Consider the following 105,083-nt stretch of genomic DNA (forward strand, 5'->3'; position numbering starts at 1 on the left):
CTAGCACAGACCAAGAGCTGTATGAGTTTATTGTTTATTTATTTATTTATTTTGAGACAGGGTTTCATTCTCTGCCAGGCAGGAGTGCAGTGATGTGATCACAGCTCAATGCAGCCTCGACCTCCCAGGCTCAAGGGATCCTCCTGCCTCAGCCTCCTAAGTTGCTAGGACTACAGGCACATGCCACCAGGCTAGGTGTTTCATTTTGTTTGTTTGTTTGTTTGTTTTTGAGACGGAGTTTCCCTCTTGTCGCCCAGGCTAGAGTGCAATGGTGTGATCTTGGCTCACTGCAACCTAGGCCTCCTGGGTTCAAGCGATTCTCCTGCCTCAGCCTCCTGAGTAGCTGGGATTACAGGCTTGTGTCACCACACCTCGCTAATTTTGTGTTTTCAGTAGAGATGGGGTTTCACCATGTCAGTCAGGCTAGTGTCAAACTCCTGACCTCAGGTGATCCGCCCGCATTGGCCTCCCAAAGTGCTGGGATTACAGGCGTGAGTCACCACGCGTGGCCTATATATATATATTATTTAAACACCCAGAGTCCACACCTCCTCCACGAGACTGAAACCAGAAGGCGAGATATAGATCAGGGAGGATTTTGCTAGGCTCCCAGAGGCAGTGGGAGTTAAGTGCAGGGAGAGAGGGGTGAGGAGGCCCAAAGGGGCTGTGGGAACCACCCAGGCCTGCAGAGGCCTGGCGCTGCCACCTCCCACTCAGGGGCTGGGGAGATGGGAGATGAAAGTGTAGTGCAGAGCGGGCCCCATATGTTCCTCATGACCTAAACTTTGTTCCCAGCGCCCGAGACAAATAGGCGTGAAATCCACATCTGGGACCCACCTCCGGCCTGGCTGTTCCCTCCCTCTCTGGGCATGGAGCCCAGTCTGTCTTTGCGCTTTAATGGAGGCACACAGGTGGCTTCCAGAGCTCCAATGAGGCCCCTGCCCACCTCGTGGTATCGCCGGATGGCTTCCTGAAGGAGGGAACTCCTGAAATGTATAGAAGTTTGAGTAGGAATTTGCCCAGCAGAGAAGGAAGAAAGGGAGCCCAGTTAGAGGAAACAGTTTGGGCAGAGGACCTGGGCCTTTTTTTTCCCCAGGGGCACTGGGAAGCCATGGGAGGTCTGTGAGCAGGAGAGGGGCAGAATCAGCTTTGTGTGAGGGGCAATCATCATCATCATTGAGGTGGCTCAGCTCACTGGGGGAGCCCAGAGAGTACCCCAAACCCAGCCTGCTGGTCAGAAAACTTCTCTCAGGGGTGGATCTTCAAGGACATTGGAAGAACCTGGTCATGACGAGAAAGGCTGAGGAGGAGGACTTTGTCCAGAGGTGTGGGGGAGCCGTGGGAGAGGCAGGGTCCACTCTGGGTGTAAAACAACTGCTCAGCTGCCGGGCATGGTGGCTCTCATCTGCAATCCCAGCACTTTGGGAGGCCAAGAGGGAAGGATTGCTTGGGGCCAGGAGTTCCAGACCAACCCAGCCAGCATAGTGAGACTTCTGTCACTACAAAAAAACTAAAAATTACTAGTGTGAGCGAAATGGTGAAACCTTGTCTCTACAGCAAATACAAAAACTGGCCTGGCGCGGTGGCTCACACCTGTAATCCCAGCACTTTGGGAGGCCGAGGCGGCCGATCACGAGGTCAGGAGTTTGAGACCAGCCTGGCCAACACAGTGAAATCCTGTCTCTACTAAAAATGCAAAAAGTTAGCCGGGCATGGTAGCGGGCACCTGTAATCCCAGCTACTCAGGAGACTGAGACAGGAGAATTACTTGAATCTGGGAGGTAGAGGTTGCAATGAGCCGAGATCACACCATTGCACTCCAGCCCAGGCCACAGTGCGAGACTGCATCTCAAAAAAATAAAATAAAATAAAAAATAAAAGATACAAAAATTAGCTGGGAGTGTGATGTGCACCTGTGGTCCCAGCTACTTGGAAGGCTGAAGCAGGAGGATCACTTGAGCCTGGGAGGTCAAGGCTACAGTGAGCTATGATCACATCACTGCACTCCAGCCTGGGGGACAAAGCAAGACACTGTTTTAAATAAATAAATAAAAATTTTAAAAGAAAACTAAAAAAAATATAGCTGGGTGTGGTGGCACATACCTGTAGTCCCAGCTACTTGGGAGGCTGAGGTGGGAGGATCACTTGAACCCAGGAAGTTGAGGTTGCAGTGAGCTACGATCACGCCATTGCACTCCAGCCTGGGTGACAAAGGAAAATCCTGTCTCAAACAAACAAACAAACAAAACCAAAAACCAAGAAACAAAACTCTTCTGGATCTGTGGGGTGTGGATTGCAAGGGGAGGGAAACTGGAGGGGGAGAAGCTGAGAAGGAAGCTGTGGGGAGGACGGAGGGGGAATGATGCATCCTGAGCCCTGATTAGGATTATGGGGATAGACAGAAAATTACAAAGTTAAATGTTGGCCAGGCACAGTGACTCATGCCTGTAATCCCAGCACTTTGGGAGGCTGAGGCGCGTGGATCACCTGAGGTCAGGAGTTTGAGCCCAGCCTGGCTAACATAGTGAAACCCCATCTCTACTAAAAATATAAAAAGTTAGCTGGGTGTGGTAGTGGGCATCTGTAATCCCAGCTACTCAGGAGGCTAAGGCTGGAGAATCGCTTGAACCCGGGAGGTGGAGGTTGCGGTGAGCCGAGGTCACGCCATTGCACTCCAGCCCGGGCAACAGGAGCAAGACTCCGTCTCGAAAAACAAAACAAAACAAAAAGCAAAGATTAGTTGGGCTTGGTGGTGGGCACCTGTAATCCCAGCTACTTGGGAGACTGAGGCAGAATTGCTTGAATCCCAAGGTGGAAGTTACAGTGAACAGAGATCATGAGACTGTGCCACCACTGGACTCCAGCCTGGGTGACAGAATGACTGTGTCTCAAAAAGAAAGGTTTTTTTTTGTTTTGTTTTGTTTTGTTTTGTAGAAATGGGGCTTCTCCATGTTGGCCAGGCTGGTCTCAAACTCCTGACCTCAGGTGATCCACCCTGGCCAAAAGTTAAATGTCATATCTACATCAGGAAGCCTTCCTCTAAAGCCCCACACAAAAACACTATTTTCTCAGCTGTCTCTCAGTGCCACGGTCCCTAAGTTTTTATGTCACTCACTCATTTACTCATTCAACATATTCTCCTGTGGTCTCCCTGGAAAATTCTGACATCCTGACCTGAGTCAGACCAGGGACTTTCCTAGTCTGGGAGGGTGAGGTAGGAGAGAGACCTGGGTACAATGAGATTTGGTGTGATATTCAACAATGGAAGCAGCTCAGGGCACTGTGGGAGCCTAGAGGAGGCACCTGGCCATGCCTTGGAGTTCAGGGAAGACTTCCTGGAGGAGGCAAGGCCCTCCGTGGGCACTGAAGAAAATCCAGTGTCACCCAGGCACATGGGAACTGGTAGACTCTCCAAGGAAAGACATCATGGGCATGGTTTCATTCAGTAATGCCTGATTTCTCTCCTGAGGACCCCCTGTATGCCATCCTATGTGTGCAGCAGTGAGGCTGGGACCCAAAGATGGGTCAGGCTTGGGCCTTCTGGTGGAACAGATAGGGACACAGTCCCTTCGTAATGAGATGTATGCTCCCTTGGAGGTAGCACAGAGCACTGTGAATGTTCACAGCAGGTACTGACACAGCCTGGGGTGGTCAGGGAGGGCTCCCTGGAGGAGGAAAGCTCTATATTTTAGGTAGAGTCTGCTTTTCCTGCAGTATCAGTCAGCCTTTCAATCTCTGTATATCTCTAGTTCCTTCATTTCCTGTGCCTCTTTTGGGTTCCGTATCTTTCTTTCTTCTTCTTTTTTTTTTTTCTGAGACAGAGTCTTACTCTGTCACTCAGGCTGGAATGCAGTGGCACGCTCTCAGCTTACTGCAACCTCCACCAGCCAGGTTCAAGTAATTCTCGTGCCTCATCCTCCTCAGTAATTGGGACTACAGGCACGCGCCACCACACCTGGCTAATGTTTGTAATTTTGGTAAAGTCGGGGTTTTACCATGTTGACCAGGCTGGTCTCGAACTCCTGACCTCAAGTGAGTGATCTGCCTGCCTCGGCCTCCCAAAGTGCTGAAATGACAGATGTGAGCCACCATTCCTTATTTTTTCTTTTTCATAAAAAATAGAGACGAGGTCTCACTATGTTGCCCAGGCTGGTCTTGAACTCCTGATCTCAAGTGATCCTCCCTCCTCAGCCTCACAAAGTGCTGGGATTACAGGCATGAACCACCAAGCCCGGCCAGCAACAGACAATTAGTATGTACCTTTCCTTCTTGTGTTCTTTCTCTGTGTCTCTCTCTACCCCTGACTCTCTGGGTGTCTCTTTGCATCTCTAAGTCTTTGAACGTCAGTCCCAAATCACTACCTCTGTCTTTCTGATTCCTCCTAGTCTCCCCCATTATGTCAGTTAGTCTGTTTCTGCATCTCTCTCCCTCTGTCTGGGTCTATCTCTGTCCATCCGTTCCTGTCTGTAGACGTCTCTTTCTCTGCACAGTGTCTCTATTTATAGATGTATAGATGTGTGTGTGTCTGTCCCCAGGTCTCTGTCTCTCTGTTTCTTTCTTTTTTTGGAGACAGTCTTGCTGTGTTGCCCAGGCTGGAGTGCAGTGGTGCAATCTCGGCTCACTGCAATCTCTGCCTCCTGGGTTCAAGCAATTCTCCTGCCTCAGCCTCCTGAGTAGCTGAGATTACAGTCACACAGCCCCATGCCTGGCTATTTTTTTTTCTTTTTTTTTGAGACAGAGTCTTGCTCTGTCACCCAGGCTGGAGTGCAGTGTCGGGATCTCAGCTCACTGCAACCTCCACCTCCTGGGTTCAAGCAATTCTCCTGCCTCAGCCTCCCGAGTAACTGGGATTACAGGCACGAGCCACCACACCCAGCTAATTTTTGTATTTTTAGTAGAGACAGGGTTTCACCATCTTGACCAGGCTGGTCTCAAATTCCTGACCTTATGATCCACGTGCCTCGGCCTCCCAAAGTGCTGGGATTGCAGGCGTGAGCCACCGTGCCCAGTCTGTGTGTTTCTGTCTCTCCCTCTCTCTGTATCTCTCTCCACCTGCATTGATGTATGTGTGTCTCTTTCTATGTCTCTCTGTCTCGTAATGCTTGGTGTCAGACAGACTAGACGCGGTGGCTGACATCTGTATTCCCAGCACTTTGGGAAGTGAAGGCAGGAGGATCCCTTGAGCCCAGAGTTCCAGACCAGCCTGGGCAATATAGCAAGACTATATCTCTGCAAAAAATAATTTAAAAAAATTAGCCCGGCAGGGTGGCACATGCCTGTAGTCCCAGTTATCTGGGAGGCTGAGGTGGAAAGAATGTTTAAGCCCAGGAGGTGGAGGCTGGATCGAGCCATGATCGCACCACTGTTCTCCAGCCTGTGTGACATTGCAAGACCTGCCTCCAAAAAGAAAAGAAAAGAAAAAGGCAATTAGCAGTTTCACTACCATTAGACGGGGTGAAAACTAACAACAACAGTGTGTGGTGTCTCTGAGTCTGGGTGTGGCTGCTCATGCCTGCAATCCTAGTGCTCTGGGAGGCTGAGGTCGGAGGATCCTTGAGGACAGGAGTTTGAGACCAGCCTGGGCAACATAGCCTGACCCCATCTCTAACCCCCAATACAAAAATCTGTTGTTTCTCTGTCTTTGGATCTCTCTTTCTCTCCCTTTTTGTCTCTCTCCACCCCAGAAGCTGCCTGATCTCTGAGTTTCTGAGTCTCTCTAAGTGTGTGTCTCTATGTCTCCACGTCTGTCTCGCTGCGTCTCTGTATCTCTTTTTCTGCCTCTTTCAGTATCTCATTCATTCTCCCTCCTCCTTCTCTTCCTCCTCCCTCCTCTTCCCTCTTCTTCCCCGCCTCTTCCTCCTCCCTCCTGCCTGGAGCTTTGTTCTCGCCTCTCTAACCCGCCGTCCCTCCGCCCTTCGTCTCCGTATCCATCTCAGGCTCCCCTCTCCGCCCCTAGCCTCCGCAGAAGTCGGTCCTCACCTCCAGCTCTCCGCCTCTGCCCTCCTGGCGCCTCCTCCCCGCCTCTCTCTCCCACGCCAGGTCTCTGCCTCCCCCTCCCGGCAAGCAGCCCTCACTGCACTCCAGGCTCCCAGGGGATCCCCCGGCCCCGTTAAGGAAGCCCCTGGCGGAGGACCCAGCGGAGCCCTGAGGCGAGGAAGAGGGGCTGCAGGCGCTGGGGTTGCTCCAACCTGGGTTCCTGCGAGCCGGGGGACCCCGCATCCTCCGAGGCTGACGGCTCCCAGCATGGAGACTTCCGAAGCCTCTCCCAGATCCACCTTAAGCGCTCCCCCCTTCCCCTTCCACCCGAGGCTGGGGAACAGCCTGCTCGGGGCCCCAGGTGTCCCGGCCACCCCCGCCCGCATGGCCCCAGCGCTGCTGGGAGCCGGGGACCAGCCCCCTACCTCCACCCGTATCCTCTCCCTTCGCACCCCCCACCCCTAGCCAACCCGCGGAGTGTTTGCTGCTATGAGATCACCTGCTCCCCCACCCAACAACAAAATTAAATAACACCACGGGAGAGGAGAAAGGGAGGGGGAGGAGGGAGGAAGGGACGAGAGAGAAGAGAGACTGAAACTGGGAGAAGAGGCTGGAGAGGAGGAGGTGGGGAGAGCACGAAGCTGGAGGCCGACACCGAGGGAGGGCGGGAGGAGGTGAAGAAGGAGAGAGGGGAGAAGAGGCAGGAGCAGGAAAGGATAGAGGGTGGAGGAGGAGGAGATGCTGGATGGAGACCTGGAGTTAGGTGGCTTGGGAGAGCTTAATGAAAAGAGAACGGAGAGGGGGGTGTGGGTTAGGAACCCAGAGGTAGCCCTGGGGGGAGCAGAAGGCTGAGAGGAGTAGGAAGATCGGGAGCTCGAGGGAGACTGGAGGATTCCGGGAAAAGAGGATAGGAAGGAGGAAAGGCACAGAGAGAAGGGGGAGAACAGTGGGCTTGAAGCAGGGTCTCAGTCCCTGGCTGCTTTGGCATTTGGGGAACTGGGACTCCCTGTGGGGAGGAGAGGAAAGCTGGAAGTCCTGGAGGGTCAGGGTTCTAGAAGGTGGGGACAGAGGAGCTGAGAGAGGGGGGCAGGGCGTCGGGCAGGGGTCCCTCGGAGGTCTCCTGGGGATGGGGGCTGCAGCTCGTCTGAGCGCCCCTCGAGCGCTGGTACTCTGGGCTGCACTGGGGGCAGCAGGTAAGACCTGGGGTTCCCGGCAGAAGCCCCCGAGGGAGGGTGGAGGTGGGGGTGCCAAGGAGAGGGATTCAGGCTGCTCTCTTCTCAGCTCACATCGGACCAGCGCCTGACCCCGAGGACTGGTGGAGCTACAAGGATAATCTCCACGGAAACTTCGTGCCAGGTGCAGCCAAGGCGGGGACCCAGGAGTCCGGCCCTCCCGGGGCCTCCTTCTTCAGACTCAGGAATCTGGGTTCCCAGCTCCCTCCTTCCCGCAGGACTAGGAGTCCCAGCCCCCTCCTCTGTCCCTCAGGAGTCAGGCCAGCTTCTGAACCCCAGGGGCTCACCATGGGACATTATACATGCGCATTTCAAGTAGTGAGTGGGAGTGAGTGGAAGGAAAGTGTGGGGGTGGAGATTCTGTGTGTGTTTGCAGGGAGAAGCAGTTCCCGGCTCCCGCTAGGAGCCAGAGGCTGGGTGGCCCCGTCCCCCACCTTCTCCAGCCCTCTCTTGCAGCTCCTCTCTCCAACACATTAATAATTATCCAGTTGTGGGACAAGAGATAGAGGAACTACAACTCCCATGGGGCTCTGGGGCAGGTAGACAGCAGAGGGGTAAGCTGATAGCCCTGGGGCCTGCTGGGAGTTGTAGTTCCTTCTACAATGGCTAACGATGGGTTGGATTGGCAGGGCGTGGTGGCTCTCGCCTGTAATCTCAGCACTTTAGGAGGCCGAGGTGCTTGGATCACCTGAGGTCAGGAGTTTGAGACCAGCCTGGCCAACATGGCGAAACCTCATCTCTACTAAAACAAAAATTAGCTGGGCGTGGTGGCACGCGCCTGTAATCCCAGCTACTCAGGAGACTGAGGCACAAGAATCGCTTGAACCTGGGAGGCGGAGGCTGCAGTGAGTCGAGATCATGCCACTGCACTCCAGTCTGGGTGACAGAGCAAGGCTCTGTCTCAAAAAAATAGTAATAACAAAAATTAAAAAGATGGGTTGGATTAAGAAGAGGCTGAGAGTATTAGGGAGTCTTAGAAAACTATTCCAAGATTCCTCTAGGACCCAGGATTCTGGATCCGAGCCCAGTCCTTCCTCAGACCCAGGAGTCCAGGTCCCCAGCCCCTCCTTCCCTGGGATCTGGGAGTCCAGACCACAGCCAACTCAGCAGATGCCAGCCCTGGGATCCAGCCTCTATTTCTGACGCCTTGTCCTCCTACTCCGACCCCACCCCCAGGGCCTCCTTTCTGGGGGCTGGTGAATGCAGCGTGGAGTCTGTGTGCTGTGGGGAAGCGGCAGAGTCCCGTGGATGTGGAGCTGAAGAGGGTCCTTTATGACCCCTTTCTGCCCCCATTAAGGCTCAGCACTGGAGGAGAGAAGGTAAGGGGCTTGGAGGGAGGAGCTGTTGAACCCACTGGGGATGGGCAGGAGTAGAGGCTGGGGAATGGGGTGCTGACGTAGGAGGGCAGCCTTGGGGAAGGAGAGGGCACCCAGTGGGTGGAGAGAAGGCTGCTCACACTCTAAAATGGATCACCCATTCTTTCCTTCCCAAGCATGGATCCCTAGTCTCCCCATCTCTCCAAAAACAATGAAAAGCAGAACATTTCCTATGCCAGGCAGGTTTAAAAGCCTCTAATCTCATAACCACCTCAGAAATTGGGTACAATTATTAACCTTATTTTATAGATGCAGAAACTGATGCACAGAGGGGTTAAGTTACTTGCCTAGGGTCACACAGCTGGAGAGCCAGCACTGGCATTCAAAGCGGGCAGTGTAGCATGAATGCTGGGACCCACTTTGCAATACCATCATGGGAACCATACTTTTTTTTTTTTTTTGGAGACAGAGTCTTGCTCTGTTGCCCAGGCTGGAGTGCAATGGCTGCAACCTCCACCTCCCGGGTTCAAGGGATTCTCCTGCCTCAGCCTCCCAAGTAGCTGGGATTATAGGCACCCACCACCACACCCAGCTTATTTTTGTATTTTTAGTAGAGATGAGGTTTCACCATGTTAGCCAGGCTGGTCTCGCACTCCTGACTCAGGTGATCTGCCTGCCTCAGCCTCCAAAAGTGCTGGAATTACAGGTGTGAGCCACCGTGCCTGGCCTATATATGCTGTTTACTTAAATAAAAATACAAAACTCTCTACCATTTTCCACAAGGCCCTACACCATTTGGCCCCCATAACCTCTCCCTCCTTTGTTCACTGGATTTCGGTGAAGTCTCTTTGCTGTCACTCAAACAGACCACCTCAGGGCCTTTGCACATGCTGTTCCCCCTTCTTGGAATGCTCTTCTCTCTTTTGCGAGTCACCCCTGCATATCCTCTAGGTCCCCATTAAAATGTCACCTTTGGCCAGGTGCAGTGGTTCATGCCTGTAATCCCAGTATTTTGGGAGGCCAAGCTTGAGCCCAGGAATTTCTTTTCTTTTTTTTTTTTTTTAGACAGTTTCACTCTTGTTCCCCAGGCTAGAGGGCAATGGTGCGATCTTGGCTCACCACAACCTCTGCCTCCAGGGTTCAAGTGATCTCCTGCCTCAGCCTCTCGAGTAGCTGGGATTACAGGCATGCGCCACCGTGTCTGGCTAATTTTTTGTATTTTTAGTAGAGATGGGGTTTCTTCACATTGGTCAGGCTGGTTTTGAACTGCCGACCTGAGGTGATCTGCCCACCTCGGCCTCTGAAAGTGCTGGGATTAGAGGTGTGAGCCACCGCACCCAGGCAAGCCTAGGAATTTAAGACCAGCCTGGGCAACATAGAAAGAACCTCTCTACCAAAAAAGAATTGAAAATTGAAAATTAGTTGGGTATGGTAGTAGGTGACTATGGTTCCGGCTACTTAGGAGGCTGAGGCAAGAGGATCGTTTAGAGTCCAGGAGTTCAAGGCTACAGTGAGCTGTGATTGTGCCACTGCAATCCAGCCTAGGTGACAAAGTGAGACTTTGTCTCAAAATAATAAATGAAAATAAAATGTCACCTTCATAGGGAAGCTTTTCCTGACACCCCCATCTAAGCTGGGTTCCCCATGACATCTCAGAGCTCCCAGTTCCCCTAAGCATGAGCTCTGGATGTAATTAATTAAGCAGTTACTTCTGTGATTCACAATTGTCTGTCTCACCTTCGTTAGAACATAAGCTCTATGAGGCCCAAGACTTTTGTCTTCTTGTATATTGCTCTATTCTTGCCATCCATGGCGCATAGCACCAGCTCTGTCCATATTAATCAAACAAATTCACCAATATTGGGTACCAACTTACAGACTAGGACAGAGCCTGGAAAGTGATCGGTGTATGTTGAATGATTAAATGACTGTCAGAGGCTGGGCACGTAGTTCATGCCTATAACCCCAGCACTTTGAGAGGCCAAAGCAGGCAGATCACCAGAGGTCAGGATTTCTAGAGCAGCCTGGCCAACATGATGAAACCCCGTCTCTACCAAAAATCCCAAAATTAGCCAGGTGTGGTGGCACACACCTGTAGTCCCAGCTACTTGGGAGGCTGAGGGAGGAGAATCGCTTGAACCCAGGAGGCAGAGGTTGCAGTGAGCTGAGATCTCGCCACTACACTCCAGCCTCGGCAACAGAGCGAGACTCCATCTTTAAAAAAAAAAAGACTGTTGGAATCAGAAAATGTAGGAAAAGATCTCTCCCTGCCCCCTGACAGCTCCCGCCTCTCCCACAGCTCCGGGGAACCTTGTACAACACCGGCCGACATGTCTCCTTCCTGCCTGCACCTCGACCTGTGGTCAATGTGTCTGGGGGTCCCCTCCTCTATAGCCACCGACTCAGTGAACTGCGACTGCTGTTTGGAGCTCGCGACGGAGCCGGCTCCGAACATCAGATCAACCATCAGGGCTTCTCTGCTGAGGTGGTAGCCACTGACTGTTTACCTGCGACCCTCCGCCCTGAGTCACCCCAATTCCTCCCACCTCACCCCCCTTAGTGCCTCACCCCATCCTCCTCCACAGAACTGGCCTCCCACCCTAAGCACTAAGACTCGGCCTGATTCGGGCCCCAAAGCTGGGGTCATGCTCTCCTCCCCTTCTGCTGGGGGACCCCGTGCTCTGTGCTATCCGGCAGGTGCAGCTGATTCACTTCAACCAGGAACTCTACGGGAATTTCAGCGCCGCCTCCCGCGGCCCTAATGGCCTGGCCATTCTCAGCCTCTTTGTCAACGTGAGCGGAGGCGAGATTCGAAGGGAGGGAGGAGCTGGGTGCCTGGAACCCGGGGTCTCAGAGAAGCGGGGTCCTGGGAGGTCCAGACTCCTGGGTCCTGGGGGAGGAGAAGGCTGAGGGCTTGGGCTTCTGGGCTCCTGGGTCCTCACCTCGTACCCCACACAGGTGGCCGGTAGCTCTAACCCATTCCTCAGTCGCCTTCTTAACCGCGACACCATCACACGCATCTCCTACAAGAGTAAGTCCCTGGCGTGCCGGGGGCAGAGGCCACACGCGAGAGGGGTTCAAGAGTGGCACCCTCTTGACTCTGGCCTGATATTCCTGCAGATGATGCCTACTTTCTTCAAGACCTGAGCCTGGAGCTCCTGTTCCCCGAATCCTTCGGCTTCATCACCTATCAGGGCTCTCTCAGCACCCCGCCCTGCTCCGAGACTGTCACCTGGATCCTCATTGACCGGGCCCTCAATATCACCTCCCTCCAGGTGACTCTGTCCGTACCGCCCTTCCTAGGCCTGGGTACTCCACTCACTGACCTGGGTATCCCCTTGCTCACCTGCCCTCCCTCTCCTCATAGACTGTGAACTCAAGGAGGTAAGAGGGTCAGACCACCTTTGGGGGGTGGGGTGGGGCTGAGAACAGGCCCCGCCTACAGGCTCCCAGGGGCGGGATTTCTTGCGTGACGTCACGAAGACCATTCATTAGTCACTCCCAGTTTCCCACCCTCCTTCCACGGCAGATGCACTCCCTGAGACTCCTGAGCCAGAATCCTCCATCCCAGATCTTCCAGAGCCTCAGCGGTAACGGCCGGCCCCTGCAGCCCTTGGCCCACAGGGCACTGAGGGGCAACAGGGACCCCCGGCACCCCGAGAGGCGCTGCCGAGGCCCCAACTACCGCCTGCATGGTATGGTCCAGTCTGCACCCCGTCTGCGTCTTGGGCTAGCCCGCTTATTTGTGTCTCCCTTAGGTGTCTCAATGTGGTTCAGTCCCATCCTCCTTCCTGCTTCTGTATGGTCTAGCCTCCTGAGCTCTCCCTTTTTCTCTCTCTCTCTACGTGTCCACGTGGTACAGTCCACCTCCCGGCCCTAGGCCATTGCTGGCCCACGATTTGTCCTCTTCACTGCTTTGCAACTTGGGCTATAACCCATGATCCCTGTCTTCCTATGGTCCAATTACCTACTGTGCTTCCTATTACTGTGAATTTCCAAAATGGTACCGCTTGGATCCTCTCCCCGCTTCCAAGACGTACTACCCTATGCCGTTCCACAGTCTGACTACTCCCTTCCCCCTTACTGAGAAACTACAAGGTACAGCACCTTCCCTCCACCTACTGCCTCCCTGTGGTTCAGCCCAGGGATCTCACATCCCCCTTGGCTTCGCAAGATGGTACGGTCTACATCCCCCATGAAGTCCTTCAAGTAGTTCAGCCTAAGGCCGAATCTGGAAGTCCAGATTTCCCCCTCCTGTTGCCTTCCTGTGGTTCAGCCCAGTGCTTCTCGACCGGGTACATTCCGGTTCCTCGCTGGCAGACTCCCGACGGTGGAGCCCTGCGCGGCGCAGCGCACGCCCCGCTGCCCCGTCCATCCTAAAGTGACGCCCCCTGCCGTTGTCGTTTGTCTTACAGTGGATGGTGCCCTCCATGGTCGCTGAGACTCCCCTTCGAGGATTGCACCCGCCCGTCCTAAGCCTCCCCACGAGGCGAGGGGAGTTATCCTAAAACAATGCTATTAAAGGGACAGAATACTTCCTGTTTCTCAGTTGTTTGATTCTAGGCGCGGTGGGGAAACATTTAGGTATTAACAGCCTTCTTCCGGAAACCAAACATCCTCTTTCTAAGCCCCCGCTACCCGGTTTTTTGGCTTCCTGCTTCTCAAAACCATCGTTAGGACCGCGGCCCCTTTAAGCAGCGCCCCTCTTCCCCCATTACCCCCCCACCCCTCCACCATCAGGCAGCACGAGCAGAGCCATGTGCTTCCCCCTCCCGCCTGCCTCATTGGCCCAAACTGGGTCACGGTCCCGCCCCCAGCACCGCCTCCTATTGGGCAAATGTAGGTCAGTGTCCCGCCTCCCTCCGAAAGGCAAGGCAACTTCACGCGCTGAGCCCCTCACGCGCCCTCCCGGGCCTTGGCGGATCCGGAAGCCCCATTGGCTGGGCGTCTCAAGGGGTCGGAAACGATTGGCCTGTGCTTGCAGCCGGAGGGAGGCACGAGGCTGGGGTGCATGCCCACAGAGGCGGGCGGGGCTGGACGCGCCGGGCGGAGACCGGGAGGAGGGGCGCGCGCTGTGGCGTCGGGTGTTTTGGTTTGGATTTTTTTTTTTCCGCGAAAGAAGTTTGCTTTGGCCACGCCTCAAGGAGGCCGCCTCCTCCTGCCCCCTCCTCCGCCCCTCCGTGCACACCTCTCGGTGCAGATTGCAAAGCGCCTTCCGTTGCGAGAGCTGCAGATTTTGCAAGAGCCAGGCTCGCCCACCTTGTAGAAGGAGCGCCTTGGGTCCCCTCGCACTCTCGTTGCAAAGAGCCGGCCGCTTGATTTGGACGCCCCCTCTGCCAGACTGCATGATCTCCCGGCACCCTCTTGAGTTGCACGTTTCTGCACCAAGGACCTCAAATCCCCGTCGCTCCTAGGATTTGCAGCGTTCTGGATACTGGAGGCTTGCAGGATACATTCGCCCGCCCCTGGGCAGACACTCGTCCAAACCACTGGAGTGTGCCGGTGACTGGCAGGCCAGCCCTTCGCCTCTCCATGAGCCCGTGAGCCTGGGGGCAGGTGCCAGGCGATGGCGCGGCCTGTGAGCGACAGGACCCCGGCCCCTCTGCTGCTGGGCGGCCCGGCCGGGACCCCTCCCGGCGGGGGAGCTCTGCTTGGGCTGCGGAGCCTTCTGCAGGGGACCAGCAAGCCCAAAGAGCCGGCCAGCTGTGAGTTCTAACCCCCATCTCACCCAGTTTGGACACCCCACTCCCTTAGGGACTCAAGTGCCGTGAGGTGGGGGGTGGGGGAGTCCATCTTCCCAGCCTTAATCTACTAAATTACTCAGGTGTTTAAGCCCCTAGATCCCTCAGCGCCCAGGACCCAAAAGCGCTGGCTCTGAAGCCCGTCCACCCTGAGGACCCAGGCACCAAGGTCCCCAACGTCCTCCTCCCTCAGTTCCCAGCTTCCTCTTCCTTTTGGTCCGGGAGCCTGGACCCCTGGGGTCCCAGGGAGGGGGTGTGTCGGGTGCTCACACGGTGGTGACACGGGCTTGGGCGGGGCGTCATGGGGTCACATGGAGTCTAGGGATGAGGAATGTGCCCTAGGAATAGAGCCCCTTACTGCCCCTTACAGATGGTGGGGGAGGGGGAAGGGGGTACAGCGTGCAGGGGATGGGGGGTTGGGTAATTACAGTGGAATTACAGAGCTGTCATTTTTCTCTCACCTGACCAACCCTCCACCTACCCTGTCCCTGCCTCCCTATTCCTGAACTTCCGTCCCGCTTTCTCTGGGTCGCTGTTTTTCTGTATCTCTATCACTTCCCGGGCTTCTGTCCCCATCTCTGTGAATCTCTGTCCACCTGTCTCTACCGCCCCCGTCTCCGTTCTTTCTGGGTCTCTCTCCCACTCTGCGTCTCCATCCCTTCCTCTCCTGTCTCTCCCCTTCGACCCCCCCGTCCCCTCTTTCTCTGGATCTCCTCCCTGTGCCTCTCGGACTCTGGGTCTCTTCGCCACCTCAATCTCCCCACCTCACTCTCATCCCATCCCGTCTTTCCCGGCCCGCAGGTCTCCTGAAGGAAAAGGAGCGCAAGTCGGCCCTGCCCGCAGCCACAACCCCTGGACCGGGTCTGGAGACGGCGGGCCCGGCGGATGCCCCGTCTGGGGCGGTGGTGGGCGGCGGGTCCCCGCGGGGTCGCCCGGGGGCGGTGCCCGGCCCGGGTCTGTTGGCGCCACTGCTGTGGGAGCGCACGCTGCCGTTCGGCGATGTGGAGTACGTGGACCTGGACGCCTTCCTGCTGGAGCACGGGCTCCCGCCCAGCCCGCCAGCCCCCGGTGGCCCGTCGCCGGAGCCGTCGCCCGTGCGGACGCCTGCACCCTCCCCAGGGCCTGGCTCCTGCGGCTCAGCTTCCCCCAACTCCTCTCCTGGGCACGCCCCCGCCCGGGCTGCCCTCGGGGCCGCCAGCGGTCACCGCGCAGGTGCGGCGAGGGGGGCGGGGCGGGTCAGGACGGGGCGGGGCTTAGACCCAGGGGGCGGGGCTGTGCGACGCTGAGGGCTGGGACCGTGGGACCCGGCTGCGGCCTCGAATTCTGTGTTCACTTGTCGAGAGGTGTCGTGGGAGGGGCCCGGATTCTATGTCTTTTAATGGGTCAGGGACTTGGTCTTCTGAATCTATAGGGGAGGAGAGACTTGAGACCCTAAATTCCTGGAAGCCTGCCCAATGAGATTTTGTGGGTTTTTCTGTGGGACGTGGGGATACAGGATATGGATACTCGTGAAGCCACAACTGGAAGTCCGGAACACCAGAGTTATTTACTGGAGAGTGAACTGACCCCAGAATCTGGGTCCATATCGATGGAACTGAGATAGGACTGGAGCCCCTGGGTCCTTTACAGGGGCAAAGGCAAGGGAGGGGCACAGACTTCTGTTTTCCCCGGACACAAGTCTTGGCACTTGGCAGCCCAGGTTCCTGGGTTCCCCAGTGGGGCGTGCTGCAGCCCCGGGTCCTAGAGTTCTTCAGAAGGGAAAACATTGGGGATCTTACTTCTGGATCCTCCAGTTGGGGCTAGGACCGAGCTTTCTATATTCCTGGGCGAGGAGAGGCCTGGGACCCCAGAATCGTGGGTACCCTAGTGGCTGGGGGCCTGGGAAGATCCAGGGGGCCAATGTTCCCCGGAGAGCAGGGGGTTGGGATCTTTGGGGATTGGAGCTATGAGGAAAGATGTTTCCCTTTGAGCACGCTGAGGTCTCCAGGGACCAACTGCAGGTTGGGGAGTCCTGGGAACACCTGCCCCAGGTCCGACCTCCGGGCGGAAACAGGGCCCTACCCTCCCCAGCCGCACATTCCTGCGCCACGTGAGTCCTCCCCTCCCTCCTCTGCGCTTTGCGCAGGCGCCTTCACGCGCGAGGGGGCGGGGCCGGGGGAACATGAGGGCTCCGGTGGTGGGGGGGGCCTTGGAGGAAGGGAGGAGGAGGGAAGCAGGCATCAGCACGTGACTCGGCCCTGAACCTGTGTCCTCAGCTGGCCCCGGCTGGCTGGCGCTTAAAGGTACAGGCGCCTTCTTTCGAACCAACCTTCTGGAACCTTAGAGCAGCTTCTCCTCTTCTTCCCTAACTCTTCTCAGCGAGTAGCTCTTAGACTCTTAACTTGAGAACTTTAAAGTGCAGTAGATTCTTTTTCTCTGGACAGCCTGGGGTCTAAGCTTAGGTCGTGGATTTGGTAAGTAGGATTCAGGCTAGACTGAACTAACAAACACAGTGCATCTTAAGTCCTGAGGTTTTAGAAGCCATAACTCTGATTCATGGGTTACCTAGGGCGTCATTTATGACTGGGACTCAGTTTCCTTGTTAGTAAAGGTAGATATGGCTCCATGATCTCTAAGCATCTTTATGGCTTAGCGAAACCTTCATTTTTCTCTTTTTTTTTGGAGACAGTCTCGCTCTGTTGCCCAGGCTGGAGCGCAGTGGTGCGATCTCAGCTCACTGCAACCTCCACCTCCCACGTTCAAGCAATTCTCCTGCCTCAGCCTCCCTAGTAGCTGGGATTACAGGCGCCTGCCACTATACTCGGCTAATTTTTGTATTTTTAGTAGAGATGAGGATTTCCCCATGTTGATACTGGTCTCAAACTCCTGACCTCAGGTGGTCTGCCCGCCTCAGCCTCCCAAAGTGCTGGGATTACAGGCATGGGCCACCGCACTCGACCAAGAGAACCTTCATATTTTATATTAGGGAGTTTAATCCCTGGCTGAATTTATGCTAGATCCCAGAAAGGCTTTGCATGTGGCTACAATACCTGAGCAAGAGGAAGCTTCTGGAAACCCCCTCCCTAAAATAAATACTCAGCTGACATGTGCTGTTTCCCCAAGGCCTGACCTCTCGGGACACACCCAGCCCTGTGGACCCAGACACCGTGGAGGTGCTGATGACCTTTGAACCCGACCCAGCTGATCTTGCCCTATCAAGCATTCCTGGCCATGAGACCTTTGACCCTCGGAGACATCGCTTCTCAGAGGAGGAACTTAAGCCCCAGCCAATCATGAAGAAGGCAAGGAAAATCCAGGTGCCAGAGGAGCAGAAGGTGAGCAGTGCTGGATGTGGGACAGGCTTGGCTAGAAACATGCCCCACAGCCAGGGAGGGGCCCTTTCTCACAGTCAGGCCTGGGCTTCTCCCTGGGATTACTGCTCAGCCTCTCCTGGCCTGCCGCCACGGATTAGACCTCCCTGGCCACGGAGCACAGGGGCAGGGGCCTAAGATTTATGAAGATGGTGTCAGCTGGGTGAGGGGCCTCACTCATGTAATCTCAGCACTTTTCAGGGCTGAGGCAGCAGGATCGCTTGAGCTCAGGAGTTCAAGACTAGCGTGGGCAACATGGCAAAACCCCATTTCTATCAGCTACTCCGGAGGCTAAGGTGGGAGGATTGCTTGTACCTGGGAGGTTGAGGCTGCAGTGAGCCACCGCTGCACTCCAGCCTGGGTGACAGAGCAAGACCCTGTCTTAAAACAAAAGACAGTGTCACTGTGGGGTGCTGACTCAGCCAGCTCTGCTAGGTCTCTTTATATAGACTTGAAGCCTCTCCTATTACTTGGGTCCAGAACCCTCAGTGGGACAGGTCTCAGGCTCCACCAGGCACAACTGCGAAGGACAGTCTTCCCTGGCAATGGGATATCAGCCTGTGGCCTGTCTCTCCTTACTCAGCAGGCCTTTGATCTCTGGTGTGGGGGGTTCCTTTGGTGTGATGGCATTTGGCTAGGAGGCAGACTCTGCCAGCCCCTTTAGGCCTTGTTTCCTGGGCCTGGACTTCTCACTGGTGGGAGACTTCAGGCTCTTGTTAGTGGTCAGGGCCACTTTCTGATGTGGGGTGATTTGAGCAGTGATAGCATCTTTACATCATTTTGTTTTTTGCCATTATGGGAGTCTTCCCTGGGAAGAATTGCTTGGGCTTCTGTTATAAGACTGTCATTCCCGGCCAGGCGTGATGGCTTATGCCTGTAATCCTAGCACTTTGGGAGGCTGAGGTGGGTGGATCATGAGGTCAGGAGATCGAGACCATCCTGGCCAACATGGTGAAACTCCATCTCTACTAAAAATACAAAAATTAGTTGGGCATGATGGTGCGTGCCTGTAGTCCCAGCTACTTGGGAGGATGAGGCAGGAGAATCACTTGAACCCGGGAGGCGGAGGGTGCAGTGAGCCAAGATTCACCACTGCACAATCTCCAGCCTGGCGACAGAGTGAGACTTTGTCTCAAAAAAATAAACAACAGTCCAGGCAGGGTGGCTCATGCCTGAAATCCCAGCACTTTGGGAGGCTGAGGTGGGCGGATCATGAGGTCAGATCAAGGCCATCCTGGCTAACACAGTGAAACGCTGTCTCTACTAAAAATACAAAAAATTAGCCGGGCGTGGTAGTGGGCACCTGTCGTCCCAGCTACTCAGAAGGCTGAGGCAGGAGAATTGCTTGAACCTGGGAGGCGGAGGTTGCAGTGCGCTGAGATCACAACACTGCACTCTAGCCTGGGTGACAGAGCAAGACTCCATCTCAAAAAAAAAAATTCACAGGGCATGGTAGCAGGCACCTGTATTCCCAGCTACTCAGGAGGCTGAGGCAGGAGAATCACTTGAACCCAGGAGGTGGAGGTTGCAGTGAGCTGAGATCACACCATTGCACTCCAGCCTGGGTGACAGAGCCTGATTCCATCTCAAAAACAAGACTTTGCCATGTCCTTGTGTAAGACATAGCTACCTGAGCAGCTAGGATGAGCCTATAAGTCAAATCTACACCAATGGTTTCTCCTGCTAGAGGGTTCTGTTACTAGGGACTGGATTTAACCTCACAAACAGGAACTCGGCTTTCATTAAATGGTGGAGCGGGGAGCATCTTTCTGAGCCAAGTGGTCCTTGGTTACTAAGGAGTAGTCCTCCTTAGGAAGCAACTTCCACGATGGGAGGACTTCAGGTATAATCCTCTCGGGAGGTCCCAGGGTAGTCCCCTTTCCTAAGGGACACCTCTTCTCTCAGTCAGGTCCTGTTGGGGAGGAGGCTGTTTTTGGTCTCAGTTCAAGGTCAGAGACAGGCCACAGTCATTTAAACCACTTAGACCTCACTTTTGTTTGCTGAGGATGGATGAGGTTGCCTTGGCAACCAGGTCAGAAGGGGCCCAGCTCTGGGAGGATTATTATGGGACACCAAACCCTATCACCAGGGCACCAGGCTTTCCTTAGCAACCGGGATCTGGAAAGGTGATGTGCACGGCAGTGCTTTTCACTGGGAGAAGCCCTCAGACCATGAAGGCCTTGTTGCTAGGGAACAAGCATCCTTATCAACCAGGAGCTAACTGCAGGCCCTTTATCATGTGGGGAGGGCTGGGGTCCGCTTTGCACAGTGAAGACTTGAAGCCCAGTTGCTTGAGGGTGGGGGCCTATCTCATGCCTTTACTGTTGCTAGGGGCCCAATCTGTTTAGCAACCAGGGCCCTAGAAAGGCAGACCCTTGGATTCCTATGCCAGCGGAGACGCGGCATGGTTTAGGCCCCACTGCTGGGGCTCCCTTCCTCTCTCGCTGGGACCTGGGTCCCTCTAGACCTCAGTGCTCTCCCCGCTTCTCCCCCAGGACGAGAAATACTGGAGCCGGCGATACAAGAACAACGAGGCAGCCAAGCGGTCCCGGGATGCCCGACGGCTCAAGGAGAACCAGATTTCGGTGCGGGCGGCCTTCCTGGAGAAGGAGAACGCCCTGCTGCGGCAGGAAGTGGTGGCAGTGCGCCAGGAGCTGTCCCACTACCGCGCCGTGCTGTCCCGATACCAGGCCCAGCACGGGGCCCTGTGAGGCTGCCCCACACCCCCACCTGGCGGAGCTCTCCTCCGCCTGGCTGAGACTTACGCCTAGTTCCCTCCTTGCCCTGTGGCCCACGGGCGGGCCAGCTGGGTGCCCCAGGGACATGATGATGCAGATAAATACATTTATATTTTTAAGAAAAAGCGAGCCTCCCCCCTCCCTTGCGGGGGCGGGGAAGGTCCTCTGTGTGTGTCCCCGGCACGTCAGGGACCCCATCCTCCCACCGCCTCCGTTAACATGATCCTGAATAAATCTTGAGAACCCCAGAGCCAGCTGTTGTGGAAGAGGAGGGCAGCTTCCTGGCATACTGGCTACAGCCCGTGGGCAGCTCTGGGCTGCCGTCCATAGAGGGCAGGCGCTGCTGGAAGTGCTGGAGTCTGAGCTCCCCCCAGCGGGCTGTCGGATGGAGGAAGGGCAGGTATGAGAAGAATGAAGCGACTGCCTTTATTGCATAGACCTTTTCAATTGCTTTTTAGACTGGGGACGGGGGACGCGCTTGAGACGAACAGGGGATATGAATTTCCCCGCCCCCACCCGCGGGGGGAGGAACTTTAGTGCAAATCCTAGCGCCGGCCTGAGGGAACCTGCCCCCTCCTGGGCTGATTGGCCAGCTAAATGGAGGCACCGGAGTGGATGGGGCGAGACTGCGGGCCCTGACGGGCCGACTCAGTAAGGCCTACCCCAACCAGTACATTCCAGGTCCCGTCATTGGGCGACGCGTAAAACAGGCTCCGCCCTCAGCCAGCCTGGCTGGGTGGGAGCAGGTGGCAAGCGTCTAGACTGAGCCCTGCTCTGTAAAGGCGGCCCGAGCTCAGATGCCAGGCCCCGCCCTCATTGGTCAGGCACTACCCTCGGGACGAGCCTGTTTCTCTCTAACCGTGACGACGCCCACCCTTCTGCATCACGTCTGGTCCCGTGAAAGCGGGCGCAATCCTGAGACCGGGCCAGGGCCCTTCCAGCTGGGACTGTCACCACCACTCTAGCAGCCAGGCCACACCCCCTAGCTCAGGCCGCGCCCCCTTGGAATGTAGGCCCCGCCCCCGGCGGGTTCCAAGCTTGGTTAGTTTCAGGGCTCCCGCCCCGGGCAACCAGGAGGCCCAGTGAGCAGTGTACCGAGGCCAGGGTGCATCTGCGCCTGTAGCGGGCCATACTCCACCTGCTCCCCGTCCACCGTGAGCACGCCGCGTGGCGTAAGCGGCTCTAAGCGGAAGGCACGGGCCGCGGCGTAGCCCAGTTGCGGACAGCCCAGGCTGAAGTGGCTACCACGCTCCATGGCCAGGAAAAGGCGCAGCAGCGCAGTCCGCGAGATGCCGCTACGCACCCAGCATAGGTGCACCAGGCCGTCATCGAAGCGCGCGTGCGGAGCTGCCACCATGTCAGCGCCCAGGTGGCTGGGCGAGATGGCCAACATAAGCACAAAGTCTTCCTCTAGCGTCACCCAGTCTGGAGGCAGTGGGGAGCCCAGCGGAGGCAGCAGGTGGTCGGGCGGGCCGCAGGTGGAGGCCGATACCTGGGCATCAGGGGTGGGAGGTGGGAGCCCAGAGGATGGGGGAATAACAGGGGGTCCCTTGGCGACGGGCGAGAGTAGAGCTGCCTTGGGAGAGCCAGGAGGTGAAGACAGCAGTGGGTCCGGGGAGAGCGGAGCATCCCCAGCCCCACCCCACTCCCCGGCCAGCTCTGGGCCCCCACCATTGAGGGACAGGATGGGCAGGGGTTCCGGCGAGCCAGGGGAGACCAGGGCAGGCTGGGGCAGGGGAAGGGGCAGGTCAGACACAGAGCGATGCAGGGGTGAGTGGGCCATGGGCGGGACTGGGTCTGGGGTCAGGGTCAGCTCCGACTTGGCACGGGGCAGGCCGTGGGCAGGGGTGGGCGAAGACGGTTCCACAGTGGCAGGGAGGTAGGAGAGGCGTCCGCGGTAGGTATGAAGTGTGGCAAGGCCCAGCATCGTGCCCAGTGTGAAGCGGACACTGCCCAGAGCCCTGAAGCGCTCGCTCTGGATATCCACATCGGACACGAAGCCCCAGGCCACAGACAGGAAGGAGAAACAGCGGGAGCCTGAGGCCAGCGTCACGGAGAGCAGGTCCAGCGGGTGGCCACCGCCCCGGCAGAGCAACAGTGAGCAGTTGAGCAGCAGGTCAAGGCCCAGGGCCGGCTCAAACCTTCACAGCCCAAGATAGACGGACACACAGAGGGAAGGAGCAAACATGGGTCGGGGAGAGAGACAGGCAGGGAAGCAGGTGGCAGTGAGACCAGAGACCATGGCCTGGGCCCACCGCAGCCATGGGGCCACCTCCAGGCAACTGCTTATGGGACCAGGTTCCCGGTCATCTCTTTCATTTGCTCCCTACACATTCACCGAGTGCCTCCCATGCCCGGCAGAGTTCTAGGCACTAGGGATACAGCTGGGAACCAGACAGGCAAATATGTCCAGGAGGTGGGGCGAGGCATCCCACAGGCAGGCTGATTTACTTGACTGACTGTGGGTTTGGCTGAGTAGGAGATGTAGGGGCCCCAATCACCCCAGGAGGAGCTCATCCCTCCCTTCGTGGTACCCTCAACCTACCCCCCGTGCTGGTTCACTGCTCCAGCCAGCGCATTGCCCGAGCCGCAGGGGAGGATGCCCACAGGCATCTTCACAGCTTCCTCCCAGTCAGAGCGATCTAGGAGCCCGTTCAGCACCTGGAGGGTGGGAGACCAGAAGCCTGGGTCCCGGTGGCAGCCTCTACAATCCCCCAGGGCCCAGGGCTAGGGGCAGGGTGCTCCTGCTCTACCTCATAGAGCAGCCCGTCTCCCGAGACCGTGACGATGCCATCCCACTCACTCAGGCGCAGCCCCTGCACCAGCTCCCGGGCGTGGTTCTGTCGTTCTGAAGTGGGATACCGAGCCGTTAGGCAGGCTGTCCCACCCCAGCCTCGCAGACCTAGGAGTCCCACCCATCACTTCACTCCAGTAGGACTCAGTTGTCCCAGCCCCCAACTCCCATTCTCACTGGACCTTACCTGTCTGGATGAGGTTGAAGGACAGCCCAGCTTCAGAGATCATGGGCAGCACGTAGTTCTTACACCACTGCCAGGCCAGGCCCCGCCCCCCAAAGGGATTGACCAATAGGAGCAACCGGGGCGGCCGAGGTAGCAAGTCAGGGGTGATCTCTGTGGAGAGAGGTTAGAGTCTGCAAAGGCCAGCGACCCAGGCCCCCCACCATGTAAACAGTCCTTCAATCAGCCCCCAACGAAATTGGAGGGCTGGCACCTGGAACCTACCAGGACTTTTTTTTCTCCCAGCCCTTATCTGGCCAGGTCTAGGTGTACAGCCCTGTCCCACAGCCCAGGTGCTGAGACAAAGGCAGAGCTTGGGTGTGAAACCAAATGCCCTTTGTCCCCATGTGTGGGAGGAGGGCATGGGAGCTGTGGTTCCTACTTTCCTCACCCTGCACACCTGTTACCCGGGATCAGGTTACTTCCAGCCCTTAGGGGCCCTAGGCCGGATTAGATGCTGCCTCTGAATTCCAGAGATGCACTAGGAGATCTCTGTTGGCACCCATCACTCTGAGTGGTGCCTGGTCCTGTCTCAGGCTGCTGCTGTCACCAGCCTGGGGCCCTGACTCACCTGTGGTCAAGACTCACCAAGGGGGAAGAGGGTAGGAACAGAAACATAAATCTAGCAAGAGAGCAGCAGATGCAAATCATTTTTCTCTGCCTGTGTTGTTTTTTTGTGGCAGTTTCACTCTTGTTGTCCAGGCTGGAGTGCAGTGGTGCAATCTTGGCTCACTGCAACCTCCACTTCCCAGGTTCAAGCGATTCTCCTGCCTCAGTCTCCTGAGTAGCTGGGATTACAGGCATCTGTCACCACACTCAGCTAATTTTTGTATTTTTAGTAGACACGGGGTTTCACGATGTTGGCCAGGCTGGTCTTGAACTCTCGACCTCAGGTGATTACCCGGCTCAGCTTCCCAAAGTGCTGGGATTACAGGTGAGAGCCACCGCACCTGGCCTCTGCCTGTGTTTTTGTTTTTTGTTTTTCGAGACAGAGTTTTGCTCTTGTCACCCAGGCTGGAGTGCAATGGCATGATCTCGGCTCACTGCAACCTCCGCCTCCTGGGTTCAAGCAATTCTCCTGCCTTAGCCTCCCGAGTAGCTGGGATTACAGGCATACGACACCACGCCCAAGTAATTTTTTGTCTTTTTAGTAGAAATGGGGTTTCACCATGTTAGCCAGGCTGGTCTTGAACTCCTGACCTCAGGTGATCCACCTGCCTAGGCCTCCCAAAGTGCTGGGATTCCAGGCGTGAGCCACCACCCAGCCTCTGCCTGTGTTTTTCTTCCTTCTGTAGCCTGTCCCTGTGTATCACTCTGAATGGATCCACAGAGATACATCACTCAGACAAACACAGAAAAACAAAGACACAGCTGCCTATAGAGGAAATTCTGCAGAGACACCGAGGTGGCCCCAGGACAGAGCAGCTGCCCAGCGCCTCACCCCCATCCCCAGGCAGCGGCAGTCCTCGGAGCAGACATGTGAGGGCGACGGCCCAGCGCTGGGCCTCGGCACGGTTCTCTTCGTAGGTGGCAGCCCCATCTGCCCGGAAGGTGCGGGTGGCTCTGCGCCGGCCTCCGAGCCGGCCCCGAGGATAGGTGTAGATGCAGAAGTAGGCCGCTGAGTCCGAGGGGCTGCGGCTTCGCAGGGTACAGCAGCCTGAGACCTCGGCCAACGGGACCAGGCCACCCCGGGGCCTGGCCTCAGGTTTGGGGCGCAGCCGCTGTATGTGCAGGGCCTGTGACGTGAGGGTGAGGGCATAGCGTGGGCCTCGGGCTGGGTAGGAGCCGAACTCGCCATGGAGGAGCGGGGTGCTGGCAGCCAGTGGCGGTGGTGGCGGGGCCATGGCCTTAGCCCTGACCAGGGTGCTCCTAGGCCTGTGGCCCCAGCTCCCGGTCAGCTCCTGGTCCGGCCTCTGTGGGAAGGGAGGAAGGAAGGGGTGAGAACTAAGGACCCCATAGCAGGGGGAGGGAGAGGCAGGGCCTGTGGACAGGAGGAGACAATGAGGGGCGGTGGCAGGTGAGACAGGAACACCAGAGACAGACAGGCTCAGACAGGTGCAGGCAGACCTCGAGGATGAGGGACAGAGGCCAGCTGGGCAGGAAGGCCAGCATCCCGGGGGCGGGGGGGGGGCAGAGATCTGGGCATGCAAACAGTCAACCATTTATTCCCTAGGAAGTATTCAGTACCCTCTATGTGCCAATCACAGTGCTAGGCCTAGCAAACACAGCAGGGGATAAAACAGCCCCAAATCCTCGCCTTCACAGGAACAGATAAACCAGAGAAAGGTTTGAAATACACAGGGGGTTGGGTGATGGTAAAGGGCTTTGGAGAAAAAGGAGGCACCAGAAGAGGAATGGATAGTGGGATTGGATACGCAGAAACAGACATGCAAAGACTGAAAGACACCCCTACCCGGTCCCCGGTCACCAACAGAGTTATCTCCAGGTGCAGAGGGTAACTACAATGAAACAATCACAAATGCGACAAGAGATACGGTCTGAAAGCCAGAGAAACACCGAGAGGAGACAGACAGGGTCAATGAGGTGAAACCCAGGCTGATGCAAGGTACTGAGAAGAGTAAGTGTTTCTCACCCCAATGAGAAAGGCAAGACAGAGCTGGAAGGGAGAGCAAATAGGAGGGATAGGAGGCAGGCATGGGGACGGCTGGAGAGAAGGGATGTGACAGAGGGACTACGGGGTCCGAGAGGAGCCACATGCGAGCACCTGCAAGGGGCAGGGGGCAAGAGCTGGTCCCTGAGCACTAACCTGGGTGTCTGGCCGCCTGCTCTCCAGGGAGCAGGTGGGAACCGGGACTGAGGTCCCTTCCCCACAGGCCCTCTCCCTGCCCTCTGCCCGGCTTCTGCTTCCTCCTCTTTTCTGCTCACCTTTGTTCCCCACTGCCCCGCCCCGCCCTGCCCCTCACATTCCCCAGGCCCAGCGGGACACATCCCCGCCTGTGGACTCACCCTTAGGAACTACATCTGCCCCCCTGCCCCGCGCGGTTCCCTCGGGCCCAGGGTGTCTGCTTCACCGCCAAACATGTCCTGGCCTTATTATGGGAACTTCAAATCAGGCTCAAGCACAGAGCCCTATATGTTCTCCAGTACTGGACCTGGGTCTTCTGTCCCTGGGTCCCCGAGACCTGGACCTGAATCTCCATCCATTGGTCCCCAATCCATAGGCCTGCATGTCTCGCTCTGGGCCCTCGAACCGCCATCTCCACTCTATTTCCAGAACCCAGTCCCAGGCCTGGGTTCAGTCCTGGCCCAGGTTTTCCATTTCCATCTCCCACCCCGGTGCCCCAGCCCCAGGCCTGCGTTTCTGTTCCTCTTGGTCCCTCAGTTCCCTAGACTCCGGTCCCTGCCCCAACCCCCGCACCCTCCTCACACGCCGGGTCCTCCTCCAGGCGGCCCCGCAAGTCAGCACCAAGCGCCCCCATCAGACCCAGGGGTGGTGGGGGGAGGGTGTGCCCCCGATCAGCCAATGGCCGTGCAGCCGGCCTGAGCCGCACCAATACAAGGGTGCGGGGGGTGGGGCCAGCCAGCTCCCGAGCTTGGCTCAGGGACCAGCCGCGCGAGAGCCCGAGAACTGGGCGGGGCCTCGCGCTTCGAGGGGCTGACCGCCATCGTAGGTGAGGGCAGACGCGCAGCAGAGACGACGTCACGGCCCCATAGACGGCGCCGTTGTCGCCATCTTTGTTAAGGGAAAGTGGGCCTGTCCCATCCATTGAATTCACAAAAGAAAAGGGGCGTGGGGGAGGAGGTCTTTAGACTCAAAGACAGAGACCCCAACACGAGTAACAAAGGCCCAGAGATCCAGACACAGAGCAGAACAGAGACTCGAAGAAGCTGGATGAGGAAATAAGTAAGAGAGCTGGGCGGGGGGCGGGGGGGGAAGGTTATTTTTCGGACAAAGTCAGAGAGACACAGAGAACAGCAGAGATACAAACAAGAGAGCAAAACAGTGGGCTTGAGAATGTTCAAGGTAAAAATACAAGAAAACCCTGAAAATGACAGACACGGAGACAGATGGAGACAGACACTTCTGGAATGGAAGCTGGGAAGGAGAGGCTTATTAATTCACAGACTTATTTACCTCAGGCTCAAACCAGAGTGGAGGCTGCAGCATGAGATAAACATCTGCCCAGTGAATGAACCAGTCACATGGCAAGACAGAGACAAAGAGAGATGGGGACAGTAGTTCTAGGTCAAAGGCGAGGGAGGGAGAGAATACTGGAAGCTAAGGGGCTGAGACGAACTGAGAAAGTGAAGATATTGACAGACACACAGAGGCAAATACATGGTGAAATTGAAAGAAAGGCAAGTATATATCAGGAGACTCAGAAATAGAATTGCATAGAGAGAAAGATATATGCATTAGGAAACGGACAGAGCTCGCTAGAGAAAGACAAATGTAGGAAGAAGTTTGCTTATTGCCAAATTATGTACCTTGCATTTAACCCACAGTAGCCATGGCACCAGATAATATGTGCCAAGGAATGACGCAGAGAGAAAGGGGGACAGAAACCCAGTGAGATTGAGAGACAGGGGACACAGCAACTTAGCTTGAGGCCCTGGGAGAAGGAAAGGCAGAGACATTGAGCAAAGAGGCTGAGATTCAAACACAGCCTAAGTCACACAGACGAGGGGACAGGGAGGAGGAAAAGGAGGAAGGACTCTGAAGCTGTGTAACTGCTGGAAAGCCCCTGAATTCTTGTGGCCTCAGCTGCCCTGTCTGGGAAGTGGGGAGAAAACTGTTCACACCTGCCTGGAGAGAAGGTCTGAGATCACTTATAGAAGGGCTTCCAGGCTGGGTGCAGTGGCTCATGCCTATAATCCTGACACTTTGGGAGACTGAGGCAGGAGGATCCCTTAAGCCCAGGAGTTCAAGACCAGCCTGGGCAACAAAGGGAGAGCCTGTCTCTACAAAAATTCAAAACATTGGCCAGACGCAGTGGCTCACATCTGTAATCTCAGCACTTTGGGAGGCCGAGGCAGGTGGATCACCTGAGGTTGGGAGTTTAAGAGCAGCCTGACCAAAATGGAGAAACCCCAGCTCTACTAAAAATACACAATTAGCCAGGCGTGGTGGCGCATGCCTGTAATCCCAGCTACTCAGGAGGCTGAGGCAGGGGAATCACTTGAACCTGGGAGGTGGAGGTTGCGGTGAGCTAAGATCTCGCCATTGCACTCCAGCCTAGGTAACAAGAGTGAAACTGCGCCTCAAAAAAAAATTTTTTTTTTTTTTTCCAAAAAATTAGCGAGGCATGGTGGAGGCTACTTGGGAAGCCGAGGTAAGAGGATCGCTTTAGCCCAGGAGGTTGCGGCTGCAGTGGGCTGTGATCGTGCCACTGTGCTCAGCCTGGACAAGAGTGAGACCCTGTCTTTTTTTTTTTTTTTTTTTTTTTGAGACGGAGTCTCACTCTGTCACCCAGGCTGGAGTGCAGCACTATCTTGGCTCACTGCAACCTCCGCCTCCCAGCTTCAAGCGATTCTCCTGTATCAGCCTCCCAAGTAGCTGGGATTACAGGCACACACCATCACGACCGGCTAATTTTTGTATTTTTAGTACAGACAGGGTTTCACCATGTTGGCCAGGTTGATCTCGAACTCCTGGCCTCAGGCGATCCTCCTGCCTCAGCCTCCCAGAGTGCTGGGGATTACAGGTGTGAGCCACCATGCCAGGCCTCCAATCTTTAAAAAAAAAGAAGGGCTTCGGATTTTGTCATTCCACAGTATGAGGATCTTGGCTTTCAGATGATTCCTTACCTGGTCCTGCTGCTCCTCTGCTTCAAGGAGTCCATTCATCTGTTGCTCCTTTGCTCTGTTACATCAACAGGACCCTGGCCCTGGGTCTTAAACCATAGGAGGCTGGTGGGAGCAAGGACTCAGGTCTCACTGTCCTGGCCCGACCTTCAGCTCTGTGGAGGAGAGATGAGTGAGAGCTGACTGCAGGAGGCCCTTCTAGGCTCAATGTGCCTGAGAACCAAGAGGCAGGGGCCTCCCTGGGAGAAAAAAAAAAAAAAAAAAAGGAGACAACTCAGTGTCATTACTGCCCCAGCCAGTCCATCTGGGGGCACATAACACAATATGTGCTATAATAGGATAGGAGCGGAAGCTAATTTTTATTAAGCACCTATTATGTGCAAAACATTGACCTCAGCAGTTTTCTTAACTTTCATAATCCTGGAAAACACCTTGTGTGCCAGGCCTGCTGTCATCCCGTTTTTGTGGATAAGGAGAGTAAGGTCCAGAGAAGTTAAGTGATTTTCCCAAGATCACGGAGAGGTTAAATGCCTTGCCCAAGGTCACCCCATTAGTAACTAGCAGAGCCAGGATGTGAATTTGGTTACAGCCTTTAAGGCCCCATCTCACCATCTTTCTTTGCCTCTACTGCTCCCTGGGTCTCCATCTCACCCCTCCTTCTAGGTCTCCTGCCTGCCCTTTGGGCCTCCACTCCTCCCACCCACTGGGTCTCCACTCTTCCTCCCCGCTGAAACTCTGTCGCCCTCTTTCAAGGTCAGGGAAGGGCCATTTAGGGGCAGGGAGAAAAGGAGAAGCGGAACTTAAAGGACAGGAATACAGGATGCTACAGATTGAGGTGCAGCAAGATCGTCTCGGGTTAGACCTTAAGTAGGACTTCCCAAGCAGCGGCTGCGCCTACGAAATGCAGCGCGAGATAAGGCAGAGGTGAACCTGATAAGGAAACGCCCGAAGCGTGGGGTCAGAGGTTTCCAGAGGCCCCGACTAGCCCTGCCAGCCCCGCCTCCTCACCTCCAACACTCGGCCTGCCGGGTCCTCCAAGAGCCACTGAGAGGCCGTCGGTATCGGGCCAGAGCGTCACCGCCCGACGCGTCCTCCTAGCTCCACGCATCTTTCTCGCTTCCAGATCCCTTTCTTCCGGACAACTATCGAGAACTTGGCCCGGGTAGGGCCAGAGAGGCCCCCGACGTGCTGGCCCTTCTCTCTTGGACGTTGCCTTTGTTTCTCTTTGGTTGGTTCTCCGCTCTTAGCGGTTTTCGCCCGACTAGTCAGTCGTCCAGCTCACCACAGAGACGTCCGGATCGTGGTAGAGCGCCGCGTCGCACCTATGTGACGTCACGACGGCGCCACTCGCTGGAGGCTTTCCCCGCCCACTCCGGAGCCGTACTCTCTTTCCGGACCGGACCGAGCAGAAGGCGCCATCATGGTGAGTGCGCTTTGCGGCGTTCGGGGCTGTACAATCTGCTGCCATCCGCTGCGGTCTCGGGCTAGGGGTGTGCTGGAGGGCTGCAGGGGCTCTGCAGCTGCCCGGAGGGGGCAACTCCCGAGACTGGGGGCCTGCTCTGGGGGCCAGGAGAGCAGGGATGGGTCAGAGTCATAGCCTACCGCCCTCATTGAGTAGATGACCAACTCGAGGTACTAGGAGGCTGATATGACTGGGGTCACAAAGCCAGGAAGTGGTGGAGCCAGGATTCCGACCCAGGTGGCTGGCCCCGCAGCCACTCTTAGTTACTTGGCTTTGCCGCCTCTATCCGGACCTGTCACTTCCTAGTATGAAAAGTTGGGTTCTGTGGGGCCCGCGGCGGGTGGGAGGATCCGTGGTCAAATAACTGGATTTTGGGAATAGGCGGACCTCTGAGTCTCGGGTCCTTTCCCACCTTGTGATGATGCTTTGTGAGCCTTTTCCCCAGTGTCTGACTGTTCATTGCGTACACAGTTATTCTATCTGATAAGTTTGTGAATTTGGGAAGAAATAATCCATAGGAAATTCTCATTACGGGGTCTTAAACACAGGAAATGCTGAAAAAGTGGAGCTATTAATACTTAAATAGTTCTTAATAGTTGCTAACACAGTCTGAAAAACTTAAATTACTCAGAAAGGCAGCAATGAGGTAGGAACCTGGTGCGTGGCTCACGCCTGTAATCCTGGCACTTTAGGAGACCGAGGCGGGAGGATTCCCTGCCCAGCATGGCCGGTATAGTGAGACCCTGTCTCCACTTTAAAAACAATTTTTAAAAGAACACTACTTGGTAAGGGTTGTTGGATTGATACTGTAGGAGAGGTCGTTCTAGTAGTATTATGAAGTTCTGAAGAATGATTCTTTTCCATCATTACTGCCATCGGTTTTATATTTTTGGTCATCCTCCAGGTATGGGACCCAGTTTTGAGAACTTAACATTGTTGCAAAATACAAGTTGTAAAGAATTAAGGTTTTTGTATTAAGTTAATATGACTGCTATGTTAAGATATTTCAAAGTTCTGTGTGCCATGGGCTGAAGGCTTTGTAATAACCCCCTTTTTACAGAGGGGTTGGTGACAGCCCAGAAGTCTCCTGGTGGTGGGCCTGGGATTTGAGCTGGTGGGTCCAGAACTGGGCTTGGGACCCAGCTCTCAATTTCAGAAATAAGTAATAATTGGCCAGAAATAATAATAATGGGTCCATGGTTGCTGCTTCACTCCCGTAGGGAGTTGACATCCGTCACAACAAGGACCGAAAGGTTCGGCGCAAGGAGCCCAAGAGCCAGGATATCTACCTGAGGCTGTTGGTCAAGGTGAGCTTGGGCCCTGAGGTCTTTTGGGGAGGGTCACCCCAGGTCTGTGACTTTCAGATCCTCTCTTCTATTGCTGGCACTAGGCTCCTCGCAGGGGCCTGCCGGGTGGGCTTGCATTTTGTCCCAGGGCCTCCAGCGCTTGTATTTTCGGCCTCTAGGCTGTGTAGAGCTTCAGAATGGAGCAGGGATTTTCTAGGTCCTCGGCCAGCTCTCTCCCACTAGGTCAGTGGGTTGGGGGAAGGGATAAAGATTTTTTTAGTCCGGATCATCGTATGTTTGCCCCTTCGCTGGAAGGCTGTCCCCGCTTCTCACTCTCTTCCCTTCCTCCAGCTGTACAGGTTTCTGGCCAGGCGAACCAACTCCACATTTAACCAGGTTGTGCTGAAGAGGTTGTTTATGAGTCGCACCAACCGGCCACCTCTGTCCCTTTCCCGGATGGTGAGTGGCTGGTCCGGAGAGCACGGCGGACCTGGGAGCCACGGGGTCTTGTCTGTCTGGAAGGGAGGCAGGGATGGGAGCTCTGCAGGAGCAACCTGGGCATCACGGCTTTGTCTCAGCCAGCCACTGATGTCCATGGGCAGCTGGCGAGGCTCCTGGGCCTCCTCTCCTTCTCATTGTGAGGCAGAGGTGTCTTGGTGGCTTTAGGACATTTTCCCGAGGCTCCAAGTCATAACTGAGTTTTATGTCAAAAGCCCTGCCAAGGGAGGCCCTCTTGAACAGTCTGCATTTTACCTGGAGATTTCCCAGCTGGACCCCGAGAGGAGGCCTGTGGGGTTTGAGAGGTGTGGGGTGAGTGGAGTGGGAGGTCCCGTTAGAGGGCACAGCTGCCGTGGTCCAGGATGCCTGCAGCGGGGCCGGATGTCAACACCAGATGGACTCAGGATGTGCATCCTCCTCACCCCCAGATCCGGAAGATGAAGCTTCCTGGCCGGGAAAACAAAACGGCCGTGGTTGTGGGGACCATAACGGATGACGTGCGGGTTCAGGAGGTGCCTAAACTGAAGGTGAGCTGGTGGGGGGTCGGGGGCAGGGGCAGACCCATCAAATCCTCGCTGTGCTGTGCTGGTCCATCCTCAGTCTTGCCACCTCTGGTCACAAGCATCCTGCCCATCTGAGTGGCTTTGGGGATGGCTGTGGGTTGTCTCTGGCGTTGTTGGTGGTGAGGTCCCCTGGGCAAGCTTCTTCTGGGGCAAGTTGTAAACTCGTAGTGGTGGCCCCTAGAGCCCAACAGCCTGGGACAAGTCTGGACTCCATTGTCACCTCTGAACAGGTATTCTTTTTGCCCCAGTTTCCTTGCTGTTATGCCTAGCGTAACACCAGGGGTGTGGTGTGAAAAGTTTCTAGAGATGGTATTGAGAACAGCTGTTGTCAGCCTGGGTGCTCTGGGTAATCACTGATGGTGTGGGTTATCAGGGCTCCGCTACGCCGAGGCAGTGGACGGAGGGTGAGTCCCGGCAGCCCCTGGGTGACCACGCAGGGGCCATCCTTGTCCTCTCCACCAGGTGTGTGCGCTGCGTGTGACCAGCCGGGCCCGCAGCCGTATCCTCAAGGCGGGGGGCAAGATCCTCACTTTCGACCAGCTGGCCCTGGACTCCCCCAAGGGCTGCGGGACTGTCCTGCTCTCTGGTGAGTGATGCGTAGGCGGTGAGGTCGAGTGAGCTGTGTGACTGCTGGCAGCCTTCACCCTCCTGGGTCTGGAATAGCAGAAGCTGGGCGCCAGATCCAAGTCTCAGCCAGTTCTCCTTTCCCCTCCCTAGGTCCTCGCAAGGGCCGAGAGGTGTACCGGCATTTTGGCAAGGCCCCAGGAACTCCGCACAGCCACACCAAGTAAGTATTGGGCCCCCAGACTCAGCCAGCCCCAGGCCTTCTGGAACTCTGTCGGTTTTTCCCTTCAAACACGGGCTCAGAGCTGTGTTTTCCAGGCCCGAGCAGGCATCTCCTGGGGGAGCCTGTGGTTTGCTGACCTCTGCTGCCCAGGCTGAGGACCACCCAGGTGGCGGGGCAGGCGCTGCCACTGACCCTCCTGGGGCTGAATGTGACGTGCTTGTGGGGTTCGTTTGCCACTCCACAATGGCCTCCCCTCTCACTCCCTCCTCTCCCCACAGACCCTACGTCCGCTCCAAGGGCCGGAAGTTCGAGCGCGCCAGAGGCCGACGGGCCAGCCGAGGCTACAAAAACTAACCCTGGATCCTACCCTCTTAATAAAAAGATTTTGGATGGGAATAGTCCTGTGTGTGTGTTATTGGGGGATGGGTTGGGGATTGGCGCCGGCGGGTGAGAATGCATTTGGTTTGGGGACCGGGAAGCCGTGCCAATGAAGACCAGCTTCGGGGAGGGGCCCAGCCCTCCTGCCCCCACCACCCCAGAAGCTCCCTGCCTCCTTCCCAACAGCCAGGTGGCAGGTGTCGGCTTCCTCGGATCGGCCACACCTGCCCCTCCTTGGTGTTGGGATGGTGGGTGGGGTGTGGACCAGGAAGTTTGGGGTGCAGGCAGGGCTTCGGGGAGGGAGGGGCTTCCTGGGAACAGGTGAGGCACTCCCAACTCCTCCCCCCAACACCTGGAAGCTGGAGTCTGAAGGGCCAATCACGCCACCCCCTCCCCGTGAGCAGTGAGCCAGCACTCCGTAAGTAAAAGAAGTCTGAGCCACACCCCCGGACCTCCCGTGGGGGCCCTCCTGTGTTTGCTCAAGGGGCCGGGCTCCCTGGATTTCGGGCTGAGTCCAGAGGCCAGGAAGCACCGTAGAAGGAGAAGCCGGTGAGCTACAGCCCATGTCCTCGGGAAAGGCAAGCGTTGGGAGGGAGGCCCTGGAGCCGGGCTCTCGCCGGTGTGGACGGCCCCCGGCTAGGGGGATGGATGGGGGTGGGGCAGGGAGGCTGGTCGGGCTTGACTCCTTCCTTCTCTTTGCAGCTCCCTGCTGCGGTCTGGAGGAAGCAGCCACCTGGGTTGCTGGGGTTGGAATGACAGGCTGCTGGTTTGCAGGGATCAAGGGTTCAGGGTCCTCGAGGTTGGGTCAGGAGACTCAAGGAGGCCACTGGGGCTTGGGAGAGAGACAGGGCAAGATAAGATATAAGAGAGTGGTCCCCGTCCAGGAAGAAGCGGCCGGGCAGCTGGCGGGGGGAGACAGGATTTAGGTGGAAACCAGGCTGGGGACAGCTTGGTCAGGGCTCTCCACAGATCAGAGGACGGTGGCTGCTTAGGCGGCCCTCAAACCTAGATGGGCAGCCGAGATCACAGACGCGTCCCACAGTCATGGAGACCCCTGTAGCACACGTCACCCTCCACTGCAGCAGCCGGAGGGAGACTTGAGGGTCCCGGGAGCAGGGTCCCCCGTTGACAGGGTAGGGAAGGGTTTGCCGAGACTCTGGCATTTCTCCAAAGTTGAGCAAGCAGGTCCAATGGGGAGGCGTCTTGGCTGGTCTGCGGGTGAGAGCTGGTGAGCAGGAGAAATTCACGGGGCCCACTGATTCAGCCGGAGACAGATGCTCCACCAGGCGGTCTGATACGGGGACTGTCAGTCGGAAGCCATTGGTGTTTGCCAGACAGTGGAAGGACAGTCAGTCGTGCTCTTGGCGGGGGGCAGGCAGGCAGCCTGCCATGCCTTTATGTAAGGACCTTTGGGTGGTTGGAGACAGGCAGACAGCCTGTTGCCTGAAGATGATCAGCTGGTCAGCCTGACCAAATTCAGGACAGCTGAAGGGTCTGGTGGGGCTCTGTGTGACCGGTGGGTTGGAGGCTGTCGTGTGGCTCCAGAGATGGCCAGCTGATGGGTCACACAGTTGGGGATGGTGTCAGGAGGTCAGCCTGACCCGCAGAGACGGCTGGCGGGAAGGTTACGGAGGGCCAGCCAGGGATGGTGCTGGCTGGATGCAGGCAGGTGGCGGGTCTGAGTGGCCTGACACGTTGGGTAGTCGCTTATTTGGACAGTGTGATTGTCAGGACAGTGAGGGAGGGCCTGCTGCTGGGAGCCATTTGGACATCTGCGGGGCCCCTCTGGAGGCCTTGGATGACCACATAGGGTCTGCCTATCAGAACCCCCAGATGGTCACAGTCCCTAAAGACAGCCAGACCCCTGGGGACCCAGTCTCTCACAGTCAGTCCTCCCACCCGAGTGACCCCGATGGCGGCCTCCCAGCTGGCGGCCCTGGAAGAAGTGGACTCCGGTCCCGGGGTGCTGCCCCTGACTGAGGCCAGCTCCAGCTTCCTATATTCTGAGGGCCAGCGGCTGGCCCTGGAGGCTCTACTGAGCAAGGGCGCGGAGGCGTTCCAGGCCTGCATGCGTCGCGAGGAGCTGCAGCCCTTCCTCAGTGCGGATGAGGTCCAGGGCTTGGCAGCAGCAGCTGAAGACTGGACAGTGGCCAGGCAGGAGCCCGGCGGGACGGTAGAGGGAGCCACCACCGCCGATGGGGACGCAAGCAGCCTGAGCTACTGGCCTGGGCAGTCGGAGCAGCCGGCGCCCGTCCTCCGGCTGGGCTGGCCAGTGGACTCTGCGTGGAAGGGCATCACCCGGGCGCAGCTGTACACACAGCCCCCTGGAGAGGGCAAGCCACCCCTCAAGGAGCTGGTGCGGCAGGAGATCCAGGCTGCTCACAAGGTGGGTGTTGTGGGGACTCGGTGTCCATTCCCCAGGCCAGGATGTCCTCATATTCCAGCCCCAGAATGGGGACCCAGGCGTCGCTCCCTTGTCCTCCCAGGACTTCCAACTTTACACCCCTACCCCAAAGGACCCAGGAATCCACACCTTCCAGCCCGAGGACTCAGGTGCCTACTTCCCCAGACCTCATCCTTACTCTCAGAAATAGGGCCCCTCATGGTGGTTCATGCCTGTAATCCAAGCACTTTGGAAGGGAGAGGTGGGTGGATCACCTGAGGTCAGGAGTTCGAGACCATCCCGGCCAACATAAAGAAACCCCATCTCCACTAAAAATATAAAAATTAGATTACAGGTATGGTGTGTGCCTGTAGTCCCAGCTACTCGGGAGGCTGAGGCAGGAGAATGGCTTGAACCCGGGAGGCAGAGGTTGCGGTGAGCCGAGATCGTGCCACTGTACTCCAGTCCTAGCAACAGAGCGAGACTCCGTCTCAAAGAAACAAAAAGCAACCAACAAACAAAAACCAAGCAAACGTGATGTGCGATGACAGTTTTCCAGCATTTAGGGGCCGGGAATCTCAAGGAGGGGCTGGGGTTCTTGTGGAGGGGCAGCGTTTTGCTCATTCGCATGTAGGTGCTATTTGAACAGCAGTGTATGTCTGGGGTCTCCCCTTAGCCCCTGTGAATGTGGAACTCCCAGCCCTCAGAGCACTTTACTCCCAGGTCCCGGACATCAGGCTTCCCATGCCTCTGACTGTCCCCCAGCCGGCCTCCGTTCACACATCCACTTCCCCTCCCCCAGCCAGGGTCCATTCACACATCCACCTCTCTCCCACCCCCAAGCCAGGCTCCGTTCACACATCCACCTGCCTTCCCCCAGCCAGGCTCCGTTCACACATCCACCTGCCCTCCCCCAGCCAGGCTCCGTTCACACATCCACCTCCCCTCCCCCAGCCAGGCTCCGTTCACATTTCCACCTCCCCTCCTCCACCCTCAGCTGGTGGCGGTGGTCATGGACGTCTTCACTGACCCAGACCTGCTTTTGGACTTGGTGGACGCCGCCACGCGCCGATGGGTACCTGTCTACCTGCTCCTGGACCACCAGCAGCTGCCTGCCTTCCTGGCACTGGCCCAGCAGCTCGGGGTGAACCCCTGGGCCACAGAGGTAGGGGTTGGGACAGGGGGACCAGTAAGTCCCCATTCCCCTGGCTTGGGGGTGGTGAGGGGAGACCCTTCCATGGAGCCCCAGGCCATTGAGATGGATGCTAGCAGGGGCCGTGGATCTGACCCACGGCAGTGGGAAAGTAGGAGTGGGCATTCCCAAGGGGTCTTGAGTCACTGAGTTTGGGGTATCCCCAAGAAACGCCTGAGGGTCGATATCAGTGGCTCTGAAGAAGCTGAGACAGATACTACTTCTTTTTTGGTGGGGGGAGAGAGAGATAGAGTCTTGCCCTGTCGCCCAGGATCTCAGCTCGCTGCAACCTCTGCCTTCTGGGTTCAAATGATTCTCCTGCCTCAGATTCCACAGCAGCTGGGATTACAGGCACGCGCCACCACGCCCAGCTAATTTTTGTAATTTTAGTAGAGATGGGATTTCGCCATGTTGGCCAGGCTGGTCTCGAACTCCTGACCTCAGGTGATCCACCCACCGCTGCCTCCCAAAGTGCTGGCATTACAAGCATGAGCCACCGCGCCCAGCCTTGGACAGATACTTCTGTCTGGTAGAACCAGCCTGGAGGGACCCTGAATCCATGGGGTAGGCCTCAGCAAGGGTGCGCCCTCCACTCCCCACACCAACAGAACGTGGACATCCGCGTCGTGCGGGGCTGCAGCTTCCAGAGCCGCTGGCGACGGCAGGTGAGCGGCGCCATGCGGGAGAAGTTTGTGCTGCTGGACGGCGAGAGGGTCATCTCAGGATCCTACAGGTATAGCCCCCACCCCGCCCCCCACCTCCCAGCGTCCTGTAACCACACTCTCCCTCCGTGTTTCAGAGGACAGCTGGCAGCCCTTGCCCAGGCCTCTCTTTTCTTACCTGTATAATGGGGGCGAAAGACCCTTCCCTGGGGAGGAGGTGGGTGCCGGGGCCGGCCCTGGTGCTGACCCGTCTAGTGGCCTTGGGTAAGTCTGTTTCTCTTTGACCCTGTGTTTTCTTATTTGGAAAACTGGGCAAGGTTTGGGGGTGGGGTTTGTTCAAAATCAGGAGCACCTGGATTGGGATCTAAGCTCTGCCTTTGGTAAACAACTCCACCTAGGCCAGGTGCGGTGGCTCACGCCTGTAATCCCAGCACTTTGGGAGGCCAAGGTGGGTGGGTCACGAGGTCAGGAGTTTGAGACCAGCCTGGTCAATATGGTGAAACCCCATCTCTACTAAAAATACAAAAATTAGCCAGGTGTGGTGGTGGGTGCCTGTAATCCCAGCTACTCAGGAGGCTGAGGCAGAATTGCTTTAATACGGGAGATGAAGGTTGCAGTGAGCTGAGATTGCGCCACTGCACTCTAGCCTGCGTGACAAGAGCGAAACTCCATCTCAAAAAAAAAAAAAAAAAATGGCCCTGCATGGTGGCTCATGCCTGTAATCCCAGCACTTTAAGAGGCCAAGGCAGGCGGATCAGCTGAGGACAGGAGTTCAAGACCAGCCTAGCCAACATGGTGACACCCCCATCTCCCCAGCTACTTGGGAGGTTGAGGCAGGAGAATCACTTGAACCCAGGAGACAGAGGCTGCAGTGAGCCAAGATCATGCCAGTGCACTCCAGCCTGGGAGACAGAGTGAGATTCAGTCGCAAAAAAACACACAAAAACAAACTCCAAGTAATACCAGCACCTACCTCATAGGGTCACAGCACAGTGTGGGAGGAGAGGCGTGTGACCTCCGGGATCAGACTTTTCAAATTCTAACTCTGTCAGTTCCTCGCTGTGTGGCCTCAGGCAACTTGCTTCACCCATCTGTGCCTTGGTTTCCCCCCTACATCAAGGGCTGATAGGGTTAGAGCCTCTGGAACCAGGTCCCTTAACAGGGCTAGCACCCACGCTTGGGCTGGCTGAGTCTTTATTGCGGGGCTGCTGGGTGCATTGTGGGAGATTGCTCGGCATCTTCAGCCTCAGCCCAGCAGAGGGCAGTAGCATCACACGCCCCACACCTGCCGTGCTCCCTGCCAATTAGAGCAACTGAAAACCTCTTCAGAAGGCACAGATGCCTGCTGGGGAGCGCAAGTGCCCAGCTGAGAGCTATGCTCAGGATCAGTGGCTTTCAACCTTGTGCGTGCACCACGATCCCTGGGAGCGCTTGTTAAACACAGCTTTTGTAGCAGATAATTCAGGAAATGGAAAAGGAGAAAGAAAAAGGAAGAAGGTCAGGCACGGTAGCTCATGCCTGCACTTTGGAAGGCTGAGGTGGGAGGATCGCTTGAGCCCAGGACCTCAAGACCAGCCTGGGTGACACGGCAGGACCCCCGTCTCTATAAGAATTAAATACAAATTAGTCAGGCGTGGTGGTGCGCACTTGTATTCCCAGCTACTCGGGAGGCTGAGGTGGGAGGATCGCTTGAGCCCGGGAGGTAGAGGCTGCAGTGAGCCAAGATTGCACCACTGCACTCCAGCCTGGGCAGCAGAGTAAACTGTTTCAAGAGAAAGGAAGGGAGGGAGGGAGGGAGGAAGGGAGGGACGAGGGAGGAAGGAAGGAGAGAAAATAACACACTCCCATGCCCACTCCCGTTCATCGTGCCTAGAACAGGGCCTGAGAATCTGCATTTTCAGTGAGTTCCCACTTGCTGCTGCTGCTGTTTCTGGTCCAGGGACCACATTTCGAGAACCAGTGGAATTGAGACTGGGATGCTTGGAAGAGTGCTGACCTTCCCAGCTTTGCGTGAGGATTCAGTGGCATGTGACATAAGACAGGCTTGGCCATGTGCCGTGGCTCACACCTGTAATCCCAACACTTTGGGAGGCTGAGGTGGGAGGATCAACTGAGCCCAGGAATCCGAGACCAGCCTGGGCAACATAGATGGACCTTATCGTACCAAAAAAAAAAAAAAAAGAAAAAAAAAAGAAAAAGAAGAGAATGCTCCATAAACATCAGCTGTCATTTATTATGAGATATATGTATATATCTTTTACCGTATTTCATGGACTCTAAGGTGCTATCAATGGAAAGAAGCATACTGATTGAAATGTGAGAAGCTCTGCCTCTTGGAACCAGTGAAATAGAGTAGTACCATCAGACCCACAGGCCGAGCTCCCCTGCCACTCAATCAGGCCTGGGGGTGATTCTCAGAGCACCGGGCTCCTGGTGGACAGCCTTGGAAGGGATGGCCTCTCTGGCCATTTCGTGGGTGAAGGAGATGGGGACATGGGGGGCGGCGGATCTAGGGGACCAGCCCCAGGCCCTGTCCTCCCTGTTGGTCACAGCAAACGTGGAGGAAGCAGCATGCCCAGCCCCAGTGCCAGGCTGGTGGTGGCCCCTGCAGTCTGGCTGCTGGCAGGGCCTGGGGCTCTGTTGCACAGGCGGCCAGCGCAGCAGGTGGTGGTGAGGCTGTAGGTGACGCCCTTGTAGCTGACGGGTTCCTCACGGCCGCAGCTGGTGGCTTGCACGCAGCCTTTGTTGATGACTGGACTGGTGCCTGGGGCGACCCCGTGGCCCATGAAGCAGTCCTCATCATCACCACAGCTCATGGGGGTGCCGGGACACTGCGTGGAGTCGGTTAGCTCACAGAAGATGCAGTCCTTGACACCCGTTGTGCCTGGGGTCAGAGCCATCACCAGAAGCAGCAGCCAGCCCAGGACCATGGTGGCCTGGTGACGTTGACACTGCCCCAGCCAGGCCGCAGGCTTCCCGGACCTCCCAGAACGCCTCCTGCCCACAGGACTTGGGTCTTGGTCCTGGCCTCCGAGAGTCAGTGCCTGGACTGTCCTCCGTTCCCGATGCTCTGCGTCCCTCTAGGTCCTGGGGATAGAGGGGAGTGGTGGCTGCTGCCACCACTCACAAGTCTGTGAATGGAATGAGTGACCTCACAGACCCCTCAGGGTTCCTACTGGCTGCTTTGGGGATGAGGTCACAGGTGAGAGGAGTGAGTGTCACAATCCAAGGGGTAGCCTGCCCAAGTCTTACAACAATCCCTGTGAGAGTCTGGAAGTGAATTCCATCTCTTTCCAAGGAAGAAAACTGAAGCACTGAGGTGTTCCTAAGTGGGGACCAGGTAGAGCCCAGGTTTAAACTCCAGTCGGATTCCAGATAAGGTATTTTTTTTGTTTTTTTTTTTTTTGAGATGGAGTCTCACTCTGTTACCCAGGCTGGAGTGCAGTGGGATCTTGGCTCACTGCAACCTCCACCTCCTGAATTCAAGTGATTCTCCTGCCTCAGCCTCCTGAGTAGCTGGGATTATAAGCATGCACCACCATGCCCGGGTAATTTCTCTATTTTTAGTAGAGATAGGGTTTTCACCATGTTGGTCAGGCTGGTCTCAAACTCCTGATTTTGTGATCTACCTCAGTCTCTCAAAGTGCAGGGATTACAGGATTACAGGCATGAGCCATTGTGCCTGGCTTTTTTTTTTTTTTTTTTTTTTTGGGACAGGGTCTTGCTCTGTTGCCCAGGCTGAAATGCAGTGGTATGATCATGGCTTACTGCAGCCTCAGTCTCCCAGGCTCAGCCAGGCACGGTGGCTCATGCCTGTAATCCCAGCACTTTGGGAGGCTGAGGTAGGTGGATCACCTGAGGTCAGGAGTTTGAGACCAACCTAGCCAACGTGGTGACATCTCGTCTCTACTAAAAATACAAAAAAATAGTTGGCCGTGGTGGCGGGCGCCTGCAATCCCAGCTACTCAGGAGGCTGATGCAGGAGATTCACTTGAACTCAGGAGGTGGAAGTTGCAGTGAGCCAAGATTGTGCCATTGTACTCCAGCCTGGGCAGCAGAAACTCTCAAAAAAAATTTTTTTTCCCAGGCTCAAGGGATCCTCCCACCTCAGTCTCCCAAGTGGCTGGGAGTGCAGGCGTTTGCTACCACACCTGGCTGTTGTTTTTGATTTTTTGTAGAGACAGGGTCTCGCCATGTTGCCCAGGCTGGTGTCAAACTCCTGGGCTCGAGCAACCCTCCTGCCTCAGCCTCCCAAAGTGTGAGCCACCGTGCCTAGCCATGATTATAATACAAGTGTCTTAACTTGGGCTGTCTTCACACCAGCCCTCGGGGGTAGGGACTTCAGTTCTCCCCATTCTACAAACCAGGAAGCTGAGGCTGGAGAGGTCAGGACTCGCCTGAGGTCCTACGGCCTCCCCTGGGACCCGGCTGGGGGTGGGGGCAGGGCTGGGCCTTCGGGGGTGTCACGGAGACCCTGACCCCTCACTCCCCGGCCCACAGCTTCACGTGGAGTGACGCCCGCCTGCACCGAGGCCTGGTGACCCTGCTGACCGGTGAAATCGTCGACTCCTTCAGCCTTGAGTTCCGGACACTGTATGCGACCTCCTGGCCGCTCCCACCTGCACCCCCCCAGGGACCCTCAGTCATGGGGGGCCTGCAGCGGGGCCACAGCCCGCACCGCGTGTCCCGCCGCCGCTCTGTGGCCCCCGCATCGCCTCCGCCGCCTGACAACCTGCTGGCCCACCGCCTGGCCGCCTGCCGAGTGTCCCCTGCCGCCCCGGGGCCGGCACTCAGTGACATCCTAAGGAGCATGCAGCGCGCCCGGACCTCCAGCGGTCCCCCGGCCCGGCCCAGCCGCTCCCTGTGGGACCTAAGCCGCCTGTCCCAGCTGTCTGGCTCCAGTGATGGGGACAATGAGGTAAGACTTTGTGGCTGGTGCCAGAAGAGATGGAGCCCAGAAAGGGGAGGGCGTTTGTCCAGGGTTGTGTAGCCTGGCTCCGGGGACCCTGCTCCAAGCCACAGAGCAGGAGGCGTTTTCTGAGGGCCTGTGCTCTAGATTCCTAATGCCATCGTTTGTTCATTTCCTGCATCCCTACTGTGTGCCGGGCAGGTGGTGCTGGGTGGTGTGCGGCAGAGACAGGAGAGCCCTGGGTGCAAATCCTGGCATGACACACTAGGTAGGGGGTGGGGGGAAGCCAAGGACTTGACTTCTCTGAACCTCAGTATCTTCATCTAGGAATGGGTAGAGCATTCTGGGTTTGGCTGGGGGAGGAAATCATATGGCTAAATGAAATAGAGCCGTAATGATACAATAATACATTCCTGGAACAGGGAGTTCGAGACCAGCCTGGCCAAGGTGGTGAAACCCTGTCTCTACTAAAAATACAGAAAGATTAGCTGGGTGTGGTGGGCACACCTGCAGTCCCAGCTACTCGGGAGGCTAAGGCAGGAGAATCAGTAGCAGTGAGCCGAGATCGTTCCACTGCACTCTAGCCTGGCAACAGAGTGAGACTGTCTCAAAATAGTAATAATAATAAACAATAAATAGGCCAGTTATGGTGGCTCACGCCTGTAATCCCATGGGAGGCTGAGGCGGGCGGATCATGAGGTCAGGAGTTGGAGACCAGCCTGGCTAACATAGTGAAACCCTGTCTCTACTAAAAATACAGAAATTAGCTGGGCGTGGTGGCATGCGCCTGTCATGCCAGCTACTTAGGAGGCTGAGGCAGGAGAATCACTTGAACCCAGGAGGCGGAGGTTGCAGTGAGCTGAGATAATGCCATTGCACTCCAGTCTGGGCGACAGAATAAGACTCCATCTAATAAATAAATAAATTCCTGAAGTGGAATTTATTTATTTTGTGACATCCTCATCCCAGGCCAGGAAGGACACATTCTTTTTCTTCTCTCTCTTTTTTTTTTTTTGAGGTAAGATCTTGCTCTGAAATATCCTGGGAATCAAGAATTGTCCCCCTCCATCCCAGGCAAGGAAGGCTCCTAGCTGGAGAGGAGACGGGGGATGGGCAGGGGCAAGGTCCTCACCTCCACCTGGTTCTGAGTGCCCTCACCCAGCATCCCCTCCCTGGGCAAATATTTGCTCCCCCTGGCAGATGCCAGTGCTTCCGGTTCCTCCCCAGCTGCAGAGGTGGGGACCCAGCTCCCTGTCCCCTCTGTAGGTTGTGCGGGGTCCCAGGCCTGCCCTCTCACTTCCCCACTTCCCTCTCTGGCTTCCTTCACCGTCCTCCTTGCCTGCCTCCTCCTCTGCAGCCCGATCCTTTCTATCCCTCCTCCCGCTGCCTTCCTGCCTCTGCCCCCTCCCCTCCTCCTTCCCCTTTCACCCCCTCTGTCTCCTCTCACTCCTTCCTGGCTCCCTTCCTCCCGCCTCTCCTTTTTTTCTCCTCTCTCACCTTCTCCCTTACCCCTTCCTCCTCCTCTCACCTTTTCTTTTTGGAGACAGGGTTTCACTCTGTCTTCCAGGCTAGATTGCAGTGGCGTGATCTCGGCTCACTGTAGCCTCAACCTCCTGGAATCAAGTGATCCTCCCACCTCAGCCTCCCAAGTAGCTAGGATTACAGGTGCATCTATCACACCCAGCTAATTTTTGTATTTTTTATAGAGATGAGGTCTCACGGTGTTGCCCAGGTTGGTCTCGAACTCCTGAGCTTAAGCAATCCAAAGTGCTGGGATTAGAGGCATGAGCCATCACACCCAGCCTCCATCTCTCACCCCCTCTCCTCTCTTCCCTCCCTTCCCTCCCTCATCCTCTCCTTCCACCTACCTCACATTCTCTTTCACTTTCTTTTTTGTTTTGTTTTTTGAGACTGAGTCTCGCTCTGTCACCCAGGCTGGAGTGCAGTGGTGAGATCTCAACTCACTGCCACTGATTCTACTGCAACCTCTGCCTTCCGGGTTCAAGCGATTCTCCTGTCTTAACCACCCAAGTAGCTGGGATTACAGGTGCCCGCCACCGCGCCCAGCTAATTTTTCTATTTTTAGTAGAGATGGGGTTTCACCATATTGGCCAGGCTGGTCTCAAACTCCTGACCTCAAGTGATCCACCCGCCTCTGCCTCCCAAAGTGCTGGGATTACAGGTGGGAGCCACTGCGCCCGGCTGTCTGTCACTTTCCCTGTTTCTCTCTTGCCTCACCTCCTGCCTTCCCTGGCTCTGGGATGCCCCCAGGTCCCTACCCCAGCCTCCTCTCACCTCCTTCTCTTTCCCTCCACAGCTCAAGAAGTCCTGGGGCTCCAAGGACACCCCAGCCAAGGCTCTGATGAGGCAGCGGGGCACGGGAGGAGGCCCCCGGGGGGAGGCAGACTCCCGACTTCCGCTGCCATGGCCCCAGCCCTGGGGCAGTGCCCTGCCCCTGCCCCCTACCCGCCATCTCCGCTATATGTCCCCAGCCCAAAGGCGGCTCGGTGGCGATGCTACATTGAAACTTCCTGAGCCCAGAGGCATCAGGCCTTCAGACTGGGTCCCCCAGCCAGGAGTTGGGGGGCCACCCTGACCAGGAGTCCAAGCCAAATCTGCTGGCCCACCCAAGGAGCAGAGCCAGACGACTGTCAGCTCAGAGCCCCCTGCCGTGCTGCCCTGCCTTGGATGAGGCTTCTGGCCTCGGTGTAAACAGAGGGTTGGTCTTGCCTTGTTCTGCAACTTAGGACCGGCTGGGCGTGGCGGCGCATGCCTGTGATCCCGGCATTTCAGAAGGCTGAGGTGGGAGGGTTGCTTGAGGCCAGGAGTTGCGGACCAGCCTGGGCAAGACAGTGAGACCCCATCTCTACAATAAATAAAACAAATCAGCTGGGTGTGGTGGCACATGCCTGTAGTCCCAGCTACTCGGGAGGCTGAGGTGGGAGGGTCGGTTGAGCTCAGGAGGTAGAGGGAGCAGTGAGCCAAAATCATGCCATTGTGCTCCAGCCTGGGCGACAGAACAAGACTCCATCACAGCTTGGACTGTCTCCTAAAAAAAAAAAAGCCTGGTTAGGTGGCTCACTCCTGTTATCCCAGCACTTTAGGAGGCTGAAGGCAGGTGTATCACCAGAGGTCAGGAGTTCAAGACCAACCTGACCAACATGGTGAAACCCCATCTCTAACCTAAATACAAAAACTAGCCGGGCGTGGTGGTGGTGGACACCTGTAATACCAGATACTTGGGAGGCCAAGACGGGAGAATTGCTTGAACCTGGGAGGCAGAGGTTGCAGCGAGCCAAGATCACACTATTGCACTCCAGCCTTGGCAACAGAACAAGACTCCATCTCAAAAAAAAAAAAAAAAGGACTTGGGCAAGCCCATTGCCTGCACCGGACCTCAGTGTCACAGCCCAGAAAATGGGCTGGAAGTGTCCGCCAGCTGCAGATCCTACAAAGCACAGGCGCCGCTCCCGAGGGTCAGGCCTTCCTGAGGAGAGGCCGGCTCGGGCCCCGAGCTGGAGCTGTGGCGGGAAGATGAGGAGTTGCTGCCAAGCATGCTGTGCCCAGGAGCTGTGGGGAAACTGAGGCAAGGAGCTGAATAATGAGGGACTGGTAGTGCAGCCACAGCCGCTGGGGAAAGGGGTGGGTGGCGGGACTTTCTGTGGGTGCTGAGGGGGCAGGTCTGCCGGAGCTCCGCTTTATCTCTGCTTGGAATAAAACTGCTTTATGTCAAAAACATGTTACCACAGCCTGGCTCTGAATCCAGGAGTCCACAATCCAGCCCCCTCCTCCTTCAGACCCAGAAGTCCAGACCTCAAACCCTCCTCCCTCAGACCCAGGAGTCCAGGCCCCAGACCCTCCTCCTTCAGACACAGGGATCCAGGCCCCAGCCCCTCTTCCCTCAGACACAGGGATCCAGGCCCCAGCCCCTCTTCCCTCAGACACAGGGATCCAGGCCCCAGCCCCTCCTCCCTCAGACCCAGGAGTCCAGGGCCCAGACCCTCCTCCTTCAGACACAGGGATCCAGGGCCCCAGCCCCTCCTCCCTCAGACCCAGGAGTCCAGGTTCCCAGCCCTCCTCCCTCAGACCCAGGAGTCCAGGTCCCCAGCCCCTCCTCCCTCAGACCTAGGGGTCCCTACCTTCAGCCCCTCCTCCCTCAGACCCAGGAGCCCAGACCCCACACCATTTTTTCTCAGACCCAGGAGTCCAGGCCCCCAGCCCCTCCTTCACACCCAGGAATCTAGACCCCCAGCCCGTCTTTCCTCAGACTCTGGAGTCCAGGCCCCAGCCCCTCCTCCCTCAGACCGGGGAGTCAGGCCCCGTCCCGGGAGGTGGGATACCCAGCGCTGGGTTCCTGCAGCACCTTTGCGTCCGGGTGGAGCTTCTGAGCTGGGGACCCTCCGGAGGCCTTGGTGTGGATTCTCCACGCCCCGCTGCACGCCCTGCCACCTCCACAGCACATCAAGGAACCTGGGCAGAAGCGACGTGTTTATTCTCAGGGTCGCGGGTGCGAGGGCTCAGAGGGCTGGCTGGGGCCGGGACTGCGGCCGGGGCTGGGGCTGGGCTCAGGGGCCGGGCTGGCGTCCTCCTCCGGGTCTTCGTCCCAGGGGAAGGTCGGCATCCCCTGCATCTGCTTGCGGTAGACGCGATCGAATGCTTCGCTTTGGGCCACCGTGAAGTGGTTCTTCCAGTCGCCGCAGACTCCTGGAGGGGAGGGGGGATTGGGGTGAGGAGCCTCTGGGGAGCACCACGCCCCTACGTCCCACATTCCAGCACCCTCTTTCCTCCTCCCGGCCCTTGCCGAGCTGTTCCCTGTGCCAGAAACTCCGTCACCCTCCACCTTGCCCCTTTTGTGTACTTTGGTGACAGAGTCTTGGCCTGTCCACCAGTCACCTGGCGCCGTTCTCACCTCGGGCCTCACTGGCCCCGCTCCTGCAGGCTTCCTGCCGTCCTCCCCTTATCCAGGACCCCTTAAGTCTCTGCCCGGAACCTCTGTCTCCACCCCGCAATTCCTGCCCACCTTATAGCCCGTGTCACCTCCTCTGCGATCAGTTCCAACCCTCCCCTGCTAGAACGAGGCCAACTGTTTCAAAAGCCTCAGTTTTCTTTTTTGCTTTCTTTCTTTCTTTTTTTTTTTTTGAGACAGAGTCTCATTGTGTTGCCAGGCTGGAGTGCAGTGGTGTGATCTTGGCTCACTGCAACCTCCGCCTCCCGGGTTCAAGGGATTCTCCTGCCTCAGCCTCCCGAGTAGCTGGGACTACAGGCATCTGCCACCATGCCCGGCTAATTTTTGTATTTTTACTAGAGATGGGGGTTTCACCATGTTGGTCAGGCTGGTCTCGAACTCCTTACCTCGTGATCCACCAGCCTCGGCCTCCCAAAGTGCTGGGATTACAGGTGTGAGCCACTGCACCTGGCCTCCCATATCCACACTCTAATCCTTGGAACCTGTGAATATGTGACCTTATGTGGCAAAAGGGATTTTGCAGATAATTAAATTAAGCTAAAGATCTGGAGATGGGGAGGGAACCCTGAAATATCTGGGCGGGCTCAGTGTCACCCTCACGTGGGTCCCTGTAAAAGGGAGGAAGGGCCGGATGCGGTGGCTCACGCCTGTAATCCCAGCACTTTGGGAGGCCGAGGCGGGTGGATCACGAGGTCAGGAGTTCAAAACCAGCTGGGCCAAGATGGTGAAACACTCTCTCTACTAAAAATACAAAAATTATCCAGGTGCAGTGGCGGGCACCTGTAATCCCGGCTACTCGGGAGACTGAGGCAGGAGAATCACTTGAACCTGGGAGGTGGAGGCTGTGGTGAGCTGAGATCACACCACTGCACTCCTGGGCAACAAGGGCAAAACTCTGTCTCTACTAAAATACAAAAATTAGCTGCGTGTGCCAGCAGTCCCAGCTGCTTGGGAGGCTGAGGCAGGAGAATCGCTTGAACCTGGAAGGCAGAGGTTGCAGTGAGCCGAGACTGAGACCCTGCACTCCAGCCTGGGCGACAGAGCGAGACTGTCTCAAAAGGAAGGAGAGAGAGCAAGTAAACGTGTGTTGTTGTGAGCCCTGCAGTTTGTGGTGTTTTGTTACAGCAGGAGAAAGAAAAGACTATGCCGCAGCCTGAGCCCGTGACCCGGCGCTTGAGTATTTCTGCAGTGAACACGACTGTGAAGGGGGATTCACAGAGACTCTTAATCTCCCCTCAGGTAGATCTGCAGCGTTCCTGGAGGTGCTCTCGTTGGGGGTTCTCTGGGTGGGAAGGCCTCGGGTGGCCGGCACGTGTGCCGAGCCAGTGCTAAGCCCTGTGTGTTGTCAGCCCTGGGGCCACAGTGCCCCCCGTTCACCCAGTGCTACAGCTGGGTGAGAAACAAGCCCAGAGAGGTCAAGTAACTCGCAGGTCACACAGCCGGGCGGTGCCTAGTGGGCTCCGAACCCCAGAGCCCCCCGCACCTTTCCGGAGGAAGGCCCCACGGCGGTGGTCCAGCAGGCTGGGGGGCAGCAGCGTGTAATTGGACATGGTGTTGGCCTTCATGGCGCTGAAGGTCGAGTGCGCCACGACGGAGCCCAGCGCCTCCTCGCCCAGTGGATGGCCCAGGAACTCACAGATGCGCTGCACAGAGCCCTGTAAGTCCTGCGGGCAGAGAAGAGGGGTCAGCGGAGGGATGGCGCCCCAGCCAAGGAAGGGGCGTGGCACCTGGGGTCTGGATGTCCAAGTCCTAACCTTTTTGCCTCAGGTTCCCCAACTCCAAGCTGAGTTTCTGTCTTTGGAGGGTTCTCCAAAGGCAGGGAGGGAGGGAATAGGGGGGCTTGGAGCAGAGGTCAGAGCAGGAGGCAGAGGTCAGTGTGCCCCCTTACCCGGAATCACCCTTCTTTGAGTTAGAGACAGGCACTGGCTGGTCTACATCTCCACCTCTTTCTTTTTTTTTTTTTTTGAGATGGAGTCTCATTCTGTTACCCAGGATGGAGTGCAGTGGCGTGATCTTGGCTCACTGCAACCTCCGCCTCCTGGGTTCAAGCGATTCTCCTGCCTCAGCCTCCCAAGCAACTGGGACTATAGGCGTGTGCCACCACGCCCAGCTAGTTTTTGTATTTTTAGTAGAGATGGGGTTTCACCAAGTTGGCCAGGATGGTCTGGATCTCTTGACCTCGTGATCCGCCTGCCTCGGCCTCCCAAAGTGCTGGGATTACAAGTGTGAGCCACCGTGCCCGGCCTAATTTTTGTATTTTTAGTAGAGACGGGGTTTCACCAAGTTGGCCAGGATGGTCTGGATCTCTTGACCTCGTGATCCACCCGCCTCGGCCTCCCAAAGTGCTGGGATTACAGGCGTGAGTCACCGCGCTCTGGCTGGTCTACATCTCAAACCTGCCTCTCCCCTAGGCCCCTTTGCAGGATGGCCCCACCAACCACCCAGGAGCCTGGCCTCCCTCTCTGGGTACCCATCACCCCCAAACCCTGTTCGTCATCAGCCCTGTCCCTCCCTGCCTGCCTCCCCTTACCACGTCCCTTCCTCTGTGTCCCAATAGCCTCGCACTGCTTGGTGCTCCTCCTCCCCTTTCTGGTCCCACGCCCCAGCCTGCTCCTCCACAGCCTCCCTGCCTCCAGTCTCCATCCCCCTCCAGCTCTTCCCCCACAGCCAAGCTGACCCTGCTCCTCACTGGCTCCCAACTCTCCCATGGCTCCTGAGTACCCTGGGACAGAGTCCCAGACCCACACCCAGCTTTTAAGAACAGCTGTGGGCTGGGCACAGTGGCTCATGGCTGTAATCCCAGCACTTTGGGAGGCTGAGACGGGCGGATCACTTGATGTCGGGAGTTCAAGACCAGCCTGGCCAACAAGGTGAAACGCTGTCTCTACTAACAATATAAAAATCATCTGGGTGTGGTGGTGGGTACCTGTAATTCCAGCTACCCAGGAGACTGAGGCAAGAGAATTGTTTGAACTGGGAGGTGGAGGTTGCAGTGACCTAAGGTCCCACCACTGTACTCCAGCCTGGGTGACAGAGTGAGACTCTGTCTCAAAAACAAAACAAAACAATAATAGACATGGTCTGGTCTCAGCTCTTCCAGTCCCTCTCCCACCCTCTCCCTCTCCTTTTGGGATTCACCATTTCCTATACATTCCTCCCCCAGGCCCTGGCACGGGACCTCCAGAAGGGCCCACTGCCACGGCTGCAGCTCAAATACTACCTTCCTTACTGAGCACCTACTGTGTACCAAGCTCTGGTCCGAGCCCCCCATGTATTTGTGCCGATCCTGCCATCAGCTTTGCAAGGGAAGTGTTATTATCTCAATTGGTAAACAGAGGCCCAGAGAGGGAGAGACACTTGTCCAAGGTTACACAGCCAGAGAGGAGCTCAGGCTCCTGAAGCCCTTAGTCTTTAACTCTGCCTCTTTGCCCTTTTTTTTTTTTGAGACAGAGTTTCGCCCTTGTTGCCCAGGCTGGAGTGCAATGGCATGATCTCGGCTCACCAATCTCTGCCTCCCAGGTTCAAGTGATTCTCTTGCCTTAGCCTCCCAAGTAGCTGTGGCTACAGGCATGCGCCGCCATGCCCGGCTAATTTTGTATTTTTAGTAGAGATGGAGTTTCTCCTTGTTGGTCAGGCTGGTCTCGAACTTCTGACCTCAGGTGATCCACCTGCCTTGACCTCCCAAAGTGCTGGGATTACAATGAGACTGAGTATCGCTCTGTCGCCCAGGCTGGAGTGCAGTGGTGCTATCTTGGCTCACTGCCACCTCCTCCTTCTGGGTTCAAGCGATCCTCCTGCCTCAGTCTCCCAAGTAGCTGGGATTATAGGCATGCACCACCATGCCTGGCTATTTTTTGCATTTTTAGTAGAGACAGGGTTTTACCACGTTGGGCAGGCTGGTCTTGAACTCCTGACCTCAAGTGATCTGCCTACTTTAGCCTCCCAAAGTGCTGGGATTACAGGCATGAGCCACCGCGCCCGGCCCTTGCTACCTTCTGATACGCAGTGCCCAGCATGGTCAGCCCTCTGGTCAGCTCCGCCAACTTCATGGCTTCAGTTTTCCAGGTCACTCCTGGTTTCATAACCTTCCATCTCTTTACCTTCTTGAACCATTGACGTGTCCCAGAAATTCTAACATGTGGGCGGCGCCTCACACCCAGGGGCAGCCCAGAAGCTCCGTTAGGCTCTGTGGCCCAGTTCTGGCCTTGGAGAAGAAAGCTTGCTGAGAATGAGGGGGAGGAGTAGTGACAACACCTTTTCTGGAGCTTTCCATTAAAAGAAAGTTACCAGGGTGGAAAAAAATAAGCACAGAGTCTGCAGGCAAAAGCCACGTGCCTTGGGCAGATTACCAACCCTCTCTTAAGTTACAAACCTCCAGTCTCCTCCTCGATAAAAGAGGGATAATAACATTTAGGAAAACCATATAAAATTACTTTTTTTTTTGGATACAGAGTCTTGCTCTGTCACTGAGGCTGGAGTGCAATGGCATGATCTTGGCTGACCACAACCTCCCCCTCCTGGGTTCAAGTGATTCTCCTGCCTCAGTTTCCTGAGTAGCTGGAATTACAAGCACCCACCACCATGCCAGGCTAATTTTTTGCATTTTTAGTAGAGACGGGGTTTCACCGTGTTGGCCAGGCTGCTCTCGAACTCCTGACCTCAAGTGATCCACCTGCCTTGGTCATGTCTGGCCCTGTTTTTTTTTTCTTTTTTTTTGAGATGAAGTTTCGCTTTTGTTACCCAGGCTGGAGTGCAATGGCGTGATCTCTGCTCACTGCAGCCTCTGTCTTCCGGGTTCAAGCAACTCTCCTGCCTCAGCCTCCCGAGTACCTGGGATTACACGCGTGCACCACCACGTCCAGCTAATTTTGTATTTTTAGTAGAGACGGGGTTTCTATGTTGGTCAGGCTGGTCTCGAACTCCCAACCTCAGGTGATCCGCCCACCTCGGCCTCCCAAAGTGCTGGGATTACAGGCGTGAGCCACCGCACCCAGCCTTTGTTTTTAATTTTAAAATTATTTTTATTTTTGTAGAGATGGAGTCTCACTTATGTTGCACAGGCTGGAGTGCAGGGACTCTTTACAGGCGAGAACCCACTGCTGATCAGCACGGGAGAGTTCTGACCTGCTCCGTTTCTGACCTGGGAGGGTTCCCCCTCTCCTTTTGCAAACTGGCATAGTGCACTATAGCCCAGGACTCCTGGGCTCAAGCGATCCTCCTGCCTCAGCCTCTCACGTAGCTGGGACTACAGGCGCGCACCACCAGGCCCGGCCCAGCCTCCTCCTTGCAGCTATAGCCGTAGTCGTTCTTCAAAGCCCCTTCTTCCAGGGAGCCTTTCTTGATGGTCCCAGTCAGTAAGGATCTCTCTCCTCTACATTCCCGCCCCAGGGATATTCGATGGGCCCAGCTAGGATCCCAGTGGAAGCTTGTCGCTCTTTCTTTTCTTTCCTTTAATTTTTTCTTTCTTTTTCTTTCCCTCCTTCCCTCCCTCCCTCCCTCCCTTCCTTCCTTCCTGATGGAGTTTCTCTCTTGTTGTCCAGGCTGGAGTACAATGGCACAATCTCAGCTCACTGCAACCTCTGCCTCCCGAGTTCAAGTGATTCTCCTGCCTCAGCCTTGCGAGTAGCTGGGATTACAGGCATGCACCATCGGGTGTGGCTAATTTTGTATTTTTAGTAGAGATGGGATTTCTCCATGATGGTCAGGCTGGTCTTGAACTCCCCACCTCAGGTGATCTCCCCACCTTGGCCTCCCAAAGCCAAGGATTACAGGTGTGAGCCACTGCACCCTCCCTGCCTGCCTGCCTTCCTCCCTCCCTTCCTTCCTCCATCCTCCACTATCTCCTTCCTCTCTTCCTCCCTTCCATTCCCTTCCTCCCCTTCCTCCCCTCCCTTCCCTTCCAAGATCCTAGTCTAAGCTCCAAAGGCTCTTTCCTTCCACTGTTTCCCTTCTCTCTTCCCTTCTCCCTTCTCTTCCTTCCCTTCCTTCTTGATAGAGTCCCCCTCTGTCACCCAGACTGCAGTGCAGTGGTGCGATCTTGGCTCACTGCAACCTCCGCCTCCCAGGTTGAACCAATTCTCGTGCCTTAGCCTCCCGACTAGCTGGGATTACAGGTGCACGCCACCACTCCTGGTTAATTTTCATATTTTTAGTAGAGACAGGGTTTCATCATACTGGTCAGGCTGGTCTCGAACTCCTGACCTCTGGTGATCTGCCCACCTTGGCCTCCCAAAGAGCTGGGATTACAGGTGTGAGCCACCGCATCCAGCCCTTCCTCTGCGTTTCAAGTCCTGACCATCGCTGCAGCTTACCCACCATCTGTCATCTGATCGCCTACCCTGTTCAGAGCCCACCTACGGCTCCCACCTACTCAGAGCAAAGCCATAGTCCTTATGACAGCCCTGTTCCTTCTCTGACCTCCTCTCACGCCCGTGCCCGCCCCTTCCCTCACTTGGCTCTGGCCACACTGATCTCTTTGCTGTCCTTAAAATACATCAAGGACCAGCCTGGGCAACATAGTAAGACCCCTACTTCTAAAAATTATTTTTTAATTAACGGGATATGGTGGCCCAGGCCTATAGATCTAACTACTCGGGAGGTCTAGGCAGGAGGATTGCTTGATCCCAGGAGGTCGAGGCTGCAGTGAGTCATTACTGTACCACTGCACTCCAGCCTGGGCCACAGAGCAAGACCTCATCTCTTTCTCTCTCTCTTTTTCTTTTTTTTTGAGATGGAGTTTCTATTGTGTTGCCCAGAGAATGCAGTGGCACAATCTCAGCTCACTGCAACCTACACCTCCCAGATTCAAGCAATTCTCCTGTCTCAGGTTCCTGAGTAGCTGGGATTACGGGCAGGCATCTGCCACCATACCCGGCTAATTTTTTTTTTTCTTTTTTTTTTTTTGTATTTTTAGTAGAGACAGAGTTTCACCACATTGGCCAGGCTGGTCTTGAACTCCTGACCTCAGGTGATCCACCTGCCTTGGCCTCCCAAACTGCTAGGATTACAGGTGTGAGCCACTGTGCCAGGCTCTTTTTTTTTTTTTTTTTTTCCTGAGATGGAGTCTTACTCTGTCACCCAGGCTGGAGTGCAGTGGTGTGATCTCAGCTCACTACAACCTCCACCTCCCAGATTGAAGCCATTCCCCTGCCTCAGCCTCCTGAGTAGCTAAGACTACAGGCACATGCCACTGTGCCTGGCTAATTTTTGTATTTTTAGTAGAGATGGGGGTTTCACTATGTTGGCCAGGCTGGTCTCGAACTCCCAACCTCAAGTGATCTGCCTGCCTTGGGCTCCCAAAGTGCTGGGATTACAGGTGTGAGCCACTGCTCTCTCTCTCTTCTGAGACAGGATTTTGCTGTGTGGCCCAGGCTGGAGTACAGTGGCACCATCACAGCTCATTGTGGCCTCGACCTCTTGGGCTCAAGGGATCCTCCCACCTCAGCCTCCCAAAGCTTTGGGATTACAGGCGTGAGCCACCGAGTCCGGCCAACCCCCCGGGTTAGATCTCGCCCCTGCCCGCCCATTCCTCATCTTCCTTCCAGCTGGCCTTCGCTCCTCAGCTCCTCTGCCCCGCTGGCCTGCTGTGTGGTTTGGGGATTTTGTCTGTGGTCCCTGCTCACCACTCTGTGTGTTCTGTTCCGGCTGTATCCCCAGGGCTGGCGCATTGCGTGGGGAAGCGGAGGGGTCCTGAGACCCGCGGGAAGGGGAGAGATGGGGTGTGAGCAGAGGGCGTGGGGGACGCTGCACCTGGCGGGGGTCAGACTCACCTGCTGCAGCTCCTCGTAGGTGATAAATAGGAAGTTGTCTTTGCCCTGCATCCGAAGCCAGCCCTTAATGTGGTCGAACCAGGAGCCAAATTGCACTGTGGGCAGAAGGACAAGAGGGGTGAGGGCGGAGTGGCAGGGTCCCCGCAGACCCCCTGGGGGCTCATCCCTTCCCTTCCGTCTTGATAGGGTCTCGCTCTGTTGCCCTGAAGCAGAAAGGACTCAGGGCAGACATTTTTTTTTTTTCTTGATACGGAGTTTCACTCTGTCGCCCAGGCTGGGGTGCGGTGGCGCGATCTCAGCTCACTGAAACCTCTGTCTCCCAGGTTCAAGAGATTCTCCTGCCTCAGCCTCCCGCGTAGCCAGAATTACACACAGGCGCTTGCCACCACGCCTGCTTAAGACAGCTGGACGCCCTCCCTCTAGGCCCTCACATCTCCACCAAGTTCAGGGCTCTTCCAACCTGCTTCTCTCCTGGTCGCCCATCTTGGGGGGCCCTGGTTTATCTGTCCATCCAGTCCCCCTCCTCCGCACACCCGGATTTCCCGCCAAAGGTAGCAGAGAAAGGAACACGGGGCCGAGGACCGCTGCCTTTCTTAGTACCTGGGGATCATGTCCTTCTGTTTGCTTGTCTCTCTCTGTCTCTCTCTGACTCTGTCTCTCTTTCTGAATTTATGTCCTTATCTCTTTTTATTTTTAATTCTTATTTATTTATTTATTTTTTTTTTTGAGCAGGAATCTCGCTCTTATCACGCAGGCTGGAGTGCCATTGTTCGATCTTGGCTCACTGCAACCTCTGCCTCCCGGGTTCAAGCAATTCTTCTGCCTCAGCCTCCTGCGTAGCTGGGATTACAGGCTCCCACCACCATACTCGGTTCATTTTTGTATTTTTAGTAGAGACGGGGTTTCACTGTATTGGCCAGGCTGGTCTTTCTTGGCCAGGCAGGTCTTGAACTCCTGGCCTCCTGCTCCGCCCGCCTTGGCCTCCCAAAGTGTTGGGATTACAGGCATGAGCCACTGCCCCAGGCCTGTTTATTTAATATTTTTGAGATAGGGTCTCACTCTGTTGCCCAGGCTGGAGTGCGGTAGTGTGATCTCTGCTCACTGCAACCTCCCCCATGGAATCGAGCGAGCCTCCCACTTCAGCCTCCTGAGTAGCTGGGATTACAGGCATGTGCCATGACGCCCAGCTAATTTTTGTATTTTTAGTAGAAATGGGGTTTCACCACGTTGGCCAGGCTGGTCTTGAACTACTGACCTCAAGTGAGCCGCCTGCCTTGGTCTCCCAAATTGCTGGGATTACAGGCGTGAGCCACTGCACTGGGCCCCTGTCTTTTTTTTTTTTTTTTTTTTTGAGATGAAGTTTCGCTCTTGTTGCCCAGGCTGCAGTGTAATAGTGAGATCTCTGCTCATTGCAACCTCCGCTTCCCAGGCTCAAGCGATTCTCCTGCCTCAGCCTCCTGAGTAGCTGGGATTACAGGTATGCACCACCACACCTGGCTAATTTTATATTTTTAGTATTTTTTTTTTTCTTTTGAGACGGAATTTCGCTCTTGTTACCCAGGCTGGAGTGCAATGGCGGGATCTCGGCTCACCGCAACCTCCGCTTCCTGGGTTCAGGCAATTCTCCTGCCTCAGCCTCCTGAGTAGCTGGGATTACAGGCACGAGCCACTATGCCCAGCTAATTTTTTGTATTTTTAGTAGAGACAGGGTTTCACCATGTTGACCAGGATGGTCTCGATCTCTTGACCTCGTGATCCACCCACCTCGGCCTCCCAAAGTGCTGGGATTACAGGCTTGAGCCACCGCGCCCGGCCCTAATTTTATATTTTTAATAGAGACGGGGTTTCTCCACGTTAGTCAAGCTGGTCTGGAACTCACAACCTCAGGTGATCCGCCCACCTCGGCCTCCCAAGGTGCTGGGATTACAGGTGTGAGCCACCGCGGTGCCCGGCTCCCTGTCTCTTTTTGTTGTCCTCTCTCAGTCTTTCTGTATTTGTGTCTCTCCCTGTCTCTGTCTCCTCTTCTCTGTCCCCTGCTTGTCCCACGTCTCTCAGTCTCTCCCTCTGTCTCTGCATCTCCTGGTCGCCTGCTCTCTGTCTCTGCAGCCCCTTTTGATGCCCTGTGTCTCTGCCTCTCTCCCTTTCTTACGCCTCCTCTGTCCCTCTGCCCATCCGGGTCCTCTGGGGGCTCCTTCCCAGCCCTCCTGCCCTGCTCTGCCCCGTCCTCACCTTCGCCTTTGAGGAAGTCCCGCAGGAACTGGTTGGGCGTTCCCGGGTCCTTTAACTGTCCAGCGATCTTGGAGTAATGATAGAGGGAGACCACGACGTCCCGGGGGTTCCGGCCCATGTAGATCACCTGCGTGCAGACGATGGGGAGAGGGGAGAAGGCGTCAGACACAGGCAGGACCCTGGCCCCTGAGGCTTCCTGCCCTCGCGCCCCCTCTCTTCTGACCCTGAAGCAGGAAGGACTCAGGGCAGACTGTTTTTTTGAGATGGAGTCTCACTCTGTCGCTCAGGCTGGAGTGCAATGATGGGGTCTTGACTCATTGCAACCTTCGCCTCCTGGGTTCAAGCGATTCTGCTGCCTCAGCCTCCTGACCTCAAGATATCTGCCCGCCTCGGACTCCCAAAGTGCTGGGATTACAGGCATGAGCCACCATGCCCAGCCTATTCTTATTTTTTAGAAACAAGGTCTTGTAGGCTGGGCACGGTGGCTCACGCCTGTAATCCCAGCACTTTAGGAGGCCGAGGTGGGTGGATTACCTGGGGTCAAGAGTTTGAGACCAGCCTGGCCAACATTGTGAAACCCTGTCTCTACTAAAAATACAAAAAATTAGCCAGGCATGGTGGTGGGTGCCTGTATTCCCAGCTATTTGGGAGGCTGAGGCAGGAGAATTGCTTGAACCCGGGAGGCAGAGGTTGCAGTGAGCCGAGTTTGCACCATTGCACTCTAGCCTGGGCAACAAGAGCAAAACTCCGTCTCAAAAAAAAAAAAGAAAAAAGAGTGGCTGGGTGCGGTGGCTCATGCCTGTAATCCCAGCACTTTGGGAGGCTGAGGTGGGAGGATCACAAGGTCAGGAGATCAAGACCATCCTGGCTAACAGGGTGAAACCCCGTTTCTACTAGAAATACAAAAATTAACCGGGCGTGGTGGCACGTGCCTGTAATCCCAACTACTGGGGAGGCTGAGGCAGGCAAATCGCTTGAACCCAGGAGGCGGAGGTTGCAATGAGTTGAGACTGTGCCATTGCACTCCAGCCTGGGCGACAGAGCAAGACTCTGTCTAAAAAAAAAGAAAGAAAGAAAGAAAAAAGAAAAGATACAGGGTCTTGTTCTGTCCTTGAGGCTGGAGTGCAGTGGCACAATCATGGCTCCCTGCAGCCTCAACCTCCCAGGCTCAAGTGATCCTCCCACTTCAGCCTCCCAAGTAGCTGGGACTACAGGTGCATGTCACTACACCTGACTAATTTTTAATTTTTTTTGTAGAGATGGGTGTTACTGAGTTGCCCGGGCTGGTCTCGAACTCCTGCACTCAAGCGATCTGCCCACCTCGGCCTCTGAAAGTGAGGAATTCCAGGTGTGAGCGTCCGCGCCCAGCCCACTTGCCGGATTTTCATGTTTTCTTTAATTGTAATTGACTATAACCCGGGAGTTGAGCAGCTTTGCTGAATGCCCGTGATTTCTGCTAAGTCGTTGAGCCTGAGGGTGGTCTTGGGGACTTCCCGATTGCAGTGCCCCTCTTTGCTCTGTCCACACTCACTTCCTTGGCGATCTCACCCAGGCCTCGGGCTTCGATTAATTACGCAATGTATGTGCCAAGGAATTGCAAATTGGACGTGTCAGCCCAGGTCTCGGTTCCCGATCCGTGCATTTCTGTGCCCACCAGCAGCGTCCGCTGGACGTGGGATGGGCGGCAGCAGAGCTCACGTGTTCCTCCCCTACCAGCTCCCATCCCTCCTCCCCTTCCTGGTTGCCTAATCCTGACAAGTTGCTTCCGCCGAAACCTTGGAGTCACCCTTGACTCATCCCTTTCTCTCACACCCACATCCAATCTGTCAGCAAATCCTCCTGGTCCCACCTTCGAAATACACCCTAAACCCTGTCCCTTCCCATCACCTCCGTGGACACCACCCTGGTCCAGCCACCGTCCCCTCTCCAGGACCCTGGCGCGCGCCGCCTCTCGGCTTCTGCTCGCCTGACACTCGGTCCCCAGATGGCCGCCAGAGGGCGCCGGGGAAGCCTAAGGCGCTCCCGCTCGGCCTCGATCCTGCAGCGCTGCTGGGTCACTTGGTCAGAGCTCGAGTCCCCGAGGGGCCCACGTGGCCTGCACATTTTGGCCCGTGTTGTCCCTAACCCGGACCTCATCTCCACACCCACCTCAGGCCCTTTGCATCTGCTTTTCCCGCTTGCCTGAAATGCTCTTCCTCTGGAAACCTCTGTGGCTCCCACCATCACCTCCCGGGTTTTTACTCACTGGGGCCCCCCTCGACCTCCTTATTTATAATCGTAGCCCCACCCCACCCCAATTATATCTCCAGCCCTCTCCCCATTCCCAATGTAAATTTATCCCATCAGACATTACATATATTATATTGTATATATACATGTTATATTATTAAATATTAAATGTATTATAAATATTAAATGTAATATTAAAGTGTATTGTAATAATATAATATATAATATTATGTGTGTGTGTATATATATATAAAATGTTTTTGAGATGAAGTCTTGCTCTGTCTCCCAGGCTGGAGTGCAGTGGTGCCATCTCAGCTCACTGCAACCTCTGCCTCCCGGGTTTCAACGATTCTCCTGCCTCAGCCTCCTGAGTAGCTGGGATTACAGTTGCTCACCACCACATCCGACTAACTTTTGTGTTTTTAGTAGAGACAGGGTTTCATATGTTGGCCAGGCTGGTCTTGAACTCCTGGCCTCAAGTGGTCTGCCTACATCGGCCTCCCAAAGTGCTGGGATGACAGGCATGAGCCACCACGTCCGGCCATCAGACATTATGTATTTTAAGATGGGGCCTCACTCTTGCCCAGGCTGGAGTGCAGTGGTATGGTGCAATCATAGCTCACTGCAGCCTCCACCTCCTGGCCTCAAGCAATCCTCTTGCCTCGGCTTCCCAAAGTGCTAGGATTAACAGGCATGAACCACTGTGCCTGGCCCATACTAAATATTTGTGTTATCTATTTCACCTATTATCTACCTGCTCCTATTAGAATGTGGCCTTTCTTTCTTTCTTTTCTTTTCTTTTTTTTTTTTTTGAGACGGAGTTTTCCTCTTGTTACCCAGGCTAGAGTGCAATGGCGCGATCTCAGCTCACCGCAACCTCTGCCTCCCGGGTTCAGGCAATTCTCCTGCCTCAGCCTCCTGAGTAGCTGGGATTACAGGCACGCTCCACCATGCCCAGCTAATTTTTTGTATTTTTAGTAGAGATGGGGTTTCACCGTGTTGACCAGGATGATCTTGATCTCTTGACCTCGTGATCCACCCACCTCGGCCTCCCAAAGTGCTGGGATTACAGGCGTGATCCACCGCGCCTGGCCCTTCTTTCTTTTCTTTGACTCAATCTTGCTCTGTTGCCTAGGCTGGAGTGCAGTAATGTGATCTCAGCTCAATGCAGCCTTGACCTCATGGGCTCAAATGATCCTCCCACCTCAGCATACCAAGTAGCTGGAGTACAAGCGTGTGCCACCACGCCTGACTAATTTTTAAAATTTCTTGTAGTGATTGGTCTCACTATGTTGCCCAAGCTGGTCTCAAACTCCCAGCCCAAAGTGATCCTCCCTCCTCAGCCTCCCAAAGTGCTGGGGCTACAGGTGTGAGCCACCACTCCCTGCCAAAGGACAGGCATTTCTGTGTGTATATTGACCAATGTGCTAGATCAGAGCTAGGCACATAGTAGGTGCTGGTCGGGCGCAGTGGCTCACGCCTGTAATTCCAGCACTTTGGGAGGCTGAGGAGGGTGGATCACCTGAGGTTAGGAGTTCGAGATCAGCTTTGCCAACCTGGTGAAACGCTGTCTCTACTAAAAATATAGAAATTAGCTGGGTGTGGTGGTGGGTGCTTTTAATCCCAGCTACTTGGGAGGCTGAGGCAGGAGAATCGCCTGAACCTGGGAGGCGAAGGTTGCAGTAAACCGAGATAGCGCCACTGCACTCCAGCCTGGGTGACAGAGTGAGACTCTGTCTCAAAACAAACAACAGAAAAAAGCCCCAAACAGGTGCCGAATGAATCAATGAGTTATGCTCCCTCTCCCTGTCACCCCACACACCCATCCAGCCCCTCCCAACTGACACACACCCCGCCTCCCAACCTTGGCCTTGGAGCTGAAGAAGGCCTTGGTGAAGATCTGGATGGGAAGATGGGAGCTCATGAGGCGGGGGCTGTGCTGGTCCGGGAGGCTGAAGGCACCCAGGATCGTCTCACACCAGGGTGCCCGCTCCCAGATGGGCACCGAGCGGATCCAGGAGGGATCTCCATCCTTCAGAATTAAGCAGATGATCTCGATCATCCAGGTGGTGCCTGTTGGGAGAAGTCGAGCAGATTAATTGGGTGTGGGGGGGCTGAAGAGGGAGGATGTCGTCAGATTAATCACGACAGCATTCATTGAGTAATTTGCCACTTTACAGAGTCTCCCTCTGTCACCCAGGCTGGAGTGCAGTGGCACGATCTCGGCTCACTGCAACCTCCGTCTCCCAGGTTCAAGTGATTCTCCTGCCTCAGCCTCCAGAGTAGCTGGCATTCCAAGCGCCCACCACCGCACCTGGCTTTTTTTTTTTTTTTTTTTTTTTTTAGATAGAGTCTCACTCTGTAGCCCAGGCTGGAGTGCAGTGGCTCCTTCTCGGCTCACTGCAACCTCCACCTCCCGGGTTCAAGCAATTCTCCTGCCTCAGCCTCCCAAGTACCTGGGACTACAGGTTTGCACCACCATCATACCTGGCTAATTTTTTTATTTTAGTAGAGAAAGGGTTTCACCATGTTGGCCAGGCTGGTCTTGAACTCCTGACCTCAGGTGATCTGCCTGCTTCAGCCTCCCAAAGTGCTGGGATTACAGGCGTGAGCCACCCCGCCTGGCTAATTTTGTATTTTTAATAGAGATGGGGATCTCCCTACGTTGGCCAGGCTGGTCTCAAACTCCTGACCTCAGGTGATCAGCCCGCCTCAGCCTTCCAAAGTGCTGGGATTACAGGTGTGAGCCACCTCGCCCGACCCGACAATGTTTGTTGAGCAATCTACCACCAATTCTATCACACTGATTCCTTAGAGCTGGCGGAGAAGGCAACCTTCCTAACCTCATTTTCAGAGCCAGAAACTGAGCCTCCGAGAAACATGTCGCTCGTCCGAGGGGACAAGGTAGGAAAGTGGCGCAGGGCAGAGACCGGAGAGCTGTGCACCCAGCCCCGTTTCGCTTTCCTGCTGGGAATACGGCGCGATGGTCTTTTCTCTTCTCCCCTGCTGCTACGTGTGGGGCCGTGAGACTGGGTCTAGCTGAGGAAGTGTAGGTGGCGGGATGCGACGTGAGGCTATTTCCAGGCCTGGCCCATAAACGCACACCACGTGACTCTCCACTCCCTCTCTGCTCCTGGATACAGAGACTCCAGGGGAGAATCTGGGACTCCTGGGGATGGCCAAGCCATAAGATGGGAGGAACCAAATGTCCGGGACGGATGGACTTCCCTCCACTTCCTTCCACCCTGCCTGCACCAATTGGAGTTCATAGCAACTAGAAACAAACTTGGATTCAGCCACTGAAATTATTCTGAGGCTGATCTATTAGAAGTCAGAATTGCTTTATTTATGTATTTGTTTATTTTTATTTATTTTTTTTTTTTAATTTTTTTTTTTTGAGACGGAGTTTCGCTCTTGTTACCCAGGCTGGAGTGCAATGGCGCAATCTCGGCTCACCGCAACCTCCGCCTCCTGGGTTCAGGCAATTCTCCTGCCTCAGCCTCCTGAGTAGCTGGGATTACAGGCACGCACCACCGTGCCCAGCTAATTTTTTGTATTAGTAGAGACGGGGTTTCACCATGTTGACCAGGATGGTCTCGATCTCTTGACCTCGTGATCCACCCGCCTCGGCCTCCCAAAGTGCTGGGATTACAGGCTTGAGCCACCGCGCCCGGCCGTATTTGTTTATTTTTGAGATGGAGTTTCACTCATGTCACCCAGGCTGGAGTGCAGTGGCACCATCTCGGCTCATTGCAACTTCTGCCTCCTGGGTTCAAGCGATTCTGCCTCAGCCTCCCGAGTAGTAGAGATTACAGGTGCCTGCCACCACGTCCAGCTAATTTTTTTCATTTTTGGTAGAGATGGGTTTCACTGTGTATACCAGGCTGGTCTCGAACTCTTGACCTCAAGTGATCCACCCACCTCGGCCTCCCAAAGTGCTGGAGTTACAGACATGAGCCACCGTGCCCGGCCCACTCAAAATATTTATTTATTTTGACTCTGTCTGCCCAGGCTGGAGTGCAAAGGTGTGATCACAGCTCACTGCAGCCTCAAAATCCCAGGCTTAAAAGATCCTCCCGCCTCAGCCGGGTGCGGTGGCTCATGCCTGTAATCCCAGCACTTTAGGAGACCAAGGCGGGTGGATCACTTGAGGTCAGGAATTTGAGACCAGCCTGACCAACATGTAGAAACCTCATCTCTACTAAAAATACATAATTAGCCGACATGGTGGCGGGCGCCTGTAATCCCAGCTACTCAGGAGGTTGAGGTAGGAGAATCTCTTGAACCCAGGAGGCAGAGGTTTTGGTGAGCCAAGATTGTGCCATTTCCCTCCAGCCTGGGCAACAAGGGTGAAACTCCATCTCAAAAAAAAAATCTCCGCTCTTTACACGGCCCCCTTTTGAGGGTCACCTCTTTATTTCTGTAGGGAGCCACAGAATGTTAGCTAGTGGAGGAAGACCTCAACAAGGACCCACTTCACAGTTTTGAATTTCAGGAGACCACAGGCAGGTCAGAAGAGAAACAGTAACGCTGACAATAACCATCCATTAGAATTCATTGCATTTCATTCTTTCTGAGACAGGATCCCGCTTTGTGACCCGGGCTGGAGTGCACTGTTGCAATCACAGCTACTTCAGCTTCAGACTCCAACTCCTGGGCTCAAGTGATCCTCCCACCTCAGCCTCCCGAGTCGTTAGGACCACATGCGCCCAGCTATTTTTTTTTTTTTTTTTAGATGGAGTCTCACTCTGTTGCCCAGGCTGGAATGCAGTGGTGCCATCTCGGCTCACCGCAACCTCCACCTCCCAGGTTCAAGCAATTCCCCTGTCTCAGCCTCCCAAGTAGCTGGGACTACAAGCATGCCACCACACCCGGCTGAGTTTTAGTAGAGATGGGATTTTGCCATGTTGGCCAGGTTGGTCTTGAACTCCTGACCTTAGGTGATCCACCGCCTCGGCCTCCCAAAGTGCTGAGATTACAGGTGTGACCCACCATGCCCAGCCTGCGCCCACCTAATTTTTAAAATTTTTGTAGAGATAGGATCTCACTGCGTTGTCCAGGCTGGTCAGGAACTCCTGGCCTCTAGCGATCCTCCTGCCTTGGCCTCCCAAAGTGCTGGGATTACAGGCATAAGACACCACATCCAACCCATTTACTGGATTTCATTCTAACAACCACCCTGTACCAGTTATCAGTTTACAGCCTGGTGGCTCCAACTTCACTCCTCTCTCCTGTTGGTGATATTGGAGCTGGACCCTGTAAACGCTTCTCCTCTGCCAGCTAGTTCAGCGTTCAGCCTTGTCAGCGGAGAGCACTGGAGGAGCACTGAATGAGGATGGGGCATCTCTTCCAGATTCTCATGGCCCCTCTCCGCGGGATCTCGTGATGGACAGGGGCCAGCCCTGCACTGGATGCCCAGTGGCATTTACCTGTCCCCCCAGCAAATTTCAGCGGCCTGATGCACCTTGGTGAATTTCTTGGTCACCCAATGGGCCATGGCCGTACCTCTCCAGTGAAATTCTCATCTCAGGTTGGGAGCTGGTTGGGCAGGGAAGTCCTTCTTCCAAATTTATTTCTTCCCTGGGAGTTTGGCTTCAGCCCTAGAGGAAGGGGCTGCTCCCTATTTTAGCTATTCCTACGTCTGCTTTTTGTTTGTTTGAGACAGTCTCGCTCTGTTGCCCAGGCTGGAGTGGGGTGGCATGATCGTGGCTCACTGCAACCTCCACCTCCTGGGTTCCAGAGATTCTCATGCCTCAGCCTCCCGAGTAGCTGGGACTACAGGCGTGCACTACCAGGCCCGGCTAATTTTTTTTTTTTTTTTTGAGATGGAGTCACTCTGTCATCTAGGCTGGAGTGCAGTGGCACGATCTGGGCTCACTGCAACCTCTGCCTCCCAGGTTCAAGTGATTCTCCTGCCTCAGCTTCCTGTGTAGCTGGGATTACAGGCATGAGCCCCCACACCAGTCTAATTTTTGTATTTTTAGTAGAGATGGGGTTTCACCATGTTGGTCAGGCGAGTCTCGATCTCCTGACCTCATGATCTGCCTGTCTCGGCCTCCCAAAATGCTGGGATTACAGGCATGAGCCACCGCGCCCCAGCCCAAAGCATTTCCATCTTCCCAAACTGAACGCCTGCACCCACTAAACAATTACTCCCATTTCCCCCTGTAACCATCATTCTGCTTTCTCTCCCCATACATTTGGCTATTGTTAAGTATCTCATTTAAGCGGCATCATACAATATTTTTCCTTTTGTGTCTGGCTTATTTCACTCAGCATGGTGTCTCCAAGATTCATCCATGTTGTAGCAAGTACCAGAATTTCCTTCCTTTTTAAGGCTCAATAATATTCCATTGGATAGGGCATGATTTGTTTATCCATTCATTCATCAATGGACATCTGGATAGTTCTCAGCTTTTGGTCATTGCAAGTAATGTGGCCATGAACACTGGTGTACAAATATCTGTTAGAGTCCCCCTCACGTTCAGCTCTTCTGGGCATATTCCCAGAAGTAGAGTTGCTGAGCTAATATGGTCATTCTATGTTTAATTGTTTGAGGAACTGCCAAACTGCTTTCCATAGCAGCTGTACCATTCTACACTCTCACCAGCAGTGCACAAGAGTTCCAATTTCTCTTGGCCGGGTGCGGTGGCTCACGCCTGTAATCCCAGCACTTTGGGAGGCCGAGGCGGGTGGATCACGAGGTCAAGAGATCGAGACCGTCCTGGTCAACATGGTGAAACCCCGTCTCTACTAAAAATACAAAAAATTAGCTGGGCATGGTGGCGCGTGCCTGTAATCCCAGCTACTCAGGAGGCTGAGGCAGGAGAATTGCCTGAACCCAGGAGGCGGAGGTTGCGGTGAGCCGAGATCGCGCCATTGCACTCCAGCCTGGGTAACAAGATCGAAACTCCGTCTCAAAAAAAAAAAAAAAAAAAAGAGTTCCGTTTTCTCAACATCCTTGCCACACTTGGTATTTTCTTCTATTCTGTATTCTTCTTCTTTCTTTTTTTGTTTTTTGAGATGGAGTCCTTGTCACCAGGCTGGAGTGCAGTGGCGTGATCTCAGTTCACTGCAACCTCTGCCTCCTAAATTCAAGCAATTCTCTGCCTCGGTCTCCCAAGTAGCTGGGATTACAGGCACCCACCACCATGCCTGGCTATTATTTTTGTATTTTTAGTAGAGACAGTGTTTCACCATCTTGGCCAGGCTAGTCTTGAACTCCTGACCTCGTGATCCACCCGCCTCGGCCTCCCAAAGTGCTGGGATTACAGGCGTAAGCCACTGCGCCCGGCCAGTATTCTGGATTTTTTCTTAAAAAAATTTAAAAAAAAATAGAGACAGGGTCTCAATATGTTGCCCAGGCTGATCTTGAACTCCTGGGTTCAAGCAGTCCTCCCACCTCGGCCTCCCGAAGTGCTGGGATTATAGGTGTGAGCCACTGCCCCTGGTCACGTACTTGTATTTTCTAAATCATAGCCACCTAATGTGTGCAAATAATTCTCTCTTTCTTTTTTTCCTTAGAGACAAGAGTTTCGCTCCGTCACCCAGGCTGGAGTTCAATCTCGGCTCAGTGGCACAATCTCGGCTCACTGCAACCTCCACCTCCCGGGTTCAAGTGATTATCGTGCCTCAGCCTCCTCAGTAGCTGGGATTCCAGGTGTGTGCCACTGTGCCTGGCTGAACTGTTTTTTTTTTTTTTTTCTGAGTCAGGGTCTCGCTCATAATCATGGCTCACTGCAGCCTCAACCTTCTCAGCTCAGGTGATTCTCCCACTTCAGCCTCCCAAGTAGCTGGGACTACAGGCACGCACCACCACAACTGGCTAATTTTATTTTTGTAAAGACAGGGTTTTGCCACGTTGCCCAGGCTGGTCTTGAACTCCTGGGCTTAAGCTATCCACTTGCCTTAGCCTCCCAAAGTGCTGGGATTACAGGCATGAGCCACCATGCCCCACTGCAAATAACTCTTTGTTGATTTTATGTTGAGACAGGGCCTCGCTCTGTTGCCAGGCTGGAGTGCATTGATATAACTTTGGCTCACTGCAACCTCTGCCTCCCCAGTTCAAGCAACTCTCATGCCTCAGCCTCCCGAGTATTTGGGACCGCAGGCATGCACCACCATGCCCAGCTAATTTCTGTATTTTTAGTAGAGATGGGGTCATGTTGGCCAGGCTGGTCTCCAACTCCTGACCTCCCAAAGTACTGGGAACACAGGTGTGAACCACCCCCCCGGCTCAGAGAACAAGTTCCTACAATTTATAGAGGGAAATTTAGTCATTGTCTATCAAAATTACAAATGTACAGACTCTGACCAAGCAGTTCTATGTCTAGGAATTTGTCCTAGAGATAAATGTGTCCAATGGCACGTACTCCATGTACAAGGCATTGTGTATAAACCTTACATTGTGTATACAGGCAAAACACTGGACACTGATAAATCGTGATCAGGAGGAAGCTGGCTAAGCAGGGATTGTTATACATCCCGTGTTGTGGGATGCTACGGAACTGTAAAAAAAAAAAAAACCCAGAAAGTTATTTGTTTACAGTTCTAAGATGGGACAATGTCAAGGTATGAGGAAAAAGAACAACATAAGCGAAATCCAGGCCGGGCGCGGTGGCTCACACCGGTAATCCCAGCCCTTTGGGAGGCCGAGGTGGGTGGATCACCTGAGGTCAGGAGATCGAGACCATCCTGGCCAACATGGTGAAACCCTGTCTCTACTAAAAATACAAAAATTAGCCAGGCGTGGTGGCACATGCCTGTAATCCCAGCTACTTGGGACGTTGAGGTGGGAGAATCACTTGAACCTGGGAGGTGGAGTTTGCACTGAGCTGAGATGGCACCACTGCACTCCAGTCTGGGTGACAGAGTGAGACTTTGTCTAAAAAAATAATAATGATTTTAAAATGTACTCTGAGAAGACACTGATAATAAAATGAAAAGACAAGCCATAGATTGGGAGAAAATATTTGCAAAACAAGTATCTGATCAAGGATCTGTACTCGGATCATATAAAGAACTCTCAAATCTCAATGATAAGAAAACAAACAGCTGGGTGCAGTGGCTCACGCCTGTAATCCCAGCACGTTGGGAGACCGAGGTGGGCAGATCTCAAGGTCAGGAGTTCAAGACCAGCCTGACCAATATGTTGAAACCCTGTCTCTACTAAAAAATATAAAAATTAGCTGGCCATGGTGCCTGTAGTCCCAGCTACTCAGGAGGCCGAGGCAGGAGAATGGCTGGAACCCGGGAGGTGGAGGTTGCGGTGAGCCGAGATCATGCCATTGCACTCCAGCCTGGGCAACTCTATCTCAAAAGAAAAAAAAAAAAAAAAAAGATAAAACCATTTTGGGCCAGCATGGTGGCTCATTCCTGTAATCCCAGCACTTTGGGAGGCCAAGGCGGGTGGATCATCTGAGGTCAGGAGTTCGAGACAAGCTTGGCCAATGTGGTGAAACCCTGCCTCTACTAAAAATACAAAAATTAGCCAGGCATGGTAGTGGGCCCCTGTAATCCCAGCTACTCAGGAGGCTGAGGCAGGAGAATCGCTTAAACCCATGAAGGTGGAGGTTGCAGTGAACCGAGATCTCACCACTACACTCCACTCTAGGCAACAGTGAGACCCTGTCTCAATTAAAAAAAAAAAAAAGAAAACGTATGTCCACATAAGAACTTATGTGCAAGGCCAGGTGTGGAGGCTTACTCCTGTAATCCCAACACTTTGGGAGGCCAAGGCAGGTGGATTGCTTGAGCCCAGGAGTTTGAGACCACACTGGGCAACACAGTGAGACCCTGTCTATAAATGTTTTTTTTTAATTAGCTGGGTGTGGTGGTCAGCATCTGTCACCCCAGCTACTCAGGAGGCTCAGGTGGGAGGTTAGCTTGAGCCCAGGAGGTGGAGGCTGCAGTGAGCCAAGACTGCGCCACTGCACTCCAGCCTGGGCGAGAGATGGAGACCCTGCCTCAAAAAATAAAAATAAAAATAGCAACAAGAATTTGCATGCAATGTTCATAGCAGCTTCACTCATAATAGCTCCAGAGTGGAAATAATCCAAATGCTTATCAACTGATGAATAAACAAAGTACAGGTTATGCATATCATAAAATATTATTGGGCCGTAAAAAACAATGACATTCTGACACACGCGACAACGTGGATGAATCTTGACAACGTGATGCTCAGAGGAAGAAATCGGACACAGAGGCCACAGACTGTATGATTTAATTTCCACGAAATGCCCAGAACAGACAAGCCCATAGAAACAGAAAGGAGATTAGTGGTTGCCAGGGGCCGGGGAAAGTGGATGTGAGGATTGGGAGGTGATGCCTTATAGGTCTAGAGTTTCTTTCTTTCTTTTTTTTTTTTTTTTGAGATGGAGTTACGCTCTTATTGCCTAGGCTGGAGTGCAATGGCATGATCTCAGCTCATCGCAACCTCTGCTTCCAAGGTTCAAGCTATCCTCCTGCCTCAGCCTCCCAAGTAGCTGTGATTACAGGCATGTGCCACCATGCCCGGCTAATTTTTTGTATTTTTAGTAGAGACAGGGTTTCTCCATGTTGGTCATAACCTTGTGATCCACCCATCTCGGCCTCCCAAAGTGCTGGGATTACAGGCGTGAGCCACTGCGCCTGGCCAGGTCTAGAGTTTCTTGGTGGATGATGAAAATGTTCTTTATTTTTATTTACTTATTTTTTTTTGAGACAGGGTCTTGCTCTATTGCCCAGGCTGGAGTGCAGTGCCACAATCTCAGCTCACTGCAACCTCTGTCTTAGGGGTTCAAGTGATTCTCCTGCCTCAGCCTCCCAAGTAGCTGGGATTACAGGCATGCACCACCACGTCTGGCTAATTTTTGTATTTTTAGTAGAGATGGGGTTTCACCATTTTGGCCAGACTGGTCTTGAACTCCTGACCTCAAATGATCTGCCCACCTCGGCCTCCCAAAATGCTGGGATTACAGACTTAAGCCACCACGCCTGGCCCACTCAGTTTTTTGTTTTTGAGACAGAGTCTCTGCCACCCAGGCTGGACTGCAGTGGGATGAACACGTCTCACTGCAACTCCACCTCCCAGGCTCAAGCAATCCTCCCACCTCAGCCTACCAAGTAGCTGGGACTAGAGGCGTGCGCTACCATGCCTGGCTAATTTTTGTATGTTTTGCAGAGATGAGGTCTCACCATGTTGCCCAGGCTGGTCTCAAACTCCTCAAACTCAAACACTCAAATTGTATACAATTCTCCACTTTAAAGCATACAACTTAGCTGGGTGCAAGGTCTCATGCCTGTAATCCCAGCACTTTGGGAGGCTGAGGCGGATGGATTGCTTCAGCCTAGGAGTTCAAGACCAGCCTGGGCAACATGATGAAACCCTCTCTCTTCAAAACATACAAAAGTTAGCCAAGCGTAGTGGTGCACACCTGTGGTTCCAGTTACTCAGAAGGCTGAGGTGGGTGGATCATTTGAGTCCAGGAGGTCAAGGCTGCCTGCAGTGAACCAGGATTGCACCATCACACTCCATCCAGCCTGAGAGACAGAGCAAGACCTGTCTCAAAAAATAAAAATGTCAGGTGTGGTAGCTCATGCCTGTAATCCCAGCACTTTGGGAGGCTAAGGCAGAGGCATCATTTGAGGTCAGGAGTTCAAGATCAGCCTGGGCAACATAACAGACCCCATCTCTACTTAAAGAAAAAAAAAGGCTGGGCACAGTGGCTCATGTCTGTAATCTCAGCACTGTGGGGGGCCGCAGCAGGCGGATCATGAGGTCAGGAGTTTGAGAGCAGCCTGGCCAAGATAGTGAAACCTGTCTCTACTAAAAATACAAAAATTAGCTGGTCATGGTGGCAGGCGCCTGTAATCCCAGCTACTCGGGAGGCTGAGGCAGGAGAATCGCTTGAACCTGGGAGGCGGAGGTTGCAGGAGCTGAGGTGGAGCCTCTGCACTCCAGCCTGGGTGACAGAGCAAGACTCTGTCTCAAAACAACAACAACAAAAAACAACAAAAAACCTAGAAAAGTGGACAGATGAAGGGGACAGGGAGGGACAGAACGAGGGCACTACTTCAGCCAGGTGGATGCGGAAGGCGGTATGCTGAGAACTGACCTGGAGGGGAGGGGCTGGGCGCCAGGTGGGTATCCCGGGGAGGCTGCTTCTGGCAGGGGCACCACTCTGAACAGACCCGGCCCTGCTTTTCCCCGTCCCCTCCTCCTCAGTGCGCCCCTCCCAACCTCCACTGCACCCCCTCCCCGCTCTCCCCAGCCCCTTCCCCAGCCCAGCTGGTACCTGACTTGGGGTAGGTGATGATGAAGATGTCGTCGTCCCGCACATCTTGGGTGTTCTCCGCCAAGCTGATGCTCTCAGGCGAGTACAGGCCGACGGGGAAGGGGATGCCCTCGTACCGGAAGTATTCACCTGGCAACTTCTGGCTGTGGAAGGGATGGGGAGATGCTATGAGGGAGAGCAGGGAGGTGGGCGCCACTCGGGCCCTGGCAAGGAACTTCCTCCTCAGAGCCTCGGTTCCTCTTCTGCAAAGTGGTGACACTGTCCCTATAAAGTTTATAAAGCTGGCCAGGTGCCGTGGCTCACGCCTGTAATTCCAGCACTTTGGGAGGCCGAGGCAGGTGGATCACCTGAGGTCAGGAGTTCAAGACCAGCCTGGCCAACATGGTGAAACCCCATCTCTACTAAAAATACAAAAATTAGCTGGGTGTGGTGGTGGGCAACTATAATCCCAGTTACTCTGGAGGCCAAGGCGCGAGAATCACTTGAACCTGGGAGGCGGAGGTTGCAGCCATTGCACTCCAGCCTGGGAGACAGAGCGAAACCTCAGCTCAGAAAAAAAAAAGAAAAGAAAGAAAAGAAAATATTTACAAAAAAAAAATAAAAGATGCCGGGCACAGTGGCTCACACCTGTAATCCCAGCACTTTGGGAGGCCAAGGCGAGCAGATCACCTGAGGTTAGGAGTTCAAGACCAGCCTGGTCAATATGGTGAAACCCCATCTCTACTAAAAATACAGGCCAGGCAAGGTGGCTCATGCCTGTAATCACAGCACTTCAGGAGGCTGAGGCGGGCAGGTCACGAGGTCAGGAGTTCAAGACCAGCCTGGCCAACATAGTGAAACCCCATCTCTACTAAAAATAAAAAAATTAGCCGGGCATAGTTGAGTGCCTGTAGTCCCAGCTACTTGGAAGGGTAAGGCAGGAGAATCGCTTGAACCCAGGAGGTGGAGGTTACAGTGAGCCGAGATCGTGCCACTGCACTCCAGCTTGGGTAACAGAGTGAGACTTCATGTCAAACAAAAAACAAAAAACATTAGCTGGTGGGCACCTGCAATCCCAGCTACTTGGGAGGCTGAGGCAGGAGAATCGCTTGAACCCAAGAGGCAGAGGTTGCAGTGAGCCGAAATGGCACCACTGCACTCCAGCCTGGGCGACAGAGGGAGACTCCGTCTCAAAAAGAAAAAAAAAAGGTTAATACAGAGCCTAGCTCATAGTTTGCATTCCATAACTTTGAACTAAAATTATTATGGTTATTTCATGCAGTAGCAGGTACCACAGGGGCCTATGTGAGCTCGGAGGAGAGTCTGCCTAGCACAGCCTTGGGCACACCTTAGGCCTTCAATAAATTGCAGTACTTTGTTCGTTCAGTGATGTCATCAGTTATCCCATAGGTTGAGTGTGGGTGTGGAATTAGTGATGACGTCACCGGTTACCAGGCAGATTTAGCCCAGTGGGCGTGTGCAGTGAGGTAATCCGTTTCCAGGAGGATTAGCCCCTGGGCACCTGCTGGGCCTTGGCTAGGCTTCCATTGGTCCCAATTGCCCTTTTGGTGCCTTGGGCAGTGGACCCCGCCTCTTTGATCCTCAGTTTCCTCATCTGTCACATGAGGATAAAAGCCATCTCTGCCTTGAGGTTTTAATCCTACTTGGGGATTCAACAGGATAATATATTTTAAGTGCCTGGCTCCTGATACATTTATCAGCCAATGGAAGCTCTGTGTAGCATTATTTGTCTTTGATCTGGCCAACAGCTCCTTGAGGGAAGACATCTCCTTCCCAGCTTACAGGAGGGGAAAACTCAGATGCCAACAAGACCCTGTGCCTTTGGGGAGGCCCTGAACGAATTAATGAATGAATAGGAAGGTGTCCTGCCCATTCTGCTCCAGCACCTGCAATCTCCAAACTGGGGGTCCCAGCCCCACCCTCCGGAGGCCAGGTTGGAGCCCACAGTGCTGGGAGACGTTGGTGCTCAACCAGTGTTTGAGTGAATGAGTGTAGGAAGGAAGGGGTTTACCAGGACGAATGGAAAGTCAAAGTCTTTCAGCTGCTGCAGGAGCTCTCAGCCTTGGGTGCTGCGGACATTTTGAAAGATCTCCAAGGGCTGGGTGAGGTGGCTCACATCTGCAGTCCCAGCACTTTGGGAGGCCAAAACAGGAAGATTACTTGAGGCCAGGTGTTTAAGAGCAGCCTGAACAACACAGTGAGATCACCGTCTCGATACAAAAATATTAGCTGAGTGCCACGCACAGTGGCTCATGCCTGTAATCCCAGCACTTTCCCAGGCCGAGGTGGGTGGATCACCTGAGGTCAGGAGTTCAAGACCAGCCTGACCAACATGGAGAAACCCCATCTCTACTAAAAAATACAAAAATTAGCCGGGCGTGGTGGCACATGCCTGTAATCCCAGCTATTCGGGAGGCCAAGGCAGGAGAATCGCTTAAACCCAGGAGGCGGAGGTTGCGGTGAGCCATCACGTCACTGCACTCTAGCCTGGGCAACAAGAGTGAAACTCCATCTCAAAAAAAAAAACAAAAAAAAATTAGCTGAGTGTAGTGGCATGCACCTATAGTCCCAGCTACTCGGGAGGCTGAGGTGGGAGGATCAATTGAGCCCAGGAGTTTGAGGCTGCAGTGAGCTGAGATTGCACCACTGCACTCCAGCCTGGGTGACAGCATGAGGCCCTGCTTCTAAAAACAAACACACAAACAGACCTGTTGTTGTGCAGTGGGTGGGGTAGAATTGGTCTCGAGAGAGGATATGGAAGTTCAAGGAGGAAGCGATTTGCCTGTGGCCACACAAGAACGGAACAGAGCTGGAATTTGAACCGAGGCCACAGTGGCCTCTCAACCCTGTAGACTCAGTCCCTCCTTCACCATGAACCGCACAGTCCGGCCAAGACCCCAAATGCACTGAGCACTAGTCCACCTCTGGGTCCCTGGAGCTGCTGTTGCCCCTCCTGAAAATGCCCCCCACCCTGTCATTCTCTGGGCCTGATCACAGAGGCAACCAAGCAGCGCCCGCACCCGCCCACACACCTACACGGCTGCATTCTCGCATTCCTAGGACAGGTGCCCTGCAAGTGGCTGTTCACCTTGCAAAGCAAATCTGGCCCCAGGGAGACATCCCTCTGCCTGGGTCACAGGCCTGTTTGTTCCCACAAAACATGTCCAGAGCCGTGCAGGTATCGCTCGATTTGAGCGGAGGAATGAAGGGGACAATTGAGCCAGCGAGAGGCCGTGAGCAGGGACAGCAGATAGAGCTCCGACCGGGTGGCCACAGTGGGCGGGTGGGTGTGTGATTGCCGAGAATGACTCAGCCTCCTGGACAGCGAATGGCTCTGCCTGCGAGCCCCTGACATGCGATTCTTTTCTTTTTTTTTTTTGGAATCTCACTCTGTCACCCAGGCTAGAGTGCAGTGGCATGATCTCGGCTCACTGCAAACTCTACCTCCTGGGTTCAAGCCATTCTCCTGCCTCAGCCTCCTGAGTAGCTGGGACTACAGGCATGCACCACCACACCCGGCTAATTTTTTGTATTTTTAATAGAGACAGGGTTTCATGGTGTTAGCCTGTATGGTCTCGATCTCCTGACCTCGTGATCCACCCACATTGGCCTCACAAAATGCTAGGATTACAGGTGTGAGCTGCTGTGCCTGGCCTCTTTTTTTTTTTTTTTGAGATGGAATCTTGCTCTGTCACCCAGGCTGGAGTACAGTGGCAGAATCTCGGCTCACTGCAACCTCCCTCTCCCAGGTTCAAGCAAGTCTCCTGCCTCAGCCTCTGGAGTAGCTGGGATTACAGGTGCCCACCACCATGCTTCGCTAATTTTTGTATTTTTAGTAGAGATGGGGTTTCACCATGTTGGCCAGGCTGGTCTTGAATTCCTGACCTCAGGTGATCCTCCCACCTCAGCCTCCCAGAGTGCTGGGATTACAGGTGTGAGCTACCGTGCCAAGCCTTATTTAGTGAAACCTATTAAATAAGGTTTTTTATTGAAAAAAAAATTAGCCAGGCATGGTGGCCTGTACCCGTAGTCCCAGCTACTTGGGAAGCTGAGGTAGGAAGATCACTTGAGCCCAGTAGTTCAAGGCTACAGGGAGCTCTGACCTTACCACTGCACTCCAGCCTGGGTGACAAAGCAAGACCTCATCTCTAAAAATAATAATAAGGCCGGGCGCGGTGGCTCACGCCTGTAATCCCAGCACTTTGGGAGGCTGAGGTGGGTGGATCATGAGGTCAAGAGATCGAGACCATCCTGGTCAACATGGTGAAACCCCATTTCTACTAAAAATACAAAAAATTAGCTGGTCATATGGTGGCGCGTGCCTATAGTCCCAGCTACTCTGGAGGCTGAGGCAGCAGAATTGCTTGAACCCAGGAGGCGGAGGTTGTGGTGAGCCGAGATCGCGCCATTGCACTCCAGCCTGGGTAACAAGAGCGAAACTCCATCTCAAGAATAATAATAATAAGAATAATAATAATAATAATAATAGGCCAACCGTGGTGGCTCATACCTGTAATCCCAGCACTTTGGGAGGCTGATGTGAGAGGATCATTTGAGGTCAGGAGTTCGAGACCAGCCTGGCCAACATGGTAGAACCCTGCCTCTACTAAAAATACAAAAATTAGCCAGGGGCGGTGGCACCTGCCTGTGGTTCCAGCTACTTGGGAGGCCGAGGCAGGAGAATCTTGTACCCGGGCGACAGAGGTTGCAGTGAGCCCAAATCACACAAGTACACTCCAGCCTGGGCAACAGAGCAAGACTCTGTCTCAAAACAGAAGAAATCCAAAATCCAAACACCAGAGTCACTCTCCCTTCTGGGTGTTTGTCCAAGAGAAACGGAAGCCTCTATGTTTATACAAATATCTATAGTTGACCCTCATCTCTACTCATGTTTATAGCTGCTCTACTCATAACTGCTAAGCCCTGGGGACGGCCCGAACGTCCTTCCATGGGTGAGTGGATAAACAGCAGTACATCTGTGCCATATGATACTACTCAGCCACGAGAAAGAACGGTTCCCACAGCCACAGGGAAGGCTCCCGAGGCATTGCACTACGTGAAAGAGCCAGACTCGGAAGGTGAGCTCAGTGTTCCAGCTCTGTGACTGTGCTTGGCTCAATCACAGCCCCCAGTGATGCCCTCGTCCTAATCCTTGAAATCTGAGACTGTCTTCCACAAGTGGCAAAATGGATTTTGCAGACGTGACTAACAATCTTGATGCGGTGGCTCACGCTGATAATCCCTGCACTTTGGGAGGCCAAGACGGGTGGATTACTTGACGTCAGGAGTTTGAGACCAGCCTGGGCAACACGGCGAAACCCCATCTCTATTAAAAATACAAAATTAGCCGGACGTGGTGGCGGGTGCCTGTAATCCCAGTTACTCGGGAGGCTGAGGCAGGAGAACCACTTGAACCTGGGAGGTGGAGGTTGCAGTGAGCTAGGATTGTGTCACTGCGCTCCAGCCTGGATGACAGAGTCTGTGTCTCAGAAAAAAAAAAAAAAAAGGATCTTCAGGCCAGGCATGGTGGCTCATGCTTGTAATCTCAGTATTTTGAGAGACTGAGATGGGAGGATTGCTTGAGGCCAGGAGTCTAAGACCAGCCTGGGCTACAAACAGGGAGACAACATCTCTTAAAAAAAGAAAAAAAGAGCCAGGTGTAGTGGCTCACGCCTCTAATCCCAGCACTTTGGGAGGCCGAGGCGGGCGGATCACGAGGTCAGGAGTTTCAGACCAGCCTGGCCAATATGGTGAAACACCATCTCTACTAAAAATACAAAGATTAGCTGGGCGTGGTGGCAAACACCTGTAGTCCCAGCTACTCGGGAGGCTGAGGCAGGAGAATTGCTTGAACCTGGGAGATGGAGGTTGCAGTGAGCTGAGATTGTGCCACTGCACTCCAGCCTGGGAGACAGAGCAAGACTCTGTCTCAAAAAAAAAAGAAAGAAAAGGAAAGAAAAAAAAGAAAGGAAACTCCTGGGCTCAAATGATCCTCTTATCTCAGCCTCCTAAAGTGCTGGGATTACAAGTGTCACTGAGCCCAGTGGGTTGCAGTTTTAGATAAAAATTCATCTAATATTTAATCTAAAATTTATCATGTATCTAAATGCCAAACGCTGCTGACTCAGCGGCATCAGGAACATCTGAGCAAAGACCTGCAGATGGTGAGAGATGGAGCGGTGTGTGGGGCCCAGGAAAAAGCATGCGCGAAAAGGAAGCGAGTGGTGGGCTGCTGGGATTCTGGGGTCTGAGTGGGGCTGGAGCTGGGGGCCCCTGAGTGGTCCACCCTTGCAGGAATGCGATCAGCAGCCCTGGCGGTGCCGCTGACTCACTGCCGGCTCCTGTGATCAACTCGCCTTTCTCTGGAGAGAGAGAGTGTTGCCAAGACCCCCGGCCCGAGCTGGGTTCAATGCGCCTCACTCCCAGGACGTGGAGCAGTGTCTCGGCGCCCTGCCCTGCCTCCGTCCTGCCTGTTCTCCCTGCCAGGCCCACCCTCATTCATCTCTGGACAGGCTTGCACTGGGAGCCATCTGGACAGGCGTCCCCAGCTCAACCTCTCAGCAGGATGACTCACCCTTGGCCACAGAGAAATGCTCTCGGCAGGAAATGTGACTGGCATGACCCCTCAGGGAGATGTTTGGGAACATTTACAGGATTCAAGCCCGGCTCCTTCTTCGTCTTCAGGGCTTGGGTCTTCCCTAACCACCTTGGCTAAAACAAGAAGACCTCTCCACCCCTGCTCACATTACTGCCCATCTCTGCATCCTGCTGGCCTCTTTTGCAGCCCTATTTATTTATTTGTTTGTCTGTTTGTTTTTTGAGACAGAGTTTTACTCTTGTTGCCCATGCTGGAGTGCAGTGGCATGATCTCGGCTCACTGCAACCTCCGCCTCCTGGGTTCAGGCAATTCTCCTGCCTCTGCCTCTCGAGTAGCTGGGATTACAGGCGCACACTGCCATGCCCAGCTAATTTTTTGTATTTTAGTAGAGATGGGGTTTCACTGTGTTGCCCAGGCTGGTCTCGAACTCCTGAGCTCAGGTGACCTGCCTGCCTCAGCCTCCCAAAGTGCTAGAATTACAGGCATGAGCCACCACACCCAGCATGTCCATCTAACTTTCGTATTTTTAGTAGAGATGGGGGGGTGGGTTTCACCATGTTGCCTAGGCTGGTCTCGAACTCCTGGCTTCAAGCAATCTACCAGGCTCGGTCTCCCAAAGTGCTGGGTTTACAGGCGTGAGCCATCGCACCCGGCCATACATATATTTCTCAACATGAGCACACTTTAGGCTGGCTGCAGTGGCTCCTGCCTATAATCCCAGCATTTTGGGAGGCCAAGGTGGGAGGATTCCTTGAGCCTAGGAGTTTGAGACCAGACTGGACAACATAGTGAGACTCCATCTCTACAAATAACAATAAAAAAAATTAGGCTGGGCACGGTGGCTCACGCCTGTAATTCCAGCACTTTGGGAGGCCGAGGCGGGCGGATCACCTGAGATCAGGAGTTCAAGAGCAGCCTGGTCAACATGGTGAAACCCATCTCTACTAAAAATACAAAATTAGCCGGGCGTGGTGGCGCATGCCTGTAATCCTAGCTACTCAGGAGGCTGAGGCAGGAGAATCACTTGAAGCCGGGAGGCGGAGGTTGCGGTGAGCTGAGATCCAACCACTATACTCCAGCCTGGGCAACAAGAGCGAAACTCCATCTAAAAAAAAAAAATTAGCCAGTGGGTGGTGGCCCGTGCCTGTAGTCCCAGCTCCTCGAGAGGCTGAGAGGTGAGGTGGGAGAACTGCTTGAACCCAGGAGGAGGAGGTTGCAGTGAGCCCAGACCACATCATCGCAAAGCGTGGGTAATAACCTGGGTAACCGACCAGCCTGGGTAACACAGTGAGACTCCATCAAAAAATCAATCAATCAATTAGCTGGGTGTGGTGGCACATGCCTGTCATCTCACCTACTTAGGAGGCTGACGTAGGACTGCCTGAGCGGGGGAGGTCGAGGCTGCAGTGGGCGGTGGTTGCACCCCTGTACTCCTTCCAACCGACAGGGCAAGATCCTATCTCAAAAGAAAAAAAAATTAAAACAAAAATTAAATAAGCACACTTTAGATTTGTGTGGTTGACTGTAGGTAAACTTCTATAAAGAAAAAAAGAGGGCCGGGTGCGGTGCTCACGCCTGTAATCCCAGCACTTTGGGAGGCCGATGCGGGTGGATCACGAGGTCAATAGGTCGAGACCATCCTGGTCAACATGGTGAAACCCCGTCTCTACTAAAAATACAAAAAATTAGCTGGGCATGGTGGCACGTACCTATAATCCCAGCTACTCAGGAGGCTGAGGCAGGAGAATTGCCTGAACCCAGGAGGCGGAGGTTGCAGTGAGCCGAGATCGCGCCATTGCACTCCAGCCTGGGTAACAAGAGCGAAACTCCGTCTCAAAAAAAAAAAAAAAAAAGAAAAAGAAACACATTGGCCAGGTGCAGTGGCTCATGTAATCCCAGCACTCTGGGAGGCTGAGGCAGGCAGGTCACCTGAGGACAGGAGTTCGAGACCAGCCTGGCCAACATGGCAAAACTCCATCTCTACTAAAAATACAAAACTTAGCCGAGCCTGGTGGCGGGGCCTGTAATCCCAGCTATTCCAGCGGCTAAAGCAGGAGAATCGTTTGAACCTGGGAGATAGAGGTGAAGTGAGTCAAGGTCCAGCTACTGCACTCCAGCCTGGGTGACAGAGGGAGAGTCCCTCTCAAACACTCAAACACACACACACACACACACACACACACCGTGAACAAATATTGAAGTAGTTAATAACATCCAGCCTGGAATGTTTAGGGTGAAACATTCAGATGTCTGCAACTTACTTTGAAAGGCGACAAATGTAAGGATTACGCCAGGCGTCCTGACTCACACCTGTAATCCCAGCACTTTGGGAGGCCTAGGTGGGCAGATCACCTGAGGTTGTGAGCTAGAGACCAGCCTGTCTAACATGGTGAAACCCTGTCTCTACTAAAAAAACAAAAATTAGCCGGGCGCGGTGGCTCACGCCTGTAATCCTAGCACTTTAGGAGGCAGAGGCGGGTGGATCACCTGAGGTCAGGAGTTCATGACCAGCCTGGCCATCACGGTGAAACCCCATCTTTAAATAAATAAATAAATATTTTTAAAATTTAAAAAATAAATAAATAAAATAAAAATTAAAAAAAACAAAAATTGGCCCGGGCAAGGTGACGCACCCCTGTAATCCCTGCACTCTGGGAGGCTGAGGCAGGCAGGTGACCTGAAGTCAGGAGTTTGAGACCAGCTTGGCCAACATGATGAAACCTGTCTCTACTAAAAATACAAAAAATTAGCTGGGCATGGGGCGGGCACCTGTAATTCCAGCCACTCAGGAGGCTGAGGCAAGAGAATTGCTCGAACTCGGGAGGCGGAGGTTGTGGTGAGCCAACATCGCGCCACTGCACTCCAGCCTGGGCGACAAGAGCAAAACTCTGTCTCAAAAAATAAAAATAAAAAACCAGAAGGATAAATGGCTAGAGGGATGCAAAGACCTGTGACAACATAGGTACTATGTAATAAAATTGTAGCGTCTCCTGAGAGTGACACTGTAAAAAAAAAAAAATTTAAAACTTGGAAAACCCCAAATTTTAGTGGTGGTGAGAATAGGGGGATTCATGGGGTAATCCTTCCAATGTTCTTGTAAGTTTCAAAAAATTTCATAATAAAAGGTTAGGAGGAGGAGGTGGCACTCGTTTGGCAAGATGTCTGAGATAATACGAAGAACAGAAGGGTAAGGGTGGAGGCAGATGGAAAGTCATCTCTTAGTTACGTAGAAAAGCAGGCCTGGCACAGTGGCTCACATCTGTAATCCCAGCACTTTGGGAGGCTGAGGTGGGACGACTGCTTGAGCCCAGGAGTTCTAAACTGCAGTGATCTGTGATGAGGCCACTGCACCTTTTGAGACGGAGTCTCGCTCTGTCGCCCAGGCTGGAATGCAGCGACGCCATCTCAGCTCACTGCAACCTCCACCTCCCGGGTTCAATCTCCTGCCTCAGTTTCCCAAGTAGCTGGGATTACAGGTGCGTGCAATCATGCCCGGCTAATTTTTGTATTTTTATTAAAGACGGGATTTCAAGATGTTGGCCAGGCTGGTCTCGAACTCCTGGCTTCAGGTGATCCTGATTAAGGGCGTGAGCCGCCACGCCCAGCCAAGACTCTGTGTCTGAAAAGATAAAAAATTGAAAAAATTGTCCAGGTATGGTGGCTCACGCTTGTAATCCCAACACTTTGGGAGGCTGAGGCGGGTGGATCACGAGGTCAGGAGTTCGAGACCAGCCTGGCCAACACAGTGAAACCCTGTCTCTACTTAAAATACGAAAATTAGCTGGGCATGGTGGCGGGTGCCTGTAGTCCCAGCTACTCGGGAGGCTGAGGCAGGAGAATCGCTTGAACCCAGGAGGTGGAGGTTGCAGTGAGCCGAGATGGTGCCACTGCACTTCAGCCTGGGTGACAGAGCGAGACTCCGTCTCAATAAATAAAATTCTTTTCCTTTGGAGGAAGGCACATATCGCAAGTGAATTTTGACACACACATACCCTGTGCTATCCAACCCCCATTAAGATACACGACAGTCCCTCCTCAGATAGTTTCCTTACATCTGGTGTCTTTTTGCGTGTGTGTGTGAGATGAAGTCTCTGTTGCCCAGGCTGGAGTGCAGTGGCACCATCTCAGTTCACTGCAACCTCTGCCTCCCGTGTTCAAGCGATTCTCCTGCCTCAGCCTCCGGAGTAGCTGGGATTACAGGCATGCGCCATCATGCCCAGCTACTTTTTATATTTTTAGTAGAGATGGGGTTTTGCCATGTTAGCCAGGCTGGTCTTGAACTTGTGGCCTCAAGGGATCCACCCACTTTGGTCTCCCAAAGTGCTGGGATTACAAGCGTGAGCCATGGCGCCTGGCCCCGGCTTGCATCTTGTCTCAATCAGTCCCTGCCCTGTCCCCAGATGCCACCCCCTGCACCCTGCACTGCACAGATTAAGCCCCGTCTTGCACATTCTAGAACTGTCATCTTATAGAAGAGGCTCTTTGGTGTCTGGCTTTCTTTGCTCAGCATAACGTTTCTGACATTTTCCGTGTCTGTGTGTACATTAGGGCTTGTTCCCGTTTGCGGCTGAGTAGAATTCCACTGCATAAATAAATCACAATGTGTTGATCCAGCCTCTGCTAATGGACACCTGGGCGGTTTCCAGGTCAGGCTATTACTCCCAAAGCTGCCACAGCTGTTCCTGTCTTTGTGGGAACCTGCATTCTCATTTCTCTTGGGCAAATAACTAGGAACAGAATTGCTGGGTCACAGAGTGGATATCAGCTGATTTGCATTGTAGTAGCTGTAAAGTAGGTTTTAAGACCTGATAGGAGGCCAGGTGCCGTGGCTCTCGCCTGTAATCCTACCACGTTGGGAAGCCGAGGCGGGAGAATCGCTTGAGCCCAGGAATTCAAAACCAGCCTGCATAACATAGTGAGACCCTGTCTCTACAAATAATCTATTTTAATAAAATTTTATATTTTAAAAAAAGAGATCTGACAGGGAACGATCCCCTTTAACTTTTTTTTTTCTTGCCAATTCTTGCACATTTAAAATCTATATAAATATTGGCTGGGAATGGAGGCTCACACCTCTAATCCCAGCACTTCGGGAGGCCGAGGTGGGTGGATCACTTGAAATTGGGAGTTCAAGACCAGCCTTGTCAACATGGTGAAACCTGTCTCTACTTAAAAATACAAAAATTAGCCAGGCATGGTGGTGCATGCCTGTTTATCCCAGCTGCTCGGGAGGCTGAGAATTGCTTGAACCTGGGAGGCGGAAGTTGCATTGAGCTCAGATTGCACCACTGCACTCTGGCCTGGGTGAAGAAGTGAGACTCTGCCTCAAAAAAATAAACAGTGTACATAAATATTGTATATATCCTCAAAACAGATACAACTATGATCTAGAAAGAAAAAAATAATAAATAACAAAAGCTATATAAACATTACTATGATTTATTTTTTTATTTTTTGAGACAGTGTTTAACTCTTGTTGCCCAGGCTGGAGTGCAGTGGTACAATCTCAGCTCACTGCAACCTCTGCCTCTTGGGTTTAAGCAATTCTCCTACCTCAACCTCCCAAGTAGCTGAGACTACAGGCATGTGCCACCATGCCCAGCTAATTTTTTGTATTTTTAGTAGAAACAGGTTTCACCATGTTGGCCAGGACGGTCTGGAACTCCTGACCCCAGGTGATCCGCCAGCTTCAGCCTCCCAAAGTGCTGGGATTACAGGCGTGAGCCACCTCGGCCAGCCTAATTTTTGTATTTTTAGTAGAGATGGGGTTTCGCCATGTTGACCAGGCTAATTCCAAACTCCTGACCTCAAGTGATCCTCCCGCCTTGGCCTCCCAAAGTTCCTGGATTACAGGCATGAGCCACTGTGCCTGGCTAATTTTTATATTTTTAGTAGAGATGGGGTTTCCCCACGTTGACCAGGCTGGTCTTAAACTCCCGACCTCAAGTGATTCACCTGCCTTAGCCTCTCAAAGTGCTGGGATTACAGGCATGAGCCACGGCGTCCAGCCAAGGCCCATTTTGGAGAAGAGAGTGGGGCTCTGGCCTGTAGAGCGTTTCACCCACATCTGCTGATAGGAACACACCTTAGGTTCGAGGTCCCGGCTCTGTCCCTTGAAGCCTGCAGTCTCACCGCGGGCCCTGCCCCTCCGAGTCCCGCTCTGGCTGGGCTGCCAGGGTCGTTCTGTCCTCACTGTCCAGTTCGGCTTGCTCCCTGCCCGCCACGTGCTCCACCACACCGCGGAACCGCAGGCTGCACGATGCCTTTCACCTGGCGCTCTTCACTTTTTTCTCTCCTGCCTTCTCTCAAATGCCTCCTCTCTCTCTCCCTTCCAGCTTATCTTCATTACTTATTCAATCATTTTTTTTTTGAGACAAGGTTTTGCTCTGCCTCCTCAGCTGCACTCAGGCTGGAGTGTAATGGCGTGATCTCAGCCCACTGCAACCTCCGCCTCCTGGGTTCAAACGATCCTCCTGCCTCAGCCTCCAGAGTAGCTGGGATTACAGGCACGCACCACCACACCTGGCTAATTTTTTTTTTTTTTCAGATGGAGTTTTGCTCTTGTTGCCCAGGCTGGAGTGCAGTGGCGCCGTCTCTGCTCACCGCAGCCTCCGCCTCCTGGGTTTAAGCAATTCTCCTGCCTCAGCCTCCGGAGTAGCTGAGATTATAGCCATGCACCACCACGCCCAGCTTATTTTATTTGTTTGTTTACTTATTTAGAGACAGGGTTTCACTCTTGTTGCTCAGGCTGGAGTTCAGTGGCACAATCTTGGCTCACTGCAAACTCCGCCTCCCAGGTTCAAGCGATTCTCCTGCCTCAGTCTCCCGAGTAGGAGAGATTACAGGTGCCCATCAACAAGCCTGTCTAAGTTTTGTATTTTTAGTAGAGATGGGGTTTCACCATATTGCCCAGGCTGGTCTTGAACTCCTTACCTCAAGTGATCCACCCGCCTCAGCCTCCCAAACTGCTGGTATTACAGGTGTGAGTCACTGTGCTCAGCCTCATTGACAATTTTTTAAATTGACTATCTGTGGAAATGATAATATTTCAGATATAGCAGATACGTAATTAAAATTAATTTCACCTGTTTCTTTTATTTTTTTGGAAATACATGGCTACAAGAAAATATGTTCCTATGACCTCACAGTATCTATCTATGGAAGGTGGCCAGAGTCATGGAAACCACAGGGGTGATCAGTCCCCCAGAGAAGAAATGGCCACCGAGGGGCAGCCTCTGACTGCAGTTTCAAGCCACTGTCTCATTCCTTTCTCTGGCATGAGGGTTGTGGGTGGGGCCTCAGTTTTCCCATCTGTAAAATGGGCATCGTATGCCTGGGCATGCGCAGGGCTGTTGTGAAGACTGAATGAGCTCATCCTCACACGGGCCTCAGCACAGGGCCAGGGCCTGGCTAATGACAGATACTCAGGAAGCTCGTCATTCTTTTTTTTGTTGTTTTTTTGATACGGAGTCTTGCTCAGTTGCCCAGGCTGGAGTGCAGTGGAACAGTCTCGGCTCACTGCAACCTCCACCTCCCAGGCTCAAGTGATTCTCCTGCTGCAGCCTCCCAAGTAGCTGGGATTACAGGCACCCACCACCAAGCGCCTGCTAATTTTTGTATTTTTAGTAGAGACGGGGTTTCCTCATGTTGGCTAGGCTGGTCTCAAACTCCTGACCTCAGGTGATCACCCACCTCAGCCTCCCAAAGTGCTGGGATTACAGGTGTGAGCCACCGCGCCCGGCCAGGAAGCTCCTTATTCTTATCATTCCTCACCCATTCCCTCCCTTCCTAGCACAGGAGTTTCTGGCTCAGCAGGGGACCCAGGAACTGGGGAAGGAGGAAAGAGAAATAGCTGAGTCAGCAGTGAGCCGGGGTCAGATCCTTCCCCGGTCATTGCCCGTTTCACAGATGCCCAGCCTCAAGGTCAGTCCTGTCCACCAGGAGAGTCCCAGAGCAAGGGGGCGGCATTCAAACCAAGGACTGCCTGCCTGCAGGCTTTTATTTATTTATTTTTTGAGACAGAGTTTCACCCTTATTGCCCAGGCTGGAGTGCAATAGTATGATCTCGGCTCACCACAACCTCCGCCTCCCGGGTTCAAGCGATTCTCCTGCCTCAGCCTCCCCGTAGCTGGGATCACAGGCATGCGCCACCACGCCCAGCTAATTTTGTATTTTTAGTAGAGACAGGGTTTCTCCATGTTGGTCAGACTGGTCTTGAACTCCCAACCTCATGTGATCCACCCGCCTCGGCCTCCCCAAGTGCTGGGATTACAGGTGTGAGCCACCGAGCCCAGCGTCTTCTTTTTAATTTTTTTTCAGAGATGAGGGTTTGCTATGTTGCCCAGGCTGGTCTTGAACTCCTGGCCTCAAGCAATCCTCCTACCTTGGCCTCCCAAAGTGTTGGGTTACTGGCGTGAGCCGTGGCGCCCAGCCCCTGCAGGCATTCTTGTCTGCGGTGTCAAGTCCCCACTTTCCCGGATCCTCAGGGCTCTGGTCCCCATGTGAGTAGCCGGCCACACCTCTCTTGTGGTTTCTACTCCAGGCCTCCCGGCAAGGCTCCCTTCTCGCCCTGGCATTCACTAGATATCATGGGCAACCTACTGGGTCCCACAGTTCCTTCTCTAGACCCTCCAGGTGGCAAACTGCGCTGCTCAGTGCTTTCCAAATGGGTCCTGAACTCAGCAGGCTAACGTGGCCAAACCCCGTCTCTACCAAAAATACAAAAATCAGCCAGGCGCGGTGGCGGGTGCCTGTCATCCCAGCTACTTGGGAGGCGGAGGCAGGAGAACCGCTTGAACCCAGGAGGCGGAGGGAGCCAAAGTCACACCGCTGTGCTCCAGCCTGGGCCACAGAGCAAGACTCTGTCTCAAAAAAACAAAACAAACCCAAATGGGCCCGAACTCTGAACGTGCTCACTTCTCGGCTTTCCTCTGCCGGTCCCTACACAGGCCCGCCAGGCACAACTGCTGCCCCCCACCCCAGAGAGCAAGTGGAAAGAAAAACGCATCCCGTCCCTCACTCCCCTAGCCTGAGTCCCTTGTCGGGGGCTGGGGGGAGAGGGAGGGAACTGTGAGCATCTTTTTCTGCTTCTCCCCAAGTCCCCGCATCCAGTAGTGCTGGCCCTGAAGCCCCTGTCCCGTCCGCCTGCCCAAATCTCACCCAGCAGCAAGGCAAAGCCTTCTTTCTTTTTTTATTTTTTGAGACAGAGTCTCACTCTGTCACCTCAGCTGGAGTGCAATGACACAATCTTGGCTCACTGCAACCTCTGCCTCCCGGGTTCAAGCGATTCTCCTGCCTCGGCCTCCCAAGTAGCTGGGATCACAGGCATGCGCCACCACACCCGGTTAATTTTGTATTTTTAGTAGAGATGGGGTTTCTCCATGTTGGTCAGACTGGTCTCGAACTCCCAACCTCAGGTGATCTGCCCGCCTCAGCCTCCCAAAGTGCTGGGATTACAGGTGTGAGCCACCGTGCCTGGCCAGCCGCCTTACTATTTAATTGTTTGAAACCTCTCGATCAGCCCCAGTCTCGGAAAAAGCAGCTTCGTGACTTGCAGGACTTTGGCCGTAAAATCTTTCAAGTGGCTCAGCCCTACCTAAGGCAGGCGGGGCTGGGGTTGTAAAACCAGAGCCGGCCCCTCCTCGCCAATAAGAGGCAGAGATCAGAAGGTGCGGCGCTAGGGACTCCCGAGATCAGAGCAAGGGGAGGAGCAGCCATCGCAGCTCTCCCTGGCCGCCCGGGGCGCCCCAGGTCCAAAGGCCCGCGTGGCTTCTCCGGCCTTGACACTGCGCAGCCCAGCATGCCGGGAATGCAAAGAAATGCCTGGAACTGCAGAGCCGCCGCTACGCCTCCTGCCTGGGCTGAGTCTCCCTCCTGGATCTCGCTCCTTCCTGGTCTCACTCATCCCTAAGTTCCCCATCCAGGGCATGATAGGGTCAGGCTTCCCTGGTTCGAATCCTGGCGATGCCCTGCTTGGCAGCTGTGTGACCCTGGGCATGTCACTCAACCTCTCTGGGCCTCACCTCTTACACGGGATGGCAGTAAAGTGGGTTAATCTCAGAGGGCTGTGAGGATTAGGTGAAGTGATACAGACAGCACTCAATGGGTTGAGGACAACGTCAAGGACGTCACAGGGATTGTATCATCCTGTGCTTGAGTGGCAGCTCCGCGCCCGTCCTGCCTATCGCCCATGCCTAATATTTTCCCCTTACGATTTTAATTTAGCCTGTATTATCCTTTTTAGTCCTTTTTCCATACAAGGCCACATGGAACACATATTACATTTCTTTCTCTTTTTTTCTTTTTTAAGACGGAGTCTCCCTTTGGAGCCCAGGCTGGAGTGCAGTGGCACGATCTTGGCTCATTGCAACCTCCACCTCCTGGGTCCTGATTCAAGCAATTCTCCTGCCTCAGCCTCCCAAGTAGCTGGGATTACAGGTGCCTGCCACCACACCCAGCTAATTTTTGTGTTTTCAGTAGAGACAGGGTTTCACCATGGTGGCCAGGCTGGTCTTGAACTCCTGACCTTGTGATCTGCCCGCCTCGGCTTCCCAAAGTGCTGGGATTACAGGCATGAGCCACCTTGGCCTGGTCACATATTAAATTTCTTTTTTTTTTTTTTTTAGATGGAGTTTCAATCTTGTTACCCAAGCTGGTGTGCAGTGGTGCCGTCTCCGCTCACTGCAACCTCTATCTTCTGGGTTCAAGCGATTCTCCTGCCTCAGCCTCTGGAGTAGCTGGAATTATAGGTGTGTGCCACCATGCCCAGCTAATTTTTGTAGAGAAGGGGTTTCACCATGTTGGCCAGGTTGGTCTTGAACTCCTGACCTCAAGGGATCTGCCCACCTTGACCTCTCAAAATGCTGGGATTACAGGCATGAGCCACTGCACCCAGCCTCACATATTAATTTCTAAAGCATAATTTATAACGAACCCCATAAACTAGAACATTCTGAGCAATGCATCTTGCCAATATCTCAGAGCTCCTCCCCGTGGCATTTGCCCCTCCCTTGAGCTGCTATCCTGAATACAATTCTGGTCAATTCTCAGTTTTTATTTTATTTTTTTAGACACAGGGATCTTGCTATATTGTCCAGGCTGGTCTTGAACTCCTGGCCTCAAGTGATCCTCCCACCTCAGCCTCCCAAAGTGTTGGAATTATGGACAGGAGCCACCATGCCTGGCCTAGGATAACTTTTTTTTTTTTTAATCACACGTGCTTGTATTCTGAAAACAACAGTTTAGTTGCTCTCCCTGGGGGTGCTTAAAGAAGGAACCGCCTAGCCGCTGGGGTCTGTTGGAGGAGGGCCCGCCACTGGGAATTTCCTCTGGCGCTGGCCTTCCTCTGACTCACCTGCCCCTCACTCTTCTGAAGCCATCTCTGGCCCTGTGCCCCAACTCTCCCAGCACGCCCTGCCCCTCCTCCGTGTCTCCTAACCCTGACTCATCCTGGAAGCTCCGGCTCAGAGGTTGCCTAATGGATCCTCCATTCATTCATTCATTCTTTTTTTTTTTTTTTTTTTTGAGATAGACTTTTGCTCTCCTTGCCCAGGCTGAAGTGCAGTGGCACAATCTGGACTCACCACAACCTCTGCCTCCCGGGTTCAAGCGATTCTCCTGCCTCAGCCACCGGAGGAGCTGGGATTACAGGCGGACACCCCCACGCTGGGCTAATTTTGTATTTTCAGTAGAGACGGGGTTTCTCCATGTTGGTCAGGCTGGTCTCGGACTCCCGACCTCAGGTGATCCACCCGCCTCGGCCTCCCCATGTGCTGGGATTACAGGTGTGAGCCACTGCACCCAGACCATTCATTCATTCTTGACATCCTTTTCACAAATTTCCTGCATTAATTTCCTATCTACGAACAGGTCAATATTTTGGTGCCACGGGCCAGATACGAAGAGAGACCAGCATGATCAGGAACCTGGGATCTGGGGTGGACGTCTGCCTGCATTCTCTCAAACCCCACTGTGCCCTCTCACCCAAGCCAGAAATCCTAAATTGCCTGTGTTGAATCTTAAAGCCTGAAAAGTTTAGCAAAGGAAGGAGAGAGGGCAGAGATCAGCTCAGCCAAGGACATGGCACCATGAGTGCAAAGGCCAGAAAATGGGAGATCCTGGCTGCAGTAGGTCTACAAGCAGCTGCGGGAGGGGCTGGAAGCAGATGAGACGGGAGAAGAGGGGGCCTTGGAGCCCAGGTCTTGCTATGTTGCCCAGGCTGGAATGCAGTGGCTATTCACAGGCATGATCCCACCACTGATCAGCGCGGGAGTTTTGACCTGCTCTGTTTCTGACCTGGGCCAGTTCACTCCTCCTTAGGCAACCTGGGTCCCCCACTCCCAGGAGGTCACCATATTGATGCTGAACTTAGTGCAGGCACCTGATCGGCATAGCGCACTACAGCCCAGAACTTCTGGGCTCAAGCAATCCTCCACCTCAGCCCCCCGAGTAGCTGGGACTAAAGGTATGCGCCACCACACCTGGCTCTATTATATATTTCTTTTCTTTTCTCTTTTTGAGAGGGAGTCTCGCTTTGTCACCCAGGCTGGAGTGCAATGGTGCCATCTCGGCTCACTGCAACCTCCACCTCCCAGATTCAAGGGAATCTCCTGCCTCAGCCTCCCAAGTAGCTGGGATTACAGGCATGCACCACCACACTCAGCTAATTTTTGTATTTTTAGTAGAGACAGGGTTTCACCATGTTGTCCGGGCTGATCTCGAACTCTTGACCTCAAGTCATCCACCTGCCTCGGCCTCCCAAAGTGCTGGGATTACAGGCGTGCACCATCACACCACACTCAGCTTGTTATGTATTTCTGCTGGGGAGTAAGATCTCTTGGACAAAAGAAACCTGTGCCTTACAATGGTTTTGGAGACCATTGCTGTGAGTTCTGGGAAAGCCACAGAAGGGGTTGAGTTGGGGATGGCCAGAGATCCGTTTGGAGATGAGACAGGACCTGTGGGTCAAGCACAGTGGCTCACCCCTGTGATCTCGGCACTTCAACGAGCCAAATGGGAGGATCGCTTGAGGTCATGATTTCAAGACCAGCCTGCGCGACAGAGTCAGATCCTGTCCCTCCAAAAAAAGAGAAAGAGAGGCCGGGCGCAGTGGCTCATACCTGTAATTCCAGCACTCTGGAGGCCGAAGTGGGCGGATCACCTGAGGTCAGGAGTTTGAGACCAGCCTGGCCAACATGGTAAAACCCCATCTCTACTAAAAATACAAAAATTAGCTGGGTGCAGTGGTACGCGTGTCTCCCAGCTACTCCGGAGACTAAACCGCAGAGTGCCCACTTCACCTCCTGTCTGGGTTGAGTCTCCCTCCCGGATCTTACTCCTTTTTAGTCTTGCTCATCCTTAAATTCCCTGTGCAGGGCGTGATAGAGTCAGGCTTCCCTAGTTCAAATCCTGGCTACTTCCTGCTTGACTGCTGTGTGACCCTAGGCAAGTCACTCAACCTCTCTGGGCCTCACCTCTGATGGTATTCAAAGTGGGTTAATCTCAGGTGACTGTGAGGATTAGATGAGGTAATACACCTGAACCCAGGAAGCGGAGGTTACAGTGAGCCGAGATTGCACCACTGCACTCCAGCCTGGGTGACAGAGCCAGACTCCGTCTCAAAAAAACATACCAAGTAGTAGAGTAGCTGGAATGCAGGTGAGGAGGCTAGAGGGTGGGGTGGGTGAGGGCTGCGTGTTGAGGGATTCACGGGATGGCAGGGAGGAGGGACAGCTGAGGCTGGGTGTGGGGGGCTTAGGGGAAGATGAGGCCTAAGTCGGGGCAGAGAGTCAGGCACAGGGGTGGGGCCTGGGGACTGACCCGCTGGGAGCGAGCAGAGGGGAAGGTGGGGGCCAGGACCAGGCCTGTGGATCTGACCCAGTGATGGGGGCATGGGGAATCCCTGAGATGGGCAACCCAGGAGGAGGTGCGAATTTGGGGGGGTGACTGCTGAGTTCGGGGTGGGGAATGTTGTGTATTTGAGGGGGACTGGGAGGGGGATATCAGGAGCAAGAGGGCCCCAGGGGGACGCTCTAGCTGGCTGGCTGGGGAGAGGCACACCTCCAGGCCTAGGGGATTCCAGAAGTGTCTGGAAGCTTGAGGTCCTAGGGGATTCCAGAAGTGTCTGGAAGCTTGAGGTCCCAGGTGCTGCAGCCATTCAGGGCTAGAGGGTTATACACACACACACACCCCCCCCACCATGATGACGAAACAGCTTTGCAGAGGGCCAATGACTGAACCAAAGTCACCCCCTTAGCAAGGTCACTCAGGGCATTTTATGACCAGCTGGCAGGGCCATAGCAGAGATAAAAGGATAAAAAAGGTTCCCAGGTGCCTGGATGGGGTGGGGGTGAGGCCTTCCCAGAGGCAGGAACCCTGGAGGCGAGCTGGCTTATCTGTTTATCTCCAGAGGGAAGAATTGCAGCACTCAGAAGGCCTGGGACCTCCCTCAAGCAGAACTGGGCCAGCCTGGCCACGGCTGTCAGCCCAGGAGGCCCAGAGACACTAGAAAACTTGTCTAGGTCACAGAGCAATCAGGGTTGAACTGCTCCTGTCTCTGGAGTCCCAGGCACCAGGAAGGCCTCTCCAGGCCCCGGCTTCTGGCTGAGGGAGGGGAGGAGAGGGCCTGAAACAGTAGAAAGCCATGATGGCTCACACCTGTAATCCCAGCACTTCAGGAGGCTGAGGCGGGCGGATCACCTGATGCCAGGAGTTGGAGAACAGCCTGGCCAACATGGCGAAACCCAGTCTCTACTAAAAATACAAAAATAAAATCAGCCAGGCATGGTGGCAGGCTCCTGTAATCCCAGACACTCAGACACTCAGGAGGCTGAGGGTGGGGAATCACTTGAACCCAGGAGGCAGAGGCTGCAGTGAGCTGAGATGGCGCCATTGCACTCCAGCCTGGGCCACAAAAAGCGAAACTCCGTTTCGAAAAAAATAAAAGAAGAAAGGAATGAGGGAACTGGGCTGGGAACAGGCTTCGGTTGTCCCGTTCCTCACAGCCCACAGTGGCTGGAGGGGCCCAGGCTGCCAGGAGGGTCTCACTTGGCAGGAGTGTACGAGGGGTCGGAGACTGTCTCAGCAGTTTGCTGTGTGATCTGGGGCAGGCTGCCTGCCCTCTCTGGGTCCCTGCACGCTCACCTGAGAAATGGAGCCTCGAGGAGGGGTATAAGGGGCGTCACCAAGGCTATGAGGAGCAGGAGAAACCGCAGACTCGGGGGTGAGACTGACCGGGGTTCAGATTTGCTTCTAGCTGTGTAACTGACGCCGTGTCACTTTCCCTCCCAGCCTCGGTTTCCCCATCTGAAAGCAGGTACTGTCAAAGTGTCTGACTCACCCCCAGGAACAGCGGAATCGCGCTGAGCTCATGGGGGTGGGTAGTGCTCTGCCCTAACCACTCCTAGAAGGCCTGAAGAGTCTGGAGCCCACCCTCTCCGCCCCAAGCCCCCAGGACACAGCTTCTCCCTCTGGGTCTCAGCGGCATCCCAATCTCCCCCATTTTACCCCCAAGCAGCCCCGTTATCTCAGGGCTTGCCTGGGGTGTCCCGGGAAGCGATGGAGTACAACAGGCCATTGCGTTTCCTGAGCAACTAGTATGCACCAAGGTGCCTGCTCTCATCCTCACCTCTATGAGGAAGACACAGGGTTTATGAGCCCCTTTGACAGACAGAAAAACTGAGGCCCGGAGAGGCACAGGGACAGGCCAGGCATCCCCGCTGGTGACTAGCTGAGTCCTTGCTCCGTTCTCAAGAGGGACCTGTACCCCACAGTGGATGCCCAGCCCAGCCCCGCCAGCCAAGTCCGGGCCAGGCCTGAGGCTGAAGGCCACCCTTGCCACAGCCCCTGGCTCCCTCAAACAGCCACCTCCTCCCTGGGATCTCCTGGCTCCCGCTCAGATCGGGGCCTTACCTGATTTCCGAGATGTCGTCTTCATAGGTGTCCCACAAGCCGGGGATGTGCGGCTCTGCCGGCCCGTCCATGGCAGGTGGGCGAGGGCGGGGAGGGGAAGACGAGCAGGGAGCAGTGGCGCAGGGGCCAGGTGTGCGCAGCGACAGCGTCTGCCACTCAGGGAGCCCGCCAGGTGCCTACTCCGTGCCCAGCCCAAGGGGAGGGGCAGCACCCAGCCGGTTCTCCCAGCTGCTACCCACGCCTCCGACATCGGGGAGAGGCCGGAGGGAGCCACCCTGCTCCGAGGGCGGGGAGGAGCGGTGATGGGCACATCCCGGCGTCTGGTGCTCAGCTGGGAGCAGAGTCCAGAGGGTCAGCCTCAAGCCCACACCGGCACCTTACAGGCCGGCAGTTCTGGGCCTGCGGGCTCCCAGCTGGAGCCCATGTGGCTCATTTGGGAAATGAAGCTGATCTCATCCATTTCAGGGAGTTCACATTCATTCATTCGCTCATTCATTCCTTTATTCATTTGAGAAATATTTACTGAGCATCTCCCGCCTGCCAGGCACCGATCCAAGTACTAGGCCACCGCTGGGGACGGGCAGACAGAAACTCGCCCTCACGAGCTGATGCTTCAGGGGCACCCTGGAACAGACACGGACAGAGGCACAGCTGGGACCACAGCCCCTCAGACAGGGCGGGAGCCCTCAGGAGAGAGGGAGAGGGCAGAGCGGGGTTGGGGGAATGGCGGGGGACAGATACCAGGAGGGGACTGAGATGTACAGGGGCCAGAGACCTTGAGAGACACGACAGAGATACAGAGACAGGGGTCAGAGACCTTGAGAGACAGGACAGAGATACACAGAGGGCAGAGACAGAGACACATTGAGACTCAGAAGAAACAGAGATACAAAGACCCAAAGGAGACAGAGACACACAGGGGTCAGAGACCTTGAGAGACCCAACAGAGATACACAGAGGGCAGAGACAGAGACACGCAGAAGGGACAGGGAGAGACACAGATACGAGATGACGGCCAGATATGGTTGGGCGTGAGAGTTTGAAGGTCACAGCCCTGGTTCAAATCCCAGCTTCAGCGCCTCCCGCCGTGGGGCCTGAAGCCAGGCTCACAGGCTCATCTCGCCTTGGTCTTCCCATCTGCAGATGGCGCCCATTTCCTGGGGCCGTTGTGAGGACTGAGGAAGACGCTTCTCAGCTGTGGGGTGGAGGATCTGGTGCACAGTGGGCTCAGCAGAGACGGGGTTCCCTTCTGTTCTGCCCCACCCCAAACCCTGGCCCTCCCCTGCTGAGAAATGCTGAGTGATGATAAAATATATTGTTTGCTAAGAACCATGGCAAGGGAGACCTGGTTGCCCCCGCTCCGTGTGGAAAAGTGCTTGGGGCATTCTAAAGTAGCAGAACAGTGTATGCATGTCACATACCAGTTAAAACAATTTTTTTTTAATTGAGACAGAGTCTCGCTCTGTTGCCAAGCTGGAGTGCAGAAAAACTGGGGCCCAGAGAGGGACAGGGACAGCCCAGGCATCCCCACTGGTGACTCAGCACAGCTGGGTCCTCACAATCTCGGCTCACCGCAACCTCCGCCTCCTAAGTTCAAGTAATTCTCCTGCCTCAGCCTCCTGAGTAGCTGGGATTACAGGCATGTGCCCCCACACCCGGCTAATTTTTTGTATTTTTAGTAGGGACGGGGTTTTACCATGTTAGCCAGGATGGTCTTGATCTCTCTCTTTTTTTTTTTTAATAAAAAATACATTTTTTTCAGGAGAGAGCTGGAGTAGGTCTTGATCTCTTAACCTTGTGATCCGCCCACCTCGGCCTCCCAAAGTGCTGGGATTACAGGTGTGAGCCACCACGCCCAGCCCAAAACAATTCTTTAAGCACGGGCTCCGTGGTCCTGCCCGGGGCTCCCCCGTGGAGAAAGCTTTCTGGCTGTTCCTTGATCAGTGCTAAGCAGGCACCGGCCGCCCACCTCGTTTCTCCTGGGTCTATGAGAAGACGCCGAACACCTGCTGTTAACAGTCATCACCTGTTCAGAGAGAAGAACTACTTGGGTCAGTGTCTGCTCGAGGCCCTCGGCCTAGAGTGCTGTCAGCCCGAGACTCGGCTCGGTAAGGCTGTTGGTCCCCCGGGATAGTCCCATTTTGCTGTTATATCTGGCGTCTGCTTCTTAATGCCTTCCGCGCCGCTGGGGGGGTCTCTACGGCCGAGCTGGACTCAGTCCTCCCCGGCTATTGGTCCCTGATCCCCCAGAGGCCTGGAGTCTGGCCACGAAGCCCATCTCCCCACCGGTGTTGGCAGGTGCCTGTAATCCCAGCTACTCAGGAGGCCGAGACACAAGAATTGCTCAAAGTCGGGAGGCGGAGGTTGCAGTGAGCTGAGACCCCGCCACAGCACTGCAGCCTGGGTGACAGAGCGAGACTCTGCCTTAAAAATAAATAAATAAAAGCCAAAGGATGGGCGCAGTGGCTCATGCCTGTGATCGCAGCACTCTGGGAGGCCGAGGCAGGCGGATCAAGAGGTCAAGAGATTGAGACCATCCTGGCCAATGTGGGGAAACCCCGTTTCTACTAAAAAAAACACTAGAAGTAGCTGGGCATGGTGGTGTGCGCCTGTAGTCCCAGCTGCTTGGGAGGCTGAGGCAGGAGAATCGCTTGAACCGGGGAGGCAGAGGTTGCAGTAAGCTGAGATCCAGCGCCACTGCACTCCAGCCTGGGTGACAGAGCGAGATGCGTCTCAAAAAAACAAAAAACCAAAACAAGGCCAGGCACAGTGGCTCACGCGTGTAATCCCAATACTTTGGGAGGCTGAGACAGGTGGATCGCCTGACGACAGGAGTTCAAGACCAGCCTGGCCAACATAGTGAAACCCCCATCTCTACTAAAAATACAAAAACCTAGCTGGGCATGGTGGTGGGCACTTAGAATCCCAGCTACTTAGGAGGAGGCTGAGGCAGGAGAATCGCTTGAACCCAGGAGGTGAGGTTGCAGTGAGCGAAGATCACACCATTGCACTCCAGCCTGGGCAACAAGAGCAAAACTCTGTCTCAAAACAAAACAAAAAAAAAGCCAAAGGAAATAATTTACTGACCAATTATTGTTGCATAGGTGAGAGGGATAGGAGATGTCAGACTCACCTAACAGATGCAGATAGGGGGCCCAGAGAGGTAACGTGACTTCCCCAAGGGCACACAGCACTGCCCGCCTTCACTCTGAGGGTGAGCTGAAAAGAAGGGTTCTGGGGTATCCCATCTCCCAGTTCACCACCCCAAGACTCGCCTCCAGGAGGCTGAGCTGTGGGAGCACCCCGCCCCTGCCCCCAGCCACCACCAAGTCCACATGCTCAGATTCTGCCTCGATATTTTCAATGTAAAGCCTTGATGTTCCCAGCTGTGAAAAGGGCTCTCTTGCAGGGTGGGTGGAAGGGTGAGAGGGCCAGGCTTCCCCCTCTGAGGCTGAGTGAACCCCTTGATGTCAGAGGTGTGGGACTGAACCGTGATACCCACCTGGCCTTGGTCTGGGCTGCCTTCACCTTAATTATTTTTTTTGAGACAGAGTTTTGCTCTTGTTGCCCAGGCTGCAGTGCAATGGCACAATCTCGGCTCACTGCAACCTCCGCCTCCCAGGTTCAAACAATTCTCCTGCCTCAGCCTCCTGAGTAGCTGGGATTACAGGCACCCACCATCATGCCCAGCTAATTTTTGTATTTTTAGTAGAGACGGGGTTTCACTATGTTGGCTAGATTGGTCTTGAACTCCTGACCTTGTGATTCACCCGCCTTGGCCTCCCAGAAGTTCTGGGATTACAGGTGTGAGCCATCGCCCCTGGCTCACCTTTGTTTTATATGCAATGACTCTTTGTCTTGACCGTGTGTGCTGCTGGGGGGTGGGGGTGGGGAGAGTCTGGGGAAGGGAATGCCCAGGTCCTTGGGAGCTCTGGGGCACAGGAAGGTTGGGGAAGGGAGCAGTAGGGCCTAGGTTGTGCCTGAGTGGGCAATGGCAAGAAATTGGCCAAATTAGGAAGCCAAAGACCCAGGGGAGGCTCCTACCACACGGCCTTTGCCCTTCCTCTTCCCCCATCTGCCACGCGGTTGCAGTTTGCGGGTCCCGCTCATCCACATCTGCCCAATGTCACCTCCCGCAAGCTTGCCCACCAACTTCTCCATTCCTCTCTCCTGTTTTATTTTTTCCCATAGCACTCGTCACCGTCCGACCTCCTAAATGCTTTGCTTCTTTGTCTTGTTTACCATCTCTCTCCCCACGACACCGTCAACCCCATGAAAGAAGAGCTTGTTCTATGTCATATTTGCGGTTGTTTCCCAAGGGGAGAGCCTGGACTAGAGCAGATGCTCAATAAGTGCCCATTGACGGAGTGAGTGAATCGTCACAGGACGAGGCGATGGAGTGAGTGAAGGTCATGGTGGTCCGTTAAATCTCTGTGGAAAATGAGGAGGGAGCTGAGGAGATGGAAGAGCCTGATTCTGGAAGGCAAGGGGTCCAGATTCCTACAGAGGGGGCAAGGAGGAACCAGAAGGCACCAGAGTGACATCTTGGCCAGTTATGGGACTGCAGGGATACGAGTGGAGACCATCGACCCCAGTGAAATGAGTCTGAGGGGCGTGGACACCTGGGAGACAAGGATGAGACCAGGAGGATGAAGAGTATGGGAAAATGCAAGTGGAAAACCCAGTGTCAGCTGGTCCTGGGTAGTGATAGGAGCAAGGATTATACATCCATTCATCCCTCCACCCAATCATCCAGCCACCCGACCACTTATCCAATCATCTATTCAACATCCATCTATCCATACATCCAACCATCCCTCCATTCATCAGCCATCAAGCCATCCACCTCTTCATCCATCCATCCATCCATCCATATGCCCAATCATCCATCTATCCAGTCATCCATTGTCCATCTGTCTATTCTCCATCCATCCATCTAGTCACCCAACCATCCATCTTATCCATCCATCCTCCATTCATTCAGCCATTTGTTCATGCAACCATCATCCATCTATCCAGACATCTACCTAACCATCCTTCTATCCATTCATCATCCATCCGCCCAACCATCAGTTCATACATCCAACCATCTATCCATCCATCCTTCAATGCATCCTCCATGCATCATCCATCCATCCATTGATCCTTCATTCAGCCATTTGTTCAACCATCATCCATTCATCCATCCCTCCATCTATCCATCCATTCATCCATCCAAACATCTACTCAACCATTTTTCTATCTATCCATCTATCCATCTAACCCTCCATTAATCCACTCAACCATCAATCCATTCAACCAGCCATCTGTGCATCCATCTTTCTATGGATCATCCACCCACCCATCCATCCACCCACCCATCCATCCACCCAACCATCCATCCATCCACTCATCCATCTACCCCCCACCCATCCATCCACTCATCCATCTACCCACCCAACCACCCATCCACTCATCAGTCCACCCACCCACCCATCCACTCATCCATCTGTCCATCCATCCAATCACCCAACCATCCATCCATCCACTCATCCACCTACCCACCCACCCACCCATCCACTCATCCATCCATCCACCCACCCAACCACCCACCCATCCACTCATTCATCCATCCATCCACTCATCCACTCACCCATCCATCCACCCATCCACCCACCCATCCATCCATCCATCCACCCACTCATTCCTCCATGCGTCCATTCATCCAGGCATCCAATCATCTATTTCTCCAACTACTATCTGGAGAGGCTTCCTCTGGGTCAGTCTCTGGCATTGTGTCCACAAGCATGACAGGTAAGTAATGGCTTAGACTCGTGCTGTCCATCCCAGAAGCCACTGGCCATAGGTGGCTATTTAGCACTAGAAATGTGCAATGTGACAAAGTGAAATTTTTCTTTTTTGTTTTTAAACTGAGTCTTGCCGTCACTAGGCTGGAGTGCAGTGGCTTACTGCAACCTCCACCTCCTGGGTTCAAGCGATTCTCCTGCCTCAGCCTCCCAAGTAGCTGGGATTACAGGTGCGCCACCATGCTGGGCTAATTTTTTGTATTTTTAGTAGAGACGGGGTTTCACCATGTTGACCAGGATGGTCTTGATCTCATGACTTCATGATCCACCCACCTCGGCCTCCCAAAGTGCTGGGATTACAGGCATGAGCCACCGTGCCCGGCCTAATTTTGTATTTTATTTCATTTTAATTAATTTAAATTTAACTTTAAAAATAGAAAAAGCATGAAATACTTTCCCCTTAAACACAACATTAATGCTTTGGTACAACTCCATTTTAACTTTTGGAAACTGAGCGTCAAAATTGAGATATAAAACATTTAAAATGTAAGTAATTTTTATATTAATTACATGCTGAAGTGGTGATATTTTAAATGTATCAAATTGAATAAAATCTATTCCTGTGATTTTTTTTTTCTTTTTTCCTTCCAGGCTTTTTTTTTTTTTTTTTTTTTTTTTCCCCCCCGAGATGGAGTCTTGCTCAGTCACCCAGGCTGGAATGCAGTGGCATGATCTTGGTTCGCTGCAGCGTCCATCTCCCGGGTTCAAGTAATTCTCCTGCCTCAGCCTCCCAAGTAGCTGGGTTTACAGGCTCCCACCACAGCGCCCAGCTTTTTTTTTTTTTTTAAGTAGAGACGGGGTTTCACCATGTTGCCCAGGCTGGTCTCAAACTCCTGACCTCGTGATCTGCCCACCTCAGCCTCCCAAAGTGCTGGGATTACAGGCGTAAGCCACTGCATCTGACCCTTCCAGTCTTAAAGCTGGAGAAACCTACAATTAATTTTACCTATTTTTGTTTTTGAGACAGAGTCTCACTCTGTCGTGATCTGTGTGATGTTGGCTTTCTGCAACCTCCGCCTCCCGGGTTCAAGCAGTTCTCCTGCCTCAGCCTCCGGAGTAACTGGGGCTACAGGGGTTCATCGCCATGCCCGGCTAGTTTTTTTTGTATTTTTAGTACAGACAGGGTTTCACCATGTTGGTCAGACTGGTCTTGAACTCCTGACCTCAAATGATCTGGCCACCTCAGACTTGTAATCCCAAAGTGCTGGGATTACAAGTGTGAGCCACTGTGCCTGGCTACCTATTTCTTTTTGCTTTTTTAAAAAATGTGGCAACTTGCAGTGTGTAGCTTGGGCTAAGTTCTGTGTGCTTGGTACCCTGGCTGCAGAGGCCAGGACCTTCTTGGGAGACCAGGAGTGACTTCCTGGGAAAAGGATGTCCCAGTAGGCGAAGCCAAGGGACAGAGGAACTCACCAGGAGGGTAAGTGGGACCTGAGTGGAAAAGGCATCTTGGTAGAGGGCCTGACAGGGACAAAGGCCTCGAGGCCAGAAAGATGCTGAGAGGTGTTTCCTCCTGGCCAAAGAGGTGACCTCTGGGGGCTGGGCTCAGTGGCTCACGTCTGTAATCCCTGCACTTTGGGAGACTGAGGCAGGAGGATCGCTTAAGCTCAGGAGTCCGAGATCAGCCTGGGCTACAAGGTGTCATCTCTACCAAAAATTTAAAAATTATCTACATGATGTCGTGGTCTTAGCTACTAGGGAGGCTGAGGTAGGAAGATCGCTTGAGCCCAGGAGGTCAAGGCTGCAGTGAGCTATGATTGCACCACTGCGCTCCAGCCTGGGTGACAGAGTGACACCCTATGTCAAAAACAAAACAAAAACCCCAAGGCTGGGTGAGGTGGCTCACGCCTGTAATCCCAGCACTCTGAGAGGCCGAGGCCAGAGGATCACCCGAGTTCAGGAGTTCGAGACCAGCCTGACCAACACGGAGAAACTGTCTCTACTAAAAATACAAAATTAGCCGGGTGTGGTGACGCATGCCTGTAATTCCAGCTACTCTGGGGGCTGAGGCAGGAGAATCGCTTAAACCCAGAAGGCGCAGGTTGTGTGAGCCAAGGTCGTGACGTTCCACTCCAGCCTGCAACAAGAGCAAAACTGTCTCAAAAAAATAAAAATTATCTGGTCATGGGGTCATGCACCTGTGGTTCTAGCTACTTGGGAGGCTGAGGTGGGAGGATCGCTTGCGCCCAGGAGGTTGAGGCTGCAGTGAGCTACGACTGCACCACTGTGCTCCAGCCTGGGTGACTGAGACCCCATGTCTAAAACAGAAAACCCCAAAACAAAGAGGTAGTACTGGCGAGAGGGAGGTAGTGCTGAGTTCCTGGGTAGGGCCTGACTGTGAGGGCGCCCAGGGACACTGGCACCCATCCCTGGGGGCTTGAGGGTGGCAGGTGGGGATGGCTAGGCCAGTCAGGGCATGCCCTCCACCCCCACAAACCCAGAGGACAACGGACGCGTCACCTGCGTGCCACCGACCGTGAAGAGACTGACTCCAGTTCTGGATCTCGGGGACGAATTGCAAAGGGGGATTGGAAGTGTCCCCGCCAGTGGGCTGAGGTTGGAGAGCAGGGGACCCCACCCTGGAGCAATTCATCTGTGGGGAAGGGCATCTTCCCCCGAAAGCCCTGGATGTGCCATTTTGCTCTTGGAGCTCAGACATGGGCAAAGGGAGGTCACTGGGTCATGAGGTCACGTTTGCACAGAATCGAGGCCATTGTCACCTCCAGAGCCAGACCTTTCCATTAAAAGCAAGTCATTGCCGGGAGTTCTGGGAGCGGGAGGACAGCCAGCCCTGGCTGCTTAGAGGCTGGGTTCCCGAGGGAGCAGGGGCTGGGGGCGGGGTGCCCAAATCCCAAGTCAGGAAGGTTCTTAGGAAGAACCTGGAATGGGGTGGGGAGGGACACCTCCAGGGCTGGGGGCCTGGACTTCTGGGTTTGATGAAGGAGGGGTCTGGGCCGGACCCCGGTGACCCAGACAGAAGAAAATGGGGCACTTAGACACCTGGACCTGGGGAAGGGGGTGGGGGGCCAGTTACGGGTGGAGGACACCCCGTTTCTAAGCCCATGCAATGGGCCTTTGAGGAGCAACCTCAGGTAGGTGGGTGGGGTGGGAGGCTGCAGCTGACACCTCAAAGCCACGCTGACTCCCCCCAGCCTCTAATCAGCTGGTTCATCTTGGGGTGCAGCGAAACCTTGTCTGCTCCCCACCCCGATTACTCCATCCCCACGATATGCCTGCACAGGGCCCCGGGGCCGATACCACCACCCGCCCCACCCCGCACGCTCACACTCAGGCCCCGCCTGCCCTGAGCTGGGCTGAGCTGAGCCTGGGCTGGAGGCCACGTGGGCGCGGGCCCACACCACGCCTGGGCTCCTCTCTGGGAAGGGGGTAACTCAGAGTGCTGACTTCTGGGTCCCCAAGGTGAGAGACCTGGGGAGGGAAGCTGGTGGGGGAGTTGGTGGGGGCTGGAGGCCAGAGCCTGGGTCCTTGCTGGCTGCATGATCACAAAAGAACAGGGTGGGGAGGGAGGCAGGTGCACACAGAGCAGGGGTCCCACTGTAGTGACAATGTGTCAGGGAGCCGGAGCTGGAGGATGGACCCCTGGGTCTGAGGGAGGAGGGGCTGGGGGCCTGGACCCCTGGGTCTGAGGGAGGAGGGGTTGAGCGCCTGGACCCCTGGGTCTGAGGGAGGAGGGGTTGGGGGCCTGGACCCCTGGGTCTGAGGGAGGAGGGGCTGGGGGCCTGGACTCCTGGGTCTGAGGGAGGAGGGGTTGGGGGCCTGGACCCCTGGGTCTGAGGGAGGAGGGGCTGGGGGCCTGGACTCCTGGGTCTGAGGGAGGAGGGGTTGGGGGCCTGGACCCCTGGGTCTGAGGGAGGAGGGGCTGGGGGCCTGGACCCCTGGGTCTGAGGGAGGAGGGACTAGGGCTGGGGGTCAGGGAGGTTGGGTTTCTGGTCCCCTGGGCTGGGATAGACTGAGCCAAGTGAGGGGTCTGGGAGGGGTGTTG

General features: G+C 54.5%; 7 protein-coding genes across 14 annotated transcripts; 4 read left to right on the plus strand and 3 right to left on the minus strand.

The window, feature by feature from the left end:
* Window positions 1-6,525: 6,525 nt before the first annotated feature.
* CA11 (carbonic anhydrase 11) lies at window positions 6,526-13,067 on the plus strand. Its single transcript, XM_012460158.3, has 9 exons — window positions 6,526-7,169; window positions 7,258-7,332; window positions 8,385-8,527; window positions 10,824-11,009; window positions 11,222-11,317; window positions 11,483-11,555; window positions 11,645-11,799; window positions 12,054-12,219; window positions 12,940-13,067. Exons 1-9 carry the CDS (start codon window positions 7,103-7,105, stop codon window positions 12,963-12,965), a joined length of 987 nt encoding a protein of 328 aa, XP_012315581.1. The 5' UTR covers window positions 6,526-7,102; the 3' UTR covers window positions 12,966-13,067.
* Window positions 13,068-13,585: 518 nt separating this feature from the next.
* DBP (D-box binding PAR bZIP transcription factor) lies at window positions 13,586-20,601 on the plus strand. The gene is made up of 4 exons (XM_012460149.3): window positions 13,586-14,229; window positions 15,067-15,477; window positions 17,368-17,579; window positions 20,111-20,601. Exons 1-4 carry the CDS (start codon window positions 14,091-14,093, stop codon window positions 20,324-20,326), a joined length of 978 nt encoding a protein of 325 aa, XP_012315572.2. The 5' UTR covers window positions 13,586-14,090; the 3' UTR covers window positions 20,327-20,601.
* A 155-nt stretch (window positions 20,602-20,756) lies between these two features.
* SPHK2 (sphingosine kinase 2) lies at window positions 20,757-30,435 on the minus strand. Of its 7 annotated transcripts, none has more exons than XM_012460079.3 (7): window positions 30,145-30,435; window positions 29,140-29,291; window positions 24,812-25,283; window positions 23,335-23,484; window positions 23,107-23,201; window positions 22,899-23,014; window positions 20,757-22,494 (listed from the first exon to the last, which is right to left on the minus strand). In XM_012460079.3, the coding sequence occupies exons 2-7, from the start codon at window positions 29,176-29,178 to the stop codon at window positions 21,402-21,404; spliced, it is 1,965 nt and encodes a 654-aa protein (XP_012315502.1). In that variant the 5' UTR covers window positions 29,179-29,291; window positions 30,145-30,435; the 3' UTR covers window positions 20,757-21,401. The 7 variants fall into 7 exon arrangements, with proteins under 7 accessions (XP_012315502.1, XP_012315512.1, XP_012315544.1 ...); XM_012460089.3 differs by having other exon boundaries at window positions 29,999-30,435; XM_012460121.3 differs by having other exon boundaries at window positions 30,067-30,148.
* A 32-nt stretch (window positions 30,436-30,467) lies between these two features.
* On the plus strand, window positions 30,468-34,128 carry RPL18 (ribosomal protein L18). The gene is made up of 7 exons (XM_012460153.3): window positions 30,468-30,559; window positions 31,819-31,905; window positions 32,236-32,343; window positions 32,811-32,909; window positions 33,408-33,531; window positions 33,663-33,732; window positions 34,011-34,128. Exons 1-7 carry the CDS (start codon window positions 30,557-30,559, stop codon window positions 34,084-34,086), a joined length of 567 nt encoding a protein of 188 aa, XP_012315576.1. The 5' UTR covers window positions 30,468-30,556; the 3' UTR covers window positions 34,087-34,128.
* Window positions 34,129-34,626: 498 nt separating this feature from the next.
* Window positions 34,627-47,020, plus strand: FAM83E (family with sequence similarity 83 member E). Of its 2 annotated transcripts, none has more exons than XM_012460060.2 (6): window positions 34,627-34,659; window positions 34,813-36,496; window positions 37,491-37,658; window positions 38,294-38,418; window positions 42,848-43,265; window positions 45,574-47,020. In XM_012460060.2, the coding sequence occupies exons 2-6, from the start codon at window positions 36,023-36,025 to the stop codon at window positions 45,850-45,852; spliced, it is 1,464 nt and encodes a 487-aa protein (XP_012315483.2). In that variant the 5' UTR covers window positions 34,627-34,659; window positions 34,813-36,022; the 3' UTR covers window positions 45,853-47,020. The 2 variants fall into 2 exon arrangements, with proteins under 2 accessions (XP_012315483.2, XP_064237148.1); XM_064381078.1 differs by having other exon boundaries at window positions 34,645-34,688.
* SPACA4 (sperm acrosome associated 4) lies at window positions 40,795-41,277 on the minus strand. Its single transcript, XM_012460066.2, has one exon. It carries the CDS (start codon window positions 41,275-41,277, stop codon window positions 40,894-40,896), a length of 384 nt encoding a protein of 127 aa, XP_012315489.2. The 3' UTR covers window positions 40,795-40,893.
* Window positions 47,021-47,751: 731 nt separating the features above from the next.
* SULT2B1 (sulfotransferase family 2B member 1) lies at window positions 47,752-95,305 on the minus strand. The gene is made up of 7 exons (XM_064380774.1): window positions 95,235-95,305; window positions 72,728-72,870; window positions 62,314-62,522; window positions 58,221-58,347; window positions 55,992-56,086; window positions 49,706-49,886; window positions 47,752-47,960 (listed from the first exon to the last, which is right to left on the minus strand). The coding sequence occupies exons 1-7, from the start codon at window positions 95,303-95,305 to the stop codon at window positions 47,752-47,754; spliced, it is 1,035 nt and encodes a 344-aa protein (XP_064236844.1).
* Between the last annotated feature and the right edge of the window lie 9,778 nt (window positions 95,306-105,083).

This window comes from Aotus nancymaae, unplaced genomic scaffold (assembly GCF_030222135.1).
Source record: "Aotus nancymaae isolate 86718 unplaced genomic scaffold, 86718_ANA_hifiasm-v0.15.2.pri h1tg000028l, whole genome shotgun sequence".
NCBI lineage: Eukaryota > Metazoa > Chordata > Mammalia > Primates > Aotidae > Aotus > Aotus nancymaae.

What these genes read in the sequence shown, in the direction of transcription:
- SPACA4 (XM_012460066.2), bottom strand. Translation starts at nt 41,277, where the DNA reads ATGGTCCTGGGCTGGCTGCTGCTTCTGGTGATGGCTCTGACCCCAGGC.
- CA11 (XM_012460158.3), top strand. Translation starts at nt 7,103, where the DNA reads ATGGGGGCTGCAGCTCGTCTGAGCGCCCCTCGAGCGCTGGTACTCTGG. An exon ending in CCACGGAAACTTCGTGCCAG is followed by an intron (nt 7,333 to 8,384) that starts GTGCAGCCAAGG and finishes CCCCACCCCCAG; the next exon opens with GGCCTCCTTTCTGGGGGCTG. An exon ending in TCAATATCACCTCCCTCCAG is followed by an intron (nt 11,800 to 12,053) that starts GTGACTCTGTCC and finishes CTTCCACGGCAG; the next exon opens with ATGCACTCCCTGAGACTCCT.
- DBP (XM_012460149.3), top strand. Translation starts at nt 14,091, where the DNA reads ATGGCGCGGCCTGTGAGCGACAGGACCCCGGCCCCTCTGCTGCTGGGC. An exon ending in CGCCAGCGGTCACCGCGCAG is followed by an intron (nt 15,478 to 17,367) that starts GTGCGGCGAGGG and finishes TGTTTCCCCAAG; the next exon opens with GCCTGACCTCTCGGGACACA. An exon ending in AGGTGCCAGAGGAGCAGAAG is followed by an intron (nt 17,580 to 20,110) that starts GTGAGCAGTGCT and finishes CTTCTCCCCCAG; the next exon opens with GACGAGAAATACTGGAGCCG.
- FAM83E (XM_012460060.2), top strand. Translation starts at nt 36,023, where the DNA reads ATGGCGGCCTCCCAGCTGGCGGCCCTGGAAGAAGTGGACTCCGGTCCC. An exon ending in TGAACCCCTGGGCCACAGAG is followed by an intron (nt 37,659 to 38,293) that starts GTAGGGGTTGGG and finishes CCACACCAACAG; the next exon opens with AACGTGGACATCCGCGTCGT. An exon ending in GTCATCTCAGGATCCTACAG is followed by an intron (nt 38,419 to 42,847) that starts GTATAGCCCCCA and finishes CCCGGCCCACAG; the next exon opens with CTTCACGTGGAGTGACGCCC.
- SPHK2 (XM_012460079.3), bottom strand. Translation starts at nt 29,178, where the DNA reads ATGAATGGACTCCTTGAAGCAGAGGAGCAGCAGGACCAG. An exon ending in CTTCAACCTCATCCAGACAG is followed by an intron (nt 23,202 to 23,334) that starts GTAAGGTCCAGT and finishes ATCCCACTTCAG; the next exon opens with AACGACAGAACCACGCCCGG. An exon ending in GAGACGGGCTGCTCTATGAG is followed by an intron (nt 23,015 to 23,106) that starts GTAGAGCAGGAG and finishes CCCACCCTCCAG; the next exon opens with GTGCTGAACGGGCTCCTAGA.
- SULT2B1 (XM_064380774.1), bottom strand. Translation starts at nt 95,305, where the DNA reads ATGGACGGGCCGGCAGAGCCGCACATCCCCGGCTTGTGGGACACCTAT. An exon ending in GACGACATCTCGGAAATCAG is followed by an intron (nt 72,871 to 95,234) that starts GTAAGGCCCCGA and finishes TCCCTTCCACAG; the next exon opens with CCAGAAGTTGCCAGGTGAAT. An exon ending in CATCACCTACCCCAAGTCAG is followed by an intron (nt 62,523 to 72,727) that starts GTACCAGCTGGG and finishes TTCTCCCAACAG; the next exon opens with GCACCACCTGGATGATCGAG.
- RPL18 (XM_012460153.3), top strand. An exon ending in CTCTGTCCCTTTCCCGGATG is followed by an intron (nt 32,344 to 32,810) that starts GTGAGTGGCTGG and finishes CCTCACCCCCAG; the next exon opens with ATCCGGAAGATGAAGCTTCC. An exon ending in AGGAGGTGCCTAAACTGAAG is followed by an intron (nt 32,910 to 33,407) that starts GTGAGCTGGTGG and finishes CCTCTCCACCAG; the next exon opens with GTGTGTGCGCTGCGTGTGAC.